The 120136-nt window shown below is 37.4% G+C and overlaps 11 protein-coding genes, 2 long non-coding RNA genes and 1 pseudogene across 18 annotated transcripts; 6 read left to right on the plus strand and 8 right to left on the minus strand.

Annotated features, from left to right (window-relative positions):
* The first annotated feature begins 4077 nt into the window (after positions 1 to 4077).
* LOC112187068 (O-fucosyltransferase 36) lies at positions 4078 to 7179 on the plus strand. Its single transcript, XM_024325703.2, has 3 exons — positions 4078 to 5446; positions 6325 to 6574; positions 6677 to 7179. Exons 1-3 carry the CDS (start codon positions 4185 to 4187, stop codon positions 6851 to 6853), a joined length of 1689 nt encoding a protein of 562 aa, XP_024181471.1. The 5' UTR covers positions 4078 to 4184; the 3' UTR covers positions 6854 to 7179.
* A 396-nt stretch (positions 7180 to 7575) lies between these two features.
* Positions 7576 to 11360, plus strand: LOC112187069 (uncharacterized protein C23H3.12c). Its single transcript, XM_024325704.2, has 8 exons — positions 7576 to 8364; positions 8467 to 8531; positions 8628 to 8726; positions 9131 to 9178; positions 9803 to 9872; positions 10018 to 10089; positions 10281 to 10379; positions 11100 to 11360. The coding sequence occupies exons 1-8, from the start codon at positions 8128 to 8130 to the stop codon at positions 11241 to 11243; spliced, it is 834 nt and encodes a 277-aa protein (XP_024181472.1). The 5' UTR covers positions 7576 to 8127; the 3' UTR covers positions 11244 to 11360.
* A 3095-nt stretch (positions 11361 to 14455) lies between these two features.
* Positions 14456 to 14950, minus strand: LOC112184787. The gene has a single exon (XM_024323029.1). It carries the CDS (start codon positions 14948 to 14950, stop codon positions 14456 to 14458), a length of 495 nt encoding a protein of 164 aa, XP_024178797.1.
* Positions 14951 to 18891: 3941 nt separating this feature from the next.
* On the plus strand, positions 18892 to 22404 carry LOC112188357 (26S proteasome regulatory subunit 7). The gene is made up of 10 exons (XM_024327456.2): positions 18892 to 18975; positions 19130 to 19211; positions 19316 to 19407; positions 19503 to 19580; positions 19695 to 19756; positions 20824 to 20968; positions 21057 to 21275; positions 21369 to 21550; positions 21649 to 21824; positions 21987 to 22404. The coding sequence occupies exons 1-10, from the start codon at positions 18892 to 18894 to the stop codon at positions 22142 to 22144; spliced, it is 1278 nt and encodes a 425-aa protein (XP_024183224.1). The 3' UTR covers positions 22145 to 22404.
* A 4845-nt stretch (positions 22405 to 27249) lies between these two features.
* On the minus strand, positions 27250 to 34478 carry LOC112188181 (protein STRUBBELIG-RECEPTOR FAMILY 6). Its single transcript, XM_024327247.2, has 16 exons — positions 34177 to 34478; positions 32444 to 32576; positions 32278 to 32349; positions 32123 to 32188; positions 31944 to 32015; positions 31783 to 31854; positions 31359 to 31430; positions 31212 to 31277; positions 31046 to 31108; positions 30654 to 30961; positions 29961 to 30244; positions 29244 to 29515; positions 28814 to 28946; positions 28135 to 28271; positions 27897 to 28053; positions 27250 to 27802 (listed from the first exon to the last, which is right to left on the minus strand). The coding sequence occupies exons 1-16, from the start codon at positions 34271 to 34273 to the stop codon at positions 27650 to 27652; spliced, it is 2157 nt and encodes a 718-aa protein (XP_024183015.1). The 5' UTR covers positions 34274 to 34478; the 3' UTR covers positions 27250 to 27649.
* A 10425-nt stretch (positions 34479 to 44903) lies between these two features.
* LOC112187775 (triacylglycerol lipase OBL1) lies at positions 44904 to 48051 on the plus strand. The gene is made up of 5 exons (XM_024326700.2): positions 44904 to 45482; positions 45842 to 46092; positions 46198 to 46231; positions 46339 to 47075; positions 47423 to 48051. The coding sequence occupies exons 1-5, from the start codon at positions 45107 to 45109 to the stop codon at positions 47672 to 47674; spliced, it is 1650 nt and encodes a 549-aa protein (XP_024182468.1). The 5' UTR covers positions 44904 to 45106; the 3' UTR covers positions 47675 to 48051.
* Positions 48052 to 52327: 4276 nt separating this feature from the next.
* LOC112189614 lies at positions 52328 to 53171 on the minus strand. The gene has a single exon (XM_024328953.2). It carries the CDS (start codon positions 53116 to 53118, stop codon positions 52444 to 52446), a length of 675 nt encoding a protein of 224 aa, XP_024184721.1. The 5' UTR covers positions 53119 to 53171; the 3' UTR covers positions 52328 to 52443.
* Positions 53172 to 54238: 1067 nt separating this feature from the next.
* LOC121051664 lies at positions 54239 to 55995 on the plus strand. Its single transcript, XR_005806433.1, has 2 exons — positions 54239 to 54627; positions 54804 to 55995. It is a non-coding gene; the product is annotated as an uncharacterized LOC121051664 (long non-coding RNA).
* LOC112187313 (ATPase 10, plasma membrane-type) lies at positions 55767 to 63476 on the minus strand. 2 transcript variants are annotated; one of them, XM_024326058.2, is made up of 22 exons: positions 63327 to 63476; positions 62792 to 62874; positions 62589 to 62708; positions 61656 to 61754; positions 61429 to 61566; positions 61208 to 61342; positions 60823 to 61002; positions 60470 to 60676; positions 60097 to 60216; positions 59808 to 59927; positions 59585 to 59707; positions 59345 to 59449; positions 58993 to 59137; positions 58614 to 58778; positions 58068 to 58306; positions 57913 to 57945; positions 57736 to 57817; positions 57222 to 57382; positions 56927 to 57100; positions 56568 to 56750; positions 56273 to 56445; positions 56077 to 56170 (listed from the first exon to the last, which is right to left on the minus strand). In XM_024326058.2, exons 2-22 carry the CDS (start codon positions 62855 to 62857, stop codon positions 56077 to 56079), a joined length of 2862 nt encoding a protein of 953 aa, XP_024181826.1. In that variant the 5' UTR covers positions 62858 to 62874; positions 63327 to 63476. The 2 variants fall into 2 exon arrangements, with proteins under 2 accessions (XP_024181824.1, XP_024181826.1); XM_024326056.2 differs by lacking the exon at positions 63327 to 63476 and having other exon boundaries at positions 55767 to 56170; positions 62792 to 62857.
* Positions 63477 to 69766: 6290 nt separating this feature from the next.
* On the minus strand, positions 69767 to 72566 carry LOC112188841 (annotated as a pseudogene).
* Positions 72567 to 81505: 8939 nt separating this feature from the next.
* LOC121051971 lies at positions 81506 to 82461 on the minus strand. The gene is made up of 2 exons (XR_005807667.1): positions 82213 to 82461; positions 81506 to 82132 (listed from the first exon to the last, which is right to left on the minus strand). It is a non-coding gene; the product is annotated as an uncharacterized LOC121051971 (long non-coding RNA).
* Positions 82462 to 88352: 5891 nt separating this feature from the next.
* On the minus strand, positions 88353 to 93612 carry LOC112190804 (uncharacterized protein C630.12). 3 transcript variants are annotated; one of them, XM_024330286.2, is made up of 11 exons: positions 93229 to 93612; positions 92984 to 93119; positions 91585 to 91681; positions 90807 to 90866; positions 90622 to 90722; positions 90412 to 90449; positions 90236 to 90293; positions 89691 to 89765; positions 89460 to 89617; positions 89110 to 89370; positions 88353 to 88927 (listed from the first exon to the last, which is right to left on the minus strand). In XM_024330286.2, the coding sequence occupies exons 1-11, from the start codon at positions 93576 to 93578 to the stop codon at positions 88690 to 88692; spliced, it is 1572 nt and encodes a 523-aa protein (XP_024186054.1). In that variant the 5' UTR covers positions 93579 to 93612; the 3' UTR covers positions 88353 to 88689. The 3 variants fall into 3 exon arrangements, with proteins under 3 accessions (XP_024186054.1, XP_024186053.1, XP_040371456.1); XM_024330285.2 differs by having other exon boundaries at positions 88353 to 88930; XM_040515522.1 differs by lacking the exons at positions 90236 to 90293; positions 90412 to 90449 and having other exon boundaries at positions 88353 to 88930.
* A 9983-nt stretch (positions 93613 to 103595) lies between these two features.
* Positions 103596 to 111870, plus strand: LOC112187765 (homeobox-DDT domain protein RLT3). Of its 3 annotated transcripts, none has more exons than XM_040514511.1 (17): positions 103596 to 103917; positions 104278 to 104628; positions 104920 to 104978; positions 105086 to 105454; positions 105533 to 105589; positions 105684 to 105900; positions 106034 to 106134; positions 106369 to 106455; positions 106535 to 106666; positions 107152 to 107292; positions 107970 to 108092; positions 108197 to 108655; positions 109170 to 109571; positions 109675 to 110289; positions 110803 to 110907; positions 110993 to 111212; positions 111362 to 111870. In XM_040514511.1, the coding sequence occupies exons 1-17, from the start codon at positions 103857 to 103859 to the stop codon at positions 111379 to 111381; spliced, it is 3519 nt and encodes a 1172-aa protein (XP_040370445.1). In that variant the 5' UTR covers positions 103596 to 103856; the 3' UTR covers positions 111382 to 111870. The 3 variants fall into 3 exon arrangements, with proteins under 3 accessions (XP_040370445.1, XP_024182448.1, XP_040370446.1); XM_024326680.2 differs by having other exon boundaries at positions 103597 to 103917; positions 105527 to 105589; XM_040514512.1 differs by having other exon boundaries at positions 103597 to 103917; positions 105527 to 105589; positions 111486 to 111870.
* A 286-nt stretch (positions 111871 to 112156) lies between these two features.
* LOC112187766 (mannan endo-1,4-beta-mannosidase 4) lies at positions 112157 to 114132 on the minus strand. The gene is made up of 5 exons (XM_024326681.2): positions 113628 to 114132; positions 113321 to 113515; positions 113078 to 113200; positions 112770 to 112975; positions 112157 to 112664 (listed from the first exon to the last, which is right to left on the minus strand). Exons 1-5 carry the CDS (start codon positions 113970 to 113972, stop codon positions 112280 to 112282), a joined length of 1254 nt encoding a protein of 417 aa, XP_024182449.1. The 5' UTR covers positions 113973 to 114132; the 3' UTR covers positions 112157 to 112279.
* Positions 114133 to 120136: the final 6004 nt, after the last annotated feature.

The following is a 120136-nucleotide window of genomic DNA, read 5'->3' on the forward strand; positions in this document are numbered from 1 at the left end:
ACATGTATTGTGACTTTCTATCCGTCTTTCTGTGTGTTTCAGGACATTCTGACTCAACGGATTCTTGGTTATGGTGTTAGAAGGGGAAATTATACTATCTGGATCTGACAGAGACCGGAAAGAATCATAAGCATCTTTTGGGACAGGCTAATCAGATCAACGGGGTAGAGAATGCGAAGGAAGCTGTATGGTTATGGCATCGCCGTTTAGGTCATCTATCCTTTCGTTATCTTAAGAAGCTGCAACCTCAATTGTTTTCAGTTGTTAGTGATTTGGATTTCTATTGTGACGTCTGTGAACTGGCCAAGAGTCACCGTATTCACCAAGTCTTAATAAAAGTCATGTTCATTTTATGAAGATTCACTCCGATGTCTGGGGTCCTGCGAAAATTTCTTCTCTTTCTGGAGCTTGGTATTTCGTAACGTTTATTGATGATTGCACTCGCATGACATGGGTGTCATTACTGAAGAATAAGAGTGATGTATTTGGAATGTTTACCGAATTTCACAAAATGGTGGCAACTCAGTATCAACAATCCATCAGAGTGTTTCAGTCTGACAATGGTGGAGAGTTTGTGAATGGCCCTATGATTGAGTTTAGCCGGTCACATGGAATTCGTCATCAAACCTCCAATTCTTATACTCCTCAACAAAATGGTTTAGCAGAACGGAAGAACAGGCAGTTGATGGAAGTTGTTCGTGCTTTCTTGTTTGGCATGAATGTACCTCGGTCCTATTGGGGAGAAGCAGTAAAATCAACAGCATATCTTATCAACCGTACTTCTTCATGGTTGATTGAGTTTCAGAATCCTCATCAGAAGCTTCATACACTTTTGACCATCCCTTCTATGCCTAATTTGGAGCCTCGGGTGTTTGGGTGCACAGCCTATGTTCATATTCCTAAGCCCCAACGCAGCAAGCTTGATCCTCATGCCCGTAAGTGTATCTTTGTTGGTTATGCTGACTTCCAGAAGGGTTATAGATGTTATGATCCCCTTACTGGCACTATACATGTCTCTCTTGATGTTGCTTTTCGTGAATCCAAGCTTTATTACTCAGGAGGAGTTTCTCAGTCTTTCCTTCAGGGGGAGAGAGGTTGTGAAGGGAATCCTCGTTCTATTATTGATTTTGATGTCTTTGAAGACTTGGAAAATTTGGAGGATAGATTTGAGAGTAGAAATTCGGAAACAGAAAATGCAGTTTCCGAATAGAGCATTGTGAATTCCGAAACAGACAATGTGACTGTCGAACGAAGTGTTGCGAATTCCAAAACAGAAAATGAGACTGTCGAACAAAGTGTTGTGAATTCCGAAACAGAAAATGTAACTGCCGAACAGAGTGTTGTAAATTTCGAGATAGAAGAGACGACTTTTCTGGACAGCTTGAATCAAAATCAAGACGTATCTGAAGCTCACACACACAAGATATTCCCCCTTCTGCATCACCAACTGAAGATCTCGGTCAATTGATCCTCCTCAGGTACCCCTAAACTTTAATGAATCTTCTGGGTTAGAAAGTGTCGAACCTTGGAAATCACAAAGGGTTACCAAGGGAATTCGTAAGAAACAATATGAACCAGATATCAAAGCCAAAGCTAAATACCCTATAGCTAATTTTATGTCTAACCATAGGATTTATGGGTCACATGCACTTGTTGTTGATCAATTATCTACTGTATCTATTCCTAGTAACGTGTAGGAAGCATTGACGGATCCAAAATGGACAAAGGCGATGAATGAAGAATTGGAAGCTCTTCAAAAGAATGCAACATGGGAGCTAGTACCTGTGCCGGTTGGAAAGAAGACTGTAGAATGTCGTTGGGTATTTACTGTGAAGCTTAATGCAGATGGAACTATTAATAGATACAAGGCAAGGTTGGTTGCCAAAGGATATACACAACGCTATGGGATTGATTATGAGAAGACTTTTGCACCTGTGGCAAAGATTAATACTGTCCGGATTCTAATCTCACTTGCAGCAAACAAAGATTGACCCTTGCACCAGTTTGATGTGAAGAATGCGTTTCTTAATGGAAATTTGGAGGAAGAAGTGTACATGGATGTGCCCTCAGGTGTTAAGAATTACCCTAGTGACGTTGGCAAGGTGTGTAAATTGAATAAGTCTTTGTGTTGCCTGAAGCAGTCTCCAAGAGCTTGGTTTGGAAGATTTTCAAAGTCCATGAAAGCCTTTAGGTACAAATAGAGCAATTTTGACCATACCTTGTTTATCAAACGCAAGAATGGGAAGATTACAGCTGTTATTGTGTATGTTGATGACATGATTGTTATAGGGGATGATCCGAAAGAGATGAATGAATTGCAAAAGTATCTGTCAAAGAAGTTTGAAATGAAGGATATAGGACAACTGAAGTATTTTCTGGGTATTGAAGTTGCAAGGTCTAAGAAGGGGATTTTGCTTTCACAAAGAAAGTATGTCCTTGATTTACTTGTTGAAACGGGGATGTTGGACTGCAGACCAATGGAGACACTCATTGAGATGAATCACAGACTTGCTATTTATCCTGATCAAGTTCCAACTGATAAAGGGAGGTATCAACGTCTTGTAGGAATGTTGATTTATCTTTCACATACTAGACCTAATATTGCTTATGCTGTGAGTGTTGTTAGTCAATTTATGCATTGTCCTAGTGAAGAGCATATGGATGCAGTCTTTCGTATTTTGAAGTACTTGAAGATGACGCCAGGTAAAGGGTTACTGTTTCAGAAAAAAGATGAACTGGAAGTTGTTGGGTACACAGATGCAGATTGGGCTGGTGATAAAACTGACAGATGTTCTACATTTGGGTACTTCACTTTTGTTGGAGGGAACTTTGTCACTTGGCGTAGCAAAAAGCAGAAAGTTGTTGCCAGATCAAGTGCAGAAGCTGAGTTTCAAGGTATGGCACACGGAGTCTGTGAAATGTTGTGGATTAGTAATGTCTTGAAAGACCTGGGTTACAAGATTAAAAAGCCTATGGATTTGCATTGTGATAATACAGCTGCCATTGAGATTGCACATAATCCAGTTCAGCATGATAGAACAAAGCATGTGGAGGTTGACCGTCATTTTATTAAAGAAAATCTTGACAGAAAGGTTATTCGCTTTCCATTTGTAAACTCAGAGGAGCAATTAGCTGATATTCTTACTAAAGGAGTATGCAGAAAGGTATTTGACAGCTCAGTTGACAAGTTGGGCATGATAGACATCTATGCACCAACTTGAGGGGGAGTGTAGAATCGATGTAAATTTGTATGTAATTAGGATTTTATTTAATTAGGATATCCTGTAATTATGGAAATATTGTTTCCTATTAGAGTTAGATTACTCATTTGTACTTGTATATATACTCTCATTGTGGGATGAATAGAATTATTGAATTAACCCTGAATTGAAGTATTCTTTTCTACTCAACACTCGGTCAAATATCTTATCCAACCTAATATCACCAAAGATCTCTGATCCTACGGCAAAGCATTTGATATCAAAGTGGCCGGTGCACAAGAATTGAGGGACTGATCTTGAGGTTTTTTTTTTTTTTTTGACCTTTATAGTAAGAGACATTAGATATCAACTTATTCTATAAAGTCGATGGACGTAAAGCTCAAAAATTATGCAATGCAATGCAAGAGAGGTGATTTAAAATTTACGTTTTCTCTTCTGTTTTCTCACCTTCATCTCTACGTTTCTCTATCTACATTTGAATCTCTTCGAAGGTGGTTACTGTGATTGGATTTGTAACCGATGAAAGTGGGGAAAGAAGAGCGGCAAACGGCAAACATAGCAAAGCTTGCTTGGAGAAGAAGAGGAAAGCTGGCTGTGTCGCGCGACGAAAGAGAGAAGTCTGACTAGGTGCCTAGAGGCTAGAGCGAATTGAGGCACTACGGGGATTTTTATGTCATTTTACCCATTTATTCAAAGAGAATTTCAATTCACCATTGGGCTGATCGAATGGGCCAAGCGACCTGAATGGCAGGCCGGTAGAGGGTCATTTTCATCCACCGACAGCCCCATCATGATTGGGCCAATGCGTTTTGTTCACTCCAATTCCCTCCACATCATTTATTTGCTTCTCAAGAATCCGATCATCCAACCAGAAAGCGCTTTTCCCAACCGCTGCTTTTCACTCCCATCCCAACTGTCACCCCGCACCCCCACATTGCCAGAAGCACTTTTCACTTCCCACAAATGGACCGGCCGGACTCCTCCTCTTCCGACGACGACGACGATCGCCAGAACCTAATCGACCAGAACGAGCGCAAGCAGCTCCCCAGCCCTCGATCCGCCACCACTTTCCAAATCGACGACGGCGACGTCGACCACCACCGCCACCACCGCGAAATACGACGGCGTTTCGCCTCCCTCAAGCTCAGCGACTTGTTCAACAAGCGCTTCCTCATCTTCTTCATCTTCATCCCTCTCTTCGTCCTCATCCTCTTCTTCACCACCGACATCAAGAGCCTCTTCTTCTCCCGCCTCTCCGTCCCTCTCTCCGATTCCCTCTCCGATAAGCTCCGCGAGTCCGAACTGCGAGCTCTCTTCTTGCTCCGCCAGCAGCAGCTCGGTCTCTTCGGCCTCTGGAACCAAACGCATCCCAATTCCACTTCAAATCACTCCAATTCCGAACTCCAGGATTTCAAATCCTCGATTTTGAGGCAGATTTCGTTGAATAAGGAGATTCAGCAGGTGTTGTTAGCTCCGCACAGCTCCGGGAACTCATCATCGGAATCCGAAGATTTCCGGGATCCGAGCCTCCTCGGCGATCGGTGTGGAGTAGTGGACCAGCGGTTTTCGGAGAGAAGAACAATTGAGTGGAAGCCTAATTCCGATAAGTACTTGTTGGCGATTTGCGTTTCGGGCCAAATGTCCAACCATTTGATCTGCTTAGAGAAACACATGTTCTTTGCAGCATTGCTGAACCGGGTTTTGGTGATTCCTAGCCCTAAAGTGGATTTCCAGTACAGCACTGTGTTGGACATTGAGCACATTAACAAATGCATTGGGAGAAAAGTTGTGGTGACTTTCGAGGAATTGGCTGAGGAGAAGAAGAATCACATCCACATTGATAGGTTTATTTGCTATTTTTCGAAGCCGACGCTTTGCTATGTGGATGATGAGCATCTCAAGAAGCTGAAGGCATTGGGGGTTTCGTTCAAGAGTCGTGAGCCTGCTTGGGGGGAAGATGTGAAGAAGCCGAGCAAGAAGACTGTGCAGGATGTTCAGTCCAAGTTTTCGAGTGGTGATGATGTTATTGCCATTGGGGATGTTTTCTTTGCTGATTTGGAGAAAGATTGGGTGGTGCAGCCGGGTGGTCCTCTGGCTCACAAATGCAAGACTCTTGTTGAGCCGAGTCGGCTTATAATGCTTACTGCCCAGCGTTTCATTCAGACGTTCCTGGGGAAAAATTTCATTGCACTACATTTCCGGCGGCATGGCTTCTTGAAGTTCTGGTACACTTTCTTTGCTTTGCCTTACCCTGTTTCATTCTTTCGCCTATTTGGTTTTGCTTACTCTTGTTCAAAGTATGTTTAGTTTTTTGCATTTGATTACCCTTTACTGTATGCGATAGATAAGGACACATGCAAATGCTAATGGAACATTTTGGCCTCCTTAGATCTGATGTTGCATTAGACATCTCCAAATTCCAATCTTTCCCAATTTATTTCTCAAATTGAGTGAAGAGTAAAAGCTCTGTCCAAATCATTGTATATATACATACCTCTCTTAACGTAAAAATGTGAATTAGTTATGTTTCCTTCAAACTTTCATTCCATCCATAAAGTGGTCCTAAAGAATTTAATTTCAACTTGATTTGGGGAAAGTAATGGGAGCTCCAAATATTCAACATAATTGAGGAAAATTTAGACATTCCTCAAAGTTGGGTAAGTTTTAGAGACAGATCAGAGCACAATTTTAGATCATGTTTCCCCATCTTTGCGTTTCGGGCAGGATTTAAGGAAGGATTGGAGATACTCTTAGTTACTAGTCTATCATCGTACGGTTATATAGTCGTAGTCTCATAGAGCATCAAGATCCCAACTCCAAATTTTGTGGTGGCAGAGCATCAAAAAACTCAGAACAATTAATCTTCCTTTAGTAATAAATTCCATGTTTGAACAATTAAGCATTTTTAAAAGTGAGAGAGTTGGTTCTCATTGGATAGTCAGATTCTGATGTTAAGGCATCTGTAGATACTCCAAAATGTAGTTTGCTTTTACAAATCATATTGTGCGTCTTTTGTACTATCAGGGGCAAGTGCATGTTTATTGGCATCTTTTGGTCTGTATGTTTTTGCTGTGCCCATCTAAACTGTTTGTTTATTTTTCAGCAATAATAAGCAGCCAAGTTGCTTTTACCCCATTCCGCAAGCCGCGGATTGCATCACCCGGGTTGCTGAAAGGGCCAATGCACCAGTTATATATCTTTCAACAGATGCAGCTGAAAGCGAAACTGGTTTGCTGCAGTCACTAGTTGTTGCGAATGGGAAGGCTGTACCACTTGTTAAACGGCCTGCACGAAATTCAGCTGAAAAGTGGGATGCTTTGTTATACAGGCATCGAATTGAGGGGGACTCTCAGGTAGGTTATGCTACCATTTTAACATTCTATTATTGCATCAAGTAAGGTAGAATGTCCTTGCTGCTTAATACCATGTAATTTATGTCTTTATTATGTTTATAGGTAGAAGCTATGCTGGATAAGACAATAAGTGCCATGTCAAGTGTTTTCATCGGAGCATCTGGATCCACTTTCACAGAGGACATCTTGCGGCTCCGGAAGGATTGGGGTTCAGCTTCTGTGTGTGATGAGTACCTCTGCCAAGGTGAAGAGCCTAACTTCATTGCAGAGAATGAATGAAAACACTATACTGATGATTGCTGGGTGATTGTTATTTTTTGTGGTTTAACCTACCTCTTGTGTATGCACCGCTCAAAAGTGGTTGGTTTACCCTAAAATTCATTGACATGTATATTAGTGTATGATAGGCTATAGCAGTGCCTGCATTTTGAAAATGAGTTTGTTCCTGCCTACCTCATATTCCTTCGCCATTTTAGCTTCCATTTTGCTCCATTTAAAAGTAGGGAGCACATATACATTCTGCCTTCTAATTCTGGATTCTGAAGTATGCAAATCAAAGGTATAACAGGGGCAATGACAATTTGGCCTATTGGAGATTTGATTCATGTCATGTTGCATCTTATTCAAAGGACCAAGTCACTACCAGGACTTGTGACTTGTGAGCTAGACTTTTCGAGTTTTTTTTCTTTTGTATGTTCTTTTCTCTTTTTCATGTTGCATCTTATTCAAAGGACCAAGTCACTACCAGGATTTATACTTTACCAGTACGATGAAAAAACAATCTATACCAAAAGAGTCGTTAAAAGTTGATCAATATGGTAAAACTAGCAATGCTTTGTGGATTAACTTCGTCTAGTTTTTGTTGATACACAGATGAAAACATTGGATTCTAGCTCTCTAATTAGACTTTAGAATCAGAATAAGAAACAAAATAGGAATCAGAATCAAATTGAGTTGCCAAATTGGGAAGGTAAAATCAAACCTTAACTAGCCACACCAAGAAAAAAAAAACAAACCCAAGTGGAGAGGATCAAATCAAATTAACCACTGGGCCGAAGATCTCCAAAATTCTATTTGTACGGCACGTGGACTGAAACTACAAGTCTAAGACGAGCTGAGTCATCGCCTTTGTTCAGAAGCGAAGAAGTGCTCGCATTCTCTCACTCACAAACTCATATATTTCTTCAGACCCAAAAGCCCAAAACACGACCGCGACGCCGCCTCTCCACCTATTCCTACGATCTCTGTTTCTATAAATAGCAACTCCCTTTTGTGTGGTTCCCTTTTGCTTTCATGCTTCTGCATCCTTTCTTTCCTTTATTATAAATGTATTGGGTGGACAACTCCTCTCCTTCTACTCGATTGACGTTTTCTAAACACTAGTGTGGAGATTCTTGATCGCCACTGATTTGAATATACATTTTTTGATTGAAATAACAGAACCCAGATAGAAAGATTCAATCTTTACTTTTTTTTTTTTTTGGGGCGTGTGCTTGTGTGTTTTGTGAGCTGGGAGACGAAATTTACAGAGGAAGCAGATTAGGGTTGGTAGAATGAGAGCGAGATTGATAGTGTTTCCTGTTAAAGGGAGGAACTGGTGTTTTAGCAGATCAATTGATCCTCTGGTTTCGGATTCTAGTTATGGAAATACTCCTTCCACTCTCAAAGATCTCTGGAAAAGGATCTCGTTCAATTCAAATCCCAATGTTAATTCTAGTTCCAATGCCAATGCCACTGTCAATCCCTTTGCTGCTAATGCTGAACTGGTAGTCGATTTCATCTCGAACAAGGTTGGTTCATTACCAAAAAGCCTCCATTTTTGTTAGTATTGCTGTTAATTGGGTCTTCTTTATCTGTTTGAAATCTTGACTATGTGTGTTGTTTGTGAATAGATGAACAAAGCTTGGATTAGTCTGGAGAAGGCGCCTGAGGGAACCTTTAAAAGAAAGATTCATGGGTAAATTTTGTGCAGCCTTGGTTGAGTTTTGTTTGGTTTGTTAGCTCACTCAATGTTGTTGAGGTTTTTAACTTTGGGGAAGTTATGATGGTGTAGGGTGGGATTGAAGCTATTGGCTCGGGTGAAGCCGTCTGAGATTTTCTTGAAATCTATCACTAACGAGGTCTCACATGTTGAAGTTACATACCCTTCAAGGTTTCTTTCTGTCTCTTTCACTTGCACAGCTGCTTTTCTCTTTCGCTTTGAATACGCCATCCTTTTCAACATGTGGTCTCATACAAGGTTGATAGAGACAATTTAAGAATGGTTGTGGTGCTTTGCCTATTACATAGGCTGATAGGCCTGCAAAACTAGCATATCAACTTATAAGCTATTGCATTCTGATTTCTAAATCTGCCCAATCAAAACGAACAATGCACCTTAGTAATTTGTAGTTAGAACTTAGAACAATCATGGTTTTTATTATCTCACTCTGAAAAGAATTATCAGTGTGAAAAGAATGCCTATTCACTCACACATTCTGTATATAGTTGTACTCTTTTTATTTTTGGTGGAACAATACTACTTTTGTGTTCTGACCATATATTAGGATTTTGCAGCTTAAATGCACGACTTGTGCGTAGGAGGTTACGACATATTGCCTCGAGGTATTCTTTTTCTTTCAAGTTACATAACTAGATGCTTGAAGCTATGTATTATTGCAAATTATTGGTGGTATCAAACTTTTTCTTTTCTATCCTTGAGAGTTGAGATTGAGAAAGAACCGAAAGTTTGTCAAACCGAACTGACGAAGTGGAACCAGGAAGACATTACAAAAAAAGATAAACCAGGAGTATAATTATCTAGGAAAGAAAAACCCTTCATTGATTCGGCTACACACTGATTCCCTTTTGTTTCTTCTGAAAGAAAGGAAAGAAAAAAAGGGGCTACGTACTGAACCCAATTGGAATCAAGGAGGGACTTCATTCAGTGTTTATGATTTATGACTCACAATGCTGGATTAGTTTTAAAGGTTCTGTTGAATATGTATGGATATGCTTCACTTTCACTAACACTATAAGTAACTTTGGGCCTTATTTGCTCAAGAATCATGGTACTTTCTGAGAGATTCATGTGTTACGGAGTGGAGGGTATTGTACTAAAGCTTTATGTATTCCTAGTTGCATGAATATGAATGGGCTATCAGAGATGCATTAGTTTCCCTTGGATATATTATATTAATCTATCATGGGACCAGAATTTATTGATTTGAAGTTTAATCTGATTATCAGGGGATCTATCATACACAAGAAGTACTTATACGGCTCCGTTACGTTGCTCCCTCTGACATCTGCATTTATGGTACATATGTGTTAACTTGAGTTTCACTCTGAATTTGTACAACCTTTGGATTCTTTAATGCCTTTTGCACTTCTAAATTTGCATATCTGTTTGTTAGCTCCCCTGGTTCTCATTGTCTCTTGATTTATGTTTTAATTTTATGCAGGTTTTGCCTTTGCCTAATATTCCCTTCTTCTGGTGTTTATTCCGTACTTACTCTCATTGGCGAGCTCTCCAGGTGCGTACATTGTTTTTTGTGATGGAGACTCTGCAGCTTAAGTTTTTGTGATATAAATAAACCAATTATTGAGTTAAACTTAGCTGGAGAAACTTATCGTTAACACTGCTAGATCGGTTATGTATTGCTCCTATTACAATATGTGATATATTAATCTTTCTTCTTCTTTTTTGTTTATGTTAATGATCTAGGGAAGCGAGAAGCTTCTTCAGCTAGTCTCAGATAGGCCGAAGACTCCAGATGGAAATGGAGTTGAGCATGGAACGAAAAAGTTACTTAATTCTCCGTGGGTAAGTAATTTATGGTCCAGCAATTGGAGGCTGGGTTATGATTTTAACAGTCTAGAAAAACCCTGTACCAGTAAATCTTATTGGACTTCTCAGGGTTGTATGTTATCCCTCAGTAGTTTGTGTGTTGAAAAACCTGATTACTGAGAGCCTTTGTCACTTTGGTCCTCTGAGAATTATGGGGTTGTTTCTTCACCACCAGTAACCTAGTTTTCTGTGAATAACCATCTCAAACTATTTCCCTGTGTTCCATCGGTTTCCAAATTCAAAGTCTAGTCAGTTTGATAATTGTTTAAATTGGACCTTTGGTTTTTGTTAGCGAATAGCTGGCCTTTGAATATAAGAAAATATGCAAATCCACCCTCTTTGATTAGTGATCAGAATGTCATCATTCCTGGTACTTCAACATATTTATGTGATTGTAGAAACTGTTTTATGCTTTTCTGTTTTCACTTGAGATCATCACTTTTGGTCTTTAATATTTGGGCCAATCTGGCCAATCACCATTTTCAGTTACCACCATGTAGTTGGTTTGGCAATTGTGAGGATGTATGCTCCTTACACCCTTTTGGTCAAATATGCAAACCTTGCACACAAACAACGCATGCTCACATGCATGCTTGCCCACACATACCCTTTCTGCTAATGCATAAGACAGAAACATAGCATTCTATATTTTTCTCTCTTTTCTCTAATTTCATTTTTATTCATGAATGTAAACAGGTTTTGCAGCCATCCAAAGAACTTGAGGAACTTCTTCATCAGGGAGATGAACACGATGGTCTGAATAAGCAGGCTATATTAAAAGTCTGCAAAGCCTTTGATTTGAACTCGAATGATGTTCTAAAATACAGAGATACCGTGTAATTAAATTATTGCATTCTTTCCCATTTCAAATGTAATGTCACATTCTCTTGAAAAAGAAATTGATTATTGAACACTTGAGCTGTTTGAAAGGAAATTTTGGAGGGATGCTTACACGAATGCATCAGATTATCAAGTTTTGCTCTTGCACTACCAGTAGGAGGGCTTAGTTCAGTGAAAATTTAGGTTCTAATTTCAACTCCCCATGGTATTGTCCAGCTAACTAGCCTGATTACCAAATAACGTTTGCTTATTTTGATCTTGAAAGCTAATTGGTTTGTGAGAAACTGGCTTATCTTATTTGACTTCTCAGGATACTGTTGTATTGACTCCAAGTAGTTTGTTACTGTTAATCATGTTGTGAAGGACCTCTTTTTTTTTTTTTTTTTGATAATGGAGCCAGTAGGCGAATATATATTCATCAAAAGCCAGAATAGGTCATTACATACCCTTCCGCTGCCATTTACAGACAAGAAGATAGTGGTAGTACCCACAACGGTACATAGAAACATAGACCCACTCATTGTACAATCAATACGTAGACATAGCGGGAATCCCCCTTTGGTACTACGCCGGAGGCCCTAGAAAGATCCGGCCTTCCAACCTAACTCTTTAACCAATAAACCTAGCTGCCTAGAGACCTCAATTGGTGTACACCTAGATCTACTGAGAATTAAGTCGACAAGATCAGACCAAATGCCAAAACTAAATGCACAAAAGTACCTAGACTGTCCCTGAAAAATAGGGACTTATTGAAAGTAATAAAATTACTATCCTAGATAATGCACTAGGGCCAAAACCCTAGCCCAAAACTTGGGCCCAATAGGGTCACCAAAGAGATCACTCAGGCCCATCCTCTTGGTTTGGATCAGTCCACCGGCTCCTCCCAGACCTGTCGTGCACCATGGTCCTGCCACGCTCCGTCCGAACACGTCGCCTTGATCTCTGCGTTGCCGTGATCTGCACCGCTCCATCATGTCAAAGCCGCAACATGCATCACCACGGAAACGCCATCCCCGAGCCAGGCCTCGCAATCCCCATCGCCGTCGAGCAAGCCTCATGGCGCCGTCGATCAAAGAAGCCATCAGCGGGGAGCAGAAAACCGAGCTATGCCGCACGACCATCACCTCACCACCATCCCAGCCAAACCATCAAAAGAACCGGAGAGAAATCCTTAGACAAAATCCCCTGGGCAGTAGGTCTCTCGTCCGGCAGCAAAACCCCAAGGCGACGACGAGGCCGGAGGTCCGGGCTCCGCCGGACGAGAACAAATTTCAAAACGGAGAGGCCGCCTAGGGTTTCTCAGAGAGAGAGAGAAAGAGAGAGAGAGAGAGAGAGAGCGTAGTGAAGGACCTCTTTTATTCTGTGTTCCATTGGTTTAATAATTACAACTGATTACCATTTGTCTTATGTGATTGCTTGATTTTCAATTTTCACTATCATCAAGTATTCTCTTCTCTTGTTTGGGCCAATCTTCTGCTCTTAAAACATGCAAGACCTTAATCACCATTTGCCTACTCTTAACTATTACTTGTTGCAAACCTTCTTTTGAAGTGTTTGCAAAGAAATAAGAAGGGCTGTTGCAGGGTGTTGTTTACTTGTCCGTCATGGTTCTCAAAGACATACGACCTACATTGCACCTTCTGCAAATGCACATGTTGTGGAAGATAGCAACCTTCAATTTTCCCTGTTTTTGCTATTTTCTTTTTTGGTTTGACTCACGACTGTAATCATTACTTGGAAAAATTTCAAGATTATTTGCACAAACACTGCTAAAATTTTATGTTCCTTGAAAAAGTTAAAGGTTCAATTTTTTCCAAACATTTTATCAAATTCGGAAATGGAGCTTCTATTCATACCTCCAAAGCATACCTCCCAACTTAATAGACCTCAAACTTACTTTTATAGATAACCAATTTGTTATCTAGACCTCCTGTAATTTTCCCACAATGGCCATCGTCCAATAAAATCAATAAAAAATTCTTCTTTTACATTCTATTCATACCTTCAAAATCAATAGTCGAACCTCATTCAATTTTTGAAGATTTCACAATCCAATTTTACCCTTTATACAATTAAGCTGCACAAAAAAAAAAAATCTCCAGTTGGTAGTTACTAGTTAATACAGTATTTTTCATTAAATCAATTGAATATAGAAGCACGTTGGTATACTGCTATCTGAGATGTTTAGATATTACTCCCAATTCTCAAATTTTTTAATTAAACTGAGTTTTTGGATACAAAGTTTTCATCACTTAATTATGATTTACGTACAGTCAGTACAGATGCCCGTACTGAAAGTGGTCATGGTGTTCCAAAGCCAGTCCAACATAATGCTCCTTAACTTGGAGAGAGACACATATTTACTAATTGCTTCGAGTTAGAAAAAAAAGCGCAAGCAGCAATATAATAGGCAATGCACAGCTCAGAATTTTGCGAATTGCCTCATCGAAACATACTGTTTGTAAAGGTAAGAAGAGTCTTTTTTTGTCTGTGAGTTGTGACCTATTGGTTATCTAGGATAACCGATATCGTAGATGTCATAGTTTCAGACCTCACTGACATCATGGGAGGGGAAGGGTGGGGTTAAAAAAAATTATAATTTTTTTTTTTTTTTTAATTTTTTCCCCTCTTTTGTGTCCTTATTGGTAATTTAGCATGAGTTAACAAAGTCAACTATAATTTGGAAAAAGAGAGAGGTACAAATACCAATTTTGAAGGTATAAATAGAAGCTCTCATTCGAAAAATGGGGAAAATCATGTAAAAAAAAATCATTTGATAAAATGTGCGGAATAAATTTATCAATTCCATGAGTCATTTGAAATTGACCTCGGTCTTGAACTCAACATTTATAAAGCATTATTTTAGAACATGGTCCAATTGACAGAACTACAAAACTTTGAATGAATATTTTGAAAATTTATCGTAAAATGACTTTAAAACATTGTAAAACAAAAATTTGCATTGGGATTTATGAGTTCCGTCAGTTTAATAAGTGTCTAAAAACATTAGGTGTGAGAGAATGAAAACATGCACTTTTAGCCAAAAATCATATATAGTGCACAGTTTTGAATAGAAATATCAGTCTTGGAGAATTTCTTTTTGAGAATAAATAAATAATATTATATCTACTAATTAGAGCTAAAACAATTAAGTATCTTAAGATTTTTTTTTTTAGATGAATGATGTCAATTTTTATTGAAGCAAAAAGGAACTACTGATTACAAGATTCAGAGGTTATAACAGAAGCAAGAAAAGAAGAAACTTCTGAACATAAAAAAGTAAGGCCTGTAGAAGAAGCTTGTGCTGCCATTAGATGAGTAGCCTTGTTAGCCTCCCTCCTTGTGTGAACCAAACAGACATTTGGCATCTCCTTGAGCAAGAAGCCCAAATCATCATAAATCCTGCCAAGCAAGGACAAGTTGTTTCCCATCCCAGTCAACTGTTGCTCAACAGTGAGAGCATCAGTTTCCACTATAACAGGCTGCAAAGAGTATTCAACAATGAGCAAAAAAGCTTCCTTACAAGCCAGTAATTCAGCATGTTCAGCTGAAAGCAAACCAAACATGGACTTTCCTTTCCCCAGCAAGAACTGCCCAAAAGAATCACGAAGTACCAGACCCACTCCTCCTGCTCCAGTCTCCTTGACAAATGCACCGTCAATATTTAACTTAAGACACCCCACTGGAGGACACTTCCAGATTACCATGTTTGCACCCCAGATGCTCCCACCTTGACTACTAGGATATAATGAATGAAATCTTGAAGTCTAGAACAGCACATTAAAGTCACATCACTAGCCCTCGTAACCTTATTCTCCCACACTCTGCAATTTCTTTCTTTCCACACTCCCCATAGCAAGAAAATCAAACTACCAAAATGGTTCAAATCTAACCTTTCAGAGCAGTACAGCAGCCATTCCAAAACCGTCATGCCATCTGTCTCAGTTGTAAAACATATTTGAGCTAGAACTGAGTTAGAATTGATCACCTCCCTTGAGAAAGTGCACTCACGACAGAGATGCAGTGTCGTCTCCATGGCTCCCGTGCACAACACACAAACTTGCGACTCAAGTACCACATGTTTAGAAACCAGTCTCTCCATACTAGGCAAAATGTTGTGACAAATTTTCCAAACATTTACCTTTGCCATGCTTGGTATATTGGCTTGCCAAATTTTCTTCCAAAAACTGGAATTAGTAGCCTCCATAGTTGGAGGTCTCTCCACAGATGAACTAAAAGTAAACATGTAGGCTGTTTTAACTTAAAATCCTCCCTTCTTCTCCAACCTCCAAACCAACCTATCCATCACCACACGCCTAGTTAAAGGCACCACTAACACGGCCTTTGCTTCAACAGCATTGAACAAATTTCAGACTTTTGCTTCATCCCAAACTCCTTGTACTGTCATATTTTCATCACTCAACGACCCCCTACTAGGCATTAAGCCAAGCAAGCCAGGAACCCATGCATCACTCCAAACCTTCACAGAATCCCCCGTACGAATTTGCCAATACGACCCTGCCTTTAGTAAATCTCTTGTAGCAAAAATACTACTCCAGGAATACGATGGTGAGCTATGTCCAGCAACTTGCCAAAAAGATTCGTCAGGAAAAAACCGAGCTTAATAAACTCTCGCAATAAGTGATGTAGGGTTTGAAACAATCCTCCAAGCTTGCTTGGCTAGCATAGCCAAGTTAAAATCAGAAAGTCATCGAAACTCTAGTCCACCCTCTTCTTTAGAAAAAGCAAAGAGCCTCCCAAGCTTTCCAATGTATTTTCCTCTTATCTTCCGTGCTTCCCCACAAAAATCTTGCACACATCTGCTCCAAATAGTCATAGATTTTTTTTGTTAATTGGAAGACACTCATTGCATAGGTTGGAAGAGCCTGAGCCGCCACTCTAATCAAAATATCCTTTCTTGCACCACTCAACAACTTCCCTTGACAATTCTTTAACTTTTTTCCAAATTATCTTTTATATACTGAAAAGTCGCAGTCTGCTTTCTCCCCACATAGGTTGGAAGTCCCAAATATTTTTCATGTGAGTCAACAATGTCCACTCCCATCAAAGAGGCAATCTCTTCCTGTAGCATCCACAAAAAGTAGATGGTTTACAGAAGGAGCTTCATGACATACTGCAATCCCTGGAAGGAAGCCCAAACCTTGCTTCTGTTGCAATAACGCCGAAAAACCTTTTGCCTTAATCAAGAAAAGATAAGGTGACAAGGGATCACCCTGTCGTAATCCTCTGCTAGGAATCACTATTCCCCTGGGCTTACCCCTTATCAAAAATGAGAATCTCACAGAACAGACACATTGCATGACCATCTCAATCCAACCTCGAGCAAAACCAAGTATTTCCATCATCTTCCGCAAAAACAACCATTCCATTCTATCGTAGGCCTTACTGAAATCCAATTTTAATGCCATGCATCAATCATGCCCATCCCTTTTATTGTGCAAAAAATGAGCAATCTCATTGGCAACCAGAATATTATCCGTTATCAGACGCCCTGGAACAAATGCACTCTAAAAAGGTGAGATAAGTTCTGGTAATACAAGCTTCAACCTATTAGCAATCGTCTTCGAACAAATCTTGTAAATAACGTTGCATAGAGAAATTGGCCTCAGATTTGACGTCCGTTCAGGGTTAGTAACCTTAGGGATCAAACATATATGTGTAAAGTTTACTTGTTTCAAGAGTGTGCCTGTATGTAGAAAATTTTGAACTGCTTCTGTCACATCATTTCCAATGATCTCCCAGTAATGCTGAAAGAAGAGAGGAGGCATCCCATCTGGTCCAGGGGACTTCGTTGGATACATTTAAAAGAGTGCACAACGCACCTCCTCCTCACTATACTGTTTACACAATTGAGCATTCATAATAGGCGTGACTCTAGGTTAGATAGCCTCTAGGGTTTGGTTCATAGCATCCATAGCAACCGGAGATGCAGTGAACATATCCTGAAAATAGGAGGTAATAATCCTCTCTACACCGTCATCATCTACAACCCAGAACCCATCTTCATCATACATGCCATTTATAGCATTTTTCCTCTTCCGATTCGCAGCCTTGCGATGGAAGAATCCAGTATTCCGGTCCCCTTCCTTCAACCAGGTCACTTTTGCCCTCTGTTTCCAAAAGCCTCCTCCTGAGAAAGAAGAGCTTGAAGCTTACCCATCAAACTTTTCTTCTCCTCCTGTATTACTGCCGTAACAGGCGATTTCAACAACTCCTCTAGCCTTTCACGCACACCCAACATTTGTTGTTGTCTAACTCTGAAGATAGCCTTTTGCCATTTATCTAGAATAGTTCTAGTATGAGCAATCTTCTTAGTAACCTGAAACATTGGATTCCCAGGGAATGGTTTTTGCCAACTCTCCCTCACCAGAGAATCACTCCGAATGTTGTAGCAAAAAAGACTTGAATTTGAAACGGTGATGTCGTGGTCTCTTTGGTATTAGAACTACACTTGCCTGAAGCAAAATTGGAACATGATCCGAGTCGCTTGGAGGCAGATGAGTAATCTTTGCAAATCCATAAATATCACACCAAGATGGTGTGCAAACTGCACGATCCAATCTCAAGTGAGTTTATAAGTTCCACCAAGTTGTTGTTGGACCCTAGAAACCTAAGTCCAGCAAGTCGCAGTGCCCTAGAGCATCCCTAAACCCTCTCATTTGCCACTCTGCCCTCGGAGGATCATCAAACTTCTCCCCATTGTTGAGGATTTCATTGAAATCCCCAATGACAAGCCATGGTAATGAATCAACATCGCCCAAATCCTTTAGTAGTTGCCAAGATCTATCACGTTCAGCAGTTCGCGCATAACCATAGAAACTCGTCATACGCCACCGTGGTTCACCCGGGCCGCCTCTGACCTCCATGTCTATATGGTGCGCAGACCACGTTCTGACCAGAACCTCCACTTCTGCGCTCCAAAACAGGCCCAAACCGCCCGCGTGTCCTTCACTAAGGACCTCCTTCGAATTTGGAAACCTTAAAGCAAACTGCAGGGTTTTGAAATCCTCCATTCTGCTAATCTTAGTCTCACACACAAAAGACAATTTGGGGCTAGTTTTGGGATATCAAATCCTTCAATGCCCTTGTAGTAGTGTTGTTGCAGATGCCTCTGCAATTCCAGCTGATAATATCCATTGCGATGGTATATTAGAATTCTCCTTCTAGAAAACCTAGAAAGCAAACCCTAGCAGAGCTAGGTCAGAGTTAATTTTCTAAAACCTTCAGTTGAGGGTACTAATACTAGCTTTATTGACGAATATTAAGTATCTTAAGATGACACCAATAGCTAAAGGAATGTCATGTGACATGAAGCATCAATATATCAAATATCTCTTGTTTGAGAATTTTCGATATTTTCCAATTAAAAACCTCTAATCAAAGAATCCTAAAAAATTTACCTCCCTCTCTTTTTAACTGAAAAAAAAAAAGTAATTTTATTTCTACTCAAGTCGGGTAACCGACCCGACCCAAGCCCACATTGCCTTCCTTCCAAGAGGTGGATTCTTCCCTATTAAAGCAAATCCAAAACAGAGAGAGAGAGCTGAACAAGGTGTTGGCTGCTTGAGCAGAAAGAAAGTCGATACCTTTCAAGTCTCTCTCTTCTACTTCAATCTCTACTCTTCCAATGGCACCGGAGCCCGAAGATATCAAGGACGAGAAGAACCCTAGACCCCTCGATGAGGACGACATCGCCCTCCTCAAAACCTATGTAAGTCTCCCCTCAATTTCCAAAGCCCTAGTTTTTTTTCCCCCAATTCGATCTGCCCTAATGTTATTCGATTTTGCTGATCCGAAACCCCCAATTGATGTTAGGGTTTTGTTCTGATTAGTGAGAGATTACTGAGATTGAATTGGATATGCAGGGATTAGGGCCTTACTCTACTCATATTAAGAAGGCTGAGAAGGAAATTAAGGAGATGGCTAAAAAGGTCAATGATTTATGTGGTATGTAGAAAACCCTTTTGCTCAATTTGTACTAGGGTGTGAATTTTTGGAAGTAGGAGGTTGATTTTGTGCTGGGTCTAGTTTAAAGTTGAGTTCTTTGGCAGGTATTAAGGAGTCTGATACTGGTCTAGCTGCTCCCAGCCAGTGGGATCTTGTTTCGGATAAGCAGATGATGCAGGAGGAGCAACCTCTGCAGGTTTGTTTCGATTACGCCATTTGGGTTAGGCCCTATACTAATTGGGTCTCAGTGTAATGTATTGGGGAACTAATGATTGGTTTTTTGTGAGCCAGGTGGCGAGGTGTACCAAGATTATCAGTCCCAATTCTGAGGATGCTAAATATGTCATCAATGTTAAGCAAATTGCAAAGGTATAATCTTTCTGATGATTATGAATTCCAATTCTGTTCTCTGTTGGTCTTTTCTTTTTGTTTAGGCTGTTCCGTTTCTTAATGGCCTCTGTATATTTCTTTGAAAATCTGCAGTTTGTAGTCGGCCTGGGTGACAAGGTTTCCCCAACAGATATAGAAGAAGGCATGCGTGTCGGGTATGAATTATATTTGTGTTAACTCTATGAGCATTTTCCAATATTTGAGCTCCTTTTTGAGTAGTTGATGTAGCACTTAGATTTAATTTTATGCCTGTGACGTAGCACTTAGGTTAAAGGTTATGCTTATGATAACTACCAAGAGAAACTTCAAAATGAAGTTCAAAATTAAATGATTTGTACATTCGAAGTTTTAGGAGACATAAGGACACAATTTCATCCAGCGAGGTGGTTCTAGACCAATTTCTTTCTTGTATCTCAGACCCTGGCTTCTCACCAAAATTGTTGATATTCTGCTTTAACATTCTATATTTCTTGTTATTGTGGACATACTATAAAATTCCATGCTATGTCATCTGCCTTAGGCAGTAAGCTCGTACTGCCTCCCATTCAACTTGTAAACATAATTATGTAATTACTGAATTGAAGGTCATGCTTATAATAACTAGTAAGTGAAACTTCAAAATTTGCACGTTTAAAGTTTTTGAAGACATATAAGGAAACACTTTGATCCAGCTAGGCAGGTCTGTAGCAATTGCTTGCATCTCTGGCTTCTTAATTGTTAATGTTCTGCTTTTACATTCTACATTTCTTGTATGTGTTGTTTTGACATATTATTCCTAAGCATATTCAATGTGTGTCATCTGCCTTAGGCAGTAAGCTTATACTGTCTTCCCTTTAAACTTTTAAATATTGTGATGCAACTACTGCATGGGTATTCTTGTAGCACTTAGGATTAAAGGTTATGCTTATAATGACAAGTTAGTGAAACTTCATAAAGATTTCAAGAGTTTCTTAATGTATCTGTACATTCAAAGTTTTGGAAGAAATATAAAGATAGAATTTGATCCAGCAAAGACAGTTTTGACCAACTGATCACTTGCATCTCAGACCCTGGCGTCTCACCACCACTGTTGATTTTCTGCTTTAACTATATTTCTTGTTTGTGTTCATGGACGTATCATTCATATTTCGCATTGGAGTAAATTCTATGCTTTGCCCCTGCCTTTAGCAGTAAGCTCATACTTGTTACCGCTCAACTGCTGAACATTATCATGTAACTGCAGGGTTGATCGAAACAAATATCAGATTCAGATTCCTTTGCCTCCGAAAATTGATCCAAGTGTGACCATGATGACGGTGGAAGAGAAGCCAGATGTGACGTATAACGATGTCGGTGGATGTAAGGAGCAGATTGAGAAGATGCGAGAAGTATGTGTAGACTAGCACTACATTAACTTATACTGTTCATTCGATCACATATGCAATGCTGACTTTTTTTATTTTCTCCTTGTTTTAGGTTGTTGAGCTACCCATGCTTCACCCTGAGAAATTTGTGAAGCTTGGAATTGATCCTCCTAAGGGTGTTCTCTGTTATGGTCCTCCAGGGACTGGTAAAACACTTCTAGCTAGAGCTGTGGCTAACAGAACTGATGCTTGTTTCATTCGTGTTATTGGGAGTGAACTTGTTCAGAAGTATGTTGGTGAGGGGGCTAGGATGGTGCGAGAGCTATTTCAGGTCAGATTTTGTTGCATGTTCAGTCACTTTTAAATTGACTTTGAATTATTTTGCATTAGTGTGTTGATGTTTCCTTGATGTTATCTTCTGCAGATGGCGCGCTCAAAAAAGGCATGTATTGTGTTTTTTGATGAAGTTGATGCCATAGGAGGGGCTAGATTTGATGATGGTGTGGGTGGAGACAATGAGGTCCAGCGCACTATGCTTGAAATTGTGAATCAGCTAGATGGTTTTGATGCACGTGGAAACATCAAAGTCTTGATGGCAACAAACAGGTCTGTTGTGTATTTCCATTTTGGAATTAAATGGAATATCATTGGAGGCAAGACCTTTTATCTAACCTGCCTTTACCATTGTATTCGACTCTTTTCAGGCCTGACACACTAGACCCAGCATTGTTACGTCCTGGACGATTGGATCGTAAGGTTGAGTTTGGCCTCCCAGATATGGAGAGCAGGACACAGATATTTAAGATCCATACACGAACAATGAATTGTGAAAGAGATGTTAGGTTTGAACTTCTCGCTCGGCTGTGCCCAAATTCAACTGGTAAGTCCTTTCTATTGCTATTGTTAGTTTGATTAGACCCTTTGGTTACCCTACCTGAATTTAATGGCATGGAAATCCTGTTGCATCTCCTTTGCTCTGTTTTAATCCCATAGTGTTTGTATATTGGACATCACTTTTCTGACATGGGTTTCTGTTTCCCAGGAGCTGATATAAGAAGTGTATGCACAGAAGCCGGAATGTATGCCATTCGTGCACGAAGGAAGACAGTAACCGAAAAGGACTTCCTTGATGCTGTGAATAAGGTCATTAAGGGTTACCAGAAGTTCAGCGCTACTCCCAAATACATGGTTTACAACTGAGCATATGATGTTCTCTTCTATTTCCTGAAGCCGTGAGACAGTGATACATTCTCAAATGGAGATGAAGATGGTGTGTGCCATGTTTCTCTTTTTAGGGTCATTTTACCGACTTTGTGCCCGTCGTTTGAACGTTGTATTTGTATGTGTTATCAATTTATCTGCACGCATATTTTACAAGATCAAGCCTATTGGTTCTGAACTTAGCTTTTGATTCCCAAACCACATTTGTCTTGATGCTTGTCTATCTCAATCATTGTGAACTAGTTACTTGCCAAAACCACGGAATTGGGTTGAAATTTTTCAGTTAGGCAAGCGTGACAAATTTTCAAACAGCAGACCGTTCTGTAACAGAGATTATTTTAGTCGCAAGCTATCAATTTGACATAAAAATCGTCATGGTTTGGGGTATCATGAATTCCAAGAAGTTACCAATATTCTTCATCATTGCTTTTACTGGTTAAACACACCTTGGACGGCTACTGTTGAACAGTTGAACTTTTACTTGAAATAGAGACTTCGGATGAATAGGATTTTACGTTCAGTTTGATTTATAGTGATGGTGTTTTTGACACGTTGCCACACAAATTTGAGCAACAATGTTAGGAGAAAGTCGTACTTATTTTTTACTCCAACGTTGCAACCTAATCCCAATTCAACCTAGAAGGCTAAAACACATCTTTTTTGGGCTGAAAAACAAGTAATGAATATGATCCACATGTAGGCCTAGGCCTGGCATTTAAACCCGTAACCCGCAAACCCGCACGAAAAAAGCCCGCACGAACCCGTCCAATTATTAATTCAGGCTGAGAAAACCCGTTAATTAACGGGCCGTGCCGTGGTAGACCCGTTAAGCCCGTTGAAACCCGTTAAGCAATCCGCTCTCTGCCTGTTTCTTTCAGCAATCCGCTCTCTGCCTCTCTCGTAGACTCCATGACTCCATCTCTCTCTTCTTCGTCCAAACCCACAATTTCAGAGTGAGAGAATCTGAGCTGGGATTGGGTTCTGAGGTGCTTATTGGGATTTGGGTTTGGTGGCCGCGCTCTGCTTCTTCTTCTTCTTCTTCTACTTGTGTTTCTTATTGACTCGGATTGATCACCGACTCGCTGTCCCTCCGAGTCCATTCATCAACTCGGGGTGAGTTCAAATTCTCGGTTTGTTTTCTATGTATCAGTCTCGTGCTGTGATCTGAATGTTTGATCCGGATTCATTGCTTAGTTTTTGTTCATTCTCGATCTTTAGAATCCGTGAGTTATTGATTTTGTTTGGTAACTTTTCATTTGTGATCGATTCGAATTGGAATCAATCGGTTTCAATCTTCGATTGCTTTTGTGTACTGGATTGCTAATTCGTACTCGGTTTGCGATTTTGATTGTTGACTATGTTGATTGGTAAGAGCAGTAGACTGATAGCACTAGTTTTCTTTGGCTTCTGCTAAGTTGGGATGTTGTGGACCAGATTTGTGGTCGGTGTAGGGCTTCTTTACTCACACTGTACCAGTGGCTACCAGACCATTTTTTTGTAGTCTGTTTGGAATTTGGTAACTGAGGTGGGAATTGAAACCTTCAAGTAAGTGCTGACGTGTTACTGTTGGATTAGTAGTGCTAGGCCTCATCATATGGCCCTTGGGCCCTAAGCCCGCCCTAAGCCCGCCCGGCCCGGCCCTTCCATTAGGGCGGGCCGGCCCGACCCTTTTTTATTTAGGGTAGGGTATGGGTCACACAAATAAAGCCCGGCCCTACCCTACGGCCCGGCCCGATTGAGCCCTTAAGGGCTAGGCCCGGCCCGGCCCTAAAAGCCCGGCCCTAACCCGGCCCTAAAATTTATATTTTATTTTTGTTATTTTTTATTACATGTGTTATATGTATAAAACTATGGAAGTGTAGAAAATTATTTCAATTTGCCATATTAGGAAATGAGTCTTTTAAATTGAGCCATATTTTGAGAAGAAAAAAATAATTTTTTTTTAAGAATTAACCGTTAATTCGGCAAAAACGCCGCCATTTTAATATAATCTTATGGGTATTTTAATATTTACCAATAATTATTGTTAACTAATTAACTGTAATAATTACAAAGCTATTATTTCAAATTGGACAATATATTCATGTAATACCAATTTTGAAATAAATCAAGTAATCAACATAACTAAAAATAATCAATTGGTTGAGTTGAAACCATTTTATCAATGTAATGTTAACTTCTTAATGAGCAAAATGGGGGACGAAATAGAATTTTTTAAAATGCACCGCTGGATGTTATTTGCATATGAATATATGTTAGTGGTAGAAATTTCAACAATTTCCGCCATCGTTTGGACCTCGATCTACCCGGTCAACTCAATACCTTAAATAGAACATAAAAAAAATATTCTCTTTACCGGTCCTTGGCAATTCACTTTTTTCGATCTTTCAGCTCCCACACTCTCATGGGTAGGGGGTCTACTTATGGATGTCAAAATTCCGCAACGTTTGTCCGCGCATGATGCCGCTCCCCTTAGGGAAGTTTGCTTGTGCAAAGCGTTGACCGCTCCGTTAGGTGCCTTATTCACGGCGGATTAGCCTAATTTCTTTACACAATACCTATCACTATTGTATAAACATATAAGAATTTTCCGATTGATCGATTTTCATTTCAAAATTTTTGGATCGCACATAATCCTTGTATGTCTTGTAATGTAGTATAACTAGTTTATTAGGCTTGTTACCCTCCATGAGCAAAATAGGGGACGAAATAGAATTTTTTAAAATGAACCGCTGGATGTTGTTTACATATGAATATATGTTAGTGGTAGAAATTTCAACAATTTCCGCATTCGGTTGGACCTCGATCTACCCGGTCAACTCAATACCCTAAATAGAACATAAAATAAATATGCTCTTAACCGGTCCTTGGCAATTCACTTTTTTCGATCTTTCAGCTCCCACACTCTCATGGATAGGGGGTCTACTTATGGATGTCAAAATTCCGCAACGTTTGTCCGCGCATGATGCCGCTCCCCTTAGGGAAGTTTGCTTGTGCAAAGCGTTGACCGCTCTGTTAGGTGCCTTATTCACGGCAGATCAGCCTAATTTCTTTACACAATATCTATCACTATTGTATAAACATATAAGAATTTTCCGATTGATCGATTTTCATTTCAAAATTTTTGGATCGCACATAATCCTTATATGTCTTGTAATGTAGTATAACTAGTTTATTAGGCTTGTTACCCTCCATGAGCAAAATAGGGGACGAAATGGAATTTTTTAAAATGAACCGTTGGATGTTGTTTGCATATGAATATATGTTAGTGGTAGAAATTTCAACAATTTCCGCATTCGGTTGGACCTCAATCTACCCGGTCAACTCAATACCCTAAATAGAACATAAAACAAATATGCTCTTAACCGGTCATTGGCAATTCACTTTTTTCGATCTTTCAGCTCCCACACTCTCATGGCTAGGGGGTCTACTTATGGATGTTAAAATTCCGCAACGTTTGTCCGCGCATGGTGCCGCTCCCCTTAGGGAAGTTTGCTTGTGCAAAACGTTGACCGCTACATTGGGCTCCTTATTCATGGTAGATTGGCCTAATTTTTTTACACAATACCTATCAATGTTGTATAAACATATGAGAATTTTCAGATTGGTCGATTTCCATTTCAGAATTTTTGGATCACATATAATCCTTATATGCCTATTAATGTAGTATAACTCGTTTTTTTTATTTTTTTTTATTTTTTCTATTTTTTACTTATGTTTCTCTTTTTTCTATAGTATGCAATTTATTTATTTCTTTGTAATTGATTTCATAAGTTTTGTTTTCTTTAATTTCTATTTTCTTTGTTACACAACAATTAATATTGAGAGATTTATATAGATAGTTAATTGAATATAACCACCTTAACTAATATTAATAAATGTTATAAGTTACAAGTGTGTGTGTGTGTATTAAATATGTTCAATAAAAAACAATGAGTCTTTTATTACCAATATATACCATTAAGCCATATTTTGAGAAGAAAAAAATAATGTTTTTTTTTGTTAAACAAAAATAAAGCCCTTTTTTGGCCCATTTCGGCCCTATTTGGCCCTATTTGAGGGCCGGCCCGACCCTGCCCTTTCGGCCCTAACGGATCGGGCTTTTCGGGCGGGTAAGGGTTAGCATATTTAAGCCCTGGCCCGACCCTACCCGGCCCTAAATTTTGTTGACTTTGACTAGGCCCGGCCCGACCCTACCCTAAGCCCTAAAATTTAGGGTAGGGCCGGCCCTAGCCCGGCCCATGATGACCCCTAAGTAGTGCAATGAATTATAAATAAAATAAAAAAAGTAAAAAACAAAAAATGCTTACTGAACGTTAACGGGTTCCAACGGATAACTAGGGCTGTCAATGAGTCGTGTCGGGTTGGGTTCGTGTCGTGTCACAAAAGACAAACCCAATACATTTATTAATTGTGTCGAAAATTTAAACTCAAACCCAACCTATTTATTAAACGGGTTACCCGTTTCCAACCCGCTTAACCCATTTAATAAATAGGTCGTGTCATGTTGGACAAAATGACCCATTTAAGGGTTAACACTGCAAACCATTTAACTAAAAACATGCATAAATTGATTAAAATCATTAAATTCACTAAAAATTTCATAAGACAAAGAATATAAATAATTATATATAATTCATAAATAATTAAATCCAATAATGATGAAGCAAAATATTTCAAATTGTCCAATCCTAGGATCAAATACTCCCAACGTCCAAAATTTCAAGAAGAAGTATAGCATAATCGGGTTATACGGGTTCACTTTGTGTTGGCGGGTTGACCCGTGGCCGACCCGTTTATTAAATGAGTCATGACGGGATGACCCACTGCCGACCCGCTTTTTAATCGTGCGGGTTCAACCCGCTTTATTTCGTGCGAGTTTCGAGTCGTGTTATCGGGTCATGTCGAAATTAACAGCCCTACGGATAACCCGCAGACATGGATAATAACTGTTTCGGCGCTGAAATTCGTCCCTAGTTGAACTAGGTTTCCAGTTCCTGTCTGGATTGTATTCGTATCTGATTTGATTTTGATGGAGAGCGCGACACATCGGAAGTAACTCATTTACTTCACTAGTACAAGAAATTTCAAATTCTAATTTATTTACTTCAATATTGTACACCTACAAGAAAATGTTGAGCACCAAAGGACCAGTGGCACCTGCACCGCAAACTGATATATATTCAGCCTACGCTACAAACTCCACATGCCCTGGTTTAATGTATACATAATGTCAGGAAAAAAAAATTGAAACTCCCATTAGAAACAAACTCCAAACTGCTTTAAACAGGCACCAAGTTCAATTTTGAAAAGAAAAAATTAACAATGAAAGAACTACCTCAACTATGTAAATATTAACAAACACATCCTACCAGGCATGTAGACCCGGTAAAATATGGTTTAGCCAAGGTGAATAAACTAAATGTACTCTTTGCTTCAGGCATGGCATCATTTTGTATCCGTGTTGCTGCCTCAAGTTTGCGTTCAAGACATTTCCTCCTGTGCATCAGTGCTGTCACCTCTCTGGGATCCTCCTTGATCGTTTCCAACTGTTCTCCTGCTCATGTTGGCTCGCTGCACTAACCGAACCAATGCTTGAACGACTTCCGACATTGGTGGTCGGAACTCAGGCTCGGGCTGCACAAAAGGTGGAAGTTAAGGATCAGATTTTCACTTCAGTATATTTAAAAAATAATTCTATGTGAAGTTCATAATTCAACAGTAACATTACCTGGACACAGAGGGCAATCACATCAGCAAACCGTGACAAAGATTTAACTGGATAGAGCCCCTTGAGAGCTGGGTCTGCCATTTTTGAAAGAGCATCGATATCATGGAGTTGGGGTGTTGCCCATCGAACCAAAGATTGTTCGGATCTAGACCTTGAGCTGTTAAAGAATTTTCAGATGACAATTAGTTGCGCCAATCTTTATATAACAGCCACACCATATAGTATGTGAACACTTTACCTATCAAATGGTTTGCGCCCACTAATAAGCTCCAGCATAACCACTCCAAAACTGTAGACATCACTCTTTAGAGTATATTGACCAGACATCGCAACCTCAGGTGCACTGTACCCAGATCCTGCATTGTGGTCCAATGCCTGCTTGTTTCAACTTTAAAATATTAGCAATTTCACACAAAATCAATGATCACTTTATCCAGCAGCAGAATCATCAATGGCTGAAACTGCATCTAATAGAGCAATAAAGTGTAGAAATTTGGAAAACAAAAAATGGTCTTTTCAACAAAGGAGTTCCACAAATGAATGTTCAATGCTAACTAGTCCAGTTGCGCACTTAGGTCATCAATAACTACAAGAGATCCGATCAGGAAGTAGAATTCAAAACTATTATAGAGTATGCTACTATCTTCGTCAGACATCTACAACCAAAATCTCAATCAAAATCTCAAACCAAGAAAAACATGGGAAAACCAACTTATCTGCAAAATCACAAAACAGAAAAATAGAGTACTTTAGTCCAACTACATAACCCCTGATTTCTGACACTGGTGGATCTGAGTTGGCTTATTGTTGCCAGATGCTGGTAATTATTAACTACAATAATATACAATGTCTCTAGCAGCAAAAGGAGAGTAATTCCACGTCATGTTGTATACAAATAAAGAAAAGAACTCAATTACCTGATCAGCATTGGGGATAGAGCTTGCAAGGCCGGAGTCTGAAAGATGAGGGTTGAGCTCCACATCCAGTAATATGTTGCTGGACTTTATATTCTTGTGAATAATTGATGGTGAGCAAACTTCATGCAAGTACCTAAAAATACCAGTGTGAGTATTAAGTAGCACATTTACAAAAAAAAAAAAAAACATTTATAGTAAGGGCCCCCAGCTGATATTTTTGATATCCCTAGATGGCCTAGTTAACCCTCATTCAGTATATTTAGATCATAGTATGGCTAGACAAGAGGATCTCAATCTGAATTCAATAATGATATACGACTTCAATTTTTAAGCAGTATGGAAATCAAAAAACGAAAATACAAAGTTTCATGCTGAAGGTTCCGATTTCTCCCATTTATCAATTAACTAAATTCATGAGAAAACAACTTACTCTAGTGCTCGTGCAGTCCCCAAAGCAATCTTAACCCGAGAGTTCCATGTCAATGGCTTGCTGTATTCATCTGAAAGATGCAGGAAGTCGTGCAACGAACCATTTTTATGGAACTCATAGACTAGCAGGTGCTGTCCATGCTCCGAACAGTAACCCACCAGCTCCGTTACATTTGCGTGATGCAAATGGGAGATGTTTGAAACGATCTCTGTGAAATCCTCAGACAATTCACTTGGAAGAACAGATGAATCTATTTTCTTAACAGCAAGAACCTGCAATATAAGTTTAACAAAACTAATATCATTTATGTCTAGAAGAATTGGAGCTTTTAAATAAGAAAAAAAAATTAATAATAAAAAGTTTAACCAACCATATAGGCATGCAGAATTCTAATCTATACTGGCTCTTGAGAGCATTTATTGTGTGAGTGCACAAAAGAGAGCTGGGAAGGATTTTTTTTTTTTTTAACACTGTTTAGTGAAAAGAAATAAAAGAAACCAACTGGCTCCTTCTCTTTTCCAGTTAGTACTTGGCTTACTGATCAGCAAGCAACTCAGTCATCACCAAACAGGAAAAGAAAAAAGAGAAAGCACTGCTGCGTTGAAATTGCAGGGTACCAATGTGAAGGGACATGAGTTACGCAATACAGAACTAAAGATAGGTTGTAGTTCTGCAGCCTCAAATGGCAGGAAATAAATCTATTGGTAAGAAGTATACCTTCCCATCATCAAATTGAGCCCGATAAACACGTCCAAAAGACCCCTCACCAAGAAGGTTTTCAACACTAAAGCTTCCAGTAGCCATCTGCAGGTCTGCTATTGAATATGAGGTCACATTTATAGGAGCAGCGATGGTTTTCTTCACAACAATGGGCTTCTTTGAGAATTCCTCATCATCAAATGATTTATGACGATCAACAGGTGGGGGTCTAAGATTTATTGTGGCAGGAGTATCAAAGGTCTTCATATCCAATGTGGCAGAGGTTTGTACAGACTTCATTTCTGCATTGGAGTGCCACAGACAAAGCAGTAAACATACGTGCAAATATCAAAATTGTTTCATAAAGAAATCTGAGCAGACATAATTGAGAGTTTCTAACTTATTACACCATTTTGACATCGGTAACATCAAAAGATTCAGGGTTGGTCTCATTCAAGATACTTGAAAAATAGATTCCGTATAGCCAGTGGAGAAATTCACTATCAAATTCAATTAAAACAGTATTTGAATAAGCTGAATCTACAGCATCAAAACAATTAAATAAATGGAAGCCAAATCCAACCTAGATAAGTAGAAACTAGAGCATGGGATCAATAAGAAATCAAAGGTAACAACATGAACAACAAATCAAATAAAATTGTAGGTAATTCTGACAATACTAATTTCAATGTCAGGAAACAATATGGCTACCTTTTACTTCATGTGAAGCAAGGGGCGCAAAGGGCTGACTATCAATCTTTTCTATATCGGGAGATGACCTCCTTGATCTTCTCTTTATGAGAAAGAACGCTACAATCCCCGTAACAACGAAAATTGATATCACTATTCCTGCTATGCCACCAGCTCCTATTCCCGATTTCTTACCACCGTCACTCGCACCATTTTTTGATGGTGTACCATTGCTGCCAGGTGTGCGATTTCCATTGTTCTTGCTGGCTGGAGGGGTACCAGGTGGCGGTGGGGGTGCAGGACCTGAGTTCCATGTGTTTCCATCCTTCCTGTCATGAGATTTCGTAGAATCATATTTGTGAACAAATTCTCTGTGGAATCAAAGCAACAGTAGCTAACAATAAAATGCTCACTTCAGGTTGATGTCTTTCAACGTTTCTGGAACCCAGCCGGTAAAATGGTTATTTTCGATATTCCTAAGAAACAGAAAAAAGAGATGACTGTAAAGACAGGATACTTTGGGTAAAAAGCAGTTAGGGGAGACAATGAATATCCTGCTTAGTAGGATGTAAATCTCACAGATTTTCGAGGGGGAGATTGGCTAGGACATCAATAGTCCCTGTTAACTGGTTATTCTGCAAATCCCTGGAAGAAGACATTATTCCAGGAAAGAGTCAGACTATAAACTAGAAAATAATACCACAAGGAAAATTTTTCATTACTTACAATGTCTTTAGACTTGAGAGGGAGCTAAAACTCTCGGGGAGGCTACCTGGCATGGAATTGAAAGAGAGATCCCTGAAGCAAAGAATAGAAATTACCATCACTAGTTCGATTATTAATTTATTTATGTGCATTATGCCACCCCAACATCTAAGGTGATGTTTGACGTCTGTAAATAGACTCTTTAGCAAAACATAATTCAAGACAGAGATCTCCTAAGACTAGAATTTAGATAAAAACTTTCAAAAGTTTTTTTTTTTTCTTTTCGAATATAGAACATGGAATTACTAATAGTATCACAATTCTCTTTTCTTTTCTTTTTTTCCCTATTTTAGAAGAAGATGATCACTGTTTTGCAAACTTGAAGTAAATAGACAAAAAAAATAAGCTACAGCTTTTTCAGAGCAAGGGTGGAAAGAGATCTCACAATGTGGTAAGGGAAGAGAGCTTTCCGAACACATCATCCAGTGTATTCTGAAGCTGATTGTGACTGATGTTTCTGCAGTCCCCAAAAGAAAATGAAAATGGTTGAGTTTAAACCCTCTGGGTAAGTTGTGACAAAGAAACTATAAATAACCATATTCTTACAAGTATTTAAGAGAAGTCATCATAGAGACGGAATAAGGGATGCCTTGTGTGAATTGATTTGCGCCAAGGTTTCTGCATACAAAAGAAAAACTTGTGTTAAAAAATATTTAAAAAGTATATAAAATCAAGAGCAGAAACAATAAGAAAAGAAGAGACTATGATGGGTTGAGGAAGCATACAATCGTGTCACGTTTGGAGGAAGGTTATAAGGTATACCGCCTGCAAGATTATTATTGCTCACGTCTCTGCAAAAATTTGTCATGTGCTCAGATGAAAAGATCAAACTTATGCAGTGAAAATGGATCAACTTGACATATGTGACAATTGATCTTACAGATTGGTCAACGCGGTCAAGCTTTGAAGGTTATACCCAAATGTTCCAGAAAGTCCAAGACCTGATAAATCACTGATGATAAAGAGGAATGACGGAATTGGTATCAGAAATCAGCACTAAAGGAGACAAAGGAAATATTCATGGAAACGAATAAGTAGATATTTACATTTCTGTTACTCGTGAGCGCGAACATTTAACACCTTTCCAAGACTGGCCACATGGATCACTACCACTTGCACTCCATTGGGTTAGCTGAGGTGGGGAATTTAAGCTAGTATACATCACCGTGAGAGCAGAAACTGTACATATTACATGCAACAGAAGACATCAGTAGAAGCAATGCAGAAGAATGAAACTTGAATAGATCCAAAATTGCACTATCAGGGTACAGATCAAATATGTAGCACATCAGAGAAGATGAACTTTATCAAATCTCATAAGCATCTTAGACCTAGCTAACAAGAAAACATTTACAGCTAAAATGCTAAAGAGATTGAACAAGCTAAAGTTAATAATATGAACATGCCAACCAATTTGCAGGATGCAGAGTGATTATGTTGCAAATCAGAGAAAACAAATTTGATGAAACCTCCTAAGCATCTTAGAGATAACAAGTAGACCATTACAGCTAAACGCTGACCAGAATGAACTAGCACAAGTAATGATATGAGCATGCCAACCGAATGATAGCAGCTGCGAGATTTCAATCAAATGTGGCAATTTGGAATGGCATCTAGAGCTTGTTTTAGGTTGAAACACAAGTACAGGATTCAACAAATTAGGTCAACATGAACAAGATACAAATAATTATCATGTCAAACTTTTTTGAACAAAAACACGTTGGTCACTTACTTAACACATTAAACTTAAAACTGACATCATAAATTTTTCTTTTTTATCTCAAGGACCTACTGGGTCGCAAAACTTCTTGTCATTAGCAGGTTGTATGGCTTCCTCTCTTGAAGAATTTGTAAGACCCTTCATTGTAATTATTATCAAGTACATATGAAGACTACACTAAAGCTACTGCAATTCCAAATCTAAACAAACATAAATGCTGAAGAGCTGTATGATGATTCACAAGGAAGCTTCTTCTTTAAAAGAAAGTAAACTTTTATCTCAAGTTCATGTTGCAATATAATCATGACAACTTTTGTTATACACCATTGTTGTCATGTTTACAAATTGATCCATATCAAGAGAAAATTAGAAATTGCACAATCAGATCTCAATCATGCTGGATATGTTAGCCAGACAGAGACATTAAATCCTGGACTTAGAAGCATGCTTTTCACATCTCATCCTTTTGAAATCCCTTAGTTTCAATTACCAAATTGAAGCAAAGCACGAATTTTTAATGTTAAAATAGTAGCAATTGCAATTGCTTTTCAACGAAGTGCCAATGATAGTCGTAAAGGGACAGCTAATTATCGCTTTGCTAAAGCAAAAGAATCAATTGACTCTCTTTCCTGAAGCATGAATTACATGAATGCTCAAGAGCAATCTCATCAAAACCCAGAATTTTAAAAAATAAAATAAAATAAAATAAGGTGAAGCAAAGTCAAGGTAGCAACTTTAATAGCAGACCAGATGCACATAAACAGTTACTCTGATTAATGCCCCTCTCCAGCCACAGAAACAACTCAAACTCAAACCCAAACATATGAACACAAATCTGCTCCCCAGAAGCATCTACCAATGGCCACTTCAACAACACTAAAGAAATCAAATCCACAATGCACACACCAATGAGAAAAAACCAAACCAACCCAGAAAAGCACCCAAAAAATGCAGATGAGCCATAGATTAACTCATGAAAAACACAACAGAAAAAAAACTCATCTTAACTCAAAGAAACATCAACAAAAGGAGACCAGATAAGTTGGGTAAAGCACTAACCATCAAGTGGATCTGTATCAGCATTAACTGAACTGAGACTCCATCCCCAAATGCAGAAGCTCACCACAACCAAAACCCACCTCCAGCTCTCCACCATCTCTCTCTCTCTCTCTCTCTCTCTCTCAAAACTCACTCTCTGCCTCTTCTCAACTCCACCCAAAAAGCTATCAAAGCTTGGGCCTTTTTGCCTTTTTGGTGAATTGATTTTGTTTCCCCAACAGACTAGATTATAATAAAGCCTAAGTAGCCACCACGCCCAAGCAAAGCTGGCAGGCACGATTTGCCATAAGAATCCAAAGCCACAGAAAAAAAAAAAAAAAGCTATTGTTTTTATATCTCTCTCTCTCTCTCCTCTCTTTCTAGGTAGAGGTAGACAGGTAGTAGTATGATAATAAAGGAAAATACCCAATACACTCTTGGTTGGTGTGTATGTGTATATCAATCAATACATATCCAACTCAACTCTATGTACATAATTATATTCCGGACTAAATTTTCAATCTTTTTCCTGAATCAAATCTCAAACCATTGAACATTTGAACGGAAAAGCTATAGCTTTCAACAGCTACACACGCTTTTGAGTTCTGTATAGTCAATGACTAATCATGCGGTGTTGGGTAGCCGTTTAGCTTTAAACCCATTAAAGCAGATTGCAAATCCATGAGAGATTTACTCTGAAATTCTTTACCAAAAATGGTTACTTTCTTAACTCCAGACTTCAGAGCCACGGGATTTACGTAAAGAACAGATCTTTTCTTTTTAAATCTTTCAGAATTCTGTGTGTGTCCGTGAGTCGGTGTCAATTTTTCAGGTTAAACAGAGTATTTACTGGGGGGGATTTGGTCTTGGATTTGAACGTAGGTGTCGTAATCGAAGGAGAAAACGGTGGCAGGGTTGCCATGTTGGAATGAACTGTGTGAGTGAATTAGTCAACGTCAGACCCGTGCTTTGTGTTTTTTACTCTCATCTCTCTTTTACTTCACTCTTCATTTTTCTCTGTGCTTTGAATCTACGTACGTTGTGGGGCGAAGTATTATGAGGAACTTAATTAGGGACTCATTTATCCTAGATATGTTCAATTAGCTCATAGTTAGCCTGTAATTAACTAATTACAATTTTTGTAGTTATTGGTGATGGACTAAATGAATAATGTACCGAGTCTCAATCGGGAATAAGTTTTTCGTATCATCTGATATAAATTGTATACGTGTTTGCCTAATTGTACCCCAACACAAATGAAATATATTAAGAATTGATCTAATTTGATACAATAATAGAAATGGCAAACTTATATTATTCATTGCTTGATATCACTTTCGAGTCTCGAGTTAGATACTCCAAGTTACCAAACTTATGTTTCTTTACTATAGTTGTTCTTTTTAACAATAATTTATATTTGTTAGTTATATTTGGGGTGAAGAAATTCGAAGTTTATATAGCATCTAGCAATACTAAAATAAATAGTACGAGAAATGGAGCGAGTAGACCAAATGTAAACTCCAATTAGTCTCTCAATTTTTCTCTTGGGATATAGTCTAATTATCATTTGGATTTAGGTGGTAGTGAAATGAAACAAAATGAGCAAGTCATTATCTCAAGGATCTCTCTTTTCTTCTTTTCTTTTTTTCCTTCAACGATCATTTCAAATTAATTATGTGTAAAACTTTAACAACATATGATTTGGTCTTCTAATACCTAGCAGACTGTGACATATTTGGACAAAACTGATTTCTAAATATCTAAGGATTTGGTTTGGTAACGATTAAACCATATCCGACCAAACATAAACGTAAGATAGACTTGATAAGTTTGAAAATTGTCTTTCCGATCCCTTGCAACAAACACAACTATATATGATTGTGATATAATTTCTTTCCTTCCTACAGAAACCAAAATTATAATTCGCCTCCTTTATCTTGATTGCTTTGGTTATGGTGTGCATGGTCTGATGGTCCTATTGCTGGTTGTTCCACAGTTGTCAAATAGATCGAGGTGAAAATAATCTTTTGAATTACGAGTTTTTTACAACACATAACCATACTCACCGCTCGATCTTAAGTCACCAAAACCAAATACAGAGGAAGTGTTTAAGTAAGAATGGATCAAAATTCTTTTTCAAGAGGGATGTAAGTGTGCTAATAACTAAAAAGACATCACAGTTTCTCCTCATGTTGTTTGGACTATTTAATTTCCTTATTGAGAGGTTTTTATTGGTGCCTAGTACTTGTTGCCTCTGGGTTTCAGTTCTACTCTTTCCCTTAATAAATAAAAGCTTTCGTTCCTTCAAGAAACAAGCAAAAAAGGACAATGATATTAGGTGGAAATCGCTTTATCAATAAAAACCCTATTAATTATAGAGGTTTCACGTCTCTATGCTTATATGTCATATATCTTGATATATACTTTATATGATCTATTCATGCCTATAGCATAAAACACATGAATCACATTGTATTTCTTAACTATGATTTGTGGCAAGTCATATGTGTAAGTCTGATATGATTTAGCAGATTATCGATCATTGTCAATAGTACTAGAAACCACACAGATGTATATGAACTCTTAATGACTCCCAAAAAGAGCCATTTTCTTGTATTGTATGTATGCTGTATGATGATATAGTTAGCTAGAGTTTATTTTCCAATTTTGGTTAAAGATAAAACTCTATTGCAATATCTCGGTATGACAATATTTTAATTATTATTTTGTTATGAAAATTAGTATTGCGTTTAATTTGCATTGTTTGATCGTACTTAATTCTTAATGTCGTAAAAAATATAAAATATAACTAAACACGCACTTCCACATGTAGTAGTATAAATTGAGACAAAAACATAAACAACTTATATCGAGTATTATACAGCAAGTGCGTAGCTGTTAAATTTACACTTATGCTCTGTGTGTTTCCAACATATTGTTATTGACAATTGATAAAGAGACGGATAACCTTACATGTATTATACAACATACATGTTAATGTATGCGACATATATATACTCTGTTAATTAAATATATGATTCTTGGAGATATCTAATTTCTCCAAGGAAAAGCTCTCGTCATAATCACGCTAAGCTAATTACAATAACACAAATATTAATTGACTTTGACTTCAGAAGGGTAGCTAGGTTTGCGATATCATAATCAGAATCTACGAATACTAATGATGATCGTGGCAAGCATTTGATACATAAAGCATAAAGAATGACGAAGGAATTGTGTGTGTTACTGGTGGAGCATGTGTCAATTTTTTGCCTGCTGTCTGCTTCTGTTTGACGCATACAGGCATACCATTAATCAAAGTAGCTAGTCACTATCCCTTTCCTTAATAAACCACTAATCTAATTCATTTTAATTAGTAATGTGTGACGACTAAAGATAGGGTTTAATTAATCAATGGAGTTGGAGAATCCGTATTTGTGTGTGTTTTACGTAATTAACAGCAGAAAGTCCAAGCTTGCATGGAGCCAGCACTCAATCACACTCACATGGAATATGAAATTATGAAATATGATATTTGAAAATACGAAATGTGATGTTGGCCTCCTCCTCCAATCACTCTTGTCGGCGGTCGGTGTCGCTTTACTTGACTCAGCTCCATTCGACCGACTGGGTTACGGGAATTGTCAATTGTGTGTTAATCATCGTTGGCTCATTGCAGTAACTTGGGTGTCGTATCTACGTATTGGTGCGAATTCTGAGGCCCACATATGCAATGCAAGGGGATGGGCAAAAGGAAAATCACATGGTAGATTAAGGAGGAAGGAGAATGAAAAAGAGATGGTCAAGGAACCCTAACCGTCATGCGGAAGACACTGTTGTTGAGAAAGAGTACGTTAAGAGGGGATGCTCGATCCCCTTCTGACTTGACGAAGCTGCAATACTTGCTGTACCCGAACAACTTATACCAGGGTACAAACTCCTACAACTTGCCGTAGGTGAAGTCAACACCTCCATAACCTCCATCAGTGGTGTAATCTTGATTCTTCTCGATAACCTAACTGAAATAAAAAAAATTCGACTTCAATGGCAATTTCAATATTTTTTACTTCATGGAAATTTTGATCGAAATTTTCGATGTTGATTCAAATTTTGATTAATATCAATTCAGGTACGTAAATACTAGTTTTGAAGATAATCAAAATACACTCTGCCGTTGTTTTATGTACTAACAACTCTTTTAAAAATATTATTTACCAAATACGAAACTGTTTTAATTCATAGCTGATTATTCTCACAATACAGCAGCAGCAGTTTTTTTTTTAGGGTTTTTGTCCATTTACACCATTTTTAAAGATTTTTTTCCCACTTACCCTACTAAGTTTTTTTAATTTCCTCTTACCCAAAACACTCTAAGGAGGTATTCCCTAATACCCCATTAAGATTTTTTTTTTGTTTTTATTATTTTTTTAATACCATTTTACCCTCACATTTGTTACTTAGAGAGAGAGAGAGAGAGAGAGTGGAAGAGAGAGAAACCATAGGGGACTTCGCCGGAGCCCCGTCACCGGGCGCCGGATTCCGGTCATCGACCGCCGGAATCAGGCAAACTTCGCCGGAATCCGGTCAACTTTCACCGGAATCCGGTCACCGACCTCTGCCCACTGGAATTTGCTGAAAATCTCACCGGAAAGTTTTTTTGCCCCCAATAGAAGCCTATTGCCCTCCAATAGACGACTATCAGCCATGTATTGCCCCCAATAGATGACTATCAGCCATGTATTGCCCCCCAATAGATGACTATCAACCATGTATTGCCTCCCAATAGATGTTTCGATTACCGAAATGGGAACTGATTTTCCTAAAATTACACAAATAAAACTTTGATTAAAGAAAAAAAAGATGAGATTACGTCAATTCAAAACGTCTATTGCCCCCCAATAGACATCTATTGGGGGGCAATAGACGTCTATTGCCCTCCCAATAGACCTTTAACAAACCTCTATTGCCCCAACAGAAACCTTTCTTTTTCATTTTTTTCCTTCCGGGCCTTCTGCCCCCATTTTACCCCAAAAAAAAAGCAAAGGAAAGAAATAAATTGACTTGTGGCCCCCAATAAAACATTTTTCCCCCTTTTCTTGCATTATATGCCTTCTGCCCCATTTACTAAAAAAAATTTAAAAAAAAAAAATCAGAACGACGCCGACCAATCCCTGACAGCAAAGCCCGGCGAAGTTGCGCATGGAGCAGACGCATCTCGAACCCAGATCATCTCCGACCTTGAAATCGGAGCTTCCCTTGAACTCAGATTGACTCTGGAATCTCGAAATCCCGGCCTTCCGAAGAGGCCTCCGACGAGGAGTCTGGGTGGTGCAGCTTCGCTGGAGACGGAGTTATTACTGCTATAGCTACTGGCTCGGTTGGTGCCGGTTGAGTCGTCGTGTGTGAGCAACCTCAAGGAGCGAGTATGATGATCTGAGCTTGGTGGAGAGCGAACGCAAACGGAGCTCCGACGTTTGGAGACGGATCTTTGACACAATAAAACCAATTTCCAAACGGATCGGGTTGGAGGCAAGCTACTGAGACAGCGACAGAGACGACGACGGAGGCAAACTGGCCAGTGACGTCGTCTGTCCGATTCCGACGAGGAGGGAGCGACGAGGAGAGAGAGAGAGAGAGAGAGAGAGAGAGCAGACGTCTGGTGTGAGAGAGAGAGAGACCGGATCTGAGGGAGGAGAAAGATGAGAGTGTGGCATCATGTAATTTTTTAATTAGGTGAAGGGCAAAGTTGTCATTTCTCTTTAAATTGGGTTAGTGGGAATAAAAATATGTTGCTGGGGTAAGTGGGATAATTTTAGCTCATTTTGGGACTTTTGGTTAAAGACCTTTTTTTTAAAAAGTCATAGCAATCCCAAACTATCTCTAATTCTCAAGAAGTCACAAAATCAATCGTCGTAAAATCAGATAATGCAAGCATGACGATTGGTGTCACGAAAGATCAAAGAAGGTGCCGCCGCATAAACACTCTAGCATCTTGTCTACTCGATCAGTGGCATGGAAGATCTACATATTAATGGTGTTCAGAAGTTTGGATTTAGGATTTAATTGTGATAGATAGATTTTACTATTTAATTATAACAAGTCTATTACCCAAACAAAATGTTTGTTTATGACAAATAGAAATGATTATGCAATCCTCAAGCATCAAGACTTCGCAGGAAGACAGTAGTTAATCGAGACCTGATCAAGAGTGGCATATATCGATACTTGAATCTGTTCAGTTGTTTTATGCATGACTTTGATCAATGAACCAAGCTAGTCAACTGACACAGTTGCATGTGCGTAGTAAGAGAGAGGAATATATCTTAGTTACATTCCATAACTGAATTGATCCAAAAGGAAAAAGAAGAGAAATTTACTTTGATAAATGTAGAAATGTATAATCACCATAATGGGAAATGCATATACCAATAAGAGCACATTCAGAATAATTCTTAGGTTCACCCCTAGGGTGAATGAACATATTCACCCCCATTGTGGATTAACGCATAATAACTTTATAATTTTGTAATTCAACCATTCATGTTGTATAACGTAATACAAAGATTAGCTTTGTAAAAAATCAATCAAATTGAAGACCTTTCAGTTATTCATTTCTATGAAATACATGGACGGTTCATCATAATAGTAGTAAGTGTTGTTAGAACCATCCACTTGTTTGATTCAATTAGATAATTAAACGATTTCTGATTCGATTGATTTTTTACAGAGATGATCTTTAAATGCTAATTTAAGATATGGACCGTTGGATTATAAATTTATTAAATAAAAGTATGTTAATCGACAATGAGGGTGAATATGCTCATTCACCCTAGGGGTGAACCTAAGAATTGTTCCTTTAACAATACTAGTATTTTTTTAGTTAAATTTTAGCTACAGTAGCTAAAAAATTATTTTGGCGCCATTTTAGAAATACATCTACACAGTGCTCTCTATGTTAGCTAGTTTTAAATTTATATTATTTTTTAAATGAAGGTTAAATAGTTTAAATGTATTTAAAAATTACATAAAATAACTCAAAATGAATGTTATAAATTATAGAGAGTCTTATCTCGCTCTATATATTTAGGAGTGAGATAGCTAAAAGTCATAATGGAGAACCACTTAAGAGTCTGGTGCAGCTGTTAAAATATATAAAAAGCTAACCATGCTCTTCAAAATAGCTAATGAGCCAAAATAGAGAATCTGCTAAAGATGCTCTAAGAGCAACTCCAACAGATTCCCTATATTTTAATTTTTCTCTACTTTAGAGAAAAATAAGCCTCTTTTGCTCCAACAGATTCCCTATAACTATCTCTATTTTAGAGAAAGTGAGGAGAGAGAAAACCAAATTCCCTATATTTACAGCAAACTCCAAAATTTAAGGAAGAATTATGGAGATTTTAGAGATTGCTGCAAAATAGGGAATCTGTTGGAGTTAGAGAAGAAAAAATAGCTAAAGCTTTGACTTTTGGTTCCCTATAATACAAAAATTATAGGGAAGCTGTTGGAGTTGCTCTAAGTTACCAACTATTTCGATCTCTAATGTTCTTGTTGTTAATATATATTCGTTATTATTTAAACGTATTTCTCTGTAATGTTAATTAGAAGGAAAATTGATTTAGTGTTATTCATTAAATAAATATTGATGATTGTGGTACCACTTCGAGTCACATGATAAATTTTTTTCTTAATTGATAGGTATGGTAGTTATAAAACTAATAATTTCTAATGAATTATTCTATAGTCTAACATTCAATTTTCATTTTTTGTGTACTTACATCAGAATGGATACACATTGCGGCGCAGAGGAAGTTTCAAACCATCAAGCAGTTTAATAACCTTTAATATATATATTAAGCTAAATCAATAATCGAAACATATCAAGAGATATCAAAATTGAGAGAGAAAGAACATCTGTTCTTATTCTCTTTCTTATGATGGAGAATGACTAAAGTTAAGGGAGTTTATAGACTCAAATCGATGATTTTGATGTTAATCCAATGGGGCACACATCTAATTAACCTTTATATTATTTGAAGTATCCAAATTTTTTAAATATTTCCAGAACTTGATAGAGTTATAATTTTAGAGGAGCCGGAATTGCGACGAATTCCTTAAAATGCAGATGTACAATATTGCAGTTGGCATACCATTTCCCAACCCATGCATGTGTCGGTGTGTGCACGAGAGACTTGTAAAGCTCTATAGTCCATCCAATGATGGTATAACTGTGTTCTTATCCCTAACAGGGAAAAAGGATTTTGAACAACATTATCATTGCATTGAAGGAAATATATCCCATGCCAAAACCAAACAAACAAACAAAGCAAAGCTTGTACGTACGTGAAAACTTTACCATTTGTAGATCTATCTCATCCTGATCTTTTTGACGTAATTTCAGTATATACGTCCACGCATTCCCAGGGACCCTAATCCCAAAATCTCCAGTATTGAACTTGGATTGTTCGTAACCTTAATTCTCAGTCACCCAGTTTGTTCGATCTTTTGGTGTGTATATATATGTCCGCCATTAATAATGAATGGCAGCCAATTTCAGTTAAGAGTGTTACGTACGTAGAGACAAAATGCAAATAACCAAAAAGAAGAATGGATCGATTCTTAGTTTGTAATCTTTCTCATTCGGTTTAAAAGGTTATCAATCACAGTTGTCATCAGTTGATCACTACTTTGCTTGCTTGGTTTGAGATCGAAAGTCTAACAAAAACAAGTGAAGAAACACAAAAGTATAGTCTCTAATTAGTCTAAATTTTAGTGTCAATATAATGTACATCTTTTCTTTTAAATGATGACTCTTTTCATCAAAATTTAACTTTTCAGTTCACGTTACATTAAAATGATTTCCACAAATTGATACAGGATTGGAAACCGGTTCCATATCACAATTAATTTGAATTGTGCATAGCATTACTTTGAGTTGAGAGATTTTGAATAAGAAATTTATATGTAGGCAGGGATGTAGCCATAGCAAGGGCTATTTACATTAAAATGATTTCCACAAATTGATACAGGATTGGGAACCGGTTCCATATCACAATTAATTTGAATTGTGCATAGCATTACTTTGAGTTGAGAGATTTTGAATAAGAAATTTATATGTAGGCAGGGATGTAGCCATATAGCAAGGGCTATTTGGGCTATAGCCTAAGTGAGATTCAGCCCAAAAAATTGCTAAGTATAGCATATAGCTATAAGCTCAAATAATAATAAAAAAATGGGTTATTATTATAAATGGTACATGAACTATACCTCAATCTTATCGATGGTACCTGAACTTCAATTTTGATCACAATCAATACCCGAACTTTTCGATTTCATTTTAAATGGTACCTAGAGCCACCTCCGGTCACTATTCCGACTAAAAACGGCATGGGAGGCAATCATAGTGATGATTTTTGATGATTTCAAGGGTTGCGATCATATATAGTGATGATTTTTTGGTAATAGACTTACCTTGAACTTGTTTTTTTATTTTTTATTTTTTATTTTTTTAGATATGGGTTTATTTGCCAGAATAGTGACCGAAAGTGGCCTTAGGTACCATTTAAAATGAAATCGAAAAGTTCGGGTACTGATTGTGATCAAAATTGAAGTTCATGTTCCATCGATAAAATAGATGATAAGTTCAGGTACCATTTGTGATAATAACCCTAAAAAAATTATACAAGTCTATCAGTCTATCGAGGAGACTACTCGTCCTTATAGAGTAGGTCTGATCGTCTGAGAATCACTCCAGTAGGCAGTAGTCCCGCTACCGTGACTCCATCAGTCCCTGAAACCTCTAAGCACTTCGTGGATTCCACTCCAACTTTTGTGATTTCGAAGATCGAAGAAGTCAATTGCGAATTTGTGATGCGGAGATCTCTAAGGTTAGTTAGAATTAATTCAATCCTATTTCAAAATTGATTTTTGCTTTTTCTTTATCATATTATGTTTCGCAAAAACTAGACCTATGTATAATTTGTTGCTTCAATTATATTTCCATAAGTGTTGTTGTTGTAAAGTTTTTGATGCATTCATAACCTGCACCTTTATTTATTGAGAAAACACCGACGATTCTTTGAAAATTGGAAGGGAGCACTAGAGTAGTTTGGTTGGAGATTTTATCTCTTCAAGTCTTCATCTTGTGGGTTTAATTTGGTCATAATCTTCTCTTAATACTGCAAAGGCCCTGATGCATTTATGTAATTATATATTGAATTATTGATGTTATGTGACAAACTGAATTCGCAAAATTTTTATACAGCTAAAATTAGCGTAACCCATTTTCAATTCCTGGCTACGTCCCAGTATGTAGAGTGTAAGATGTAATCAAAACCTAAACTTCATTAAAGTTCTTATCTTCACAAAAAAAAAAAAAAAAAAAAAAAAAAAACCCTTCATTAGGGCACCATGCCACACTCTATACCTGGAAAACATAAACTTCATTAGGGCACCACTCGTAACGTTTGGGGCATACGCCATCATGATGATGAATACGACATTTGTTAGTTTTAACAAGTAGTCCAAAACCCTCCAAAAACCCACAATGGATATGGACACTAGAACAAACAAGAGAAATTCTTAGGTGTGGTTTTCCCACTGCGTGGTTTTAGGGTTACTCAATCAGAAGAAAGGAATTTTTCTATCTTTTCCGAAATTGCCTCTGCTCTCTAAAATAAAATATCCAAAATACTCTCATTTCTAGGCAGTGATTAGTCCTCCCCACCAGGTGTCCATGCGGTTGCCCTACCCAAGATTCTCTCCTAGAACAAGCAAAGCTCTGCCAATTGCCATAGAACTCGCACCTTGCAGCTTCCTGCTTCTACCCCCACGTAGCACCCCTACCCATCTTTAGCTTTTCATCTCCAAATCAACTTACAATAAAAACTCGATCAAGTCGATCACTTCCTTATTCTCAAACAAATAATCAAAACCCTGAGTGCGCCATTCAATGGCTACAGAGTTTCAAGAGAACCCAAGCAGTAACGGACTCGACCATCAAAAAGGCGATCATGATATCGACGGCGATGATCAGTTCAGGTACCTGATCGTACGGCCGGAGAAGGGAGGCCTCCGGGACCTGGCGAAGTACACAGTGTTGGGAGACACAAGGAGTGGGGTTCGGTTTCTGGAGGGTTCCGACGAGCAAGTGTTGGGCGACGTTGCGGAGGCGCAGAGATGGGTGATAGTGGTTTCCATCATTGCTCGGAAGATCCTAGCTCTTTTTGGGAAGCCTATGGAGTGGACTGGCTACGTGGTCGACTTCATCCTCAACCTCCTCTCTCTCAATGGAAACCTCTCTGGCTTACTCTCGCATGTTGTTCATGGTAAGGAAAATTGATATTTGTCATTTTATGAAATTTACCCATTAGATAATTTCTTCATTGTTTTGTTATTTAGTGTGCTTTTGAGTGCCTTGTGTATTGTGCATACTAGTCATTGTGTTGTGCATGTAAGTTGTTTAGGCCCGTCACTTTGCTTGCTATAGTCGGAGATTGACCATGGTGAATGGAATAAATTATAGGCCTACCTACAAAGGTAATTAGTTACATGATTCATCTAATGTGTATCAGTACATTAAGTAGATCAGAGTTTATCCCAAATGTATTGATATGTTAATGCACGGTAGACTTTTTCTTATTACAAGTGTGATACTTGGTTATTGTAATGGTAATTGGGGAAGCAGGGACGGTGGAGGTGCCGCAGAGGGGGACGGAGACTTTCATAAGTACAATTGGTCATTTAGATGGGCGGATAAATCTGTACAAGAAGGGTGAAAGATTAGCGGAAGACATTGTTGCTTTTGTTTATTCTGAAGAAACAAGTACAAAGGCAGAACTAGGGAACAGGGCTCTTATGGACCTCTGTATCATGGCTTCCAAGTTAGCATATGAGAATGCCGAAGTCGTTAGAGAAATCGTCATTGACCATTGGAAGGCAAGCTACTGTAACCACTCTTCTGATATCTACTTGGGAATAAATAACTTTCAGTTAATCAGTCATCATACATACTAACTAGTTTAATTTCGATGATGAAAACAGATGCATTTTGTGGACTTTTATGATTGCTGGAATGGTAAGAATTACATCTTGAAATATGACTTTGGTCATCAAAATTTTAAGGTTTTAAGTTTTGGAACTCCAGTTAATCTCTCTTCTCCTTTGTTGATGATGATTTGATAGATTTCCAAAAGCAGATGTCCACCCAAGTGTTCATACTTTGTGACAAGCCTAAAGATGCAAATTTCGTATTGGTAAGTTTCCGGGGGACAGAACCTTTTGATGCTGATGATTGGAGTACTGATTTTGACTACTCTTGGTATGAAATTCCAGAATTGGGTAAAGTACACATGGGATTCTTGGAAGCCTTAGGCTTGGGCAACAGAACTGATGTTGTAAACTTCTACAATCAAATTTTTGTATACAATCAACTTCAAGAGAAACACAAGCTCACCCCTCAAAAAGGTGTTGATGGTAGCAAAAGGCCTTCAGAAGGTATTAAAGCACTATCCTCTAATGGCATCAAGATAGTTCCACCAGATATGGTAGAGAAGAGTGCATACTATGCTGTAAGAAAAAAGCTCAAGAGCTTACTAGAGGAGCACAAAAACGCAAAATTCGTTGTTACAGGGCATAGTCTAGGTGGGGCACTTGCGATATTGTTCCCTTGTGTGCTGGTGTTGCATGAGGAGATGGAGTTAATGGATAGGTTGTTGGGTATATATACATTTGGACAGCCAAGGATAGGGAATAGGCAGCTGGGGAGGTACATGGAAGTCCATCTGAATAAGCCGGTCCAAAAGTACTTCAGGGTTGTCTACTCCAACGATCTTGTCCCCAGGTTGCCTTATGATGACAGAACCTTCTTGTTTAAACATTTCGGTGTCTGCCTTTACTACGACAGCCTATACAATGAACATGTACGTTTTCAAGTCATTGGCTGTACACTAGAATTAATTAAATTTTTGCTTGCAGTACCCCTTTTCTTACAATTTACATCAAACATTAGCATGCTTATTAATGTGACACTGGCACATCTTTGTCAATCTTTATAGCTGTAAATTGGTTCATTTGGGACATGGTATGATGGTATCATAGAGTATAATAGTTCATTTTCTCCAGGGGATAGTATTAAATCGTTGCAAATTAATGAGGGAATGCATCTCCCATTATGGGTTTGAATCATGTTACATCTGTTAAACTTTTTTATGTTTCATCATCTTCTAGTACTGACTCATTTTCTTCTTTGACATGTGTATATTTGAAGGTAACTAAGGAGGAGCCAAACAGAAATTTCCTTGGACTGAGATTTCTAATACCATTGTATCTGACTGCCGCTTGGGAGCTACTAAGAAGTTTTACAATGGGGTACGTATATGGACCAGAGTACAAAGAAGGGTGGTTTTCCATTCTGCTAAGGATGGTAGGACTTGTTCTTCCTGGTTTCGCTGCACATTCCCCTACAAATTATGTTAACTCGGTGAGGCTTGGAAAGGAACGGCTCGTCCAAAGTTATTAAAAGATTGATGATACAAAGTTAAACGTACGAGGCAGCAGAGCATGCATATAGACTGCTGCCTGACCCTTGCGGTGTATGTGGTGAGTGTGATCAGAACATTGTGATGGTAGTACTTGGTCATCTTATATTAGATGAAGATGATTCAGAAAATAGACGTAAAGTACGCTGTGCAAATAAAATGGAAATAAAACATAAGGTGAAAGGAATATGTAGCTGGTTTTCTTCGGGAGAGCCATGCCTAGCTGCGGAATTAAGTGTCTTGGTGAAGTTACATATGTTTGGGAAGTTTCTTGCATACCAAGAGTGTAGTATATATAGTTGCAGTTGCTCGCTCTATATATAGTTTGTTTTTATTGTATGATGTGCGTCACAAATTATCCTTTTGTTCCAAGGATATACCGGATAACTTATAATTGTATTACATACAGAAAAAACTTGGGTCTATATAAGTACAGACATGTATGTGTGTCCTAAATCTTCTCTTATTTACATATATACTTGGTGATCTAGAGCATCTCCAACAGTAGAATTTATTTTTTAGTTAAATTTAGCTAAACTTGTGAATTATAGCTATTGATTTAACAATGTTGCTCCATCAATGATAGCTATTTGTAAGTCATATATTATGTTTTATCGAATCGTAAACTGACATGTGGACAAAAGAAGTTCATGATTTACCGTTCAAAGGTATATCTGCAAAAAAAAAAAAAAAAATTATAGACACACACACACAAATGTAAAGTTGTAAATAAATACTGTTCACTCATTCATTTGCATCAAATAAATGAACAGTTGATTGGTAGATTGTTAATTTTCACTAGAACAGTTCATTTGTTTGATGCAATATAATGAGTAAACGATTTATGTTTACATTAATTTTTTGTAGAGATGATATTTAGATATTGATTTAACTCTTACACGGTTAAATCATTATATATATTTGAGAGATTTTTCAACCAAAAAAAAAAAAAAAAACTTTGAGAGATTTTGGATATACATGCATCCCTATATTTTCTATTTTTATCACATATGTTTCCTATAATAATTTTGAGGGTGGACTCAAGGGGCAACATCATCTAGATCATGAAGAAACGTTTGTACTCGAAATCATTAGAAATTAATTATTATAGCAAATTACCACTACCTACACTTTTAGCCCATAAATTACCATAATCAAACTTGTTTTTTAAAGGGTCCTTGACCCAAAGCACCAAAATAAGGAAAAATTAACCCACTTACCCCAGCAACAAATTTGTATTCCCACTTACCTTTTTCTGAGCAAAATGACAGTTTTGCCCTTCACTTAATTAATTAATTACACTGCCTATATGTCTCTCTTCTCTCTCCACGATCTGAACTCTCTTTCTCTCATCCCTCTCTGTCTGCTCTCTCTCTCCAATCTCCTGCGGGCATCAAAGCCTGAAGTTCCAGTCAGAGCTACCGGAGTCAAACTCTCAATCAGAGCCTCAAAAAGCGCCGCCTAGCCTCGGACTCTCGATCAGAACCTCAAAACAACACCGCTTAGCCTTGGACTCCGGATCAGATCGCCTCAAAACAGCCACCTAGCCTCGAAGCTACCTCGACGAAGTCTCTGAGATATTCGACGGAGAGACCGAACGTCGTCTCTCTCTCTCTCTCTCTCTCTCTCTCTCTCTCTCCCCTCCTCCTCCGCGCTGTCGTCTATTGGAAGGCAATACATGGCTGATAGTCGTCTATTGGAGGGCAATAGAGGTCTATTGTCCCTCTATTGGGGGGCAATACATGGCTGATAATCATCTATTGGGGGGCAATACATGGCTGATAGTCTTCTATTGGGGGGCAATAGACGTCTATTGGGGGGGCAATAGAGGTCTATTGCCCCTCTATTAGGGGGCAATAGATGTCTATTGGGGGCAAAAAAAACTTTCCGGTGAGATTTTCAGCAAGTTCCGGTGGGCGGCAGCCGGTGACCGGAATCCGGCGCCCGGTGACGAGCTCCGGCGAAGTCTCTTATGGTTTCTCTCTCTTCCATTTTCTCTCTCTCTTTCTCTAAGTAACAAATGGGTGAGGGTAAAATGGTATTAAAAAAAAATTAAAAAAAAAAAAAAAATCTTAATGGGGTATTAGGGAAGACTCCCTTAGAGTGTATTGGGTAAAAGAGAATTAAAAAAACTTAATGGGGTAAGTGGGAAAAAAATCCTTAAAAATGGGGTAAATGGACAAAACCTTTTTTTTTAATTCCCAAATCCTTAAAAATTCTCATCGCCTAGCTTCGCAGCCTCGCTTGGCCGGTTGCTTCGTCTCCTAGCTTCGCCGGAGCTTCGTCGCCTAGCTTCTCAGCCTCGCTTGGCAGACTGCTTCGCTGCTCACTTGGACGGCTGCTTCGTCGAAGCTTGGCGGGCTGCTTTGTCACCTAGATTCGCCTGAGCCCTAGATCAATTTAGGGAGGATCTAGATTTGGGGACGGTTTTGATTTTGGGATCTGGATTTTGGGACTGTTTGGATTTTGGATATGTTCTGATTTTGGGAGAGTGGCATGTTTGGTAATTTTTGTAATATTTGAGTGTTTTTCTTTAGGATTGGCTAACAGGCTGTTGCAATTGTTGGCCGCATGGGATATTAGTTTTAGACTTTGCTATTGGTAAATAATAGTGCTATTTTGTAGTTATTGGTAAAAAACTCTAATTACTATGGGGACGGTATGATTTGAATGACAGTATGAGTATGTAAATCACATTGTCATCCGTGTGACCGTGTCTCATACCCAATCTATACAAGTTTATAGATCGAATAGGATATAAAAACTTAATTCTTTTTCTGATTTCGTACATCTGATTCGTATATAGACACAAGGACTTAACAGGTATTCAAGGATAACGGGCAATGGGAACATGATAGTTAATATTCAGTTTCTAAAAACGGATGTAAGAAGGGGACTATACACCATATATACGATCGAACCCGATATTTTTTTTTACAGAAAAATCAAATATCAAGTTCTTTTCCTTTTATATTCGTAACTATAAGCTGTTTTTGTTGTAGGATCTGATTCACAAGGACTTAACATGCAGGTCTTCATTGTTGATGCCAAGTTAGCGTGGATGAGTGGAGCCATTTGGATGAGTGTCTTCATAACAAATCAATCAGCTACACACCTACATGTGCTTGCCGAATCGAATACGTGCGTACTGTCATTACAAGTACCAAGAGACTATATGATCAGATTTATGAATAGAATGTTAGAACAATTAAGGAAGGCAGATGTCGATCGGCAGAGTACGTACTACTGCCTTACCTTTGCGGTGTGTTTGTCCTTAGCAGCTGCAGCCTTTGTACACGTACGTAACAGTTATCTTTGCTTTCTTCGATCTTTCCCTCCTCAGCTAGTACTTATTATATCACCCCATTCATTTCTCTCTCTAGTTCCGACTCTGAGTGTACACAATTCAATGGCTTCCGAGTCCCAAGAGAACTACATCAATGGAGTACTTGAAGATGAAGAAGATGCTGATGATGGTCATGGTCATGGTCATGGTAATGACCAGTTCAGTTACCTGCTCGTACTACCAGAGAAGGGAAGCCTCTGGGACTTGTTTAGGTACGCCGTGCTGGGCGACATAGACAATGGGGCTCAGTTCCATGAGACATAGACAATGGGGTTCAGTTCCTGAAAAATGCAAAGTTCGCAGTTACGGGGCATAGCCTAGGTGGCGCTCTTGCCTAATTGTTCACCTCGGTGCTGGTGTTGCATGGGGAGATGTCTGTGAAGCAAGGGCTGCTTGGTGTCTACACATTTGCGCAACAAATGATAGGAGATTGCCAGCTGGGGAGGTACGTTGAGGCACATTTGGTTAATCCGGTCCCAAAGTACTTCAGGGTTGTCTACTGCAATGATTTTCTGCCCAGGTTGCCTTATGATGAACGAAACTGCTTCTATAAGCATTTTGGGGTGTGTCTTTACTATGACAGTCTATATATTGAACAAGTATGTCTTCCAAGTCTTTGATATATACTTAGTTGAAATTTAATTTTGCCTTGCTATTAATTGAACTCATACTGAATCCTGTTCACTCTAACAGCCAAGATTAGTTTTTACCTGATCATTTTCTAGTACTGACTACTGAGAGATCTTGTCTCATATATATTTGAAGAAAATGGAGGAGAAGGAGGGGCCAAACAGAAATTACTTTGGAATGAGACATCTGATGGCAGAAATTCTGAATGCTGCTTGGGAGCTAATGAGAAGTTTGACAATGGGTTACATATATGGGCCAGATTATGCAGAAGGGTGGTTCTCCATTTTGGCAAGGATAGCAGGAGTACTTGTGTTTCCTCGCATGACGGCACATTCACTTACGGATTACATCAACTCGGTGAGACTTGGGAAGGAGCGCATCATTCAAGCGTCCTCTTCCTAAGAGACTCTCAAATGATGCTAGATTACCACAGTCAAGTAGATGCACCAGTTTTGGGGAAGGTTTGTTGCAGTTTATGATGTAGGAATCTATTAAATTAAGGGAGAACAAATACTAAAGCTACCACATCTTGAAATATTTCCATTATCAAGTATTGCTACTATAGAAGCAATTAATATCAAACTCCAATGGTAGTTACAATGCAAAACAATCCCAAATTAAATCATCAAAGCCTCTCTGTTTGAACAGATGCAATTCATATCAAACTCATATAGTAGTTAAAAATGTATGCATAGCTTTACAATCTATGATTTTTTTTTTTTTTTAAATGAATCAATCCAAACAAAACCTCAATTCAGTAAAGAAAGAAAGAAATCAGAAGTGTCTGTAACCCAAAACATTCTTGGCCGTTGCTCGACCGACCCTCCCACCTGCCCTGTTTTCACCGCCGCCACAATTAATAGCACTAGCAGCAATGGAAGACAAACCCTTCAGTTCTTCAAGACTCGCATAGCTCTTTCTTGCCATCAACCCTCCTCCATTATTGCCCCTGTTCTTCTCCCCCGCACTCGCCGACTTACTCCCTCTCGAATTCGACAAAACCCCGCCGTGGTTACCCTTCGACCACGGCGGAGTCATCTCAAGCCTCGTCGCCGGCCTACGGTTCTCTTTCTCCTTCCTCAGCACCGCTGAGAAATCCGGCACAGATTGAGCAACAACAGAAGAAGAGGAGGAATTACCAGCACCCTTTTTCCGGGGCACATTACTCGGAACAGTAACCTGAAACTTGACCTGCTTCTTAACAGGAGTCGGCTTTGATTCTTGCTCTTGTTCAAGTTGCTGATCATCATCGTGGCTCATTTGCTCATACTTCCTTCTTAGCTTGGATTCTCTGAGCTCCGCGTACGCTTTGTATCTTGGCCCTCGCTCCATGTAGTCAGGTTCAGATCCCGGAACTGGGTTCTGGGAGAGAAGGAGAGATATGGGGTCGAGGGCGTGGAGGAGAGAATCAAGAGCTCTACCCCCTACGGCGGCGCTTTGTGGATGCATAATAGTGAAATTGGGAGTTTGATCTGCACTTTGCAATTAAAGGTTTTGGATTGCAACGGTCAAAAATAGAGAGGGGGGAAGAGAAAGAGAGAGAGTTCCCTTTTTCTTTGCTTCCAACGTTCTTATTTTTTTAGTGGGTCCCATCTGAGAGATAGGAAAAAGTCAAAAAAAGTTTATTTGAATTACTTTGGATCCGGCAGAATGATGGGGGTCTTAAAGTCTTCGTGGATCTTTTCTAGTCCGATGCGAAACAAAGATTCCCCCGGAGATTTCCTAATTGTGGCTTTACTTCCGGCCTTTTGTTTCGGCCATTTATAGACATGATTTTCGAATAAAGTTTATTGAAATAAAAGAGTGAAAATATAGCTCGTTGTGTTTTATAGTGTTAAGAAATATTGAAAGAATTTGAAGCTGTTGGGTTGAGTAAGCTGCAAATAATGTGTTATATAATGATTTTTGGTTTTGAAAATTTTGAAAGGAATGTAGAACTTTTAAAAATATATGATTAAAATATCTTTCTAATATCGGTATTAGTCTGGATAGTTATTCTTAAAAGTGGATTGTGAAGATTGCCTAAGAGTAGAAATTTTTTGATCGACTCTTTTCATTAGCCATTCTCAACTTCTTAAACTTATCAAATTATTGTTTTTGGTTCCGGTAGAGTACCGGTACAGCAACAATTCTCAAGTGTAGACTTAGGAGTATATATTCTGGTCGAGACTCCAATGAACGAATGTGAGGGCGGCATAGTGGAAACAGAAAAAATAGGATAGAAGATGAGAAGGGGAGTTGAATGAGAATGAGCTATGTGAAAGTATATCTAGACATTTGAAGCGGAATTGGGCTGGAGCAAAGAAAAAAAGAATAAAAATGAGATATAGACCGGCAGGCAGAGCGACAAAAGCGTTTTTAGAAGCACAAAAAATTTGGTTGTGATGATGCTGCAAGTCTTGGTACTAGAAAGACAAAAAAGCTAAAGGTGACAACTAGGGCTGGGCTCGGGTCGGGTCGGGCCTGAAAATTAGTGAGACCGAGACCGAACCCGAAACTGTCGGTTCGGGCCGGTTCGGGCTTTTTGTAAACTGAAAACCGACAAAAACCGAACCCATTCGGGCCGGTTCGGTTTTCGGGCTTTTCGGGCCCAAAATTGAGTTTCCCATCTTTCAGTCCAGTAATATGCAAAATATCACCAAATTCAATAGGAGGCAAGGTTTGAACCCCTGACCTCCTACACGAAAGGCTCACTCCCAACCACCGGAGCAGGAGACTCTCTTGATATTATATGTGCAAAATTTATATTTATTCCATCTTTGGAAACTTTTCTTGGTGGTTGAGACAACTTTTCTTGGTGGGAGACAACTTTTGTCATTTCTTTTCTTTTCTTTTCTTTCTTTGTCTCCTTTGCACCCGGTCCTTTCTCTTATTCTTGGTAGATGCAGCAGCTTTTCTTTTCTTTAATGCTTGGGACAATGGGAAGTGAGGCAGCAACAACGTGGAGACGGAGATGAGGTGTGGTACTATAGAAGAAGCTTGAGGAAACAGACTGGTGTGGAAATAAAAACAGACTGGGCATGGCTTTGCCTAAATACCAGAGAGAGTGAATCTAAGATATAAACTATCATGTCTGTTCCCATTTGAAACGAAAATCTGCCCCTCCTCTCTTCTTCTTCTTCTTCTTCTTGCAGATCGATGTGGGCAAAACGGCGAGCCCTCTCCTTTTCAGCTTCAATACTCCTCGTTGTGGCGATGAGCTAGGGAGCTGCCTTAGGCATATTTGTAACGAGTTGGTGATTTGCATATGCAGGTCCAGTCGACGATCCGGGTAGCTTCTTTGAGCGGGAGGAGGATTCTAGAAATCCAAGAGGTCGGCTTTGGTCTATGGAGGTTTAGGAGGAGGAGGAGCTGGCTTGGGAGGAGAGTGAGAGAGGCTGAGATGGAGGAGAAATCGGGTCGGGTCGGGCTTTCGGTCTCCAAATATTTGAAGCCCGAGACCGAACCGAAAATATACATTCGGGTCGGGCTTCGCACCGAACCGAGATTTTCCATACTAAAACCGAACCGAATCGGGCTTTTTTGCTCGGTCCGGGTCGGGTCTTCGGTCTTTCGGGTCCGGACGCCCACCCCTAGTGACAACTCCTTCAACAACAACAACAACAAAGAGAGGAGGAAGAAAAAACAAAAGAAAAACAGTTAAAACACTGTCTATTGCATCCTTGATTATGGGCTACAATTAATCTTACATCTAAAGTTTAAGACTCAAATTTTAGAACACCTATTGGAGTGGTTGTCTAGTAAACTAACGTCCGTACAAGATATAAGAAGTTGACTACATACATTGCACAAGACATCAATTTATGAAGACCTTTGATGTTCTCCTATTTACTCCATAAGAGTTGCACTACTTATAAGAGAACATTAGTTGTATGACAATGTCACGTGGTAGTCCGAACCAATAAAATCAAGATATTCACACAGAATGAGCACACCGTTCCGCTTTTGTCCTAGTATCAATTTATGAGACTTGTTTCTAACAGAAACTTTCAAATGATGCTAGATTACCGCCATCAAGTAGTGAGCGTGCATTGGTTTTTGAATTCACAAGGTATTGCGCCAGTTTTGGCTAATGTTGGAAAATTGATCTTGGGAAATAATAGAGAAAATTCCACTCTATCATGTGGGTTTATTAGTTTCAAGTAGCCTAATTATTACACAAAAACAGAAGGTCCCCTTGTATACATTGAAAATTACGACAAATTAATACTAGGAAAATATACTCCTTACTTTTAGCACCCAAAGAATTGACAACATTACAGAGAGTTACCTATGCCATCCCAAAAAAAAATCTGGTAACCAAATGTCAATTTCTTTTGCAGATACCCAAACATCAATTATGTGAGCAAATGCTGCAGAATTTTCTTTCACCAGAAAATTGAATACTACTGTCTCCATGTATTGGCTTCAGACTGTGTGGGCGGAAATAACGTTCGGGTCCAAATTTTTGAGCCTCATTACAGATTCTACATGTCCTCTCATAGTGTGTAGCTCTCCCAACCTGTGACATTCAAGGGTCATTTAACCAAGTGTATACGAGATTGATGGGATGGAAACCAGTAATCAGACTAAAAAAATCTGAAGAAATGCCAGATTGTCTTACCTGGCTATTTCAGCGCGCCGTCTGGCCTGTTCGGCAATCCAACCAGAATTTTTGGGGCTAGTTCTACCTGCCTTGAACTCCATGTCATGCAACCCCTGTAAAGTTCTCTGAGAAAGTACCCATTTAGCTGCCCTGTCTTCCTTCCCATAATCTTTCTTAGCAGTAAAAGCTGTCTGTTGAGAATCAAAAGTTAATAGTAATTAGGAACAGTCATGTCATTCCAAAGCTAGTCCTCAAAGAGACTAGTGATAGCCAATAGTAGACAATAACAATGGAACTTAGAAGATTGCAATACCTTTCTATCAAACAATAAATTCCAGGCATCTCCACTCAAGGCATAGCGAATTGCGAACTTGATAATGTCCAAGGGGAAGTAGAAAATCAAACTATACAACCATATGACTCCAGCCCATCCCCATCCAATGCCGCTAATGTAAGCAAAGCTGATTTCCGCATAGACGGCAATCAGAGTAGCCACCTAAATACGAGAGAAACAACAATATAACGCTGTTGATTTCTGTGACCTTTATAATCAAGTTTGATGCATATATGTAAAAGTTGGTTTGGAACCAAATTCTCTTAGATGCATTCCTGGAAAGTTAAAATGTGTAAATGAAATATAAAATAAAACATGTTTATTTTCTTAAGCCATACCAGTTGAGCCACAACGAAAGCAATCATCAACAGAGCTCCAGGTCTCTCAAGAAATGACCATCCTTGACTTCGGGTAACAAATATGAGAGCTTGACTTATGATGCTAACTTGCAGATATACAGCAGATGAAACTTCCTCACTGTTGTCGGATATAGACATTAAGCCGAAGGTGTCCTGCAGCAGAAGATAATTAATAAGCACTGGAAAAAGTAACCCAAGCTAATATGTCCTGATGTTCATTTCACACAGAATCTCAATAAAAAAAATCAAGAAGTAGCATTTCTCTGTTTCATACCTCAAAGAAGGTGGTCTCAATGACAGTCCAGTAAAATAACACAGTAACCAAAGCTAGATATGTACCAATGACAATGCCAGTTGCAAATATCTCATTCAACTTCCAACTGTCAGGCTTTGGAGAGGGCTTTACCCGATCTTGGGAAATTGTCATGATGGTCCCTAGATTTGAATACACAGTCAGTGTACTGATTTAGCTTTAAATGTCTAAGGGTCATAATTCTTAATGATGTCATAAACTTGTAATGATGACAACAATAAGAAATATATACAAAGCTAAACTAATACTTGAATTTTCTAATTAATGAAATAATAGTTGAATTAAAAATATTTGCTTCTTTGCTTCCTTCTTTATTTTGATATATGTGCTGGAAATCAATCATTGAGTTTCCTTGACTACAGCTTCCAGTAAATGGGAAAAGAAACGGTTTGTAGTTCATAACCTTGGTCATGATGCTTAATCCTATTCAACTAAAAGGAATAAATGTTACAGCTACCGCAGATTGAAAACATACCATCATTCAGTATTGCTATAATCAGAACCATGAAAGGTGGGAAATCATACTCCCATATCAATGCAAGAAGCACGAAACCAAGCTGCAGACAATTGAGTGTAAAACATTATGGGGAGTTGAAACAAAATCAGACGAATGTTGAGTCTAATAAAATAATTTCAAAATTGAGATTCTTACCACAATCCTAATGGTAATGGAAACAGCATATATCTGCGAATTCATGGGCCTAATCAGTTATACGGTACCATTCAACGAATGTAGAAACCAAATGAAAAGTCATGAAACAGAATATACAAGGAATAAGAAAAGAAAAAATTCCAACTGAAACTTACAGTATAATTCTTCATTCTCTGGAATATAGCTCGACTGGTCAGGACAGCACTGACAATGACACTTAAGCCAGGTTCCGTTAAGACTATATCAGAAGCACTTCTCGCAGCATCTGTGGAATCTGCCACTGCTATACCAATGTCTGCTTTCTTTAAAGCAGGTGCATCGTTAACACCATCTCCAGTCATTCCAACGACATGCTTCTTTTCTTGTAAGATTTTTACAATTTCATACTTGTGTTCTGAAAGTTACAAAGCAGTAATAAGTTATGAGACAAGAGTAATCCACAGATAGAACCATATATGTGAGAGAATGTCACATACAGACATAAACAACACCACCCACCGACACAGTAAGCTGTCCCCTTTTTAAATGTGCATCTAGAATTGACCTTAGTTTTCATACTTATCATGACTTCAGAAAGTTAAGCCAACGTTCTCATCCTAGGAAGATGCCTTTGTCTTCATTTTCTTCTCTAATAAGTAATTTTAATGATATAATTTGATAGAATTAACTGCTTCAGTGGGAAGTTACTCAATTATACATACCAGGGAAGACACCAGCAAAGCCATCTGCCTTCTCAATCAGCTCGTCCACCGGCACGGCTTCGTGGTCTTCTTCTTTTTTGCGGCCCAATAATGAAGAGGAAGGATACATGTTTGTTCCCATACCAAGCCGTCTCCCTGTCTCCTTCGCAATTGCCAACTGGTCACCTAATTTGAGAATAGGACTTCAAGAATCACTATCTGTCTTTGACATTGATGATCATTTATAATAACCAAAAGACATGATAATCAAAGGTCTTTACAAATCAGTGATGAGTATCACAGAAGAAGCAAGCATGAGTAAAGTATCTTGGGTAAATTACACTGGTTGGCTTTTTGTATGTGTATGTAAGTATGCCCTTGATGTGTCATGATAGGTTACCTGTAATCATCTTCACAGCGACTCCAAGGTTAAGTGCTCTACGAATGGTTTCAGCACTGTCATGCCTCGGAGGATCAAACAAGGGCAACAACCCACAAAAGGTCCAAGGACCACCAGGGCTTTCTTTAGTTTTTTCTGGAACTTCCTGGAAGTATAGCAATATGGGAGGTGAGATATGTCAGAAATGAAAATAAAATAATTAAAATCATTTGGGTTTTCCAAGTGCTAATCAAGAGGTGGTGTTGCCTAAATTTGTGATTTCTATCTTCAAGTGACATTTAATTCTTCTTTTGTTCATTACAACTCTCACACTAGTATTGAAAGGACTAGAAACATAGCCCATATGGCATACCTGATAAGCAACTCCAAGAGACCGCAAGCCTCTTTCAGCAAATTTGTCAATGGTGCTATGTACTCTTCCAGCAATCTCATTTTTCTCAGGGCAAAGATCTAGAATCTGATATTCATGTTGAAAAAGGAAAAGGAAAAGGAATAGAAATCAGTATTTGGAAGTGCTACAATTTCAAATCAACCGATATATTTCATATACCATTATCATGTCCAAAGGGATCCACTATCAACATATCAGTACCTGTTCTGGAGCTCCTTTGCTGGCCCTATACCAATTACCATCAGAGTCGATGTATGTAATGGCAGTACGCTTGTCCACTGGATTGAAGGGCAGAAAATGCACTTCGGTAATATTTGCACGTGCCTATAGATGAAAGGGTACTTTATGCATTTAGAACCAGAATATAATAGAAAAGAAACAGAACAAGTGAACAACAGGGTTGAAGTGCACTTTCTATCCCTACCTCCCTTGGATCACCAAGCATATTGGTAATGGCTGCATCAATTGCGTCTTGATTCTCCAGTCTTGCTGCTCTGGCTGCAAATAAGATAACTGTGTCTCTGTCTATATTATTGTTAAAAACCTGCAAAAGTACATATTTTGCATATGTTAACTAAGCCATATCCCCAAAAAAATGTCATGTCAAGGACACCTAATATTAAAATTTTGCTCCATGATTTTGAAAATTACTGTAAATTCCAAGTAATGAACTAGTTGAAATTAAGAAATTCTCATGGGGTCAGCTTCCATACCTCAACCAGGTTTTTATCAACAGTGAGGCGGTTCAGGGTAAGAGTTCCAGTTTTGTCACTACAAAGGACATCCATTCCCGCCATTTCTTCAATTGCTGTCATCCTTTTTGTAATTGCACCCTTAATTAAACAACAAAAGTTCACTATGAATGTCTGGGATTGATGTTATATTGGTTAACAGATTAAAGCATAACATTTTTTTCTCTCTCTAAATATTCAAGCAAATCTTGTAAGTGCATAGACTTCTTAGGTAAGACTTATAGCATTACTATCACAAATTAATTTGCAGTTTATAAAAACGTACAGAAACTCTGACCATAAAATTGATGATTTTTCCAGAATAACATGGGGTTAAGATTATAAAGAGATGCACCTGTTGAGATAGTCGATGAGAACCAATTGCAAGTGTCACAGATAACACTGTTGGCATAGCAATTGGAATTCCTCCAATTAAGAGAACAAGAAGGTTGTTGATTCCATCCCTATAAGAACGTTGCTGTATGGGGAACATGACAATGATTTCAAGAACCATTCCCACAGCTATAGAGCAAATGCAGAAATTCCCAATGGCAGTAAGGACCTGCAGAAAATCATGTTACTGATGTCACAATATGACTTTTAAGATTGTGAAGTGATTATAACTTTCATGAACTATATCATAGGAGAATTTATTATCAAGGAAAACGTATTAGCCTATTAGGCTATAGATTCAGGTTCAATAATCACCTGCTGGAAATGTCCCACAACTTCAGTGGTGTCGACTAAATGTGCTGCTTTTCCAAAAAATGAGTGAACTCCGGTTGCTATCACTACAGCTTCAATTTCTCCATGCTTACATGTTGAACCAGAAAATACTTCATCACCTGTCCTCTTGGTGACAGCCAGAGACTCTCCTGTAAGAGCCGACTGCCAAAAACAAAACCAATAATATTACTTCATAGTTTATACTATCAATCATATTAACTTCAAGCAGGATAATTACAAGCATCTCTTTTAGATACGGCACGCATGTACATTCCCAAGCCAACAAACGGTCAACCAAGAAAAAGCGAGAGCTATGTAACTGCCCATTGTTAAAGAACAAATTGCACTATGGATTTCTAGCACATGCCTGATCAACTTTCAGAGGGTCTCCTTCAAGTAGACGAGCATCAGCTGGAATTATATCCCCGAGCTTTATGCTAATTATGTCTCCTGGCACTAAAATACCTGCATCTTGCTCTTGCCACTGCCCATCTCTGAGAACCTGCATTGAAAAAGTGTGAGTTAATGAGCCATAGTGTACAACCGGTGATACTCTGTGAGCGGAAGGCATCAATCAAAGAGACATACCCTTGTCTTTGGAGATAAACGTTCCATAAGAGCTGATGCAGCATTTCCCGCATTATTCTCCTCTATGAAACTAATTGTTGAATTGATTATTAATAGGACAATAATCCCAACAAAGTCTTGCCAGTCAGGACCCTCACCCTGGAATATCATTTCATTCCAGAATAAGTTACACATCATATTTAATTTGACCTGAATTGAAAGTAAATAGCTAGTTTAAGACTACTTACTCCCCCATTAGCAAGGACAAGTGCCATAACTGCTGCAGCTTCCATAACCCATGACAAGGGGTTCCACATAAAGCTAAGAAACTTCAAAATTTTGTTCTCCTGCAAAAAAGTACAGGATTTTAATAATGTTAGGAATACACTTTAGTATAAACTTAATGACCAATCAACATGCATGCTAGAACCGCAAGTTTGTTTTCATTTGGGACAAAGTCCTGCTATATGGTACCAAGGAATTTTCACGATCAATTCACTGTCAATTCAAAAAGAACCTAAAATCTGGATAACCTATTTGAAGACAGTATACTGTATTTTCTGGTTCCTCTAGAAAGCTAGTTCTTTTCAATTGTCGCTTAATCATAATTGTTGTACTTAAGCAGGTTTTGATGGGTAAATAAAACTACGTCTCAAATAAAACCAGCATTTGAATGTTAGCCCATTAGAGAACCACTAAAACTCAAAAGCCTGAATGATTAGGAAATAAGACAGCAATGTACGTCAACCTAATAACTTCTCAACACAGGTAGCCTCTTCTACTCATTCAGAGGTGGAAAGATGCTGACAAAATAACACATATACATGCAGCCCCACCGCACAACCTTGAAATAGTGGAGATGAAGACGATAATTTTCAAACGAACTCCTTGAAAGAAACTCTAATGAGCAAATTCATGAGGAACCTTGTCTTTGACTTTTTGAATTTTCTCATTTGTATATTCTTGGTTCTGGATTACTGCTAGTCTAAAATAATGCTAAATTCCCACCATAGAGAAACCTGTCCCCCAATTGACCCAAAATCTTTGAAGTCTAAAGTAGTACTCAATAACGAAGCTCTTAACTCGGTCAGTCTAAGTTTAAGCTGCAATTGACTTTTCTACTTTCTGCAGACACTAGAAATGAATGTATAGAAAACATATTTCAAAACTGAGGTTCTTACTGTCTTCTCTTCAAGTTTGTTGTACCCAAAAATGTGCAATCTGGCTTCAGCATCATCGGATGAAAGTCCTCTCGCTGATGTTCTCAGTTGTTCAAAAACTTCTTCCAGGGGTAAGCGTTCCTGTAATACATGAAATGATTCAAAATGCTGTAGGGAATGAATTTCTAAATGTGGTTGCTGCAATGTAGCTCATGAAAACGTACCAAATCGATGCCATCTCTATTGAAATTCTCAGGATCCAACAACGGTTTGTCCAGATCTTCAGCCATGATTCAAGCTTCCAATCCTGTTTTCAAGAAACCAATCAAATGCTTCCCATTAACATCAGGCAAGCATCAGTTCCACAGTTGAAGTAGGTACAGAATCAACATTACGACTAAAACAAATCACTAATCATAACATCCTTAACATTTCAAAATTCACAACCCACATGCAGCTTAAGTAATCATAAATCCACTCAATCATCCCATCCCGGGTTTTCCTCAAGTTCAAATCTTACCATGTACCCACTTCCCGACTAGTTCAAACTAGTAATTAAATCCTAACAAACGCTAGAAAACTCAATGTCCACTTGAGATATCACGATATAAATCCCAACGGCATTTTAGTCAGCCATTTTCACAAACACTTGCAGTGCATCCCACTTAGTTCACTTCCGAGCACTCAACACCAACATAACAGAATCAAGACATAAATCCTACCCAGTATCAGAACTGTGCATACAATCAAACCACTTACAGTATCCAAGTATTTCGGAAGCGCGGGAAGAGGGACGAAGCTCCTTCCTTCTTCCTCCTCCTCCTCTGCGACGAAGTGGGTTACAGAGAAGTGAGGAAGTAGTAGGGTGAGGATGTTTGTATAAAAGGTGGGTAATTAGAACAACCCCCAACACATCTAATCGATTCGGTAGTTGACTGATGGTTGGGTGAAAATCGGGTGATCCTAATGATCCACATTGTTGTATTAATGTGGTTCGCGCCATTCTTCAACGGGTTCCTGTCTTTCTTGATTGATTATTTGATTGCGATTTGGGTGAGGAGCGAGTAGGTGTACGTGGCTCAGACCAGTACTGAGGCTGAGACAGAGGAGGAAGCAAGGAGAAGAGGACCGTTAGGTTCAGCTACAACTACCTTTCAAAAACTGACTGTTCTGAACCTACCGTTCGCTCCCTCCAAAATTTTAATAACGGAATTTTTAGGTACTATTTCCCAACGTGGTTACCAGTTATTGCAAATATTTGTTTTGCCTGCATTAGTCACGTCTTTCATAAGTCATAAGATAGTGAGAGTGACAGCAAAGGATATCCCTAATTAAGATTTTGGACCCCTACTTAAAACCGAGAAATATCGAAGCAGTAGACTCTCAAATTACTCGTTAAACCTAAAAATCTGTTCTTCCAGCATTTTTTAACTGCTCATTTGCATATCTGAATAACAGAGTATGTGATGACTACTTGTCGAAAGTTTTACATTGCGCTTTAATTGAGTCATAATGGAATCAATGTAATTTCATTATGGGTATGTCGATATCTTGTTGACAATGATTGAAACTTTTAGCCATTCTTTAATATATTTTATTTTTTCCCCTTTGATCAGATACACACTCATGCATATTTGATGACGAAATTTGGTGACTACCGTACTTGGGACAAAAAACACTCGATAAATTTCAAGTTGGATGGATAGATGGACACATTGTTGTATCCTTTGTTGTACTTAACTTTTCTTGTTTTAATTATGGTTGTATATTACAAATCAAATCAAATGGTTCCCTTTGCCCCCCACACCCACCAAAGCATTTATGCACATCCACTATTCTCTTTGCTCATACAATCTCAGAAGCCAAACAACAAGAAGCTAGAGCATGGAAACCCAGCAGAGCATTCTAACCGTCCTCCAAACTTGAGAAGGTTGGGGTCCCCAATATCTATCTAGTATAAGGAAGTTTTGAAAACTCTAATATCCTTTTCAATCCCAAAACAGGTCAGAGCTAATTGCTTTGAAGTTTGTATACCTACTAGCTTTTTCCATACCTACCAAAACCACCAACGTATCTCTCTCCAGATGACACTTGACAAGATCGTATATACAATCAGGTTAAGATCTGTTAATTAAGTATGAACATTGACCACACCTGTATTATTAGGTGTTCCTATTTTTGCTCAGACTATTTCTCTGTAGACTATTATGCCGTTGATGCAGGCATTTAGGTTTTGTCTATATGCAACAATATTCGTCATTCTTAACTAAAAGTCTGCTAAAAATATGCCTCTCTGATCCGGCACTATTTATTGTTGATCAGATCAAGCACAGAGTCTTGCCCAAAAAAATATATATATATAAAATCAAGCACAGTGTGCCATTTCTTTCATTTTTCATTTATGTTTGTTGAATATCCAACAATCAAATCTCACTAGCTATATATTGTTTTTAGCTAATAATCTCACATTTATATAGTATTCTGTCTATCACAATTATTCCACCTGAAACTGCATTTAGAAAGTAACATGTGACTGTTCTATCTTCATCGAAAAATAATTAATTGCATGGCGAAATGGCAGAAAACATGTGAGATCCACTTTTTGGGTCATAGATGTTCTACATATATATTTGTATAATCTGTCTCATGTAATTTGGAGGATTTGAAGAAACAAAATGAAAAAAATTGATCGTAACAGTAACATGTGATTAGTAGACATCATCATCATTTTAAACTGAGCGATGCTATCAAACAAGGAAAATATTGATAAGCTTGTCCAAACTATTATTTGTATATATTGTGTATTGTATAGCCATTCTTTTTTTTTTTTAAATTAATTAAGAACCATCTCAATATATTACGTCAGGGGCTTGAAATCTTGTTGGTTGTAGAGGCTTATGCTTGAAGGACGATTCGAGGTGACCCGGATCCCATGATTTTGGAATTGCGGTTGTCATGTGGTCTTTTTTGGTGTCGGAAGCTTCACATCGTGGGATAGGGACGCCGGCGGCCACCAAAGGAATGCGCTCGGTCTATGTTGCGTATAGATGTCAATTGGTATTGACAACTAATCGAATTTCTTCCCTTCTTCCTCTCTTCCCTGTAGGGAGGAGGAAAATGATGATCGATGATACGTGTGGGTATCAACTATCAAGAATACTCATTTGTATAGGTTTGGGGTTCCCAAAAGAGGTTTTTGGGCATTGGGGTTGGGCATGTAATTGAGTTATAATCAAAGTATATGATGGACTGAAATTTTGTGGAGATTGTCTAGTTGTCTTGCCATTCTTGTTGAATGTTGATCGCATAGCAATTTAGAGTTTTTTGGGGTGGAGGAGATACTGGTTTTGGGATGATGCTTGAAGCCTTCATTATGTTTATGTTTCCTATTGGGCAGTTTCGACAATGTTGAGTGGAAGAAGACGTTAGGAAATAAGAACTTAAATCAAGTGAGTGAAATTACGTCAATAGCAACCTAAGATTGAAATGACTCTCGATTAAATTGTTGATTTAAATTTAATTTTTGAATAGAAATTGATATTAATAGAATCAATAGCCAAAATAAGGTCAGAGTCTACAAACCCTCAAATAAGAAACCCGACAAGTAACAACCAGTACAACCTATCTAAGAAAATGCAAACAAATAAGTTCTAAAAGCTCTCGCTTTACGCAAGCCTACACAAGAAAGGATTACCTCTTCTTGTAAGGAAAGGAAATCATTCAACTAGTCCATACATGCCAATCACTCAATTGTGGTACAAGCAAATAACTAGAAACGTCTTAGAAAACTTATAGAAGCTCTCTCAAGTCACACAGGCAGAGGCGGCCCTTGGGGTGTGCATGTGCACAAGGCCTCTGATTTTCGAAGGCCTCCGAATTTCGTAATGCCTTTATGTACATATATATATATATATATATATATATATAAATTGAAAGTGTGAAAGTATATGTGGTTGTAGTTATTTGATTTGACCTAATATGTCTTGGGTTTGAGTCCCTTGGGCCTTTCTATTTTTATGTTTTTTCTTTGATCTTCTTCTCTGTTCTTTTGTTTTGTCTTTCTTTGTTCCATGTTTCTTCTAGTAAGGCCTCTCTATTTTTATTTATTTTTCCTTTTCTGTTATCTTCATCTCGTTCTCTTATTTGTTTTCCTTTTTCATTTTTCTTCTTTGTTTTGTTCTGTTTTTATCCCTCCACTCTTTTCTTGTTTTGTTTATACTAAATATTCTTTTTAGTTCTTCAACTGAGATCATAATTAATAAAGCTTCACTTAAATTTTCGCACCAGGCCTCTTAATTTTCAGGACCGGCCCTGCACACAGGCTTGAAACCCTGAAAAAAATAGAGACTATGCCACAACTAGCTCCTTTCCTCTCGGAGAAGAGCTTGCAGTAGCATCTGCACCATTCAGATTGATCAACAGGCACTTCTTGGTAGACTTTCACTTCCCCGCACCATCTACCTTCACAGCTTTCTTCTTTTCAATAGTTCCAGGTGGGAGTTAGTTTTTGCTTCCCACCGACCTCCCTCTCTTCTTCTTCACCATGCTTTGATCATTCTGTGGCATTGCAACCAAACCCATAACTGCAGGTTCTAGGGTTTTTTTTACCCACTTCCAAGCTTAATTTGAGTTTCTTTGGAGAGATGGTGAGCTTAGCCTTAACCCTAGATCGACGCTTGCCTGTCAAAGTTTCCACCATACTATCAGAATCTCCAATCTCTCTAATGCTTACCTTACGACGTGGTTTCTGCACCAAGTAAGTACGGTTACATAAAAGCTACTCCAGGATCATCCTTGGAAGTTGAGTTTTGAAGATCAAGCTATGCCCATTGAATGAAACCCTAGGAGTGAAAGCAGCATCATGGCTGCAACCTTCAGAGCCCGGCCCCGTACCCAGGCGCCAACCCTAACCTACATGATGCCAACCTACACCGTCGCCGGTGTCCCCAGCACCGTAAGCTCTGCATCATCATCTTCCTCATTTAGCGCCAGCCCCGAGCACGGCAAGCCAATGTGTGTGACCAAGCCACACACCCCACACCTTCCAAACAACTTAACTTGACCGTATCCTCCACCCAATACCATCGCTGAAAAGATATTGGCTGAATCAAAGGAATCTCAACCCGGATATGATACTTACCAACCTTCTTTCCCTGCTTATCAATCTCCTGAAAATCCCCCAAGGTATACCCAATCATCGTCATCACCCTTTCGGATCTGAAAGCAGGTGGAATACCTTGCAACGTGATCCAATAAGATGACTTCACCGGCAATACCTTCTCAATCGGAATAACCCCATCATATTCAGCCCAAGCCACAGGAGCACGGTTAAACCCCCTTGGCGCACTCCTCCAAACCCTAGCCCAGTCTGCAGGATCCGAAAAAGTAAACAAAACCCTACCTCCTTCAGTCTCTTCAACTTGCAACGTCCCATTGACCCTCCCTGCAGATCGAAACATACCAAGGAAGGAGCGGACCTTGAACTCCTTGGCAATGAGGGGTTTCCCAACCATAAAAATTTTAGATTGTTGCAATCCCTTGCCTTGCGACAGACGGAGATCTACCTTCTTCTTCCCCTCTACCAGAGCGAGAGAAGAAGTGAGTCGAGCAGCCATAGCATCAACGGAACTCATGATGAGGCAGTTGAAAATTGCACATAATGCACAAACCCTAACTCTAGAAGAGAGAGAGAGAGAGAGAGAGAGAGAGAGAGAGGCGTTCGTTGATTTAAATTTAATGGTAAAATAGATATTGGAAAACATTTGAACTTGAAGAAACTTAAAAACATCATTTCTATTCTTCTTCACTCACATAAGAATGTCAATAATGTGTGTGTGGGTGAGATTTTTTTTTTGGTCATTTTCAATGGATCGCTTATTAGACCAACTTTTCAATCACATATTGGGATGACCATGTAGTTTTTAGGTCTATATGAGTAGATCACTTCTATAAATTTTTTCAGCCAAATTGATTATCGTTAAGACATTCATAACTGTGATGTACAATTACAAGTATGAACGGTTCAGGTTGGACAGATTTGATTCGCACATTGATTTAATCTAATTCGCCTTAACAGTTATCAATTTGACTGAAAGTTTGCAGAAATTATATATTCATAGGGTCCCACAAATGATCCCTTAAGAAGAAATGATATACTCATATAAATCTAAGAAAACGGTCAAAATCCAAATATCTTATCAAAAAGTTGCCAAAGAGGTTGGCACATAAAATGACAAACCCCAAAATACAAAATAGAAAATCAAATACAAAATAGAGAAGGGAAGATAAAAGCCAAACCCAAAAATACATACATGAGAAAGAAATAAAAGATGGAAAGAATAAAATTCCATCTTTGAAACGGAGAAACAAAGGAGAAGAAATAAACTCCAGGTTACCAGGTATATGGAGTTTTCTTCTGCAGCCAGTACCTTGGTATATGAGTTTCTTCACGATGAGTTGAGTGAGCGATTCCCACATGTAACAATCTACGAGTTCCTCCTTGATCCTAAGGTGTGGTGTTATAGTCTAGTCCTTCGTTAAGTTGGATCATTTTTTCTGGGAACCGTTTACTTTTATGGTGGATTAGATCCCATGCCAAGTGTAAGGTAAAAAAGAACTCAAGTGTTGTCGATTCTCAAGTGTGGATTAGTTTGGGATTGCTTTATTTTTACAAAAATCTGCTGCTTTTATCTTGTATTTGTATTTTTTTATTTTATAAACTTGTGTGTTTCAAATGAAAAGGAAAAAGAGAACACAATTTACAAATAGAAGTCGAAGAAGATGCTAAAAACATCAATTTACTATGGAGGAAAGTCAGAGAATTAAGTATATTAAGAGGCGACACATTGACCCTTACTCTTGCATGATTGCATCTTAAACTCTATGCAAATAAATATTGTATCTTCTTAAATTCCACTTGATGGTTATAATTTGAGCTTAAATAAAATCTCTGAGACGCATGCTTTTATATGCAGTTGCATTTCATAGTCTTCATTTAAAAATTTTCAGTTCTGGGTAAAACACGAACTTATTGGTAAGCATAAACAACCTAGTTCACATATTTATTATTACACCCCTACTTGATTTCACATATTCCTTGTCATCAAAAAAAAAAATTCACATATTCCTATTACAGCACAAAGATAACACGAAATAGAGACTAATTATGGAACAAGAACAAGGTAAAAAGGCTTCCAGTGACGCTAATAGGTAAAAGTCAAGTCTTGAATGAGACATAAGTCACATAACCACATCTGTTGGCCATTTTGCAGTTTTTCATTTATTTAACCTGACCAAATTTCAACCGACCAGCCAAGTGAGCCGGTGAACAGAACACTTAACCTGAAAAACCCGGATCCCACAAGATTTGCTGTAGAGCAATGAAACATATTATCAGAGACAGAGGAAGGATGGAGTCCTCTCTCTTTGGCCAGTAAAGATGAAGAATCCTATATCTATTTGAAGATGAAGCCTTTCACTCGGTGAGGTGAGGACCAGTTGAAGAAGCTGAACATTTAAAGTTTTAGACAGACGAAAAAATCCAAAAACAAAGCATACAACCATCATGCAATCCTAACAAAGGATCAGTTGTTGAAACAAATTCATCTTGACAAAAATAAGCTCTTGTTGGATCTGCTGCTGTTAGAACACAACAATATTAGGCCTTTTGCGGTTAATGCTCTCAATGGTGAATCGACCATTCGATATCGCTATTTTTCGGCGGATTGGAAGAAAAGTAATGAAACCCCCGATGCCTACTAAATAACCTCCCTTGACTTTCTGAAGAATAAAGCCCTTTACCTTTCTATTCCTTCGCCAAATCTTGTTCAGTTCCATCCAAGCTCGCCTCTGCCTGAATCTTCGTGGAAGAAGAAGATGCGGTTCACCAGCCACTACATCTGTGGATCCCACCAAAGACTGAAACCTGGCGGCTGCTCGCTCTTTGATCTTTGATTCACCAGCCACTACATCGATGAAGAATCTCTCCAACATCTGCTCTTTGATCACTGATTCACCGGCCACTCCCCCTTAGAAATGTATCCCACCTTAGTCTTAAACCTGATGGCTCGGTTTGGCACTCCTGTAGTCTCATCTTGCATGCAAATTCTGGGGGTCCCAAGTCCTGCATCTACCAAGAACTTATCTTCCCTTAAGCGTACAACTTCAGCTTCTAAGGCATTCCCACTAGATAACTTAAAACTGGAATTAGATCTTGGAAATAATTGATTCATATAAATGCTCATCATAGGCTTTTTTCTTTCCTCCTCGTTCCGTCTTCGAACTACGCCTTCATGCATCACATTTTCCTTGGCTTTTGTGCCAACTTCTTGAGGGCTACAAGATGAGAAATATATGATAAGGATCAGTGCACAATGTAGCTTTATTTCTTATTAACTACAGGGGTCCTAGCCCCTTATACAATTAGTCCATATATCAGAAGGAATTTAAAGAAAAAAAAAAGCGAGATCATATGATCATGTTCCAAACCATAAAAAATTTTAAATCTTAAATTATGCGACAACATTTCATTTATATCAAGAAGCCGCTGTTTTATGTGCCACATCAGTTGGTATCCAAAAGGTGGGATAAGAGTTGATGCCTGCAAGGGTACTAACTCAAAAAAGGACGCAAATGTAAAGTAACCAAGAATTTAATTACTTGTAAAGTTTTTCAAGAACTGTCTTGAAGCGTTTGATATAATCACCAGCTAGCTCCTCTACCTTTTCCCCATTTTGATAGAAATGATACATTGGCTGCAAAGAAAACATGCACGCAAAAATTAAACAAACCTTCTATTTTCCAGAAGAAAGCAAAAGCCAAAATATTACTCAGCTTGAACAAGCTAATTTCAACCCGTGCTAAGTATAGGTAGGTTAGCTTTTCTGAATTCAGATTGGTGCAACATACGGCTCAAATTTTAATTGTATCCTAAACCAAAGATTAAGCAAAAGAGCACTTAGATATGACATTGCATCCAAACAAAATAAAAAGTAAAAAGTAAAAAAATAAAAATAAAAAGTCTTTTACCAGACTTGAAATGTTCAACGTTCTCATTGTGACATCATAAGATGAATCCTACAGAGAGAGCAAAAATATTGTTAAATATTGAAAAGAAAGAATAGCATAACTCTTGTGCAAGCAGGCAGTGTGGGAGATAGCAAATTAACGCACTCATGAAGAGTACATTTACCAACCACACCGAGTTATCTTATTCATTACACACAGTCTGATCAACTAAACCGATAAGTTATCTTCACCGAGTTATCACTCATTCATAACACACAGTTTTATCAACATAACCCATAAGCTATCCTTACCCTGGAACATATCTGAACAAAACATTGGGTTCCCTCATACTTCAACTTATACCCGAGTTCGAACAAACAATGATCCAAAGTAACAAAAGATGAGATTACAACGGCATTACCTTATCATTGTCGTCAAGGACAAAATGAAATGCTTTTACAGGAGGGAATTTGTCCACCAGCCTTTGAATGTACTTAAAGCCTGCAGAAGCAGAACGGTTCAACCAGATACCTTGGTTTATAAAATATATCATGAATGTAAAGTAGTTATGAGAGAACTCACTGAAGTCATTAGTGCCATAGAAGCAGCAGACTGCTTGCAAAGATGTATCTGAATCCAAAAAACAATCAAAACAATCTAGTCAAAATTTTATCGAAACAGTGATTAAACATTTCTTCATCAAACAATGAGTAATTTTTGGGGAAATTACTTACCTCGAATATTGCCTCGAATTTTATCGAATGTCAAAACCCCTGAGTGTCCGGAAATGGGTTGCAATGGAACCACTGAAGAGAGGCCATCGACGGCCAAAGTGGAGAATTGGGAGGTTGGGATTGAGGGTTTGTAACATGATGATTGGGGGGAGGTTCCAACAAGCAGCTTACGAATGCCAACCAAAACCCTCGAAGCCATTTTCCTCTCTCTCTCTCTCTCTCTCTCTCGCTTCGATCTCTTCCCCGCCGTCGACGGCTCTAAAGTAATGGAAATATGAAATGGGCCGATTCAATCACTGGGCCTACTAATCCATCCATTCATCATAGACTCGGGGAATCATCTTATGCAAACCGACAACCCAATAGGTGTGTTTTTAAAAGTATTTTAGTATTTCATATTTTTAAAATGGATTCCTTAATTCCAATTAAAAAAAGAAAAAAAATTGATTCCTTAAATTTTTCGTACTTTTACATTTTTTTTTTCGTATTTTAATCATGACAAATTATATATAGAAAATTACATATAAGTGTCAATTTGAGACTTATATTACATATAAGTGTATTAAGAAAATTACATGTCTATTTTCTTAATACACATCCATAAAGTTTTTTGCCACATTTTTCCTTATCATTCCTCTTTAACCTTTTTTATATGGGTCTTTCTAAATGTACCCAGCAAAGTTCTAAGTATATTCAGCAAATTTATTTATTTTTAAAGATACCTAACTAAACAACATAGTTTTTCAAGTTACCCTTATCTTGTACCCAGCCAAAAAACACAGCGATGAAAATTTCTCAGCTTAGGTACTGTAGGTCTAAGTTGGCATTTGGTTTCAGGTTCTGGGGTTTTGGGTGTGTTCGATTTGAACCATAATGGGTTTCTTAGACCAAAGAAGCTTTGATTCGAGAATGGAAGTTGGGCTCGTTACAGCTTCAATTTCAGAGAGGGATTTTGGGGTGAAGGTAGGGAACAATCTTGCAATAGAGAAAAAAGATGAAGTTGGTCTAGCAGAAGGCAGAGAGCAATTGTCCGCCATTACATACTAAACAAACCCTCAGCAAAATCAACAAGAGAAGCTACAAATTCTTATCTAATCAAAGGGGTCGTCAACGGGTCGGGCCGGGCTTTGCTATATTTTTAAATAATTGCGGGCCGGGCTTTATTAAAAATCAAAGGATCCAAGCCCGTCCATATAAAGCGGGCCTTGCGGGCTTTTTCGGGCCCGGCCGGGCTTGGCCTTGCAGGCTTTTTTGGGCCGGGCCTTGCGGGCTTTATTTATAAATAAATATTTAAAGACACACGTATTTTTTTTTTTTAATCAAGCTTTGGAAATTCAATGGATAATGATCAAATACAACCAAAGATAACATATCTATATAACAATATTGTACCAAAAAAATCTATATTTATATATAGATACTAATTTATTGATAAATAAATTTTTAAAGACACTAATTTTTTATAAATCCACATTTATACATCATACACTCCAAAGAGCTACATATAGCAATTCAAAGAAAATGAGAAACCGACCGTTGGATGAGTTTATTACAATAAATTATGAGTGTGGTAAAAAATTTAGCCAATTTCACCATATTTTCAAATCCGATCGAATTGGTCAACCGTAGTCACTTATATGTTTTATTGGTTGACTGATGGCGTGGCAACCGCAAAACGTGCTTATTTTTTCACATCACGTTTGTATATATTCCATCGATGGATGTGCATGGACATAAGATAAAAAAAATTAATTTTAATTACAAACACATTGGACTATACCAATCTTATTCCTAAAGTTATATGACTTATACATTGCATTTAAATTGTTTAGGTTCATTCTAAAGCAACCATGAAGTGGAAAATGAATTCGGAGAACCCAACCGCTTGATGGAGAGATTGTAATGTTTTATGGTGGTTGTAGAAAATCCAGCCAATTTGGTTCTCGTTTCGAATTCGATCAACTAGGTCAAACGTAGTTACTCTTATAAACATATATTTATATATCATACACTCCAAAGAGCAACCCCTATCAATTCAAAAAAAATGGAAAAACCGACCGTTGGATGAGTTTATTATAATAAATTATGAGTGTGGTAAAAAATTTAGCCAATTTCACCATATTTTCGAATCCGATCGAATTGGTCAACCGCAGTCACTTATATGTTTTATTGGTTGACTGATGCCGTGATAACCGTGAAACGTGCTTATTTTTTCACATCACGTTTGTATATATTCCATTAATGGATGTGTGTGGACAAAAGATAAAAAAATTTAATTTTAATTACAAACACATTGGTCTATACCAGTTTTATTCCTAAAGTTGTACGACTTATACATTGCATTTAAATTGTTTAGGTTCATTCTAAAGCAACCATGAAGTAAAAAATGAATTCGGAGAAATCAACCGCTCGATGGAGAGATTGTAATGTTTTATGGTGGATGTAGAAAATCCATCCAATTTGGTTCTCATTTCGAATTCGATCAACTAGGTCAAACGTAGTTACTCTTATAAACCTATATTTATATATCATACACTCCAAAGAGCAACCCCTATCAATTCAAAGAAAATGGAAAAACCGACCGTTGGATGAGTTTATTACAATAAATTATGAGTGTGGTAAAAAATTTAGCCAATTTCACCATATTTTCGAATCCGATCGGATTGGTCAACCGTAGTCACTTATATGTTTTATTGGTTGACCGATGCCGTGACAACCGTGAAACGTGCTTATTTTTTCACATCACGTTTGTATATATTCCATCAATGGATGTGCGTGGACATAAGATAAAAAATAAAAAATTAATTACAAACACATTGGTCTATACCAATTTTATTCCTAAAGTTGTATGACTTATACATTGCATTTAAATTGTTTAGGTTTATTCTAAAGCAACCATGAAGTAGAAAATGAATTCGGAGAAACCAACCTCTTGATGGAGAGATTGTAATGTTTTATGGTGGTTGTAGAAAATCCAGCCAATTTGGTTCTAGTTTCGAATTCGATCAACTAGGTCAAATGTAGTTACTCTTATAAACCAATATTTATATATCATACACTCCAAAGAGCAACCCCTATCAATTAAAAGAAAATGAAAAAACCGACCGTTTGATGGGTTTATTACAATAAATTATGAGTGTGGTAAAAAATTTAGCCAATTTCACCATATTTTCGAATCCGATCGGATTGGTCAACTGAAATGTAGAATATATATATGTACATTAGCACATATTTTATATAAAAGTATAAGAACTTCCACACACACACACACACACTGATATATATATATATATAGATATATTTATAAACACACACATATATATATATATATATATATATAAACACACACACAAATATATATCTATATGTGTGTGTGTGTATATATTTATAAACACACACACACACACACACACACACACACACATATATATATATATATATATATCTATATATATATATATCTATTTATATCTATATCTATATATATATATATCTATATCTATATATATATATAACACAAACACATATTTATAAACACACACAAATATATGGAAAATTCTAGTATACGTTGATGTATGTCATACATCAACTCTTTCAAATATTTTAGGCCGTTGGATATAATTAAAATATGAATATATCTAACGGTCTAGAATATTCAATAGTGGTGACCTGCTTACCAGGTAGCCTATTTATTTTTATTTTTTCCTTTTTCAAAATTCTGAATTACATATCTACAATGAAATTAAAAGAAAAAACCCTAAATTGAAAAAGAGGAGAAGACGAGGAAAAGAGGAAGAAACTATTCCAGTTTTGTTCTTGTACAAAGCGAGAAAACAAAACCCTTTCTGTTTCATATAAATTGGATGATGTGGTTCAGGGATTGTGTGATTTGAATTGGATGATTATGTGCAATATTAGGGCCTCAGCCGCAAGCTAAAGTGAAATATTCCATCTACTTCCACTTAGAGATCAAGGGTTTGGAAAAGTACGTATAACTTCAAGTACTGTTTCTTTGTTTCTTTCTTGCTTATATTTAACTAGGCAAGATGCAATCAGCCGGGTTCGAATCAAATTAAGGTACTATTTCTTTGTTTCTTTCTTGCTGTGTGTACTACATATATTGATATATAACAGTACGTTGTTGATGTTGAGGGATTTTCTTTTTCTTTTTCTTTTCTGTTGAAAGAACTTAACTGATGAGATGTGTGTGTGTATACACAGCTAGATACTTGTCAAATATGAAAGGATCTATATATCCATCAAGAATCCAAGATTCAAGAACCTACATTAGTACTGTAACAAGATAATGACTATCTGCAGGAGATCGACTTTGTCCTCAGTGATAATTAAGCAAGTCATTTGTCAAATTCGATGTCCAATTAATATCCTGGGTTCGAATCAAATTAATATATCTAAGAGAATAGGACATCAAATGATCGAGAAAACAAAGAGGAAGAAACTGTCCAGTTTTGTTCTTGTACAAAGCGAGAAAACAAAACCCTTTCTGTCATATAATTATTAACTGAAGGTACACATTACAGCTCTACATCTGTTTTTCTGGTGCTTCCGATTTCTCATAGTGCAGGCATTACAGGGTTCCTTTCTTCCCTGACTGAAAACTTGAGAACAATTTTGCTTACCACCTTCAATTTTGTCATCTCTTATCAATTGAAGTCAAGTTGTAATACTACACAGTCTACATCATGGTTAAAGGTGATGATCAAAAATTGGTCTCGAACTGTACTGTGGTTTCAGATGCTCGGTAAATTCGAATAATGCTTTGTGTTTGACACTGCAATTTGACTCAGAGAGTGCTGATTGCTATTTGTGCAGATGCTTGAAGTCTGCTCCTCCCATGTGCTTGAAGTCTGCTAACTTTGTTTACGTTCTCATTTTTGTCAGAAAAATCCAAGCGGATGAGTTGATTGCTTGCGGTAAGAATGTGAAGAAAGATAATGAGGTAACTAGTTAAGTTTCTAAGAGATTGCTTTACGTTATTTATTTTCTATTTGCAACTTTTAATATGCAAATATGTGGTTCCAATCTATTACAAGTTGTTTCTAAATTTTCTGGGGAACAGATTGCAGCAATAACTGAATTGGGCTTTGGTACATTAGTGCAATTGTCATGCACACGAGTACGCCGAGATTTATGTCGATTTTTGATTGATAAGTTTGACACTGAGGAGTGTTTGATTGAGCTGCATGGTAATTACTACATTTACGATCTTCATTACAAGTTTTTGAATGATTTACGTATAAAACAATAAATGAGTACTTACTATGGTATTTTTTTTTTTTTAAAAGTACACATGTCAAATTATAAGTGGTTAACCTGTTGACCTGAATAACAGGTTTCACCAATTAATTTAATTTAATATATATTTATTAAAAAGTTGATGTATGACAAACATCAACATACCTTAGACTTCCCCCAAATATATATATATATATATATCTATATGTCTATATATATATATATATTTATAAACACACACACATATCTACATATATACATATATATATATATATATAATATTTTACAGGCTTTTACGGGCCGGGTCTAGCAGGCTTTTACGAGCCGGGCCTAGTGGGCCTTTGGCGGGCCGGGCCTACGGGTCGGGCCGTGTTTTTGCCTGGTTTTTGCGGGCCGGCCCACTACCCACCGAGGCAGGCTTTTGCGGGCTTTTTAAAGGGCCTGGCCGAGCTTTCAGCCATCAGGGCCGGCGGGCCTCCATCGGCCCACTTGATCCGCGGGCTTTTTGATGAGGCCTTATCAAACTCTGCTATTCCAATTTTTATCTAATCAAACTCTGCTATTCCAACTACAGGAATCCCACCCTTCTCTATAAATGAGCATATATCCCACAAATTCAGTCGAGTTGAATATAAAAGCTCTATTTTTCTCACGACTTCAATTGAGTTAAATTAGGTAGTTAAATTAGCATACCCAAGAGTCGTGATGAAGGACAAGACTTGAATTAGTGAATCCATGCTTTTCACACAAAAAAAAAAAAAGGATTGGTTAATCAAAATCACCAAAGAGGATGGTACCAATGGATGCTGAGAAGTTTTTTTTTTTTGAAAGGAGTGAGAAGTTTTCATTGCCATGTTTCTTTTGGTGGGTACAAGGTAAGGTTAGTTTGGGAAATTATGTGGTTTAATTAGATATATATTTAAACAAATAAATTTGCTAGATATACTAAGAAATTTGCTGGGTACATTTAGAAACACTATTTTTTATTCATTCTGCGCATTCTCTCTTTGCCCTTGCATGATTTTTTTTAATTTTTTAATTTTATTTTATTTTTTTATGTAAGCAGTAGGCTGGGTACTATGTACTATGTTCACCGACCCTGCGGGACATGCTTAACCGATCAGGGCTAGAGTACATACTATCCAATCAAAATTGGCAGAGAAGCGCAGCGCGCAATTTGTACAACAAGAGGACTAAACAAGACCCACATAAAACAAAGGTCGTGGAGCATCGATCCATGGACTGTCCAGGTCCATGTTAATAAGCTCCATTAGCTCGTACGTGCACCTCATCAATTACATGGAGTACTGATGGAGGTGTCTCATCATGATTATATGTCAAAGATGGCTTGCAGAAGCTAGCATTTCATAAAGCTGGAGTGAGATATGATATATATACCACCGGCTGGTTTACAATGCTCCCATGAATGGTTGTGGAAGCAAGAGCTGTACGTAACAGGATGAAAAACCTGGACAGAGTCATTTGTGTCATCTCTCCTGGTTTACAATAATGCATAGTCTGTCGCAGCCGGCAGTGGAAGAAATAGGGGACCTGTGGAGGCAGAATCTGATCGCAGGTATGTCCACGCCGGCCGGTGCCGCTTTTGTAAGATGATCTGTTTCTTCTTTCCTGAAAGAAATGGTATCAAATACACGCGTCTCCGCCACAAATTCAAGGTAGTCATCGGTGATGTTGGTCATGCTTCCTTCTCGACTGCTTCTCTCTCTGTTCGGTTCCCTTGCATGATTCATTAATTGATTCTAGTGTAATACATCAATTTTATACACTGTGGAATACAAATTTACAGATTCTTGAAATTTATTAGCAGCTAACTTCAATGTTATAGCAGCCTTATTACATCTCTACTCTTTCTTCATCAAACAACAATAATAAAGCAATTAAGATGGCCATTGCCCAGAATTGAACAAATTATACTATATACTAATTTAAGACCAAGTGCACAACATCCATACTTTCTCTCGCGAGTAATTTTTTTATATATGGTCCCGGATTATCAAGTGACATTGCCATATAATGGTCCGAACTAATAATATCACTCGAATTTAGTGGAGACCATTGCAAGGGTGAAAAAAAATTAAATTAAGAGAACCAATCAGCAACAAGTACATGTCATATAAATCAATGATATTAACTCAGATCACCACATGTACCATGATCCGGGATCTTGTAATAAGTTTTCCTCTCTCACAGTCACACACTTAAACGGATGTTCCACAAATTTTGTAAATGACACTCTATATTGGTCTAGAGGATCAATGCTCTTTTTACTAGTGCAAAATTCAACCGTCAACCGATTATATTTTTCACTAGTACGTACTGGGCTCCATTTTAGAGAGTTTTCAGTTTTATCAGGAGTGAGTCAAAACGGATGGTGGCTGCTTAGTCTCATTCGAGAGTCTCTTTGTAAAGAACTGCTGTGCTGTTACATAGGCCTCGCAACACCTAGTCCCCTGCATGTTGAACTATATGACCATGCATGTTGAACTATATGACCATGTGCGGCCTGAAGTATCTCTTTGAAAAGCCAGCCCTCACGAGGTGTACAACAAGGTGGCAGATGTTACTCTCAAAGTTCCATACTGTATTAGTTTTACCACCCCCAAAACAAAAAGTACCATATTGTATATGTCACCGAGAAGCTCGAAATGAGAAAGGTAAAGGGCAAGCGGGCTAAAGCCTCATTCCTATGAAATTTCACTAGAAGAAAATTAATGCAATGAAGAGGGACACTTTCCGGGGTTTTGATTCTACATCACCTCATTATTGTATTCCATGATTTGGTTCGACATTTCTTTAAATCAACTTTGTCGTTCCCTCTAACCAAATTCAAGGTGAGAAACTGAGAATTCAATATGAGGCCAAATCATTACATGAAGAAAACTTCTTGCTTTGGATGACTAATGCTCTAATTAGCATTCTGCAGCATGAATTATCTCCAGTGGACCGATTTCATTATCAAAAATCTTTTAATGGGATTATGAATGGGCTTCCCGGCCAATTTCCATAACAATATCTCTCCATACTTTTTTTTTTTTTTTTTGAAAAATGGGGTTTGGAACCCAGTCTAGCTGGGAGGCTCATCCCCACGCCTATATTATTAATATTAATTATTTGCCGCATCAAGGGGGACGTAATACCTTAACCTTGAGCATGCTTAATAGTATTACAGTTATCTTCGTAAAGGACATCCTGCAAAAAGCCCGGAGATTTCCTAGAACATATATCTTCTTGAAAAGTTGGAAAATTAGGTCAAACTCATCATCAGTATTAATTAAGCCAATAAGGCTTAGGTTAAATTTTCAAAAACCCACAATTTACCCTTCTTTGATTATAGTCTAAAAATCTATAATTCAACACATGAAGGATAAAATAGTAAACATAACAGCAAACTGAATTGAAGAAATTACAAAAAAAAAAAAAAAGATCTTAAGACGTTTTGTTAACTGCAATGACAGTTTCTTTTTTTTCTTCTTTTTTTTGGAGTTGGCAGTTTAAATACAAAAAATGTTTAATAAACAAAAAGTTATTCTAAGTTATTCATAATTTCATAAAAAATAAACATTTTCTCAGTTATTGTGCTACTATAATTCTTTAACGCCAATCAACCTGGCGGAATTCAAACCCGTGAGAATTCCACACCTAAAACCTCTTATCAACTCAACCACCAATGGTGGTTAATTTTTCGCCTTTGATCTCGTTTCTTCGCTTTCTGGCTGCCTGGCCCAAAACACCACCTATACTTAAATTTGGCTTCTTTTAGAGTTTTATACACCACCTACACTCATAAGCTGCAAATAAGAAAACCAAAATCTGAAAATAGCACTACAATAGGCTGCATCACCGAACTCTTCACAAATAGCACTAAACTAAAATTTGGTTTGTTTAAAGTTTTATACACCACCTATACTCACAAGCTGCAGATGAGAAAAGCAAAATAGCACTACATTAGGCTGCACCACCGATCTCTTCATACATAATATTGGCCCTTATATAGCCGTCTACTCAAAACACACAAAACTAAGAAAATGTACTGAGAATTCTAAAAGGCATAAAAATTGATGGCCACTGATACATTAAAAGACTCAGAATTAATAAAACAGAAAATGGATTTGGGAGTCGTAGTTATTATATAACAATTGTCGTCATGCTTAAACCTGGCACAAAACTAATACATTAGAGTTGTGGAAGGCCCTAGCAAATGACACAATTAGGGGACCTGAAGATGGATTTGGTGAGTTGCCTTTGGTATATTATAGTCCCCATGGAGCACTATTTAAGGGGTCGAAATGCATCCTCATCCTCACTCTGAGGAAATCCCATCCCCATCTAAGTATTCATCTTTCTCAAAGACGACGTCCTTGGGTCTAGGACAATATTCACAGTCCTCCCACTCCCAGTGACCAATAGAGAAACAATAAGCACAACTCTTCAGCTTAGCATATCCTCCCACAGACTTAAAAAAAACAAATAACAAACCTGGAATATTTATGCCCAAAAGGTCATCACGGGCAAATTTTAGATGATCCTTTGATTCTTTCCCCTTGCTACCTGTTTTGAGGTTACACTGGTGTTAGATACACAAACAAAAGGAAGTATGACGAAGAGAAACCCAAAAAACTCGAACTTACACAAAATTTTAGATGTTTGTTCTTCTCCATCTGGGAGTTATTCCCAATTATTCAAAATTTTCATAATTAAGGAGCGTCAAGACTCACTCCTCCTTGTTGATCTTGATGCTGGTAAAACCAGCCCTCGCCTTTCTCCTCTGCTTGGTCCTCTTCCTCCTTGTCGGAGCCATATCCTTTGATTCTAATTCGCCTTTTGTATTTTTTTTCATCTTTTGTTCTATTTTTGTGTGTGAAAAAATATATTTAGGGTTTGTTTCTTATTGGACAATTTTTGTTCTTGTCTTTTAATACCTCAAAAAAAAAAAATCTTCAAAAACAGTTTGAGAGAAATTCTTCCACGTTCAAGGAAGATAATTTTTAAATTACGATTTTATCCTTTATATATGAAATTAATTATTGTTAGAGCCTTAATAAATCAAGGGCAATTGCAAGGTTTTTGTAAATTTAACCATTTGCTTAATTAATACTGATAGACACAAAGAAAGTATAAAATAAAAATAAAAAATGCGAATTGACACACGCTAAGAGTGGATGCAGTAATGACAACAAAAGAATAAAGTGATAAAGGAATTGTTGAGGTAAGGCAGTAAAAATAGCTGTGTGCGGAAGGACTGCACTCGCGACTATAGCTTATGATGAAACTACCAAACTATAACTTACAAACTTCTCTTAGCGCAGTCCTTGTCTTACTCCTAACCATCTTCTGAGTACTTATACTGTATAGTTATATTGCATAATGTGATAAAACTCTCAACCTCACTAAGAAACATGTACATTTTTAGATTTCTTACCTATCTACTATACATCTTTTTTCTTTTCTTTTTTCTGAAAGTGGGTTAGCTAGCTATAACCTAGCTAGTTGAATCAGAAAATAAAAATAAAAACGTTAATAAAGATTATTGAAAAAGCTATTAACCTTAATTAAACTTTAAAATGACATTCTGGAGTATCAATAACCGCTTTCCTAAAGAATCATGTCTCATCTTAATCATAAAAGGAAGAGGTCAATTTTGTTTAGAGTGTACATAAAACAACCATTAAGTGATTGTTAAGGATGTGTACGTACGGGTGCTCGTACAAGATACTTACAGGCTGGGGAAGATGGAAGCTTGCAATATACATCAACCAGCTGCTTTATGATATACATTGCATAAGGATCGATATAATATCCATGGAGATCGAATCCACCACTTATCAAGTTACGAAGGCATGTTCTTCGAAGAGACAGTCGAGGCTCTTTGGATCTTCTAATTCATACCATGTATTCATCAAAATTGCTACTTAAGTTACCAGTAGTTCGATCTAGCTAGCCTCCAACTTTGTGGGAACTCTCTATATGATTGTTCCATGTTAATGCATAATATACACGCACAAAATCTCTTTAAGATCATCTACAAAGTTGAATTGAAGTAGGTTGCGGCAGTTCCACTTTAAATCCGAATACATGATTTTGTAGGATTATTCTTTGCATGAGTATTTTAAAGCTAACCGGTAACTAACCATTTGTTTAGATCGGTTACATGAATTATATTGATCACATAATCTGAACTGTCTATTTTTAAGGGGCTTTGTAATTTTTATACATCATTCTAAAAAATTATATAAGAAAAAGTAAAACATATACAAAAGCAATCAATGCTAAATGATAAGAGCCAGACATGTGGAAAGGGCGCCTTTGTAATGACCACCTCATGTTTGTAGTAGTCGAAATTGAAAATAAGTTTTTTTTTTTTTTGGAGTTAAAATTGTCAAATTAACTTTTAAGTACTATTACTAATATGCATGAGAATGACATGTAATGTGAGATCAACGTACATATCATTTATAGAAAATCTAATAAAGAAGCGATTTGTATATTTGATCCCCACATATATTGTGTGGTGAGCTCAAAAATCGAGTTGGTTCTATGGTAAAACGAAATCCTGCAAAAGTCGTTTGAGCCAAATTAAAGGGATGGGACTTTGAATACCCTATGCAATATCAACTTGGAAAAATTTTAAGAGTTAAATTATCACGAAGAGATCGTTGAACAACCATAGAATCTATAGTGATAGGAGTTGTCCTCATTGACCAGATAGTCATAGCTCATTGTGATACTTCAAGAGATACAGATTCGGATTTCCAGCACCAAAGACACCCCTACAGGTAAGCTTTGCCACTTCAACTGAAGTAAATGATTGTAAAATGTGATTTGATTCACAAATAATTAGAGACCCTTAATTAAATATATAGCAAAGTCGACCATGGCTCCATGAAGCCTCCAATCCATATATAATCTTAGCCAGTAGTCAGTAGTCACAGACTCATATTATATAGATGAATGCAAACTGGCAACACTGTTTGGACATATGACTGAACAATCTCATATAAGATTTCCTCGTTAACAGTTGGCATTGTGGCACATTACATTTAGCTAGGTATAATTTACAATAAGATGTCTTCGCAATTTGAGTTAAACTAATTGGATTGTTTTCTAGTTTTTAGGGTATTGGAGTATTGGGAGACGTGATGATGACCTAGGAGATCCAACAAAACCAACGAACTGCCTCAGAATTGAGGTCAGATTGCCGGGTTACTGTTCCCATACCAAATACTTCTGCCTCGTCTTGATTGAGCAACTCTCCTCTTTTCTAGTTCTCGTGCCCACCTTTGCCAGCTTTCTAATCCATGACTCAATACTTGGTTCCTAGATATTATTTGGTGTCTTTATTACATCGGTGATGTAGTTTATTACTTTATTAGTTATTACTGCAAAACTCTTAGCTAGGGTTAAGTCAAGAATTCGATTCATTTATAAGGCATGTTTACTTACTTGAAATGAAAGAGAATGATTACGGGGTAAAACTATTCCTACGTTTACTAACACATAAAGGAATCGGAATGATTCCGGATAAAACTATTTCTGCGTTTACTAACACATGAATGAATCAGAATGGGTGTAGGTCTCACCTCCTTATAAGGAATCGATTCCTGAATACTCAGGAATTTGATTACAAAGGGTGGAGATGAGTTTAGGAATCAACTCCTCCGGAATCAATACCGATTCCTTTCTTCAACAATTCTAATTGTCTCCGATTCATGATTATTTTCCATTCCAAATAAGTAAACCTGCCAAGTGTTTCTGAACTGAAGACTACACTCAACTAGTCAATTCACTTGGTGGTGCATTATTGCACTTAAATGTCGTATTATCTATACTATTATTAAAAGAAAATAGGATAGCAAAAAACTGAAATTTATTATCAATTTAACTTTTATATATTAAAAAAATTTAAAATGTAATTAATCAATAGGGATAATATAGTAAATTGTATAATAAAAACGAAAGAATAAAAATAAAAGAAATAGTAGAAAACGTGGTAGTTGTATGAAAAGTTTCACCACTATTTTTAATTTTTTTTCAAAACACATATATAGTGAGTGAGTCTTGCTAGTTTCTAATAATTGAAAAAAAATTGTATATGATGCATTATCTTAAAAATGATGCATCAACCCTTGAATCTAACTTTTAATTTGTAATTAAAGATGTGCGATTGAATGTTTTCACTTCTTGAGAGAGAGAAACGACAATATATTATGATCAAGTTAAATAAATGCTAATGATCGATACTACTTAGGGAATCTTTAGCAATACTAGCCATTTTTTAGTCAAATTTTAGCTAAAGTAGCTAAAAAATCATTTTGGCTAGCCACTTTAGAAATACGTCTGCATCAGTGCTCTCTATTTTAGCTAGTTTTGAATTTATATTATTTTTTAAATGAAGATTAAATGGTTTAAATATATTTATAAATTACATAAAATAACTCAAAATGAATGTTTTAGATTATAGAGAGCCTCATCTCGCTCTCTATATTTAGGAGCGAGATAACTAAAAATTATAATAGAGAGTCATTTAGAAATCTGGTGTAACTGCTAAAATATATAAAAAGCTAAACATGCTCTCTAAAATAGCTAAAAAGCCAAAATAGAGAGTCTGCTAAAGATACTCTTAGGAAGCTCTATCTAACCATGAGAAAATAAACGTGGACAAAAAGAAGACTTACAATTTAACCCTGTAAACATAGGCTGAAAACATAATAGACTGATCACAATTGAGACCATTTCATACTAAAATGAGGCATATATAATGTGCAAAGAATAAACTTAAGAAATATAAGACATGTAAAGTCCTAAAGACTAGTAATGAAAGCCTTCAGCCTCCTTCCTTCAGTTTGTTTTTGTTTTCTGTTTTTTGTTTTTCATTTAGGGTTTCTGTTTTCTTCGAATTCTTAGAAATTCTATTTCACAGTTTTCACCTAAAACTTAGTCGAAATGCTGATTGCCGCCTGTTTATTTTAGCACATACATTTGAAAGTAGAACAACACACTAATATTAAATACATTAAACGGTTCCTTTATTTCCACTCCAAACTCCCATAAATCTTACGTTACATTGGTAAATTGAAGGGGTAGTTTCCATGTAGTATTATATTACTTAGACCCCCACGTTCACTCCCCCTTCCTGCATAGAAAACTATGCTGAGCTGCTGATGAGGCTGCAAATCCCTCAGTTTCCGAACCTGACCATGTTCACTCCCTTCCTTCAAAACTCAGTTACCCTTTCGCTTTCTCAAATTGTATAAATACTTCACCTCCCTCACCCCATACTCTTCCTCGAGCTCTTCTCTGAGCATCTATTCCTTTTTTTCCATTCTCTTTTGGTTATTCCTTTCACATCATTTCACCTGTTCGCCATGGATGTCGTTCAAGTTCAACACTGCAAGAAGACAAAGAGAAGCAGGCGTGGCTTCAGTGGCAAATGTGCTGCCCTAGTGAAGGAGCAACGTGCCCGCATTTACATCCTGCGCCGCTGCGCCACCATGCTTCTCTGCTGGTACATTCAAGGAGATGACTAGAAACCCTAACATTCATCATCACTATATTAGTCTCTTTTTTTTTACCTTTTTCCTTTTACCTACACTACACTACTACTTCATGAAGGACGCTGTTTCTGATGGTCTGGCCGGTTAATTTTGATGTGTGGGTTATCTTCTACTTGATCCTCTGGAGTACTGCTGCTCTTTTTTTTTGACCTAATTTGGGGCAAACCCTTAAGGTTTTCGGGGAACAAGAGAGGTTTATGCCAACACTCTTACTTTTTAACCGGCTGTGATCTTCAAGCATGGACACTTATGTAGCTTCACATATATGGAGTAGTCTTTGTATCTGAAAGGCTAGGCTTTTGCAGCGTTGCTGCTTCAAGGCTCAAATAGTACTACTACTGCTGCTGCGTATGATTTTTATCTTTGTTATTTCTCTTACCCGTTTTTCCTTTTCCCCTCACTTCTTTGGAGTGAAGGGGACAAAATGTTTTCACCCTTGTCAATGTGGGGGAATATAAAGCTTGTATCGGCTGGAATGCCAATGTAGTACTAATAGAGGCAAGTAATTGCTATGTAATCATTTCTAGTACGTGGCCAAAAACAGAAGAACTTGTAAGTTGTAACATGGGTTATGCAATAATTGGTATCAATAAAATGTTTAATTGTTTGTATCAGAAGAGATAGTTGTGTCTGCTAGGTGCACTGCGCCCAACTTTTAACACACACAGTGCAAAATCCAGTTTAAATATACATACGGTAAGTTCCGTATCTAATTTCGTAGATGAGTCCGGGCGCAGTACGATAATATTGTGTAGAATTCGCTCTGAAGAGAATACTGCTGCCCACCCACCATGGATCAGCTCTAAGAAAGTCGGGACAGCAAACTCAAATGAGATGCAGACAAGCTGAGAATAATCTTAGAAGTTCATCTAAGTTTTTCTTATCAGTGTATGTGTATGTCGTTCCAGTTGCACTAAAATAATGTGTGGGGCAATATAGAGGGAATCTAAAGAAGGATTTTCTGTTTCTCATCTGATTTTTAGTACCTGTGAGGTTCAAGTTAGTTGGACTTGAATCATCAAATTAGATATCAAACCAAACCCAGTGTAGTTGATCTTGTGCTTATTTAAATCATTCATAGCAATAATCATACAAAATTTTCCTATTACTAGCTTCTAGTAAGTATTAACTTATTTATTATCAATTCTCTGCCAGTCGGATCTACAGGCCTGCTGTTCTTAGCTTTCTAAGTTGCTCAGAAACTTAGTAAACCGAAATTTGCTGAAAGCCTGAAACCGTTAGAAAGATATGCCAGTAAAAGCAAAACATGTTCCTTTTACAAACTACAGTCAAATTACACCAATACAGATCGATTTACATGGCTTTTATGAAACACGGTCAGCTGCTACAGATTACAAGATTTAAGATTCTCTATAAGATCAAAAGAACATGAAGATGCTATCAGATGAAGTGATAGAATTCATTCACCTGATGAATGAGGAACTTCAAGATGGGAGCTATACTTTGAAATGGTGTCCTTTTACTTCATGGAGCAGAGCACATTGAATCTTCTTTTTTTAGCCATAATCCATTGAATTTTCAAATTGGATGCAATTAGTCAATCCAATCCTTGAAAAGTAACAACATATAAATGGGCACATTTACAGCAGCGATGATTGTGACCATTCGAAATGTCCGGACCAATCTTTGGATTACCAACTTTGTCCAAGATTTACTTGCTCTAGAAAGTGTCTTTGCCATAGGATCAAACGCATCGGCATCGGCATTCACAGAAACCTCTAACTCCTGAGAAATATTCTTTATAGCTGTCGGCCGCATCACAGCAGTACCTCTGCTAAGAAGGAATAAAAACAAAGAAAGCAAGCAATGGGTGAATAAAAGGCTAATAAAATTGACTACACATAATAGATCCAACTCCCATCGACTCAACACAACTGATGCACAATTCAATACAGACCTGCACAGCCGTTTACAAAAATAAATGGGATATGCAAATGCAGTGCAGAAGCAAACCTTTCAACTGAGCTTGTCTCACTTTTGCTGGTAACAGCAACGTTTGAAATTTTCTTGACAAGTTGCATTGATCCTTCTGCATCCCACATCATCTCATACTCACAGTTTAGATCTTCATCTTTCTCTTTTGGTCTACTTGTAATGCTACTTATTAGTTGTTTGCCAAACGCCATTAGATCACTAAAATGATGCCAAAAACTCACACCACCAGTTGGCCAAAGCAGGAGGGCAAGAAGGGTCAAAACAAATAGTGACAGATACCTGACAATTTCAGAAAAGATAAGTAGGAAGTCACAAGTGCTAGCCAATATTATCTGTAAAATCATCACTACTCATCTGTGAAGAGTTACCATATATAAATGTGTAGTTGCACAGGAAGAAAGCACAGTTGAGTTAAGACTGCCTCTTCAGAACTGGCTGTATTTGAAGGTACAAAATTACTAGCAGACAATAACATGAAAGATGGATACACATTTCCCTGCTGCCAGCTTATTGTCCCCAGAGTGTGCTGAAAAATAATTCTCAACAATATATCATATGCCCTGATAAGAGTTAGATATGCCAAAACATTGGGTGCTTACCTCCTTCACAGGCCCATATTTTGACTTGTGGACAACATCACACTGATCATGATCATGACCAGATAAAACAAGTACCTGCAAGACACAAAGTATCATTGCAGGTAAAAGGTAACTTTACAGTCCTTTTTCTTTAAATACCTTCTTTCTCAACAATTTTTGCTTATCTCATTACTTCAAAAGCTTAGAAAACTGTATGAACCACATAATTGTCAAACACCACATCTACTTTGGTATGAATGGCAACATTACTGAAACAGTTTATACGGCTAATACTCAGCTAGAAAAGATGCATAACAAGGACAGAGAGTGACAGAGTGCAGAACCACACATTGCTTACGAAAAAACATCTTACAAATGTCTATGAAAACTATGAGCTCGAAGGATCCGCTTAAAAATAGCTAAATAGCCTGAGCTTTTGGGATAAGGATGGGGACGGCATAGAGGGTATCAGACACAGTCATATAGTTTTGGATTCCGTGACCCATGTCTGTCATTCAGGGTGACGAAATGGATAACATGCATCCCAGAGATGAAACAGAACTTACTGGTTGAATGGAGTCCAATAAATAGTTTGAAGATTCCTTGGTAACGTAATTCTGGTACCTGTACAATGTACAGTTGTAATAACTATTCAACCAAACCCTTAACTAACAGCCACCAGATTCCAATTTAACATAATTTCATGACGTCAATCGTCGAAAACACAAGAGAAGACACTTACACTATTTCTTGAATATCAGGAGAATGCACATTAATCCGCTGAACATGCAAGTAAAATAGAAAACTTTACGAGTTAGGTGCTGAGAGTAAACTCAATAATTAGAACCCATTACAATATAGTGACATACCATATGATCACTATTATGCCTTTAAGAAATGCACAAGGATAAACTTTGTTTAAGATTTAAATCAAATGACAATTGTATATTACCTGGTTGATAATTTCTGACTTACGATTGGGACCACAATCTGTTCCATCTTGTCGATATAATGGAATATGGGTCAATAAAACCCTTGGATAAGCTTGAACATCTACAGCAATGCAACTAATTAGATGAATTACTTCAACATACTGAGTGAAAAGTTAACATGACTGAGCATAGATTATATATGTACCGAGAGAGACATTCTTCACAAAAGCACGAGTAGAGGAAGCCAGATATCCTTGAGGATTTCCTGCGGATACATGAGATGAATTGATTTAAGTGATCAGTATCAAAACTCAACATTAACCAATTTAAATGCTCCTGCAATCATAGTGAACCATGTTGCACCAAGCATAGATGATGCTGGAGTCTTTGAGATCCAATGCCCCATTAGACGTTTTATATAGGCAAAATTTAATTTTCACGTAGGAATGAAAACAAAATATCGCTGTTCGGGCATTTCAATAAGGGTTAAGAAGCTATTAGGCTGGGGGGACGTGTAAAAGGGTACTTGGGGATTTGGTATAAGAAAAGATAGGAATAGATTAGGAAGTTTGATATTTCCATCAAGGAAAAAAGCGCTTTCTGTATTTTCTCTAGGCACCTTCCCTAGAAGAAGCACCTCCCCTCTGCTTTTTCCAAAACCACTCCAGATGCTTTTAAACTTCACCGAAAGTGCTTAAAATTTTTGCCAACCAGTACATTTTAGAACTATGAAATCAAATAATTGTCTGATAGCAAGAAAACCAATTAAGAATGACCTGTCTTGGAAAGAGTTATATGTTTAGCCCGAATTGAAGAAAAGGGTTTAGTCATTACCTAAAAATCAAAACAAAAAAGAAAGGATAGGGGCAGGGGAAACAGCAGTGTTTCTAAGATAATTTCCACCAACACAAACTAAAAATTAAAAAAAATATTAAAAAAATTAAAAAAATATTTAAAAAAAAGTAGAGTTTTTTAATGCATACCATCAATAGCTTGGGAATCAATGGCAATGAACTCCACTTTTCCAACCGTAAATTGATAATTTCGGCTACCAAATTCCTTTTCATACCGTCTGATTGCCTAGTTTACATAAAGAAGATACTACTTAATAACGAAACACATAAGATGATTAAGAGACAAACATACCCATCTTGACAAGATTTTGTTGAAACAAACTTCCAAAAGAAATATACACAGTTCACAAAGTCTTGGAAAACCAGATACATGGGGTTGCATTCGGGAAAAAAATTCAGACAGCCTTAAATATATCTTATATTATAAAGATGCTTAACAGAATGACCTTCCAGAAAAATAAAACTACAATAAAATAGTGGTTCTGCATAAGATTTGATAGTGGGAAAGTTATATATCATGAATGGAAAAAAAATTAAAAATTACCGCATCTCAGGTTGGTCAAGATTAATTGAATACATGGACTGAAATGTCTCTTCAGGAGAAGGAACTTGATGGGAACTGAAAAAATGTACGATGCTAACATTCAAATATGGACTAGTCGAAGCTTTTTCATGAGAATGAACTTAGAAAGGTGACACACATTACGTTTGAAATCCAGTGGAATTTTTTCTGTAGTAAACAAGCCTCTTGAACTTTTTCCAATTGTTGACCACACCATTCTTATCCCCAGCCATTCAATTAACTGTTGTCACAACAAGTATAAGTCTTGTGGGTGAAGAAAGCGGGAGGAAAGAAGTCAGTACTCTTGCCTTTCTTCTAAAAGGGATTCCAGGATACAGCACCCCCAATCAAATCAGCTCAATGTAGGAATTGCAGCCCTAGTTTTTTCCCTTGCTAAGTAATTTTAGCAAAGAAAAGTTGCAATAGTGAAATAGTGCCACTAACTGACCAGAGACATAGACTATAAACAGCGTCATCTTATTTTTAAGGATTCATTCAGGCATCAATTCCTAATTATTCCGGGGCATTTCTCCTGCGGCCAAAATCAACTCGGTTCAAATTATTATCTCACTTGCAACCAAGATGAACTTAAAAGCTGCATTTTTGCCTGGAAAAGTCTCTAATGAATTTGAGAACCCAATCAGCTAGCTAACACCTGCACAAAGCCCTCTCTGAAAGAGAGCTTTAAATTCTCTCTGCAGCAAATTGAAGTTGTTCATATCAACTCTACAGCTTTCTCCAAGACTTATCATCGAGTGAATGTCTAGAGCCAGTATTCGACCCCGTTTGGCCGATTTTCAGAGCAAATTCTAGAATTATTCACCGATCCCTTTTATAAACCGATGCACATTACTCATTTAAACCTGTCTACTGATACACACAGGTGCAAAAAGAAAATGCATTTACTTTACACGTTATTTCCAGAGTCCCAGACCAAAAACATAAGCTTCCATCAAATTTAAATACCTGTGGCCTACGAGAGTGGAGAAACTCATATCCGATGTCATGGTTTCCGGGAATGCGGTAAACCGGTATGGTTGAATGCCTTTCTTGGCCACTCAGTGAAAAAATATGTTTGAGACGGCTCAACGACTCCTTCCACCTAATTTCCATCTATCAGAAACCTCTTTAGAATTGTTGAAGGCGAAACAAAGATATGATATAATGCAGAGATTGATGATCGGTTTGGGGAATTTGCAGAGGTGACTTACTCATGATCAGAGAGATAAGGACCGCCGTCGAAGTAATCACCTAAGAAGAGAATAACATCGGGATCGAAGGGGAGCACGGAGGAAAGGAAAGCTCGGCGCATGTAGAGGTCGGAGTAGAATTGAACCAATTCGAGAGCGAGGGATTTTGGAGGGAGAGGGAGGGAGGTTCTGTCCGTCAGCTGCGGGTCTGTGAGGACGGCCACCTTGACATAGTCGAGAGATTGAGAGTGAGAGTGATGAGGCCATCGACAAGTGGAGAGAGACGGCAGCCGGAAGGCGAGCATTTCGCCGTAGAGGAGCGTTAGCGCCCATATCAGGCACAGTACCGCAGTCAGTTCCCAAAGCTTCATCGCTCTCTTTGGGCTTGGCTTTTACTCCCATCTCTGTTCTTTTTTCTTCCTATTATACCACAAACTCATGTCTTTTTTCTTTTTTTTTTCAAAAATGATGCAATAAGTAAATAAATTGAGTGATTTTCACTCGAAAGAAAATTAGATTTTTAATCTAAAAAAAAAAGAAAAAGTTAAGCGATTGGTTCGGGATGTTTGTGACTCGGGTTAATCCGTTAATGTGATTGTTTTAAAATTACTTAATACATAACTCATTCTCACTGCACTACCCATTTAATTTATTATTTTAATGTTTTACTAAATACACAACTCAAAGTACCTTTTTTTTTTTTTTTTTTGAGAATACACAACTCAAAGTACTTAAAATACCTTTAATCTCAAAAACCATGAAATATTCCATTATTGGACTATATGAAGGCTACTATTTAGCATGATTAGTATAGGTATGCTCATATTAATTACTTGTGTTAGATATTGAGAAATCCTTAAAAATTTATTATTATTCCCTTCAAATCTTTAAACATGAGAATAATAAACAAGATGAAGAACACACACCTCAACGGTGTGTTTGAATGAAGGAAAAAGTGTTAAACAGCGACAAACGTGGCCAGTGGCCCACCATTGTACCGATACTGTCCCAACTTAACCACCCATTAGGTGTTGGGTTTTAATCACAAAAGTTCTCGGTACAATTGGATAAGAGCCACCCACTTATAAGTTATATTTTATTTGTAACTTTTCCAACGTGGGATCTTTCCTCTCCAACAAAAAGATATGATATTTGAATGAAAATAAGCAATTCATAACTTCTTAACATGAATTACCTCGTTTGACATTCTATTCTTGGAAATTATGAATTTCTATGTGGAAAGAAATGAATGAAATTGTTGTTCGAATTCTTCACTTCAATTTCTATCAAAACATGTGTAATTTCGAATTTCTTTACACATTTCAAATTCTAAATTTTGATTTATGAAATTCTAATTGATAGAGTGGTTGATTCCATCATTTTAAAATTTCTCAAGAATTTATAATTATCTCATCGAAACACGATGTATTGAAGATTGCTGAACGAGGTCTTAAGAATTCATGTCAATTATTGAAATTCATATGATGAAGTGTGGACAAGAAAGATGTATTGCAGTGTCTAGATTTAGAAGAAGAGACGTAAAAAAGAATAGGTGTGATTCAATTTTTCTTCTTCTAATACGTAGATGTCTGTTATGGACATTTAACCTAACTATAAAATTTGATTTGAAATATAAAATAATAGGGATGTATATTAAGTAGTTAGGGGTGTGTATTTAAAATTTATAATGTTGTTATTATGGATGAGTTGTTTGGAATGCTAGCATACTTATTGTTCGAAAAATAAAAATATTAAATATACCATGAGGATACATAATCAAGATCATCACTACTCACTAGTTATGTATATGGTATATACATACATAATCATAAACTTATTCTCGTCTCTCGAACCCCAGCACACCTAGAGCATTCTAGGCGTGTTATTGCTCTTGTCTGACTACGGTTGACGATAGTGCAAGTTTTGCCACGTTTTTGTTTGGGCTGTTGTTGGACGGGTATTGCTTTCTAACCCTCGTCTTTGTGATCGATTGGTTTGGTGGTCAATGTCGATCTCTGATTCGACGCTCCTTAGTGGCAAGGGCAGTCATGGGTATCAAAGCAAGAGATGGGGATTGGCGGAGGGAACTGGGTTTGTTCTAATCCAACTCTGTCCCAAGCGATGGCAGCGTGGACGACATCGAGGAAGATGTCAGGGATCTGATGGGTGAGGTTTCTAGATTCGTTTTAGGTCTGTGCTTGTTGCACCAGGTTTTGTTGATGACTGGCTTCAGTAGGGTGGTTCATTGTGGCGTGGTGGGAGTGGCTGGTGAATTGCAGTAATGGCAGCGGTGCGTGTAGCTGACTTGCGATGAGTGGTGTTAGTTGGATTTGGATTGGGCCACCCCCATCTGGTCTTGGACCTTTTTGGGCTGTTTTTTTCTTTGTTTTTCCTATTCTTTTAGGTTTTTTGCTAGGTCTACTTACGGGCTTAGAGCCTTTTATCTTAGTTTTTGGCAATTGACATCTAGCTAGGGTTATAAGTGCTCCTGGGGAAGCCTTCTATGTAGGGAGGTCCCGGAAGTGGAATATTAAGTTAGGTTGGGAATTTGACATGGTCCGATACTCTTCATCATTGGGTCATGGTTACTTGGTTATTTATTCCTTGGTTGCTATGAAAGGCAGTTTTACATAGGGTTCTAGTATTAGGGCTCTTAGCAATTGCTAAATTCGATCGGGCCCTTTCATAGGGCGGGTTATTGTGTAATGTTTGCCTCTTTCTGTCTATTAATAGACTGCCATCCCAATTTGATAAAAAACAATTGTATATGATATACACGCAATTACTACATTTATTTTTAAGTATGAAAACATTCATCTTGATGAAAAATTATAAAAATATGTGCATGATATGATATAAATACAATTGTCACTTTAAAATACCATACATTTTTTCTTAAATGAGAACATATTTTATGTAATTAGAACCTTAATTACCTTTAAAATATTGTTTATATAGCTATACATGAGTGGTCAAAATAGTAACATGTGTTGCGCAAAATATCATAACACAGTGTATAATTATCGTGGACATGTAATCTCTCATGTTATAAAAATATAATAGCTATAAAATACTTCAAAATCATTAAAAGCATGACATGTTCATCTATTATATAAAGCAAATTGTTGGGAATGATGGTTAAATTTTTAAAACTCCTATTATGCCCTTTATTGATTGAATTGTTTAAAAAATAAAAATGATATTACAAGGCTAAAATAGTAAATAAACAAAATAAGTTTTTTCTTTTCAAGAAATTGCAAACAAAAAATAAGGAAAAAAAAAACCCACATTTGTAACCGTCAGTGGTATTTTGTTGCCTTCAAAAAAAATTTCTTTTTGTTTAATATAAAACTTTTTTTTATATATATATAAAAGCAAATTGGCAAGCACGGAGTGCATGCCAAGAGGCTAGTGGTAATATATGTGATATGTTTCATCAATTTAAAAGTTAACTTATTTAACACCGAAATTGAAACCATAGGTTTCGTGCAGCAATGCGACACATTCTGACCTTAGTTGGGGTTGTGGTGGTCTTCTCTTATGTTTCATGCTAGCGTACAACAATATGTTCTTAGGCAACTACATTTAGCATTTAGGACAATGGGTCTGGTTTAGGTTATTTTTTAGTTTTTACTTTTTAGTTTTAACTTATTTCATTTTTGGTTAGTTTTACTTTTTGTTAGATCAATGCTTTGAATAAGTGAGTATGTCAAATTGTATTGAGTACTAGTTGCTAGGATGGTTTCTAGTCTAGTCGGCTTGTGACTTCAACAGTATGATGAAATTGTTTTGATAATATGATTACTCTAACCTGACTTAGTATGGTCGTATGTATTGATATTGTAACACCCCAATCCCTGATTAACAAAAGAGATAATCCAAATTTAGGGTGGATTAAAGAATTTCACTCAAAGATATCAATTTTCTCCAAAATTCTTTTGACATGAAATTGAATTATACTAGCACATAGAGATCTACTAAGTTTCATACCTTGGTTGATGGTTGATTTCGACCTGAGCCACAAGAAAACAAAAGAAAAAAAGAACATATGTTGAAAACCGGCAAAAGCTTTCAGACTCGATCGACCATCATCGATAGTGGGTTGAACAAACCTTAGGATGATCTAATGCTATCAGTCCGACGTTGAGTGGAAAGGCCCGACGAGAAAATTTTATTTGGGTCCAACAAAAAGGTATTGTGTTTTTGGGAGGTTCTTCTCCTCATTTTCTCATTTTCTCATTTTCTTTTGCTCTATAACCTACTACCTCATCCAGAAACTCATACCCTTTCTTCCTAATAATAGTTTTATAATAATTGTGTAAATGTGTATAGCAAATGAACGTCCACGTGGATCAGCCATTTTTCATTAATAACACAATTTTCAATTGCTAATCAATATACTTGGAACTCCAAAAATTATTTTGGTATATATATATATATAAATTATGTTTTCAGTGTCATAAATTTACAAGATATTACAGATATTATTATCACTCAACTTTATTGTATGATATGCGAACAAAACTTTACAGTTTATTAAGTTATTTTAGAACATATTAAATAAAACAATGTTTAATTGAAGATAGCAAAAATAGTCAGTATAGACTGCAAGTCGCACACATACACTTTTAGGTGTTGTGGAAGTTTCTACCAATGATCATTGTCTATAGTTTTTATTTTATTTTATTCCATTTATATTGTGATGTAAGTTTTGTGGATATTTTTTTGAACTTGTCGGGATGTCGTAGATGAGGGTACACATATGTTCTAAGAAGTGTTTTAAAGTTAAAAGCTAATATTTCTTAAATAGTAACTCTACCATTAATATATGTACATTCCTGTAAGAGTTATATCGACTTGTATTCCGTAGCATGGACAACATTCCACCTTTATATATTGTGGTTAACACAATATATAAGTCGCTAAATTTAATATTTGTTGCAATGCTTTTGTTGTTGGTCCTTCAACATTGAATTGAGTTTAGATTGTTATCTAATTATATTCTTCTTGTGATGGTCACAGCCACATGTAACTTTGTCACCTTTACCCTTCTTCATTATTTGACACTAATTATCCCTGACAAGGCGGTCACATCATAGGCCATAACTTGGTTTCCTTGACTTATCCACTAAATAAGTCAGGTTGCAATCGTTATTCCATTCCCTTAAAGTCTGTGTGGTATTTGGTCGAGCAGAGAAAGAATAACACTACACCATTCCAACATGCAATAGGTTAATGTTTAGATTTTAACAATATATTGATGCATGTAGACAGAACGTACATGTCAGAAGAAGCTTAGCAAAACAGAAGATACGCAATTTAGGGAAAAATGACTTACAAAATAGACGATTTCAAGCTGAGCATAGTCTGAGGAAAAAAGTAGAGACGTGCAGATGAGCTAGCATAGCCGCACCCCATGCAAGCTTCCCTATATTGTCAATATCCAAGACATCAAGAAATTCTTCTGGATGATTATTCGACCTCAATATTTAAAAATGTTGCCGTAGCAGGAAGTGGCTCAGAGTATGCAGCCTTTCATATGGCGAAATTGGATAAGATTACCTCGAATGATGAATTAGACCGTGTCAACCGCTGTTTAGAGACTGTTTTCTGAGCTAGCGGCATTGATCCATACACTGGAGGAAAAATATAGGCTGGTTGTCTTAAGGACGGCTCTTATAATCTAATGTTCTCTATTAATGCCTTGGACACCTATTCTCACTGTTATGCGGTAGATTTTGAGGAAGTTCTATTTTTATTTGAGTCGGGGAAGAAGACTCTCACCGCGAAGGACATTAAAAAGACTTGCCTACTCTAAAAATTAAGGCTGCACATTGCATAGCTGTTACAAAGTACTTTGCGTTCCATCGCATTTTGTTTGTAACCAAGTATGACACAGCTAGAGCGGAGAAAGCTTTTTTAGGCGGAGATGAGCCGGATCTTGAGAAAGTTAATTCGCCTGAGGAGTTTCTTTCAGCCCTCCACGAGGTAATGATATGCAGTATACAATGTCGTCTAAGCAAAAAGTCAAAGAGCACAATCGATTTGATTTGTCGGATGAAGTAGATAGAAAAGAGAATGTTCTGGTGTGTGCTTAAGTAGTGACACTTTCATAGAATTTAGACTCATGTTGTATTTTAGACAAAATGCAGTGAGTTTTAGCTCTGGATAATATAGAGAAATATATAGTTTCTCTCAGTGAAACTTAGGTGTGATGTCATGTTTGATTGATATTTCAGTTCTAGAATTCTAATGAAGTTTGAATATTTGAGCAAAAAAAATAAAATCCACCAACAGTTTCAAAAACATCACATCACTTGCCCTTGTACTATTCGGTACGATAAAAGAGCCAACGACATATAAAAGATAGACTTGTGTGCGATGATCAATATTATCATGATTTTTGAACGTATCGCGAAGCCATTTCAATGAAATCTTGCCCTTACCCTGAATACCACTTCCTTTATACATACTGACCCAAAAGATCTCTACAAATTCTTTCTTTGTTCGCCTTACTAGTATGCATAATACCAGTTACTCCCATGCCATCAACTGGTAAGTCAGTAAAATAGTATACATCTTCCAAGAGAAACCCTAATTTAATACCATTAAAAAGAAAAAATCTCAATGAAGAATCATAGCGTTTAGCTAGGGTCGATAGAAGAGGCAGACAATGTTTAATATCTCTCGGCAACTTTTGGAAAAAAACCGATATTGAAGCTTATCTTGGCCAATCGTTCACACACTCTTAGATCGAGCATCCAGTCTTTTAAGTTATTCAGATGGTCATGTGCCTTCAACTACTAAAACACCAATATGAATGCAACAACCATAGTGGTTAAAAGAAGCTCGATTATCATGCAATTTCAATTGCGAAATAGGCATACAATAGTTTGGCAAATTATAATTTTAGAAAAAGATCGATCATACATATTGACACATTGTGCCCAACGGCTGCAGAAGCCCAATATCAATGCGAAACATGGTGCTTGACCAAAGAACGGAGGCTAACTGCAAGGACGTATGTAAAAACTGTGAACGCAAAGTCCATCAATTACATGCTATTCAATTCACAAGACAAGCCTAGTGGAAACTAACATCATCGTGTCAAATTTTGAGAACCAAAATTTTTGACCAGGCATCATATTAGTAGTATTGATTTGTGCAACACTTTCACAGATACTGATATAATCCAAGCTAATGTCAAAATCTTGGTTCTCACAATATAGCACTCTCATGCCAATAAGCAAACTCATAATTACCCTTCGGTAATCATGTGACACTAATATCTTTCATAATGCGTTCACATCATATGTCATAACTTGGTTACCAAAGTTATCAGCCATTAATTTAACCCAGTTGCAGTTGTTCTTCCATTCCATTAGAGTTTATATGATATTTGATTGAGGTGAGGAAGAAGAATACCGCATCTCTTCAACAAAATGGCTAATTTTATGTAAAATGTAGTTTTTTTTTTTAAATAAAAAAAATAAAAAAACTTGTAGTTAGATTGTTTATCCAAAAACAACAAAGCAACTTAACTAAGAGGGCTCAATAACCAGATTTGTTGTAACCCTTATAGTACAAAACACTGTGACTAATGGTCGTTGTGGAAGCCACATTAATGTGAGAAACATGGTACTCATCCGGAGATTTGAGACTCAACGACGGTCATGGGATGAAAAGGATGAGCTACGTACATTTATCAGTTTTTGTTTATTTTGGTTTGACAGCTAAAACACTACATGTGAGAAAGGGAATGCTCGAAAATTTTAATGCCTCTATAAAATGAGTTTAAACACTAACCACATTTTTTCTAGTTTTATAAAATGTTTTTATTTTTTTAAGAGGATTGAAATATATATATATATATATATATATATATATTGGATTGTAATTGACACCCTCTTTTTTACAAACCGAATACTAAGGAATTCTTTCCTACTTACCCCATTAAGTTTTTTTAATTCTCTCTTACCCAATACACTCTAAGAGAGTCTTCCCTAATACCCTATTAAGATTTTTTTTTTTTTTTTTAAATTTTTTTAATACCATTTTACCCCTCACCCCTTTGTTACTTAGAGAGAGAGAGAGATAGAGAAAATGGAAGAGAGAGAAACCATAGGAGACTTCGCCGGAGCCCGTCACCGACCGCCGGAATCCGGTCACCGGCCGCTGGAATCAGGTCACCAGCCACCGGATTCAGGTCACCGGCCGCCGAATTCCGGCCAACTTTCGCCGGAATCTGGTCACCGGCTGCCGCCCACCGGAATTTGCTGAAAATCTCACTGGAAAGTTTTTTTGCCCCCAATAGACATCTATTGCCCCCTAATAGAGGGGCAATAGACGTCTATTTCCCCCCAATAGACGACTATCAGCCATGTATTGCCCCCCAGTAGACGTGTATTGCCCCCCAATAGACGTTTAGATTACCGAAATTGTAATTAATCTTCCTAAAACTACACAAATAAAACTTTGATTAAAGAAAAAAAACGAGGAGATTATATCAATTCAAAACGTCTATTGCCCCCCAATAGATGTCTATTACCCCCCAATAGACGCTTTAACAGATGTCTATTGCCCCAATAGAACTTTTTTTTCTTCATTTTTTCTTTCTATCCGGGCATTCTGCACCATTTTACCCAAAAAAAAAAACAGAGAAATTGATTGAGTCACCCAATGAAAAGCTCTGGGCACCCATGTCCTCTTCTCCATTCCTGTTGCAGTCGGAGTCGACTTCTTCTTCTTTTTATTTGCTGCTCACCCAATCTTCTTGTTCTCTCTTTTTCCATAGTTGCAGACCAGACCGGAAACCTAACTTCTTTGTCATTGTAAAATTAAACCCATTCAACAAAACCTTCAAATCACAATGGCAACTCCGATCAAATACTGAACCCATCCAATGAGTTATTGGACAGATCAGTGAAGTCAACATACTCGAGCACGTCGCCAGAGCAATTCACCGGAGCTGCTTTATCTCGAGCCGTTGCTTGTTCAGATCGAAGTCCCAACGCTCACTACAACATCGAATCAAGCGAGGAGAAGCCTTCGTTGGCATTGAAGTCGGCGTCGACAACGGAATCGAGCGGAGAAGAGGAATCGAGGGGAAGACGGCGCATGAGGCGGCTGGCTAGGGAATCGGAATCAGAGATCGTCGTCATCAACCGTCGTCTGCGACGCCATGACTTGCTCAAGCCGCTGCGCGGCGGCTTTGGCGGTGAGGTTCTGGTTCCGCTTGACAGTGGAGAATCCAGTCGCGGAAGGATTGAGCCATGACGGAGGATGCGCAGGCGACATCGCCGGAGATGAGCCCGGGCTGCTCGAACCTCTGCTCCACTGGCGCGAGTACATCGGACTCGCCAGAGGATGTGAGAGAGAGTGATCGGAGAGAGAGAGAGAGAATTGCGACGGGGCGCGCTGGGGAGAGAGAGAGAGAGAGGACACTGTGGCGTGCTTGTAATTTTTTAGTTGGGTTGAGGGTAAAAAGGTCAATTTCTGTTAAAATGTGTAAGTGGAAACAAAAATCTGTTGCTGGGGTAAGTGAGATAATTTTTGTTCATTTTGGGGCTTTTGGTCAAGAACCCTATAAAATATGTTAAATCTCACTATCTAGTACGTTATGATATGATCAACAAGTTACATTCAAGCAACACAAATAACCACTTGAGTTATACTACCACCACCACCACCACGACGTACTAACAACTATATTAATTTTGATAGTTTTCACAATTTATTGTTACTCGTGCAAGGAGATACATCTAAAAATATCATTTCTAAGTTAATTATACCGTAGTACCATACTACTGACAAGCATATTTGAGCATGAGCTTCTTACCTCTAAATTGTTCTTTATGATATGTTTTAACTTTGTTTATATATGGCCATCTTATGACCCATCTCTTGTATTAGACAAATTAATGAACGAAAACTCTATGGTACATTCATGTTTGAGTAATTTTAAAGTAAACCAACTCAGTACTATAATAAACCAGCTTTGCACAATTGTAGAATAACTCAATATCTGACGTTGAGCGAGTCTACCAATGAATGAAGTTAGTCTACGAGATTACAATTATATCAAATTTGTCTACTTGATCTATCGATCGAGACATCAATATACCATATACAACCCTATAAATATATCTCCTTATATCTAAAGTCACCATATATAATTCACTTACAGGGCTTTCAGCATGAACAACATGGTTTTAGCCAATAGCTAGGTTGATCCACATTCCACGATGAACCCCAATGTCATGGTCCAGTTATTTGGGTTATTTATCCCATATTTATGACATATGTACCTGTCATTGGGACTGAACCGGGAAAAAAAAAAAAAAACGTAACCGGATGATATAAATATTTAAGTTGATTTTTGTCCTGAAAATTTTGATAAAAGAGATATTTTTGGCTAAACCCAAAACCCTACTTGTGCCCCATTTCGTTATCTCGTCATTTCAACTAAGCATGCAGCAGGTGGTTCCAGAGCTCAGTCTCCTCCACACTCCGCCTCTCCGCCACCGTGACTCCGCCGCTCCATCTCTCTGCTGACACCCATCATTCATAACCGCCTCTGCTCCATTAGCTCGTTGGAAATGGTACTCAAATTTTCCCACTGATTTTTCGGCGATTAAGGGAAAACGAAGATGGAGAAGACACAGAAGAAAACTCGATTACAGCTCGAAGCCCTCGAAAGCTTCTATGCGGGTACTCCTCCTAATCTCTCTCTGTTCGCGCGCTTTATTTTGATAAAGGTTTATCTGTAAATATTGCTCTGTTGCTTAATTGGGTTCAGAATTGCGTTACCAAGTTTGCCCTGTAATTAATATTAGCAACTGCTTTGGTTTTAGGAAGCAATCATAGAACCCACATGGGTTAATCTGATTAAGATGAAATGAAGTAGAGTACTGTTAGTTTTGGGAACACAAGAGAATCAAGCATAATACTGGGTGATTTTTATTTTTATTTTTTTCATTGAACCCACTTAGGTTAATAGCATACTGTTAAGTCTTAAACACTAGAATGAATCATGATATTGGGTGATTTTTTTTTTTTTTTAATGCACAGAGGAAAAGTATCCTTCTCGAACTGCTATGGAATGCCATGCTACGGTTTTCGGATTGACGTACAAGCAGGTTCGGGGATGGTTTGTTGAGAGGAGGAGGAGGGAGAAGAGGAAACGTACAGCTAGTGAATTGTTGAGTGCACGAAATGGGTTGGGGGATGCTGCTACAAGTGTGTCGAGTCAGAAAACAAAAGCTGCTTCGGCTTTGAAGTGCAAGAAGAAAAAGATGAAAGCGAGTATTCAGAGATTGCAGAATCCGGACTACCTTCTTAAGAAAGTGTTCCGCAAAGACGGTCCTCCCCTCGGGGTGGAATTTGATTCTCTTCCTTCTCAAGCACTTTGGAAGTCTACAGGTACAGGAATGGCAAACTCTCAGGTGTATTAGAAATTATAGACCTTGTTTGAAAAGTAAACTATGCATAAATAGCAGCATTTTCATTTGGACGTTTTGGATCGGTGATGATAACATTTTCTTTGTTGATTTTATGTGAGGTGTTGAGGGAGAAGCAAGTAAAATACTGTTGTCTTGTTTTGCTTAGCATGGTTCAACCTTATATCTAATTAATTGTAGCTTTCCTCTCACTGCACTTCATATTCGAATAAGGTTTGACTCATGTTTTTTTTATTTTTATTTTTTTATTTAGATTCCCAAAATGATCCTCCCACGTGCAAAGAGAACCAAATAGCACCTAAAAGGGGAACGGTAATTGATGAAAATTTAAATTCCTTCATCTTTCTTGATGTTCTTGTTTCTACCTTAAGACTCTTTACCCAGCCTCACGTATATTCCTACCTTTTAACTTTTATTAGGTTACAAAGTGTGCTGTAACTAGTCATGAGGAGTTTAATAGCAGTGCTCCAAGGAAAAGACATGGTGCTCGAAAAGACTTGATGACTGTGAGAAAACAAGGTGCTGGGAAAGACTTAATGACGGTGAAGAGGCATGGTGGTGGGAAAGACTTGATGAAAATGAAAAAACATGGTTGTGGGAAAGATTTGATGACAATGAAAAAACCTGGTGGTGGTAAAGGTTTGATGACAGTCTGGCGCGCAACCAATCCTGATGCTGATGCTAGAGACTTTCTTATTGACATGGGTTTAGCTAATGGTGAAGTCACTCATGTATCACGGAAACCACAAACTCGGAGCAGAAGGTTACAACAACAAAAATCTGTTCCTGTAAGTATCATCTTAAGATCAATCTTAGTGCTTGCCTCTGGAAGGTTCTCTGACACTATGTTGCCTATTTAGAAACAGGGAAGGTTACAAAGTAAGTTACAAGAAAAGAGGAAGCGTTTTGTTAAAAGAAGAGAGGTAATTGAAAGATTGCTCTTGTAAACTGTGGTGTAAATTAAACTGTTGTGTAAATTAGCTGCTGTAACAACATTCATTTCCTTTTGTATGCCAGGTGGAATCTAACAAAGACTCAAACCAGAAGCTGCCTAGCAAAGAAAAATGTGAACTTGCTTTGGAAGGAACAGGTTCTGAAGAACACTTGGATAAAATTGCAATGCTTATGGATGATGAAGAGCTGGAGCTTAGAGAATTACAAGCAAGACCAATTTCACTGGGGTGCTTGAATCATTTAACTCCTAATGGAGATCATGGTTGTTCACTATGCAAAGGTTAGTTTGAAGAGAGAAGTCAACAAACTTTCCACTTTATAATTGGAATGCTCTATCACATTTTTGTGAGTGGATATGTAAATATATGATCACGGAACTTCACACTCTTAATCAGGAAGTTTTGTCATTTCAGATTCACTGGTTAAGTTCCCTCCTAGTTCAGTCAAGATGAAGCAACCATTTCATTTGCAACCTTGGGATTCTTCACCAGAGATTGTCAAGAAATTGTTTAAGGTGCGTATATTGTGTACTGCTTGTGACCCAATTTTGCTGAGTCCTATAGGATCATGTGAAAGATGTTAAGCATTCCATCTTATTGGTGACTTCTATTATCTTGCTCATGATTGTGACCCTATTCTAGATCCCTGCTGCTGTTTTTTGTTGGGTTTATTAAAGGATGTGTATTGAATTTGAATTAAATCATTTTGTTAGATTATCATACTAATATATATTCTGGCGTGTGGGCAGGTTTTTCATTTCCTTTATACATATGCCGTTGTGGTAGATCTATCCTCCTTCAGTCTGGATGAGTTTGCTCAAGCATTTCATGATAAGGTTATACCTGACATCTGATCTAGCATTAGATTTATTGGGTCTTGCTGCTCAACTTTTTTGTTTTGTGCATGTCTTTTAGGATTCCTTGTTACTTGGAAAAATTCATGTGGCTCTTCTGAAGCTTCTTTTATCCCACGTTCAAGCGGAGCTTTCCTCTGGATCTATGCCTCACTTGAGCAAATCTTGCAATTTTCTTGCATTTATCCACTGGGTGAGTTGGAAACAAGAAAGAAGATATAACTGTTTATAGTGGTGCAGATCGCAAACATTTATATTTCATTTGATTTTGTGAGAATTTTCTATGCTCATATTGACAATTGGAACTGGTTAGATGTCTTTGTGGATTTATCATCGTAGTTGTTAGATAATTTGGCGGGGCCAGAGGAGTTATTAGATATTAATGGTTTACTTGTAACTTTTCCATTAGATGATAATGGTTTACTTCTGAACAAAATCATAAACTGATTTTGAGTTGTCCATCCGTGTGAAGTTTTGGAATATCATTTGATCTTTGTGGTATTTCATCATATTTACATCTGTACGAGAAAGTTGGTTAAACATTTTTGACCTTTGTGGAACTCTTTTAAATCTTTTGGCCATCTCTTAAATTGATCGTTCTTTCTTTCATTATGAGTCTGACTATTGAATGGAAGTACTCAACAATTATAACTACAATCTTTCTTGATGATTTGGCAGGTTGAAAATCAAAAATCGACTCTGGAATTCTGGGAGAGATCTCTGAACCCCTTAACATGGACAGAAATACTGCGTCAAGTACTGGTTGCAGCTGGTTTTGGTTCAAAGCAGGGTGCAATCCGGCGGGAAGCCCTTAGCAAGGTCTTCTAAACTATTTAAATGCAATATTTTCATTTGATTTAGCTAAGCTGCATTGTTGGAGTCTTTATATTATTACTACTTATTTATTTTTTAATTATTTATTTATTTTCTTATTGTTTTCGTTTTTGCAAAGAAGCAACCTTTTGTTGAAAACATGAACAAGAAACAAAAATCCTATGTCAACACATCAGCATGTTTTTTCGCTAGTAATTAGATACCCTATATTATATGTTCCTTACTGTTGTTTATTCAAAACATTGGTGACAAGCCCAAACAATCCCTTCTTTTCGCTAGTTATTTTACAATAAAATGAGAACTTAAGATCTATCATGACCGCAAACCCAACAATCCCTTCTTACCTTACCAGAGCTGTAGTTAGATAGCAATGGCCATACTCAAGGACCAACCCGAACTCAACGTTTACATATAAGAGGTAAAGCTTAGGTGATAAGCAAATAGTTTCTTTCGTTTTTATTTTAATTTTTTTCTGTCGTCCTTAAGATCATAAGTCAATAAGTTCAGTATATTTTTTGGTCTTTGCATGCTTATGGCATTATCTGATTTAATGACCAGAAAAGTGCGGGAGGGTTTCTTTTCTTTGACTTAGTGATTTTATTTTCCACTCTTATTAAGCTTTATTTGGATTTCAACACGTAATCTTCTGTCCTTGTATATAGGAAATGAGCCTTATGGTGAAGTATGGTTTGCATTCTGGTACTTTGAAGGCTGAATTATTTAAAGTTCTGCTTGTGCAAGGAATTAATGGTTTGAAAGTTTCCGACTTGGCGAAGTCATTGCAGGTAAGCTTCTTGAACATGTTATCATCATCTCTCCTTTAATTAAGCTGATACCACAGAAGCAACTGTATGATTGAATTTCTCATGGACTTTGTTTTTGCTGGAAGATTGCTGAATTGAACGTTTCCAGCAGAATAGATGATCTGGAGTCTTTAATTAGTTCAACTCTTTCAAGTGATATTACATTGTTTGAAAAGATTTCATCATCCACATACCGTGTACGTCTTAATTCTTCTGAAGACGAAGTTGAGGAACTCCAATCAGATAGTGAAGACTCTGGTGCAGTTGATGATGACCTCAGTGACAGTGGTATATGTAGCAGTGATGATGATTCTGGGTGCAATTCAGGAAATTCCAATATCAGAAGATTGACTCATATCAACCGTCATAGAAGTAAAAATAACATGATGAAAGTACACACTGAGATTGATGAGAGCCATCCAGGAGAAGTATGGTTGTTAGGATTGATGGAAGGTGAATATTCAGATTTAAGCATTGAAGAAAAGTTGAACTCGATAGTGGCTCTAGTTGATCTTCTTCATGCAGGATCTACTATGAGAATGGAGGTAATGTAAAGAATCTTGGCATGGACTTTGAGTTATCTTTATTTGTATTTCTTTTCCCTTGCAATGACATTTCCTTATAAATTAAACTTATGCTGATGTTTGCATACTAAATTGGTGTTATTATGAGAGTAAAGAGTGATTAAATTTACATGAGTTCTAGGAAGCCACAATGAGTATGGTTTACTGCATCAGTATTGATTTGGATCAATCTTTTCTTCAAATTAATTTCCCTTACAGGCTGAAAATTCAGGTGTTTACAGGTTAATGAGTGCCGACTTCTTTGACTTATCAATGAAAAATAACTGCTAGCTTTTTGTTATCTTTACTAATGTCATGCATCATGTATTTAGCCTATCAATATGCTGCAATTTTGACTATAGTTTTCAACAGCATTCAGTAATGCTGTGTACTTAAGTACAGTATTAAGCAGATTACACTTATATGAATTAATTAATTATATTGATTTATATATTCTTTTGAGTGTTCTAAGCTTCGTATGATTATTTCTTTCTAGGATCCTGCAAATAGAATTGCTGAATGCATTCCTAACAGCCTTCATTCTGGTTCTGGAGCGAAAATTAAGAGGTTATCAGCTAAACCACATAGTGTGCCCAGGTCGTCATGGGTCCATGCTGGAAATATGGATAGTGTAAACAAAGACCATAACTGTTCAAAGTTCCACCCTATAGATTCTTCGTTATCAATCTCAAAATTCTATGAAGAGAGATACTCCACAAAAGGAAAAGATTGCGGGTCCGACTTACACCCAATGCAATCTGTGTTCTTGGGGTCAGATCGTAGGTACAGTAGATACTGGCTTTTCTTGGGCCCTTGCAATGCATATGACCCGGGCCATAGAAGGGTTTATTTTGAATCTTCAGAAGATGGTCACTGGGAGGTTATTGATACCGAAGAGGTATTCTTCATAGCTTTTGTTATATGCTTCAACATGATTTTTTGTGTTGCCCGACCTTTTGTAAGTTCTAATATTTTCTTGCGCTTTTTTCAACGGACTGCAGGCTTTATGTGCCTTGTTGTCAGTTTTGGATGATAGGGGTAAGCGAGAGGCTCTTCTTATTGAATCTTTGGAGAAACGGCTAACATTTCTGTGCCAAGCAATGTCAAATAGAATGGCAAGTAGTGATGGAAGTGAGCATTTGACGCAATCTGATCGCTCTGAGCTGGATAATGCAAGAGAAGACACTTATTCACCAGTATCCGATGTGGATAACAATTCTTCTGAGACTGTAAATGATTCTGTACCTTTAAATGGAACTGTAGTTCCTGAAGTTCGAAAGAAAGGAGAAGAACTGAAACAGAAGTGGAAACGAATCCAAGCATTTGATTCGTGGTTATGGAATTCGTTTTACCTAGACCTAAATTCCGTTAAACATGGTAAACGGTCATATTTCGATACACTTACTAGATGTGAAAGTTGTCATGATTTGTATTGGAGAGATGAGAAGCACTGCAGGATTTGCCATACAACATTTGAGCTTCATTTTGATCTGGAAGAAATGTTTGCTATCCATGTAGCCACATGTAGGGAGAAAGAAACAAGTACTACATTTCCTGAGCATAAGGTTCTCTCATCACAAATCCAATCTCTAAAAGCTGCGATTCATGCAATTGAGGTAACATGTCATTTAGAGTTTAGCTTTGCATTTGCTGATATGCTTTTATTAGGTTGAGAGGTTTGAAGTTATATAGTGGACTAGAGGAGAAATAGGGCTTCATATAAAGGTGAATTAGGAAATATAAATTACTAATGGCATGAGTTTTTAGATTTTTACTGAATTTCATGTGCAAACAAATCCATTTATTTTCCCACTAAACTGCAGTATAACTTAGATGAAGGGCTGGAGGGAAAACTAGGCCAAAATATGTATTTGATCTGTGTTACTGAGACATGACTGGTTAGTGATATTTAAGTGTATACCACTCGAAATAGAGCAGAATCTGAAGTGGTGTTCCTTCTTCCCCTGGTTAGCTTGGGTCTCTGGTGGCTAATTAACTGTATGGGTGGATGTTTGAGCAAATGTCATTGGTTGATATTTAAAACAGATTACATTTATCAAGAGACATTTCTATTTACCCAAAACCTTGTAAGTTACATTATGTTCACCTCCACTTCTCTCTTTGTGCAGTCGGTTATGCCTGAAGATGCCTTGTTGGGTGCTTGGAAAAAATCTGCTCATAAGCTATGGGTGAAACGCCTTAGACGAACTTCATGTTTGTCAGAGCTTTTGCAGGTTCCGTATCTTCTCGTTGCACATCATATTTTTATGTTTATGTTTAAGTCTTGAACCAGTAGTTTCTTTTTGTTTAACTTTGCAGGTTCTTACTGATTTTGTTGGAGCCATCAATGAGGACTGGCTGTATAAATGCAAAATTGTGCAAGGTTCTTGCAAGCTTGGTGGCGATATCATAGCTTCTTTTGCATCTATGCCTCATACAACATCTGCAGTTGCACTCTGGTTGGTGAAATTGGATGACTTGATTGCTCCTCACATCAAAAGAGCCTGTTCTGAGAGAAGGCAGGAGACCAGTATTAGAGGTAATGGTTTGGAATATAAAACCTCCTTGGGCATAATTGATATCATTCTTAATATTGTCATTTATGCTTTTCACCCTTGTTGGTTGGAATATAATTCATGCTATTGACAAGTTTATCATATTTTAATATTCTCCATCTTAATACTTCAGGTAAGCATCCAACTCAATAGCCCCACCTTTCTCAGGAGATATGCGAATGTAAATGCGCATTTTTTTTGTGATGGATTGACCATTTATACTTCCAGTATTCTCACCCTAGTACAACTGCGGCCAGATCAGTGAATTTTTTGCAGGCTTTGAAATGGCGGTAGTTTGTTCGAAGCTTAGTTTCCTTCTCTCTTTAGTGTGTTCCTTATAAGGCGATTGAGAATTAGATTTAGAGCCTTGAGGAAAGTTGGACGCTTAGTACATATAAGTGTTACATCAGTGAAGCTCCGCAGAGCAATGACAAACCTTTTATCCTTTATTCTCTTGTAAAGAACAACAGTCTCTTACTGTTTCCGGAAATGAAGGATGCAGATTTTGTCAATGCATTGTTTGTTCTAGTTTTGAGAAAAGGGGGACAAGATATCAACAAATGTACATTGTTGTAAAGAAAAACAGAATACTGTTTTGTTCCTGTATGAAGTTTAGTAAAATTGATAGTCATCTTCGCTGTAGTATCTATTATAGAGTAGACCAATGGTTATTGTAGTTGAACAGTAACCTCAAGACTTGTCTGCTAACATTGAGAGGGGAGAAATTTGGAGGAAGGCTTCAGCTTCATGATGTAATTTGTAGCAAATCAAAACTAGGTCCATATTTTGTAGGAATGGATTAGTGCAGTTGTATACGAACCAAAACTAGATTATATTACTGGAAGGCATTTATCCTTATTAATTTCATTTTTTCCATAATAAAGTTTGAAAATGAAGTTTGGTTACCCAAATTGGCAAGAGTTCAAAAAGTTTCTGGACTTGCTTCCGTGTATGTTTATTCAGGAATTGTAGAATGGCTTGTAGAGTACTGCTTCTGCTCAAATAGACGTAATTTACTGATGCTCACAAGCATTACTTTCTAATTTCCGTGTCAAGTACTTTTTGTAACATTACTATGTTGCCTGGTGAACTCGATTAGCTTGTGAGATTGTTGAGCAATCACACTAGCCGTGGAAGGGCTCTCCTCCAGAACGACATCATATCCGTCTTTGAAGTTATCCATTCCTTGAGCAAGCAGCTGCCAGAAAAGCGCACCTGTGCATGCTCCGTTACTGCTTGCGCTGCGGTAGACGACGTCGTAAAGTTTTTCGAAGTAGGCGTTCCTCTTTTCTATGGTGTACCCTGGCAGTTTGTAAGATTTGCCAAACTCCCCCATAATTAGTGGTTTTCTTACCACTGAGTTACAGTCTTCAATGTGTACTCCGACCCATTTGTCCACAAAATCAGCTTGTGCCTCTTCACTTGCCCCTCGTAACCTGAGAGGATATTAATGACCTTAATATATGGCGTTATGTGTAATATTTTCTTGTCAGATATAAGATATTTATCATGTTTATCTTAGATAAGGAGAGATAACGCACCATTGCTCAGCGTATATATGAATCGAGGCAAAGTCAATCTCGGGAATCAAGTTATTGGCTATGAAATCAGACCCATATTCTAGGTTACTAGGATTGAACTGCTTCTTTTCCGGGGTTGTTCCACCATAGAATCCTTCAAGCCCTATCTCCAGTAAATGGTTACTATCAATGGACTTGACGTGAGCAGCCATTTCTTTCACCCATTGCTGTAAGAAATGATGATGAACGTTCAAACTTCAAAACATCAAATCACCTTAATTTCCCATTAATATTACTAAAAGAAAAAACAATTAAAATGAGATAGAGACCTGGAGAAGGGTTCCAGAGGGATCAAGTTGACAACGAGGCTCGTTCATTAATTCCCAAGCAAAAATGGTTGAATCATCCCTGTAAGCCACCCCAGTAATGGAGTTGATTCTCGTGAGAACAGTCTGTAAAATTCAAAAAGAAAAAAGATATATAAAGAGTAAGAAATCAAGGGTTGGATTTAATTCATTGCAACTGGTAAAGTTAAACATTCAAACCCTACACACACACACACCGTACCTTACCTTAACGTGATCTTTATAGTAGCCTTTGACAACAGTGTTGTTATAGAAGTCGTCTTCGTTGTTTATGGCTTGGCCACGTTCCTTTGCCCACAGCACATATTGCTTTTTCCCCCCATAATCGTTGAAGTTGTTCACCAAGCTCAGTATCACATGCACACCATAATTTCTAGCTTCTGAGATCACAAAGTCTAATCCCTATACAGGATCAAACCGTCATATTATTGGTTGAAACTGATCATCCAACAACATAACATGTTCGACTAATTAGTTGGAGAAAACAAATTTCTCAGCAAGGCAACGTGCGTACCTTGAACATGTCTTCGTTATAGGAACCAGGAGAAGACTGAAGGGGTCTGTAGCTACCGCCATCGCTGAAAGCCCAAGTTCTGGCAATGTTCATACCATACTTGGAGGCTTGTTTGAATGCAGAAGTGACCTTGGCCCTTGTAGAGGGGTCAGATGCCATGTACATCATCCAATATGCATTGAACCCATTCAAGTAGAATGATCTCTCATTCATAACAAAATGGTTTCCTTTTGTTTGAGCAAAACTACTAGAGGTAGCCTGGGTTTCACCTCTGCAATAATTTCCCTGCTGGATATTGAAGAACACTAAAGAAGATAAAACAATACAGGTACGTAACAAAGGCATGGTTGGCTGTAATATTTGACTCTATACCCACAAGTGATTGAGTATAAATACCAAGTAGGTCTGTTGGTTCAGGTAATGAAGTAAATTTCTTCTCTGAAATAAATGTAATTAATGGAAGAGTTAGAGAACAGGGAAAGCGCGCTGAAAATTGCAAGGAAGGTTTAGGTGGGAGGGAAGAGGTGGTGTGAAATGGACCATTTATGTTGGGTGTACCATCAGCCCACTATCTAGGGTTTGCATATATAGGTGTGTAAGTAGGCTATCACCTTTTTAATAAATTAAACACATCACTGAGCAGCTTATGCTTACTGCAAAGGAAATGTGAGTGGATTATGTGGTGCTAATGTGTTTAATTAAATTGTTCATTTCATTGTTTTCCTTAAAGGTGAAGTGATGGGTCTATTATGGCAAGTAAGGTGCGGCGAGGAATCAGTGGAGAGAGTAAGCAAAGCTCAAAGCTATCTAGTTAATTGGCATTGCATTTTGACTTTAATCGATGGAGCCTGGACTTATTATTGAAGGTTCATATTGTCCATGTTACTTGGCTAGTGAGGACTCTTCAATTCCCAGCACATCAAATATTTTCATTATCATACTAACTAAGCGACTTCAATGATGTCCCTAATTATAAGATGTGGCTATTTTATACATCAAAACATCTCAAGAGCTATTTCAGATTACCACTTTAAAAAAACTCATTCTAACAATGTCATCATGTAAAATCTAGGGAAACTGATCGTTTTATTTAGCTATCATTCTTACATGAATGTTTCAAATTATTATCCACATCTATGATAATAAAGAAAACGAAGTCACCGGTTATACGTCACAATCATATTTTCTTTTCATTGTTTATCTACTATTTCACTCGATATTAGAAATAGATAAGAAAAAGAAGTTGCCGATTATATGCCACAACCCACCAAAATGTATATATTTCTCACTCTAGCTATCATCTTTCCCTAGCCAAACGTCCATACCTAAAGATGGTTTTTCTAGTAGCGTATGGATCGAATACTTCACCAAAACATACATAGTCGTTATATATAAAGGCATTAGCTTGCAGATCGATCATGAAAGAAAGTAAGAAACTTATATACAAATGTACGTGTATTAGTGGCATCCATCATGTAGACACATAGCTAGCTAGCTAGGGTTTGGAGGCTATGGCGCTTTTGGTAGAGAATTTAGGCGCCACTGAAATTGTTCTATAGCTTTGTTGGTGCATGCTATATATGAAAATGAAAGAATATATGGTCGATCGATATGGATGGTGTCTACTGTCAAAGCTCAAATTGGTTGAATTGGAGTATTGCCGTTGCGTGTAGGCAAATATCTATATGCATATAACACACAACGACCTATAATAAGCTCCATTATAATGAGCATCATGCCCATATCCTTATATCATTTCTCATTGTCACCACCAGCTAGCTCCGTATAAGCATGCACTACTATTACATGAGTAGTACCGTATCATTTCACTTGAATGTATGACGCGACAAGACATACGATTTATGAATGTATAATTTTTGTTTCTCAAAAATATTAGATGTATAAGAACATTTGAGTAAAATGCATGATATATGAAATCAACAATAATATATCATCAAATAATTACTCCAACCGTGGCATGCATGCAATTGGACTCTACACAGTTGGACATGCATATATTGTTCTTTAATTGTCATTTTGCCCATCTTTCTCTCTTTTGCCAAACTTTATCGTGGATGCGTGTGCTTCGTATGTTTGGATCATGTATGTTTATTTATTTTGAGTTTTTCTATTGGAACCTCCAAATTTACTCATTTAACCTATATGCTTTTTACACCTCTTATCAAATTTTTAAATATTAAATTTACTCACTAAACCTCACTAAATTTCCTGAAATAACCTCACTCATATAATTTGCAAACAAATTATTATCTTTAAAATAAAAAATTTAGTCATTTCAATGATTTAATCACTCTATAAATATTAACTAAATATACATTTTTTAATCAAACTTGAGTTTCAAAAATTAATGTCTAATCAATAAGAAAATGCCATGAACTATTATGTTTTTTTATTTATTTTTTGTTTCTATTTTAGATGTGAAAAAAAAATTTGTTTTTATTCTCAAAAAAAAAATCATTCGTTTTTTAATGTTTATTTTTTTTTTCTGTATTTTTTGTACCACATGATTAATTAATTAAATTTTTTTTTTTGCAAATATAATTGATTGACTTAGATTTAGGTCATAAATCATAAGAGAATTTATTTTGTTTTCCCTCACCAATATCTTAACCATATTTTAAATTCTTATTAAATATATATGAATGCTTTAGTGAGTATGTAGTGAAATTGGAAAATAAAAATAGATAAGGAAAATAATAAGGAATACAATCTAATATTATTGAATTGGAAAGTCTACATAAAATCAATATAATATTTTTTTGGGTATAATTATTGTCCTTAATAGTCATTTTATAGTAGGTTACATATGTCATTTAATAATTCATAATAGAGTGAGGTCAAGTAAGCAGATTTTGAGGTCTCAATAGAAACTCTCATTTATTTTTTATTAAACCAAGTTGTGGAGCTTGTTGTTTTTCTAGCTTTCGAGATATTAGTAGAAGAAAAGCTATTATCGGAAATGTGTTGGAAATTAAAGAAAGAATATATATATATATATATATATATTTTCGAGAGAGAGTTATGAAATAAAAGAGATCGTTCTGGAGAGGTATAGAAGTTTTTCAATTGGGCACTCTTCTTATTTGTAGCATTCAGAAGAGTGCTTAATTATGAGTTATGAAGCTAATGGGAAGGGGCAATTGCCTTGTTTGTGATCTTATGCCATAAAGAATTGCACGTTGATAAATCTGGTCGACGTACCCCTTTCTTAATACTTAATTTGGAGATCGATCGACGTGCAAACTTTTCAATTACCTATCTGCATATTGAGTTGCACCAGTTTAATTTGCAAATAAAGACCTCTTGATGATCTGAAAGTTAATTCTAACCTGTTCGATAGATCAAGCCATCAAGGGATTGAGTCAATTACTCGATCTTACCCAGCCATGAAATAAAAGAGATCGTTCTGGAGAGGTATAGAAGTTTTTCAATTGGGCACTCTTCTTATTTGTAGCATTCAGAAGAGTGCTTAATTATGAGTTATGAAGCTAATGGGAAGGGGCAATTGCCTTGTTTGTGATCTTATGCCATAAAGAATTGCACGTTGATAAATCTGGTCGACGTACCCCTTTCTTAATACTTAATTTGGAGATCGATCGACGTGCAAACTTTTCAATTACCTATCTGCATATTGAGTTGCACCAGTTTAATTTGCAAATAAAGACCTCTTGATGATCTGAAAGTTAATTCTAACCTGTTCGATAGATCAAGCCATCAAGGGATTGAGTCAATTACTCGATCTTACCTAGGTTTCACATCAGCAAGTATGAGAGTCATGACCGACTCCTTGAGTTTACACAACTTTTTTAGATATCTGGTCTATCTCACTACTAGAAAAAGTACCCATCACAAACGGATGAGAATCTGTGTGAAATCATAGTATTCCACACGGAAATCCATGTGAAGACGTCAATACACACAGTACAACGACGGATTAAAAATTTGTACGTATTACTGGCGTTGCTAATGCTACTTGCACACAGATTTCTTTGTTCATGTGAATGCGTTTGGTGGGTCCCACACCCATCCCACTAATTTGTAATTTTCAAAATAAATGTAATTAATCATTTTATGACAAATCATATATTCATATATTTATTTTTAGTTCTGATAAAAAAATTAAGATATTTATCTTTAGTTAACCACGTGGTGTGGTGTGTTGGTCAAACGGCTTAGTTTGGAACCCCCAGGTCTAGCGTTCGAATCCCAGCTCCATTCCATGGCCAGCAGATTTGATGAGGGACCCTTTGGGTTCGTGCGTCTGCGGTGCAGTGGATTAGTCTAGCTCTGCCTGTCTGCCTGGCTTTCGCGCCGCATTGTCGATGCAGGTGTCCTAGCGCTGGGATACCACTGCATGGATGTGTGAGTTACTAATAGCTAACTACCCGAAGATATTTATCTTTAATTCTTCCATTAATTTTCAATTATAATAGTCCTTTATGGTGAATCAGCAGATCTTGAAGGAAAAATTATGTCTCTTTTGCTGAGTTACTAATAGCTAACTACCTGAAGATATTTATCTTTAGTTCTTCCATTAATTTTCAATTATAATAGTTCTTTATGGTGAATCAGCAGATCTTGAAGGAAAAATTATGTCTCTTTTGCATATAATGAATTCCTACAAGAACATCACAATAAGATTAGCAAATCAATTTAAGTGGGATGCAAATTGCTGTGTTGAACTTTAGAAAGATTCCTTCACCTGCAGTGCCTCATCTTAAAGCAACCATACCATCCTTTGAACAAGCCAGCCATGTCCCAGCTTCCACTGCATCTCCCCCCCCCCCAGAATCCTGCTGTTGTCTGCCCACCATTGTTGGACCCCTACAAGATCAAGCCAAATTAAACCCACTAAACCCTTAATTAAATCAAAATCAAACAAAAAATACCACAAATTGAATCTTGTACAACCCATAACACGTAGCAAAGTGTGAATCTTACTAGTTGAAATATTTGTCCTTATTGAGAAGCAAGAGGAAGGGGCTGAGTGGGAGTCTCTTTGGTTTCATATATCTGAGATCTCTCTCCTTCTTGTCAGATCTGCCTTTACCTGAAAGCTTTACAAAAGCTATGATTGATGGATTAGTATCAGCATATCAGTAAGTCAAAGAGATATCCAGCCTTCACAAAAAAAAAACAATAGAAAATTACAAAGAAGTGTCACTTTGAGACTTATATGACTCATAAGGCCACCTAAATTGTTTTGTACACATAAGGCCACTTTAGGGCTCAAAACCATCAACTCTTTTTTATGCTATACCTATTTTACCCTCACCTATCTATTCTTTAAATTTATGTTTTAGATTCAGTTACTCTCAGTCTCTCTCTCTCCTCTCTACCACGATGAAACTCTTTCTCTCTCTAGCAAACTGTGAAGCTCTCTCTCTCTAGCTCGCTCAGGAACTCTTTCTCTCTCTAGCAAACCGTGAATCTCTCTCTCTCTCTAGCTCGCTCAGGAAGACGAAGCTCTCTCTTTATAGCTCGCAAACTAAGATGAAGCTCTCCCTCTAGTTCGCAATAGTCTCTAATTGATCATTAAGGTTTAATTCCATATCTCTGCACTCTGTTTAGCTTGATTTTTACTTCGATTTTCATCACCATAATTTCGTTTTTGTTTTGATTCGATCTCAGCCTTCTCTCTCTACAATCTGTTTATCTTGATTTGTATTTCAAATTTCATTGATGTGATTTCATTTTTGTTTTGCTAAACCTAAATCGTGCGTAGCTTATAGTTAAATTAGCTATTAAATCATGCGTAGCTATTGTGATTTCTTCACTGTATCAATCATGTGTTTTTGTTGAAAGTTGATTGTACAATGAAACTGTTGTGCAAGTTGATTGTTCATAGCTATCTTTCTTAACTAATGCAGGTTTTATCTGATTTGTACAGTCAAAGTTACTAATGCAGTTTGTAAATACTACTGAGATACAGTTCATAAAAGCAACTAACAGAATAAAATAATTCTACATTTGTTGTTTTGTTATATATTCTTTGTTTTTTCCTCTTGCCTTTTAATTCATATCGAAACTAGAAGCTGATTGATAGACTGATAGGTTCGCGATGCAGCGCCACGCTGCTGTCTTCATTTTTCATTATAATACCAATCTTTGTCATGTCTTCGTTTTTCCTTTTTGATTACATATAGTAGCTTTGTATAACTATGGTAGTAGCTTTCTTTTCCTCTGCTAGTATTCTTTCAATCTGATTCCAGTAGCTTTTTTGTTTGATATTGCGAATAGAAGCTAATTATTCTTCCTCTAATGTGTAATTGCAGTAACTTAGCCATGGATGCAGAACCTTATGTGAGGTGCACGTATATGTTTGAGACGATCATGTTCGTTCTTGATATGAAGCATACGTTTAATGATATTGTGAGGGAGGTCTCTGTGGGTTTTAATCATTTGAATCTTGGTTCATTCGACTTGAGGTATTCTTTCCATGGATAAAAAGCTGTGTGTTATCAAGTGATATGGATGTAAAAATGATG

This window comes from Rosa chinensis, chromosome 2, assembly GCF_002994745.2.
Source record: "Rosa chinensis cultivar Old Blush chromosome 2, RchiOBHm-V2, whole genome shotgun sequence".
Taxonomy (NCBI): domain Eukaryota; kingdom Viridiplantae; phylum Streptophyta; class Magnoliopsida; order Rosales; family Rosaceae; genus Rosa; species Rosa chinensis.

Excerpts from the sequence above, each read along its gene's own strand:
- LOC112190804 (XM_024330285.2), bottom strand. The coding sequence starts at position 93,578 with ATGAAGCTTTGGGAACTGACTGCGGTACTGTGCCTGATATGGGCGCTA. Across the intron at positions 90,723-90,806 it reads TGTGAAGAATGTCTCTCTCG|ATGTTCAAGCTTATCCAAGG; the intron begins GTACATATATAA and ends GCATTGCTGTAG. Across the intron at positions 90,294-90,411 it reads CCTGATATTCAAGAAATAGT|GTACCAGAATTACGTTACCA; the intron begins GTAAGTGTCTTC and ends TACATTGTACAG.
- LOC112188181 (XM_024327247.2), bottom strand. The coding sequence starts at position 34,273 with ATGGTGGAGAGCTGGAGGTGGGTTTTGGTTGTGGTGAGCTTCTGCATT. Across the intron at positions 30,962-31,045 it reads TTGAAAGACATCAACCTGAA|GAAGGATGGAAACACATGGA; the intron begins GTGAGCATTTTA and ends ATCTCATGACAG. Across the intron at positions 27,803-27,896 it reads TGATTGCCCTCTGTGTCCAG|CCCGAGCCTGAGTTCCGACC; the intron begins GTAATGTTACTG and ends CCTTTTGTGCAG.
- LOC112187068 (XM_024325703.2), top strand. The coding sequence starts at position 4,185 with ATGGACCGGCCGGACTCCTCCTCTTCCGACGACGACGACGATCGCCAG. Across the intron at positions 5,447-6,324 it reads CATGGCTTCTTGAAGTTCTG|CAATAATAAGCAGCCAAGTT; the intron begins GTACACTTTCTT and ends TTTATTTTTCAG. Across the intron at positions 6,575-6,676 it reads GAATTGAGGGGGACTCTCAG|GTAGAAGCTATGCTGGATAA; the intron begins GTAGGTTATGCT and ends TTATGTTTATAG.
- LOC112187313 (XM_024326056.2), bottom strand. The coding sequence starts at position 62,857 with ATGGCTGAAGATCTGGACAAACCGTTGTTGGATCCTGAGAATTTCAAT. Across the intron at positions 58,779-58,992 it reads CGCTGTGAAGATGATTACAG|GTGACCAGTTGGCAATTGCG; the intron begins GTAACCTATCAT and ends TTCTCAAATTAG. Across the intron at positions 56,446-56,567 it reads ATTTATTGTTTGATAGAAAG|ACAGCTTTTACTGCTAAGAA; the intron begins GTATTGCAATCT and ends GATTCTCAACAG.
- LOC112187775 (XM_024326700.2), top strand. The coding sequence starts at position 45,107 with ATGGCTACAGAGTTTCAAGAGAACCCAAGCAGTAACGGACTCGACCAT. Across the intron at positions 45,483-45,841 it reads ACTCTCGCATGTTGTTCATG|GGACGGTGGAGGTGCCGCAG; the intron begins GTAAGGAAAATT and ends TTGGGGAAGCAG. Across the intron at positions 46,232-46,338 it reads CTTTTATGATTGCTGGAATG|ATTTCCAAAAGCAGATGTCC; the intron begins GTAAGAATTACA and ends ATGATTTGATAG.
- LOC112187766 (XM_024326681.2), bottom strand. The coding sequence starts at position 113,972 with ATGCCTTTGTTACGTACCTGTATTGTTTTATCTTCTTTAGTGTTCTTC. Across the intron at positions 113,201-113,320 it reads ACTATAAAGATCACGTTAAG|ACTGTTCTCACGAGAATCAA; the intron begins GTAAGGTACGGT and ends TGAATTTTACAG. Across the intron at positions 112,665-112,769 it reads CATATATACGCTGAGCAATG|GTTACGAGGGGCAAGTGAAG; the intron begins GTGCGTTATCTC and ends ATATCCTCTCAG.
- LOC112189614 (XM_024328953.2), bottom strand. The coding sequence starts at position 53,118 with ATGCATCCACAAAGCGCCGCCGTAGGGGGTAGAGCTCTTGATTCTCTC.
- LOC112187765 (XM_024326680.2), top strand. The coding sequence starts at position 103,857 with ATGGAGAAGACACAGAAGAAAACTCGATTACAGCTCGAAGCCCTCGAA. Across the intron at positions 103,918-104,277 it reads CCTCGAAAGCTTCTATGCGG|AGGAAAAGTATCCTTCTCGA; the intron begins GTACTCCTCCTA and ends TTTAATGCACAG. Across the intron at positions 107,293-107,969 it reads GGCGGGAAGCCCTTAGCAAG|GAAATGAGCCTTATGGTGAA; the intron begins GTCTTCTAAACT and ends CCTTGTATATAG.
- LOC112188357 (XM_024327456.2), top strand. The coding sequence starts at position 18,892 with ATGGCACCGGAGCCCGAAGATATCAAGGACGAGAAGAACCCTAGACCC. Across the intron at positions 19,212-19,315 it reads AAAGGTCAATGATTTATGTG|GTATTAAGGAGTCTGATACT; the intron begins GTATGTAGAAAA and ends GTTCTTTGGCAG. Across the intron at positions 19,408-19,502 it reads AGGAGGAGCAACCTCTGCAG|GTGGCGAGGTGTACCAAGAT; the intron begins GTTTGTTTCGAT and ends TTTGTGAGCCAG.
- LOC112184787 (XM_024323029.1), bottom strand. The coding sequence starts at position 14,950 with ATGGTAATCTGGAAGTGTCCTCCAGTGGGGTGTCTTAAGTTAAATATT.
- LOC112187069 (XM_024325704.2), top strand. The coding sequence starts at position 8,128 with ATGAGAGCGAGATTGATAGTGTTTCCTGTTAAAGGGAGGAACTGGTGT. Across the intron at positions 9,179-9,802 it reads TTACGACATATTGCCTCGAG|GGGATCTATCATACACAAGA; the intron begins GTATTCTTTTTC and ends TCTGATTATCAG. Across the intron at positions 10,380-11,099 it reads AGTTACTTAATTCTCCGTGG|GTTTTGCAGCCATCCAAAGA; the intron begins GTAAGTAATTTA and ends GAATGTAAACAG.